We start from the raw sequence: 144,179 nt of genomic DNA, 5'->3' as shown, positions 1-144,179 counted from the left end.
TTGTTACAGAACTCAATTAGTCTTTCTCCTCTTTCATTCCTTGTCCCAAGCCCATATTGTCCTGTAACCTTTTCTTCTACTCCTTCCCCTACAAGTGCATTCCAGTCGCCCATGACTATTAGATTTTCGTCTCCCTTTACATACTGCATTACCCTTTCAATATCCTCATACACTTTGTCTATCTGTTCATCTTCAGCTTGCGACTTCGGCATGTACACCTGAACTATCATTGTCGGTGTCGATTCTGATTAGAACAACCCGGTCACTGAACTATTCACAGTAACAGATCCTCTGCCCTACCTTCCTATTCATAACGAATCCTACACCTGTTTTACCACTTTCTGCTGCTGTTGATATTACCCGATACTCATCTGACCAGAAATCCTTGTCTTCCTTCCACTTCACTTCACTGACCGCTACTATATCTAGATTGAGCCTTTGCATTTCCCTTTTCAGATTTTCAAGTTTCCCTACCACGTTCAAGCTTCTGACATTCCACGCCCCGACTCGTAGAACATTATCCTTTCGTTGATTATTCAATCTTTTTCTCATGGTAACCTCCCCCTTGGCAGTCCCCTCCCGGAGATCCGAATGGGGGACTATTCCAGAATCTTTTGCCAATGGAGAGATCATCATGACACTTCTTCAACTACAGGCCACATGTCCTGTGGATACACGTTACGTGTCTTTCATGCAGTGGTTTCCATTGCCTTCTGCATCCTCATGTCGTTGATCATTGCTGATTCTTCCGCCTTTAGGGGCAATTTCTCACCCTTAGGACAAGAGAGTGCCCTGAGCCTCTATCCGCTCCTCCGCTCTCTTTGACAAGGCCGTTGGCAGAATGAGGCTGACTTCTTATGCCGGAAGTCTTCGGTCGCCAGTGCTGATTATTTACCAAAATTTACGCAGTGGCGGCTATCGAACCCGGGACCGAAGACGTTTTGATGATGAATCAAAGACGCTACCCCTAGACCACGGTTAATAACTACGAAAAAATCCCAATTATATACTTGTTCCTTCCATCCACATGAGACTGTAGAGAGCTGCAGTGTTTATAAGCCATATGTCAATAAGCCAAAACGAATAATAGTTTCGTCGATTCTCACTCAACTATATTCCAAAGATACATGCATAAAATATGAAACCAAACAATTACATACAAAGAGTTGCACGTATCTGCAGGAGCTACAAGCAATAATCCACACAAATCTCACATCTGCAGTGGACCCCACGGAGAAAATGCTGCCACACGTACAGAGCCGTTTCCCCTCCATCCCCCTCCCTATCTCTCTCTCTCTCTCTCTCTCTGAAAAATGCAACATGTCTGAGCTTTGAGCATATATGAGCTGTTTAGCCAGGGAAGTACCACCAAGCATACAATGCCATGCTCACTGTCTCCAAGTAACATTGGGAAATCTTGCTACATGTCAGGGGTTCCCTATCCTGTGTCACTCGAGATTATATCTGATTTCTTCACCTTGCCTTGGAAGGCACATGTGCATCTTCCAGATAAAATATTTTGAAACTTTCTTCAGGGAAACAACAGCGGTCGAAAAGCACTATTAAAATTTTTAATTGAGAAATAGCATTGATGACATAAAATAAATAATTTTTGCTTTAAAACGTGACTGGTTTCGATCTGTGTGAGATCATCTTCAGACCAGTTACTCCATGACGACTGTTGTAGACAGCGGCATGGATCAGGAAAAACAAGGGAAGGTCTGAAGACCAATGCCCTTCCAACCAAGAAGAAAACGTTCTCAGACATTAGTGATGACAAGTACACAATAATCTGTCCTTGACTACTCCCTGCAGTATTAGGTATGAGAGAGACATAACGCCTCACATACACTTAGAAAAATAAATCGGAATATGTGGTACAGAGGGCCTTATGTTTTATTCATTTGACTTAGATTAGCGCCTAATACTATTGCTCGACATTTGTCTAATTTTAAGCTATTTATCTTATATTTAATCTTTTTTTGATTGTTCCCTCCAACTGTATCAGTTGTGGGAAATATACTATTTTTGACACATATACAACTGACAGTTTGGGAGAGAGTTAACACACACTAGAAAGAGAAAGTCCAAAGGTGCTGTCAGCTTGATTGTTATCCGTATCTCATCGCTACTGTCTGAAAGGATAGATCTGCAGCTGCTGAATTGATGAGGCCTGTTGATAGCTCTACCTGTCATTCTGCGAGTTCCTTGTGATTTTTAATGTTAAACGTTTTACTATAATGCATTATTATGTTTTGAGATAAGCAATTACTCTCTTGCTCAGTGACGTTAAAGTGATTCCTCCATTAGTATGCATTTTGGTATGTTGATAAACATTACGCATCCAAAAAAATTACATCACACTCTACCCTTGGCCCTGGGCTACCCGCATCACAGCGCACGCAGAATAGTGTAATCGGATTGTGAGTACATCCACTCTTAGAGCGTATGACGAAAGTGCTGCCATCTTGGGTCTTTCAGAGGTGTTTGCTGCCAGTAAGGACAAACATGAGGAGGGATCTAAAACAACACATTCTGGAGAACTAAAGTAATATAAAAGACTTGGGTGGAAGTACATATGTTGCTGACAATTACGTCCGATAATGGGTTATAAAACTATGCTCTGCATCCTTTGTAGTTTTAATTATTTAACGTGGAAATACGCTTTCCAGTAGTTTCGCTACACAAACAAAGAAAACATTAACTGATATGGGAGAAGTGATAAGATACCAGGCTGATGTGGGATCTAAGGCAGCACATTCCAGAGAATTATAGTAAATATAGACGGCTAGTGCAGCAGTATAAGTATTCTTGGCAGTGACGAAAGATAGTGAGTTATAAAACTATGCTCTGTATCCTTATTTTTATTTATCGTGGAAATGTTATTACAGTGACTGCCCTGCACGTACAAAGAAAATGACATTAATGGAGGTGTGATAAGTGAAAACACAAAAATACTAAGACACAATGATGTGGGATCGAACCAACGTCTTCCGCAGAATCAAAGTAAGTATGGCTGACATGTGCAGAAGTACATACAGTCAAAGCAATCTGGAGCGACAGTGTGTTACACAAACTACCAGAGATGCATACTGACAGTAGTATTTTGGCCTAACTCTTTGTGGAATTCTACGTTGCTCTGCTGGATGGATGTCCATTCATCATGATCAAATTATATTCATAAATCAGTATGGGATGTGATTATGATTAAAGTTAAACTTTCAAAACACTAGAAATAACACCACTGGTCAGAAAGACGTCAAATTGCAACGGAATATTATCAGAGAAGCGGGAAAACGTATGGCAGAAGAAAAAAAAATAGTGTGAAATTGATCAATAGATGGTGCTGTATGTGTCAGAATACGTAAATGAAAACACCTGTCATGCGCACGACCCACTGAAATTGGTATAAACACGCCGGGTAAACGGCTTTTCTTCCTTTCGCGTCTGCGGCGTTCGCAATGACTGTCTCAATGCAGGATCGCGCTCTGCTTGTAAAGCTGTATTACAAGAATGATGATTGTGCACACGTCGCTCTGCAGAAGTTCTGGACACTGGAGGATTTGAAGAAAGGCGTTGGTCCGATGACTGCCGTGGGTCTGGAGAAAATGATTCGGAAATTCGAAAAGACGGGTTTTTTTGGTGCGCAACCTGGTAGAGGGAGGAAAAGAATTGATTCGAAGCCAGTGGAAGCAGTGGCCACAGCAATGCAGGAGGAAACGAGTGGTGGTGTGCAAACGTGTAGTGGAAGGAGAATTGCCCGGCCATTGGACATGCCCATGAGCATGATTCATAAAATCCTACGAAACATCCATCTTTGCTATCCATTCAAAATTACCAATGTGCACGAGTTGCTTCCTGTTGACATGCCAGCAAGAGAGACCTTCGCTTTAGAATTTCTTGCTCACATGGAAGTGAACAGTGCTTGGCCACAGAAGATTTTGTAGACAGACGAAGGCAGCTTCCATCTGACAGGATATGTCAATGCACAAAATTGCCTAATATGGGCAACGGAAAGTCTACACGCAAATCAGCCAGTACGACTTCATCCTGGAAAGGTCACTGTGTGGTGCGGGTTTATGGCATCATTTATCATAGGGCTACATTTTTGCGAAGAGACAGGTGCTTCCGGTCCTGTTACCTGTACCGTCACTGGTAAGCGCTATGAGTGTCTTTTGCGCAACCACGTCGTTCCAGCTCTTCGACAGCGTGGATGTTTGGATGGGATCATTTTTATGTAAGATGGCGCACCCCGCGCATTGCAAATCCAGTTAAGCAGCTGCTGAAGTGCCATTTCGGAAATGCTAGAATTATCAGTCGCCATTTCCCTACAACCTGGCCGTCCCAATCACCTGATCTTAATTCGTGTTTGAGTTCTGGCTGTGAAGCTATCTGAAAGATGTTGCGCTCACTGTTCCGATTGCAAACTTAGCTGCATTAAAGGCACAAATTACGCAACGTATTCTGAACATGATCAGTTGTGGAACATGCTGTTTCTCGATTTCAACTTGTTACAGAAAACTGTGAACAGCATATTGAAAATGTGTTGTGCCAGTCACACGGAAATGAATAATCCGATTTGATTTTGTTCATACTTTTTATGCGGCTTTTGGTCTCGGGACAATTAAAAACCGATGTGATTGATGCGTTTATGGGTTTTTTGGCCTCAGGACAGTTAAAAACCGATTTTTCCTATCTGATGTGATATGACATTACTGTGGTGGATCGGCTTACGTAACTAACAGCACCACACCTATACACCCATGCACACTTAGTAGTGCAGTTTGCTTAACGTCAAATGTACACCTGAGGCATTGTTGTATGATTCACTTGTTATTTTTAGTCAACCACTATTAAATTATGATGCTTACAGCGTCATCTATTGCTACATTTTGTAATTTTTTTTTTCTATCATTCGTTTTCCCCCTTCTCTGATAATATTCCGTTGCAGTTTGATGTCATTCTGACGAGTGGTGTTATTTCTATAGCGGTGTGAAAGTTTAATTTTAATTATGATCACCCAATATATGCAGTTTTAATACAGTCTTTCATAATGACAGAAGGAAGTGGAGGACTGATTATTAGTGCTATCAATTCGTCAGCCACACTACTGGGGTCAGATGCTTCTTATAGAACCAAGACTGGAAAAAAAGGTTGTACTACCTATAGTTACTGGGTCTAGCAAACGTGCCACCTTCCCAGGGGTTTTTGCCAGTGTTACGAACAGGGAAAAATTTAGTAACAGTAATTCTGTTAATGCAAAAGAGTGGCCAAATTGTCTTATATCACTTGGAGCCAATGTGTTGAGCAAATGAAAATCATTACCTATTAAACTTTTTGTATGTCTAGCCCTACTGCTGTTCTGCAGTTTGTCTACTGGGAAGTAATACGAGCTTATACGTTAATCATGTGATGGCGACATCTTATCCGGTTGTGACTCCTAAAATTAGAATACTTAAGTGTTATATTTTACGTGGGTGTGTACATGCTGTTGAAGACTGTAATTTTAACGGAATATTCGGTAATGGCAGGATGCAATACTGTACATTAGTATCCTATATAAAAAAATAAGAGGACTGATGGGAGAAGTGTAGACGACCTTTTTTAGTACAGACTTCAGCAAAGACGACATTTACTACGCTACTGAGTGAATCAAGACTGGGGAAACATGTTTTATTGTTTTGTTTTTATGTATGGTAAAAGTGCCACCTTGCCAGAGGAGTGTCAAGAATATGTAAAAATCTAGTAACAGTAAATCTGATAATACAAAGAAGAGACCTAACTGTCTTGCTGCTAAAGATACAGATACCTAAATGAAATAATGTGTCGCGCAGACGCAAAAATTTAGTGACAGTAAATCTGATAATGCAAAGGAGAGGCCTAACTATCTCGCTGGTAGATATAGGCACACATCAAAAAAAGTTTCACATCACCTCGGTTCCGGAACCTGTACAGAAAATTGGAATAGAGATCAGCATAAAGAACATTTCCGCCCTTTTTATTGCTCATGAAAACCACACATTGCATGTTGTACCACAATACAGAGAGACCTTCAGAGGTGGTGGTCCAGATTGCTGTACACACCGGCACCTCTAATACCCAGTAGCAAGTCCTCTTGCACTGATGCATGCCTGTATTCGTCGTGGCAGACTATCCACAAGTTTATTAAGGCACTGTGGTCCAGATTGACCCACTCCTCAACGGCGATTCGGCGTAGATTCCTCAGAGTGGTTGGTGGGTCACGTCGTCCATAAACAGCCCTTTTCAATCTATCCTAGGCATGTTCGATAGGGCTCATGTCTGGAGAACATGCTGGCCCCTCTAGGCGAGCGATGTCGTAACCCTGAAGGAAGTCATTCACATGATGTGCACGTTTGGGGCGCAAATTGTCGTCCATGAAGATGAATGCCTTGCCAATATGCTGCTGATATGGTTGCACTCCTCCCCCCATGAACCATGGACCTTGCCGTTGGTGGGGAGGCTTGCGTGCCTCAGCGATACAGATAGCCGTACCGTAGGTGCAACCACAACGGAGGGGTATCTGTTGAGAGGCCAGACAAACGTGTGGTTCCTGAAGAGGGGCAGCAGCCTTTTCAGTAGTTGCAGGGGCAACAGTCTGGATGATTGACTGATCTGGCCTTGTAACAATAACCAAAACTGACGTGCTGTGCTGGTACTGCGAACGGCTGAAAGCAAGGGGAAACTACGGCCGTAATTTTTCCCGAGGGCGTGCAGCTTTACAGTATGATTAAATGATGATGGCATCCTCTTGGGTAAAATATTCCGGAGGTAAAATAGTCCCCCATTCGGGCCTCCGGGCGGGGACTACTCAAGAGGGTGTCGTTATCAGGAGAAAGAAACCTGGCGTTCTACGGATCGGAGCATCGAATGTCAGATCCCTTAACCGGGCAGGTACGTTAGAAAATTTAAAAAGGGAAATGGATAGGTTAAAGTTAGATATAGTGGGAATTAGTGAAGTTCGGTGGCAGGAGGAACAAGACTTTTGGCCAGGCGAATACAGGGTTACAAATACAAATCAAATAGGGGTAATGCAGGAGTAGGTTTAATAATGAATAAAAAAATAGGAGTGCGGGTAAGCTACTACAAACAGCATAGTGAACGCATTATTGTGGCCAAGATAGATACGAAGCCCGCACATACTACAGTAGTACAAGTTTATATGCCAACTAGCTCTGCAGATGACGAAGAAATTGAAGAAATGTATGATGAAATAAAAGAAATTATTCAGATTGTGAAGGGTGACGAAAATTTAATAGTCATGGGTGACTGGAATTCGGTAGAAGGAAAAGGGAGAGAAGTAAACGTAGTAGGTGAATATTCACTGGGGCAAAGAAATGAAAGAGGAAGCCGCCTGGTAGAATTTTGCACAGAGCACAACTTAATCATAGCTAACACTTGGTTCAAGAATCATAAAAGAAGGCTGTATATATGGAAGAATCCTGGAGATACTGACAGGTTTCAGATAGATTATATAATGGTAATACAGAGATTTAGGAACCAGGTTTTAAATTGTAAGGCATTTCCGGGGGCAGATGTGGACTCTGACCACAATCTATTGGTTATGACCTGTAGATTAAAACTGAAGAAACTGCAAAAAGGTGGGAATTTAAGGAGATGGGGCCTGGATAAACTAAAAGAACCAGAGGTTGTACAGAGTTTCAGGGAGAGCATAAGGGAGCAATTGACAGGGATGGGGGAAAGAAATACAGTAGAAGAAGAATGGGTAGCCTTGAGGGATGAAGTAGTGAAGGCAGCAGAGGATCAAATAGGCAGCAGAGGATCAAATAGGTAAAAAGACGAGGGTTAGTAGAAATCCTTGGGTAACAGAAGAAATATTGAATTTAATTGATGAAAGGAGAAAATATAAAAATGCAGTAAATGAATCAGGCAAAAAGGAATACAGACGTCTCAAAAATGAGATCGACAGGAAGTGCAAAATGGCTAAGCAGGGATGGCTAGAGGACAAATGTAAGAATTTAGAGGCTTATCTCACTAGGGGTAAGATAGATACTGCCTACAGGGAAATTAAAGAGACATTTGGAGATAAGAGAACCACTAGTTTGAACATCAAGAGCTCAGATGGAAACCCAGTTCTAAGCAAAGAAGGGAAAGCAGAAAAGTGGAAGGAGTATATAGAGGGTCTATATAAGGGCGATGTACTTGAGGACAATATTATGGAAATGGAAGAGGATGTAGATGAAGATGAAATGGGAGATACGATACTGCGTGAAGAGTTTGACAGAGCACTGAAAGACCTGAGTCGAAACAAGGCGACCCTTAGTAGACAACATTTCATTGGAACTACTGACAGCCTTGGGAGAGCCAGTCCTGACACAACTCTACCATCTGGTGAACAAGATGTATGAGACAGGCGAAATACCCTCAGACTTTAAGAAGAATATAATAACTCCAATCCCAAAGAAAGCAGGTGTTGACAGATGTGAAAATTACCGAACTATCAGTTTAATAAGTCACAGCTGCAAAATACTAACGCGAATTCTTTACAGACGAATGGAAAAACTAGTAGAAGCCGACCTCGGGGCAGAACAGTTTGGATTCCGTAGAAATGTTGGAACACGTGAGGCAATACTGACCCTACGACTTATCCAGAAGCTAGATTAAGGAAGGGCAAACCTACGTTTCTAGCATTTGTAGACTTAGAGATACTAACGCGAATTCTTTACAGACGAATGGAAAAACTAGTAGAAGCCGACCTCGAGGCAGAACAGTTTGGATTCCGTAGAAATGTTGGAACACGTGAGGCAATACTGACCCTACGACTTATCCAGAAGCTAGATTAAGGAAGGGCAAACCTACGTTTCTAGCATTTGTAGACTTAGAGAAAGCTTTTGACAATGTTGACTAGAATACTCTCTTTCAAATTCTGAAGGTGGCAGGGGTAAAATACAGGGAGCGAAAGGCTATTTACAATTTGTACAGAAACCAAATGGCAGTTATAAGAGTCAAGGGACATGAAAGGGAAGCCGTGGTTGGGAAGGGAGTGAGACAGGGTTGTAGTCTCTCCCCGATGTTATTCAATCTGTATATTGCGCAGCAGTGAAGGAAACAAAAGAAAAATTCGGAGTAGGTATTATTGTCCATGGAGAAGAAATAAAAACTTTGAGGCTCGCCGATGACATTGTAATTCTGTCAGAGACAGCAAAGGACTTGGAAGGGCAGTTGAACGGAATGGACAGTGTCTTGAAAGGGGAATATAAGATGAACATCAAAAAAAGCAAAACGAAGATAATGGAATGTAGTCGAATTATGTCGGGTGATGCTGAGGGAATTAGATTAGGAAATGAGACACTTAAAGTAGTAAAGGAGTTTTGCTATTTGGGGAACAAAATAACTGATGATGGTCGAAGTAGAGAGGATATAAAATGTAGACTGGCAATGGCAAGGAAAGCGTTTCTGAAGAAGAGAAATTTGTTAACATCGAGTATAGATTTAAGTGTCAGGAAGTCATTTCTGAAAGTATTTGTATGGAGCGTAGCCATGTATGGAAGTGAAATATGGACGATAAATAGTTTGGACAAGAAGAGAATAGAAGCTTTCGAAATGTGGTGCTACAGAAGAATGCTGAAGATTAGATGGGTAGATCACATAACTAATGAGGAGGTATTGAATAGGATTGGGGAGAAGGGAAATTTGTGGCAGAACTTGACCAGAAGAAGGGATCGGTTGGTAGGACATGTTCTGAGGCATCAAGGGATCACTAATTTAGTATTGGAGGGCAGCGTGGAGGGTAAAAATCGTAGAGGGAGGCCAAGAGATGACTACACTAAGCAGATTCAGAAAGATGTAGGTTGCAGTAGGTACTGGGAGATGAAGAAGCTTGCACAGGATTGAGTAGCATGGAGAGCTGCATCAAACCAGTCTCAGGACTGAAGACCACAACAACAACAACATGGTTGCACCATCGGTCGGAGGATGGCATTCACGTATCGTACAGCCGTGACCGCGCCTTCCATGACCACCAGCGGTGTACGTCAGCCCCACATAATGCCACTCCAAAACAGCAGGGAACCTCCACTTTGCTGCTTTTTCTGGACAGTGTGTCTAAGGCGTTTCGCCTGACCAGGTTGCCTCCAGACATGTCTCCGACGATTGTCTGGTTAAAGGTATATGCGACACTCATCGGTGAAGAGAACGTGATGCCAGTCCTGAGCGGTCCATTCGCCATGTTGTTGGACCCATCTGTACCTTGCTCCATGTTGTCGTGGTTGCAAAGATGGACCTCGCCATAGACGTCAGGAGTGAGGTTTCGCATCATGCAGCCTATTGCGCACAGTTTGAGTCGTAACACGACGTCCTGTGGCTGCATGAAAAGCATTAGTCAATATGGTGGCGTTGCTGTCTGGGTTTCTCCGAGCCATAATCCGTACGTAGCGGTCATCCACTGCAGTAGTAGACCTTGGGCGGCTCGAGAAGCATGTCATCGACAGTTGCTGTCTCTCTGTATCTCCTCCATGTCCGAACAACATCGCTTTGGTTCACTCCTTCACTCCGAGTCGCCTGGTCACTTCCCTTGCTGAGAGCCCTTCCTGGCACAAAGGAACAATGCGGACGCGATCGAACCACGGTACTGACCATCTAGGAATGATTGAACTACAGATAACACAAGCCGTGTACCTCCTTCCTGGTGGAATGACTGGAACTGATCGGCTGTCGGACCCCCTCCGTGTAATAGGCGCTGCTCATGCATGGTTGTTTACATCTCTGGACAGGTTTAGTGACATCTCTGAACAGTCAAAGGGACTGTGTCTGTGATACAATATCCACAGTCAACGTCTATCTTCAGGGGTTCTGGGAACTGTGGTGATGAAAAACGTTTTTTGATGTGTGTAGATAACTAAAGGAGGTAATGTGTCGATTAGATATAAAGTCATTACCTATTAAAGTTTTCATATATGTAGGCCTACAGTCATTCTGCATTTTGTCTATTGGGAAGTAATATGTGGTATATGTAGGTCATGTGATCATGTTGTCTCATGTGGTTATGGTTTCCAAATTCTTTTTAGGACATACTCGCTCCACAGATGACTATATGGTACCTTGAGCCACTCACAAAAATAGAGCTAGGGAAGAAAACAATTCTCTATATGCCTCTGTGCAAGTCCTGATTCTTCTCATGTCTTACACAGAATCTATGTTGCCTGGGAATGTCAGATCTCAATAGTATTTTCAGAAAAGGACGTAGCCCAATTTGAGTTCGTGTAATATGTTGAAACATAACGGTAAGAAGTCTAGCATTACATGATTGTTTTTAGAGAAATCCTTCTACAAAATTAGTAAAAGGTGTGTAACAGCATTTCTGCAAAACGAAAGATGTACTGCTATGAACTGCGGCCAGTAAGCTTATAATCTATATGGGTTAGCAATAACTTTTTTAATTTTTAATTTCGATCTTCATTTTCTTCATAGAAAGCAATTTGTGAACTTGGCTTGTGGTACAGCAATCATAGTTCACCACTGCTAATATAAACAAAAGGCATATTTAATGATCCCATCATGGTGACCACTCTTCCCCCGTAACACAACTTACTGTATATGTGTCATCGTAGATGTATCAGAACTTTTTTTTAGTATAATCAATTCAATAAATTCTTACTGTATAGCAAAACTCTGCTATTGTTAGTAGCCGCCTGTTGTGGCCGAGCGGTTCTAGGTGCTTCAGTCCGGAACCGCGCTGCTGCTACGATCGCAGGTTCGAATCCTGCCTCGGGCATGGATGTGTGTGATGTCCTTAGGTTAGTTAGGTTTAAGTAGTTCTAAGTCTAGGGGACTGATGACCTCAGATGTTAAGTCCCATAGTGCTTAGAGCCATTTGAATCATTTATTGTTAGTAGTATGTCGTTACTGAAATTGTTATTGGTGTTTGGAGAGGCATGTAACAAAAATTTTTTTAGACTGTCTGAGTACTGTGGGCGCATCCTGATGACTAGAATGCTACTCTTATCACGACCACTTCGCACCACAGCAAACAACGGCGTGGCAGACAGCCACACATACAGAGACCACCAAACAGCCTGCTATCTAGTGCGTGGGAGGTGCTTTCGGGCAGGCGACTTTAAGAAGTGGTGAAATTAATATTTGGAGAACGCATGTGTGTCTTCTGAGACAGCATGAGGAATTTGTCCGTTACCTGAAGTGACAGAGAGTGGGGAATTTCTAACGCATAGGAAGATTTCCTGTGGTTGCTCGGAGCCAATGAGTGGGGTATTGTATGCATGCTGGTAGTTCCACGGCTGCAAGACTTGTATATTGGGTTAGATAGAGCAGCAATCAGTCGTGGAATCAAGTTGCTTTAATATGACATTTATAGTCACAACGCAGATCAGATTTCGATCAGATTTCGACCTGTGTCAGGTCATTATCAATGCTAAAACAAATACAAGAGTAAATATTACAATGTGGTTTAACAAGTTAAAAGTTCATCACATTGTTGTCTTTTACTGTTAACATTACATACCAGTGCGGAATTGTAGCAGTTGTTCGTGCTCAAGTGAATGCTTACACAGTTCAACCATTACTGTCGTAAAATTATATGTTGGTTTCACAGTACACATCGGTTTTGCGTGTGGCGCCCTCTATGAGCTGCGTTTGAAGTTACAGTTTTGACGACATATTTGTAATATTTATGTTGCACAGTAAGTAAGTAGTAACATGAAATTATTATGAGTTAAACTGTGTAAAAATTACAATTCTTACTTTTTCTGATGTGTGTAATGTGCTAGAAGTTTAAAATTACCATAGCACGTAACAGTGACAGTTACGCCTCATGGGCTAAAATTAATTATAAAACTGATTGGCTATGTAAAGTACGTTATAGGAAGTAGTGCATATTTCGTCGTGTTGGGACCTGTCTTAACTTAATTAGTTGTTACTTGACAAAAGAAATAACGTGAACTTTATTTACAAAATGCACTTCGTTGGCGCTAGTAGCACTTGCAAGCATCATATCAATATGTCGCACTTAGTGGCCGAGAAATAAGAACAATATGATAAAGCGTGATCTTTTGAACACTTATTTTGAAAAATGACAGTTTTAGTATTAATTGTTGCTAATAGTTACCCTCATGAGTTTGTGTGTTATTCTAATGCCATAAGTTATGTAAATATAGTGTTATGAAAGACAACGACGTGTTGGACTTTTAACTTTTGTAAATCACATTATAATATATACTCTTGTATCTGTTTTAGCATTGATAATGACCTGACACAGGTCGAAATCTGATCTGCGTTGTGACTATAAATGTCATATTAAAGCAACTTGATTCCACGACTGATTGCTGCTCTATCTAAACCAATATAACCACAGTCGTTGCGTGCACCCACCCCATGGTGGGAAACCTGATGAAGATTTGTATATGCTCAAAGTACAGACGCTTTGCATTTCTTAGAGATATGGGAATGCTCTGCACGTGAGACAACACATCTGCTAGGAGTCCACCTTACACCAGCATGTTATTGTGAGATTCGCGCAGACTGCAGGGTGGAGACATGCGGCGATGCAGGCAGCGTCGGAGGACAGGAGCGACTGCAGTGGTGGCGGAAGTGGGCGGCAGCAGCATCAGAGGCATTCGATAGTGGGAGCACTGGCTGCAGCTTCTGCCTACATGTGCAGCACATTATATGTAATTGTTAAATTCTGAATTTCACCTGAGCGCCTTTGTAATGTTATTAAGTGAGACCTGACAAAATTATTATTCGTCTCTGCTTATTGGCAGATAGCATGTAAACGATGCAGCTCTCTACAGCCACAGTTATTGTACAGCAGCAGGCTCGACAGGGGCGTTAATGGCGTCGTAGATTCGATGACACGGTAAGTAGAAATACACTACTGGCCATTCAAATTGCTACGCCAAGAAGAAATGCAGATGATAAACGGGTATTTATTGGACAAATACATTATACTACAACTGACATGTGATTACATTTTCACGCAGTTTTGGTGCATAGATCCTGAGAAATCAGTACCCAGAACAACTACCTTTTGCCATAATAACGGCCTTGATATGCCTCGGCATTGAGTCAAACAGAGCTTGGATGCCGTGTACAGGTACAGCTGCCCATGCAGCTTCAACATGATACCACAGTTCATCAAGAGTAGTGACTGGCGTATTGTGACGAGACAGTTGCTCGGACACCATCGACCAGACGTTTTCAATTGGTGAGAGATCTGGAGAATGTGCTGGCCAGGACAGCAGTCGAAGATTTTTTGTATCCAGAAAGGCCCGTACAGGACCTGCAACATGCCGTCGCACATTATGCTGCTGAAATGTAGGGTTTCGCAGGGATCGAATGAAGGGTAGAGGGGTAGAGCCACGGCTCGTAACACATCTGAAATGTAACGTCCACTGTTCAAAGTGCCGTCAATGTGAACAAGAGGTGACCGAGACGTGTAACCAATGGTGCCCCATACCATCACACCAGGTGATACGCCAGTATGGCGATGACGAATACACGCTTCCAATGTGAGTTCACCGCGATGTCGCCAAACACGGATGCGACCATCATGATGCTGTAAACAGAACCTGGATTCATCCGAAAAACTGACGTTTTGTCATTCGTGCACACATGTTCGTCGTTGAGTACACCATCGCAGGCGCCCCTGCCTGTGATGCAGCGTCTAGGGTAACCGCAGCCGTGGTCTCCGAGCGGTTAGACCATGCTGCTGCAAACGCCGTCGCACTGTTCGTGCAGATGGTTGTTGTCTTGCAAGCGTCCTCATCTGTTGACTCAGGGATCGAGACGTGACTGCACGATACGTTACAGCCATGCGGATAAGATGTTTGTCATCTCGACTGCTAGTGATACGAGGCCGTTGGGATCCAGCACGGCGTTCCGTATTACCCTCCTGAACCCACCGATTCCATATTCTTCGAACTGTCATTGGATCTCGACAAACGCGAGCAGCACTGTCGCGATACGATAATCCGCAATTGCGATAGGCTACAAGCCGACCTTTATCAAAGTCGGAAACGTGATGGTACGCATTTCTCCTCCTTACACGAGGCATCACAACAACGTTCCACCAGGCAACGCCGGTAAACTGCTGTTTGTGTATGAGAAATCGGTTGGAAACTTTCCTCATCTCAGCACGTTGCAGGTGTCGCCACCGGCGCCAACCTTGTGTGAATGCTCTGAAGAGCTAATCATTTGCATATCACAGCATCTTCTTCCTGTTGGTTAAATTTGGTGTTTGTAGCACACCATTTTCGTGGTGTAGCAATTTTAATGGTCAGTAGTGTGAGTTACTTTTGGTGGTTTATAACTGTAGCTCAGTCTCATTGTGCAGTGGGGGCGTGTATCTACTTCTTATTTTTTTCCGTAATTAATTGCAAGTCGTATAGTGACATCATACACTGCTAATACAGGGTTTCTTTGTTTAAGATATTGAGTTGTGGTAGGTTACGCGTCTTCTTACTCTTTTTTATTCCGTCTGGCAGCACTGGCTTACCAAGACTGATGTCACCCGCATAGTTTCTCTAGTATTAAAAACAGGCTAGTTATGGAACTTGTTTCTTACTGCTCCAGTTACAAGAGGGAATGTGAGGCAAGTGCTTGGCGCTTATCTGCTACGCCACCCACATATATCCGCCGGCAAGTCAGTACCTTCTGCTGATATTCAGGGTGATGCAATGGCCTTCCCTGAGTGCCTGCTTTTGGACCAATGTCTATTCCGTTAGCAACCATGTGGGTTGTGTCAGGGAACAATTACGTATACATTGTGAAAATATTACAAATTCTTGGAGAAGATGGGCTGGCGCTGTGTATTCGGTAAGCAGGTGCTGCTCTCTTGTTCATGACTTGGACTCAGTGGTGGCGACGGTCACACCCACAGCCACTCTCAGTGTTGCCTACACATAACGGCAACTCAATGGCCGTGTTTGACCCGCATTTATCCGGAGAATGCAGGGGCGAGTTCCTCGTAATCAAGGCGTGTAGTTCCACCAGTGTAGTATTTCTTATACATGCAGGTGCTTCCACATATCTTGAACATAGGTAATTCTCAGAATTTTTGCTATTATGTCATAAATTTAATTTAGATTTACCGAGATTTTGCCGTATCATCTCTATTTTTACCAATAGGAGAACAAGCAGATTTTAACATAGACACAGTGACATCATACACACACACACACACACACACACACACACGCACACACACACACACACACACCAGTAATGTAGGGATAGTGTCGCACTAGTTTATATTTTTTGTTTGGATAAAGTAGGTAAAAAGACGAGGGTTGCTAGAAATCCTTGGGTGACAGAAGAAATATTGAATTTAATTGATGAAAGGAGAAAATATAAAAATGCAGTAAATGAAGCAGGCAAAAAGGAATAAAAACATCTCAAAAATGAGATCGACAGGAAGTGCAAAATGGCTAAGCAGGGATGGCTAGAGGACAAATGTAAGGATGTAGAAGCTTATCTCACTAGGGGTAAGATAGATACTGCCTACAGGAAAATTAAAGAGACCTTTGGAGAGAAGAGAACCACGTGTATGAATATCAAGAGCTCAGATAGCAGCCCAGTTCTAAGCAAAGAAGGGAAGGCAGAAAGGTGGAAGGAGTATATAGAAGGTTTATACAAGGGCGATTTACTTGAGGACAATATTATGGAAATGGAAGAGGATGTAGATGAAGACGAAATGGGAGATACGATACTGCGTGAAGAGTTTGACAGAGCACTGAAAGACCTGAGTCGAAACAAGGCCCCCGGAGTAGACAACATTCCATTAGAACTACTGACGGCCTTGGGACAACCAGTCCTGACAAAACTCTACCAGCTGGTGAGCAAGATGTATGAGACAGGCGAAATACCCTCAGACTTCAAGAAGAATATAATAATTCCAATCCCAAAGAAAGCAGGTGCTGACAGATGTGAAAATTACCGAACTATCAGTTTAATAAGTCACAGCTGCAAAATACTAACGCGAATTCTTTACAGACGAATGGAAAAACTGGTAGATGCGGACCTCGGGGAGGATCAGTTTGGATTCCGTCGAAATGTTGGGACACGTGAGGCAATACTGACCTTACGACTCATCTTAGAAGAAAGATTAAGAAAAGGCAAACCTACGTTTCTAGCATTTGTAGACTTAGAGAAAGCTTTTGACAATGTTGACTGGAATACTCTCTTTCAAATTCTGAAGGTGGCAGGGGTAAAATACAGGGAGCGAAAGGCTATTTACAATTTGTACAGAAACCAGATGGCAGTCATAAGAGTCGAGGGGCATGAAAGGGAAGCAGCGGTTGGGAAAGGAGTGAGACAGGGTTGTAGTCTCTCCCCGATGTTATTCAATCTGTATATTGAGCAAGCAGTAAAGGAAACAAAAGAAAAATTTGGAGCAGGTATTAAAATTCATGGAGAAGAAATAAAAACTTTGAGGTTCGCCGATGACATTGTGATTCTGTCAGAGACGGCAAAGGACTTGGAAGAGCAGTTGAACGGAATGGACAGTGTCTTGAAAGGAGGATATAAGATGAACATCAACAAAAGCAAAACGAGGATAATGGAATGTAGTCAAATTAAATCGGGTGATGCTGAGGGAATTAGATTAGGAAATGAGACACTTAAAGTAGTAAAGGAGTTTTGCTATTTAGGAAGTAAAATAACTGATGATGGTCGAAGTAGAGAGGATATAAAATGTAGACTGGCAATCGCAAGGAAAGCGTTTCTCAAGAAGAGAAATTTGTTAACATCGAATATAGATTTATGTATCAGGAAGTCGTTTATGAAAGTATTTGTTTGGAGTGTAGCCATGTATGGAAGTGAAACATGGACGATAACTAGTTTGGACAAGAAGAGAATAGTAGCTTTCGAAATGTGGTGCTACAGAAGAATGCTGAAGATTAGATGGGTAGATCACGTAACTAATGAGGAGGTATTGAATAGGATTGGGGAGAAGAGAAGTTTGTGGCACAACTTGACTAGAAGAAGGGATCGGTTGGTAGGACATGTTTTGAGGCATCAAGGGATCACAAATTTAGCATTGGAGGGCAGCGTGGAGGGTAAAAATCGTAGAGGGAGACCAAGAGATGAATACACTAAGCAGATTCAGAAGGATGTTGGTTGCAGTAGGTACTGGGAGATGAAGCAGATTGCACAGGATACAGTAGCATGGAGAGCTGCATCAAACCAGTCTCAGGACTGAAGACAACAACAACAACATTTATTATACTGTGGTTTTGGTTTATCTTTAAGGTCCCTGCGACATCGTATTTGTTGTTAAATAACTCATAGTTGTAATTTGTTTATATCGTAAGTTGTTTACAGATTGCATTGTGGTATTTAACATTTGAAGACCCTGCAACAGCATTTTTCTTGTTAAATAATTTGTTGTGCTAAAATGCGATAAGACTTTATATATTCTTGCACATATACATACAGAGCATGGAAGACATAGAAAAATATGGATTAATGCATAAAAGTGGCTAAAATGTCGAAAAATGTAGAAAAGTATGTAAAAACGACAAAACTGTGGAAAATATGGGTAAAATGGATGAATACGAAAAATGGTAAAAATATGGAAAGAATGGAAAATGTGAGTACTTACATGTCTGCTTGGATGGTGATGGTTGAGATCTACTGGCACTCCGAATGACTAAATTCGTTTAATAGCAACGATATCAAATTTAATTTGTTATTAGCAAATACCCATACACTGGTCCCCTCCCTATATCTCAAATGATAAAACTTACATAATTGTAATATGTCTAATAATACAATTAATTTATAACAGATACCCACTTCCTGATTCTCTCCTTCGACCTTTAATGACGAAGCTCACATAAATGTTATTTATACTGTTATACTGTTATTTATAACAAATAACGACACCCTGACCACAAACAAAACTGATAGTCCTCTACGAATGGTGCACAGGCCTACCCAATTGAACTAGTTATAAATGATGAGTCGGTGGGGGTGGGGAGGGGGATAGGAGGGAGCTTGAATCTTATTCGTCTAGGGGAGGGTAGGCAGGGAGATGTTCCCCGCCATTTTAACGTGTTTCCATTGCTCGAGAGATGGAAGCTGTTTCCTTCCAATTTTATATCAATCACCTGTGACTGCTACCCAATTATGTCATAATCTGGAATATAACTAGTCTAGTTGCCACTAGATGCCTGCGTAGGACAGGGGTTCCCCTTAGTGACCTTCCACAGCTGCTGCTGATTCCCTCAGGGGAGGAGAATGGAGGGTGACCTCAAATACAGCTACTAGAAGTGTTTAACCTGGCATCTGAAGTGACCCTGAGATATGATCATTATCTGAGCTCGTACCGATAACCTACTCTCCATACGATCTTACTTCTGATAATAGGCATAGATGGCGTACTGAACCAAATGCTTTTCAGAAATACTGTATCTACCTGTCTGTCTTGATCCAAAGCTTTCGGTATGTCACCTGAGAAAACAGCAAGTTGGATTTCACAAGATCGAATGATCGATGTTTTTAGGAATCGAAGCTAGTTGGCATGGAGGTGGGCAATCCGTTGGAGAGTTCTCATTATATTATAGCGCAGAGTATGTTGTATGGTTCTACAACAAATCGATGTCAAGGACATTGGACAGGTAGTTTTGTGGATCACGTCTATCAGCCATACTTATTAACGGTTGTGACCTGCACTTCCATCTACTGGGTACAATTTTTTGTTTGAGAGATGGACGCAGGTTATAGCTAAAAGAGGGACTAACTGAGCCTCAAATTCAGTATAGAAACTGACAGGGACTCCATCAGGCATTGGAGATCTGGTCAGTTCTAATGAATTCAGTTGTTTCTTAACACCACTGACACTAATACTTATTTCACTATCTGTTCAGTGATACGAGAATTAAATTAGGGAAATTCTCATGGGTTTTCATTGGTAAAGGAATATTTCAAAACGGTGTTAAAAATTTCTACTTTTTCTTTGCTACCCTCATTCTCACTACCGTTCTCATCTTCCAGTGACTGACCTGACACTAACTTTGGTACCAGTAACAGCCTTTACATATGACCAGAATTTCCTATGCTTTCTTTTATACTTATTATGCAGTAGTCTCTGTTCCTTTATTAGTTTCTATGCAATACCGTATACCATGGAGTACATCTTCCATCAAGAAGTGCTGCAAATGGTACACGTCTGTTTATACAGTCAACTATTTTTTTTGGACTTGAGCTATAGTTCCTTTACAAGCTCCTATCCTCAACTAAAAGTTTCAAGCTCTTTATTGAGATAGGATACTACTGGTTCTCTGTCTAGCTTGTTGAACATAGAAATCTTTCTGCTTGTTTTAGCTGTTTTTTGTATTTCAGTAATCAACACTGCTACAAACAACTCATGGTCATTGATATCAGTTTTGATGTGGCCATCCTCAAAGAGGTCAGACCTTTTTTTTTGCCATTAGATCCAATAGATTTCCATCAGGACTGGGGTTCTGAACGACCTGTTCTATATGGTTTTCAGAGAAGGCATGTAGTAATGTTTCACAACATGTCTTGAAGTGTCCATCACTAAGAAACTGTAATCTTCCCAGTCAATTGCTGGGTAATCAAAATCTCCACTGAAGATTTATTATAGTTGGGGAGCTACCGAACTAGTGAAACGAAGTTTTCTCTAAACTTTTTGGTTACATCAGGAGGTAAGTGGTGGCCAATAAAAGGATCCAATTATCATTTTACGTTCAAGCAATATCCCATCCAGCTTCAATTCCTGTTTCGGTGGATCTGAGTGTCTCGTCTACTGCGACAAATACGCTACCTCCGTTTCCCTTTTCCTTTCGATATACACTCCTTTTTTTTTCAATAATCTCACTGCTGCCAAGTTCAGGTTTTAACCAGCTCTCTGTACCGAGTATTGTGTAAGCTTCACAGATTTTCAGGAACGCTTCATACTCTGACACTTTGTTGCGAATGCTTCGGCAGTTAACTATTAAAATTTTAAAACTTAATACGCTCGCCCCTGAGGGCATTCCTTTGGATTTACACTAATACTATGCCTGAGCTCCCTGAAATGTTTGCAAATGCTTCAACGAACTTCGATGGTTTGACATTGTCTGCAGTTTCTTTATTCAATGTGCAAACTGCTTCGGTGGATTAAAAAAATGGTTGACCCTAGATTTCTCCAGGATTTCATGATTGTCGACTCGGAAACAGGATCCCAAGCAGAAGGAATGATATAAATGATATGAATGTAAATTATATGAATTTATCGATTTCAAAAGTGTTGTCACACTCATTACACCTCTTCTTCAACAGCGTTCCCATTAGTTGTCTATACACACGCTTCATATTTTCCAGAACTCCTTGATCCATTGGCTGCAACGGTGCCATTAAGTCTGGGGTAGAAATTGCACTTCAATGTTGTCATCGAGCAGTTCTTCAACACCCAGATGTCATCTTGCACTGTCGATCAACAGTATGGCCTTCAAAGGAAAATCGTCTTCTGTTACGAATTTTTGTTACATTTAGCACAAAACTTTATAAGCAAAAGTTCATAAAACACGAATTGTCCAACCATGCATTCTTTTAGGCGGGTCTATATTAAAGAATGGGAATTTTTTCATTCCTCAAGTGAGGTTATGTTTTTTTCCGGGAGCATCACTGCATTGCAGTCATTCTGTCGTTATTTTTCACGTACTCATTTTCAATCATCTTATCTGGAAGCTAATGTCTTACTGACTAGCATCCAATAAAAAAGACCAGAATAATTGGCGTTATAAATTTATTCTGGAGACAGCTTTCAAAGGAAAAACCGTTTTGGATTCATTTTCGAAAGTTTCATCATCTGTTGTATCCCCTTAAAGGTTTTCACCAGTCAAAGACAACTGACATGTTCCATGTTAGTCTTTCCAACTGGGAATCCAACCCTGGCTAGCTGTGAAATTAGGATCATTATGAGGAAAATTCTTGTTTAAACTTATCGCTTCTTCCTGCAACATAGGTCCTGAAATCGTAAAGCCACTCTCCCTCTTTGAACTAAACCACATGAAAAGCGCGTTATCTTTGTTTTGATATTGTTGCCCTGTCATTCTCGAAACTCGTTTGTCATCATTTTGCAACAACAGCCTTCAATCTGTTTTTACTTTCTAATGCTTCTTCCAATTGACGCAGTAGAAGTTCCAACACGAAAATCAGCACCTATGTTTTTCAGTTGAATGCAGTCCACCTTAACTCTATGTCTATGGACTGAGGAAATTGTACAAAATAACGTTGCACTGGTGCAAAAAATGTTCTTGTTGCGAGAGCTGGGCGAGTTCATCCCGTTGTTTGAGGAGGCAGCAGCTGACAGCCCCCTGAAGACCGGCACACTTCGAAGGTTCTCGCTGCTGTCTCTACTATATACCATAGCAAAGTAGTCTTCGTCGCGCATCGTAGCTCCAGGGAAAGTTATTCATAATCAGGCAAGTGTGATTACCTGCAATTCTATCAAATTTTTGTCGGGAAAGCAGTGGCGGCTGGTTATTATGTGCTAATGTGCTGCAGCACAGTGTAATATTACACTAAAATTACGCCATTTTTCTTCGAATGCGAGCCGGCAATCGTACTAAAATTGCGCCATTTCTCTTCAAATGCATGTTGTTGTTGTGCAAATAAAACGGACGAAAATTGCTTTGTAATGCTCTCCCACGACAACTAGGAACCAGTATCGTGAGCTGAAATTATTGTTGCGGCCTATGATCCACTCTGAGAACAGAGAAAGCGTAGAGAAAGAGATTTTTGAGGAGCAGTTGACAAAACGGCGCTGCAGCTGAAGAGCCACATGCAATGACTAGCAATTTGTTGGCCTACGGAACAAAAAGGATCTAATGAACTATTGTCTGAAAACGCATGGTTTCCATGTAAGAGACCGTTTATTCAATCATACTTCGTTACGAGATTGGCGTCTAATACGTGCTGTACCATGCAGCCACAGTTACTGTGTGCATAGCTTCCTCCCAGATGGTGATACTGTTCCTCATACGTCATGCCCTAGTGCTCTCTCCTGCCATAGTAATTGGTAATGTTGTGTCCGATTCACTTCTCTTGCTGAATCACCTTGTAGTGGATATGATACAACGTTGTACACAATGGTTCCGTGTTCGGATCGAGAGCTTGCCAAAATGTTGTTTACTTACGGAAAGGCAAATGGCAACGGGTGGCGGGCAGCAATGCTGTATCAGGAGACCTATCCCCGCACAGTATTCAATATTTCCAACAGTATTTCGCCGTTTGTCTGAGATAGGATCGTTTCAGGAAGCAGGTACTCATCAAGGACGTTCCCGAAATGTTCGAACACCAGACATGTAGGAAAATTTGATTAACACTGTGGAAAACGATCGCCGTGTCAGTAGCAAGCAGTTGGCCGCCAGACGACCGTGTGGAACATTCTCCATCACAATTGTTACTACCTTTATCGCTTACAGCGTGTGCACGGTTTACTAGCGACAGACTTTCCACATCGTGAGCAGTTTTGCCACTGGTTTCTTCACCAGGCAACCGCGATTCCGGGATTTGTGTCATCCATCCTATTCACATATGAGGCCATCCTTATGCGGAGTGGTATCTTCAACTTTGATAACAGCCATCTGTGGCGTAGTGTGCAGAACCCCCATGGTATGGTGACAGCGAATCATCAGCATCGGTGCCGCCTGAATGTGTGGGGCGGGATAATTGGCAACCTACACTTGTAAGTAGGCTGTTCAGGTTTTTTTATTGGTAACGCCACGTAGCACTCTGTATGAAGATCACTGGCTGTACTGTGTGCAGTCTGTGGCTCGTTGGCATTGTTGTAGTACTCGCCATTGTAGCGTTGGGCAGATGCCAGCGAGATTGGAAGCTGTCATTAAGGCTAAGGGTAGACCAACACCATATTGAATTCCAGCATTACCGACGGAGGGCGCCACGAACTTGTAAGTCATTTTCAGCCAGGTATCTGGATACTGTTGATCACATAGTGTATTTTGGGATCACTCTTCCTTCCTGCCTCGGGCATGGATGTGTGTGATGTCCTTAGGTTAGTTAGGTTTAAGTAATTCTAAGTTGTAGGGGACTGATGACCTCAGATGTTAAGTCCCATAGTACTCAGAGCCATTTGAACCATTCTTCCTTCCACGTTGCCTAACAGGCCGGAACTGTCGACGTTTCTTGCGGGTGGCTTTACTTACCCTGCTGGAAGAAGTGCCATTGATGATTCGACGGCTTATGTTGCTGCTTCATGATAGTGCTCCAGCCCACTTCGCCGTTAACGTCTGGACGCATCTCAGTCCTGTCTTCCCTGGTCGATGGATCCGACGAGGGGTCCAGTTGCATGGCATGCTCGTTCACCGAATCTCAACCCGTGCTATTTCTGGTTATGGAGTCAACACAGAAGTACCGTGTGTGCAGAGCCCATTCTAAATGTGGAGACACTGGAGCAGCGTATTCGTGTTGCCTTTGACACTACTCGGATGCAGCCTGGCCGTTGGGAACGTGTGAGACAGAGCACGCTACGGCGCGTACACGCATGCATTGAGGCACGTGGAAACAATTTTCAGCACATACTGTAACTGTAGCTGCATAGTAAATCGCGTATTAAACCGCAGTCTCTGTAACAATGTGTGATTGAATAAATAGTCTCTAGCATGGAAATCATGCATTTCCGGACAATCCCCAGAGTTTTTACACAGCGGAAAAAATCACCCTGTATAATTAATAAATTCAGTTTAATCATAATTACCTCCCTTTCAAGTCAAAGGTATATTGGCCACTGCATTGTAGCACATTGGTAAAATTTTGCTCGGTCCTCCATTGCGGAAAAAAACAAATAAGGAAGCAAAAATATCATTAAACACTGTGCTTGAGAGGGTTATAGGAACCACTAACTGCTTCTGTCGATCAATGAAGAGAATAAAGGATAGTAGCTACAACTCTTCAGAAGGCTTCACTACTTCGGGAGGATGCGGAAAATGAGGAAAAAAAATTATTTTGAAGTAATATTGCTCAACAGATTGTCAGCAGGGCTGATACTTAATTTCCACGTGACGAATGTTCTTCATCATCCATTTTCAGTATCATAGTAAGGTACATTGTACAATACACTACATTTTTTACTACTTTTTGTTTTATGAAATTTCCTCCTGCAGCAAATGGTCGGTCGAGCTTTGCCTCACTTGACCCTTTTCTGATACTCTAGGGAGAAATTTTTGACTCTAAACGTCTATATTTGTCGAATTATTGGTCGTACTGACACAATCTGTTAATACAATCATTTGGGTACTTGCTAGTTGTAGCTTACAATATGCGCGAGATACACGTGTGCGCACTAGACTTAGCTGCCGAACTGCACCTCCTCTTCCGCAGGTGAAGTCTTGTTGCACTCTGGTAAAGCCAAGCGTGACGTCATAATGACGTGTACACGTTCCATCGAAGTCGAGAGAGGCCGTGTATCGACTTTTGTCTTCGTTCGAGACGCTAAACTGCGGTAGCCATTTTGCAGATGAATTAAAGGAGCGGCTGACTACATCTTCATCTCGTATATTCACTATAGTTTTGGAAGCTATTGATATCCGTATTTTCTTTGGAAGTATGAACCCGCCAAATCTTGGAAGAAAACACTCCCCCCCCCCCCCCAATAGGCTACCTAATTCGGAAAATTGGCTATTATCTAAACATAGTAACTGTAGATCAGTCATTTAACTACAGATGGATATTGACAGAGGTCCCATGTTCAAAGCTACTGCAAATTATTTTTTTAATGCGAAAATTGCCACCAAGAAGCAACCTTTTACGGGGTCCACCTTAAACTCAACACAAATAGGAAATTACCTTCAGAAATGATTCAGTTGCTGAAATTAAAGACTGAATTTTTTAATGCCAAAGCACAATTTGACAGATACCCTCCATTTTGTCAACCAGTTAAGTATACTGGTTCACTGAAGAACTGCATCAGTGTGTCTAAAGTCCATCTTGATAGCTGAGTCGTCAGCGCTACAGAATGCTATGTGAGGGCTTGGGTTTAATTCCCGACTGGGTCGTAGATTTTGTCCACTGGGGGATTGGGTGTTGTGTTGTCTTCATCATACCATCCTCACTGACAGGCAAGTCGCCGAAGAGCCATCAGGTAAGAAGATTGGACCAGGCAACTAGTCTACCCGATGGGAAGCCCTAGGCACACGACATTTCAGTGTGTCTGAAGTTGTCCTAGTAAGTTTATTGCTACCTTCAAACACACTTTTGAGATGATCAAAATCACTAGAGAGAAAGACAGGTGGCAGCCTGACTTATTAGTCACATCTAATGTTAAATTTAACTCCTCATTTCCTTTCTGTGTACATGATAGGTACAGCACCTTGCTGAAAATAAGTGACTGGAGAGCTTTTTTTTCTAAAATACCTATTACCCATCATACTTTAAAAGTTAAGGGCATGAATAATGGCAGTGTATGTAGCAAAGTAGTGTGCCCTGACACACGAAAAATGTTCTCCCCTTAGATGTAGAAGGGCATAGTAGGCCATAGATTATTTTTACACGTTGTTTGGTATCTTCGTCCCATTTTACCTAGAAGACAACATGTTCAGAATTCTTAAACCCAGTACTCATCAACACTTGGAAACTACAATGTAAGTATTGTTGCAGATTTTAAAACGTATTGAAAGTAAGTGTCAGATGGGTAATGTTAAATGGCTCAAATGGCTCTAAGTACTATGGGACTTAACTTCTTTTGGTCATTAGTCCCCTAGAACTTACAACTACTTAAACCTAACTAACCTAAGGACATCACACACATCCATGCCCGAGGCAGGATTCGAACCTGCGACCGTAGCGGTAGCGCGGTTCCAAACTGTAGCGCGTAGAACCGCTCGGACACTACGGCCGGCCGGGTAATGTTAACAAAGGTTTGTGTTTTACCGGTATAATGGGTCATTTGCAAATATTGTCATCTTAGTATGACCAACTGAAACTGGATTTGAGGAAAAAGCTCTTTGGTCACCTATTTTCAGCAAAAATGATGTACCTATGACGTACAAGGAAACGGAATGAGAAGTTAAATCTAAAATTAGATGTTATTAATGTCTTCTTCTATGTCTCATGGCGAATAAGTCAGCCGGCCGCTGTGACGGAGCGGTTCTAGGCGCTACAGTCTGGAACCACGCGACCGCTTCGGTCGCAGGTTCGAATAGTGCCTCGGGCATGGATGTGTGTGATGTCCTTACGTTAGTTAGGTTTAAGAAGTTCTAAGTCCTAGGGGACTGATGACCTCAGAAGTTAAGTCCATAGTGCTCAGAGTCATTTGAACCATTTCGAATTAAGTCAGACTTGCAGTTGTCTTTCTCCCTGGTGAGATCGAAAATCTCAAACGAATGTTTGAAAATCAGATTCAGTAATCCTTACCAGTACTAATAATCTCCTAGGACAACTTCAGACACGCTGATGCAGTTCTTCAGTGATACCGGTTTATGTAATTGATTGACAATACGCAGGGCACCTTTCAAATTGTACTTTGGTGTTGGATTTCAGTCTTTAATATTAACAACTGAATCATTCCTGAAGGTAATTCCCTACTTGCGTCGAAGTTAACGTGGACTCTGTACAAGACTGCTTCTTGGTAGCAAATTTTCGGATTTAAAAAAGAAAATCGTTTTCCTTGTAGTTTTGAACATGGGACATCTGACACCCTATATGTGCAATTACAGTGAAGCGCCAAAGAAACTAGTATAGGCATGTATTTTCAAATACAGAGATATGTAAAGAGGCAGGATACGACGCTGCAGTCGGCAATGCCAATATAAGACAACAAGTGTCTGGCGCAGTTGTTAGGTCGGTTAATGGTGCTACAATGGCAGGTTATCAAGATTTTAGTGAGTATGAACGTGGCGTCATAGTCGGCAAACAAGCGATGGGACACAGCATCTCCGAGGTAGCGATGAAGTGGGGGTTTTCCCGTACGACCATTTCACGAGCGTACGAAGTTCCTGCAAGAACGGGACCAACAACGATTGAAGAGACTCGTTCAGAGTGACGGAAGTGCAGCCCTTCCGCAAATTGCTGCAGATTTCAATGCTGAGCCATCAATAAGTGTCAGCGTGCGAACCATTCAACGAAACATAATGGATATTGGCTTTTCGAGCCGAAGGCCCACTCTTATACCCTTGATGACTGCACGACACAGAGCTTTACGCCTCGCCTGGGCCTATCAACATTGACATTGGACTGCTGATGACCGGAAACATGGTGCCTAGTCGGACGAGTCTCGTCTCAAATTGTAACGAGCGGATGGATGTGCCGGGTATGGAGACAACCTCATGAATCCATGGACCCTGCATGTCAGCTGGGTACCGTTCAAGCGTTTGGAAGATCTGTAATGGTGTGGGGCGTGTGCAGTTGGAGTGATAATGGACCCCTGATACGTCTAGATACGACTCTGAGAGGTGACACGAATGTAAGCCTCATGTCTGATCACCCACATCCATTCGTGTTCATCGTGCATTCCACCGGTCTTGGGCAATTCCAGCCTTACAACACGACACCCCTCACGTCCAGCATTGCTACAAAGTGTCTCCGGGAACACTCTTCTGAGTTTAAACACTTTCGCTGGCAACTTTGAGCATATCTGGGATGCCTTGCAATGTGCTGTTCAGAAGAGCTCTCAGTCCCCTCGTACTCTTACGGATTTATGGACAGCCCTGCACGATTCATGGTGTCAGTTTCCTCCAGTACTACTTCAGTCATTAGTCGAGTCCATAAAACATTGTGTTGCGGCATTTCTGCTTGCTTGCAGGGGCCCTACACGATATTAGGCCAGTGTACCAATTTCTTTGGCTCTTCAGTGTAAATAACTGAGCCACAGTGCCTATACTCTGAAAAGAGCCAATTTTACTATTTAGATAGCCCACTGTGGGATCTTTTTCTTTCAAAAGTTGGCAGGTTCGTACTTCTAAAGAAAATACGGATATCATCAACTTCCAAAATTGTAGTGAATATACCAACTGAGGATATAATGAGCCGCTCCCGTAGTTCGTCTGCAAAAATGGTTACTACAGTTTAGCATCTCGAATGACCACGAAAGTCGATACAAGGCCTCTTTGATCTTCGATACAGCATTTACACGTTGTAATGACGTCAGGCATGACTCTTTCGTGTCATTTTACACTCTCTATTAACGAAGCCTGGGGGTGGGGAGTGCAGTAATACAGTACTGTACAACTCAAAGTAAACTGATTAATTGATACAGTGCCAGGATCTTTGAATGATCAGTGGCTGAATTAAAATTTAATGATTATCATCGTCGATTATTGTCACTATTACTTCTGGAGTATCAAATACTGTACCGAAATACGATCTGGCTGGAAATCGGAATTAATGAAGGCTGGATAATTGTGGTTCCATTGTACTATGAAAGAGTGGCCAGAAGAAAATGAAATTAAGTGCTACATTTAAATAAGTCATGTACAGAGCAAGAGCCAATATTCCACTAGCGTACAAAGACACACTCGAAAACTGATAGCATATTTATTACTTGCAGAAATACAGAAACCAGACATCATTGTTGTTTTAACTTTATAGAAACCAAGATGTATTTTGGGTTATTTATCATTAACAACTGGCGTATTATAGTCACATGTTTATCAGCATCTGTGAGTGCCAACTGTATTTTGAATTCTGCAGTTATCATGTACAAAATAGCAGTTTCTTTAGTTTTCACTTAATTTCTTCACTTTTTGCAAATCACGAACCATGGATGTGGCCAATGTAGCCTATGTGCAACTACAGGGTGTTTCAAAATGATCATTGGGGTTTTAACTCTTTAAAATGGTCCAAATGGCTCTGAGCATTATGGAACTGAACATCTGAGGTCATCAGTCCCCTAGAACTTAGAACTACTTAAAGCTAACTAACCTAAGGACTTCACACACATCCATGCCCGCGGCAGGAGTCGAACCTGCGACCGTAGCGGTCGCGCGGTTCCAGACTGAAGCCCCTGGAACCGCTCGGCCACTCCGGCCGGCTTCAACTCTTTGTAGCGTTTATTACCCTCAACTTACAATTGTAAATAATACATCAAATGTCAGTAAAATTCGAGGAATTTTGTCTGTATATTTGTGTGCATGCACAAACACCGTTTCCTGTGTCTTCCGCTAGAAAGTGCTAGTTGCGAAGATAATAAGTGACCAGTGAGCCTTTTGTGTTTTACAATTTGCAAGGACTGAAGTCATTTTGACAGTGCAACGTGCGTTGCGTATTAAGCTGCATTGCGATCCTCCAAGTGATAATAACATCCGTACATGTTATCATCAGTTTGAAGAAACCGGCTGTCTTTGCAGAGGGAAGAGTGTGAGATGACCAAGACTGACTGAAGAAAGAGCTGATCGGGTGACAGAGTCATACATGCGTAGCTCCAAGAACTCAGGCTAGTCGTGAGTTAATAATTATAGTGACGTCTGTGTGGAGACTTTTAAGGAGATGCTTGTAACTATGTTCTTAGTATTTGAAATTGTTACGAGCTCTAAAGCCTACACACTACGGTTTACATGTAAATTCTCCAAACGAAATGTTGCTGCGTGTTGATGAAGATTTTTCTGGATTGTGTCGTCTTTAGAGGTGAATCTACATTTCACGCAAGCGGAAATGGTGTGCGCATCTGGGGCAGAAAATCCGCACGATGTGGTACACTTGTAAAGAAACTCCTCTAAATTCAGTGTCTTTGGTATTGTTTCCTGGCGGGAAATTGATGGTCTCTTCCTTTTTAGCGAAACTTGTTTCGTATCTTGACTTCCTAGAACTGCGGCTCTTTCCTAATCTGGAAGGTGAACCACAGAACTTCAATTGCAGCAAGATGGTGCACCTCCTGACGGGCACAATTAATGAAGAGGACACGGCAAGAGCCATAACCTGTTTTCCCAGCAATTTTGCTGAGTGGAAGAAGAATCAAAATAAGCGAACACGTGCCGCGGCTTATCCATAGATAATGGACCGTTTCTGAAAAGACGACTACCAAAGTTTTTGAAGTACTTTCAAAATACTTTATGTGTCTTTTTCTGGCTGTTATTTTTTTCAGACGAAGTGGTGGTACAGTGTTTAGCGTTATGGCTTGCTAATCGGGTGCCCTGAGTTCGAAACCCGATTATAGTATTTATTTTTGTCTTTCATTTATATGCCCATGTCTGTAGAAGATTACTACCCAAACGTTTTCCATTGTATACTGATATAATGTTTTCCTAATTCGTCTGCTAACTATATGTCAAACGAATGATTTTTTTTTTAAAAAAGGAGAAAACTGTTTTAAATTGTTTTCGGTGAAATTTCTGTAGTGTATATTGACTCAATAAATAGTTGCAAGCGCCAGATTCCGGAAAAGTGATCCGTTAGGCAGGGTTTGCCCCCAAATTATTGCCAACAAGTGAAATCTTCAGCAATGTTTACGAAGTTTCTCTCCCGAGTGAGATTCATACGAAGAAATATCACTGTGGCAAACCTGCTTTCGAGCGATCCGCGGTCTTCGGCATATCTGTTTGGAATGTTTCTACGACCGATATCATCCAAGGGAATGCACATAATCTTCCTGAAGAATAAACATATCAATAAAATACAAGATTTAATATTAGAATTTATATGAGAATGAAATATCAGAATATGAAAATTTACAAAGGTTGTAACCCTTCAACATACCATACTCACATACATTATATCCTATGTGATCAAAAGTATCCGAACACCCTCCAAAAACATACGTTTTTCATATTAGGTGCATTGTGCTGCCACCTCTTGCCAGGTACTCCATATCAGCGTCCTCAGTAGACATTAGACTGGTGAGAGTGCAGAGTGGGGCGCTCGCCGGAACTCACGGACTTCGAACGTGGTCAGGTGATTGGGTGTCACTTGTGTCATACGTCTGTGCGCGAGATTTCCACACTCCGAAACATCCCTAGGTCCACTGTTTCTGATATGATTGGGAAGTGGAAACGTGAAGGGAAACGTACTACACAAGAGTGTACAGCCCAAACTCGTCTCTTGACTGACAGAAACCGCCGACAGTTGAAGAGGGTTGTAATGTGTAATAGACAGACATCTATTCAGACCATCATACAGTAATTCCAGACTGCATCAGAATCCACTGCAAGCATTATGACAGTTAGGCTGGAGGTGTGAAAACTAGGATTTCATGGTCGAGCGGCTGCTCATAAGCCACACATCACGCCGGTAAATGCCAAATGACCCGTCGCTTGGTGTAAGGAGCGTAAACATTAGACGGTTGAACAGTGGAAAAACGTTGTGTGGAGTGACGAATCGCTGTACACAATGTGGCGATCGGATTACAGGGTATGGATATGGCGAAAGCCCGGTGAACTGAACGTGATCTGCCACAGTGTGTAGTGCCAACAGTAAAATTGGGGGGAGGTGGTGTTATGCTGTGGTCGTGTTTTTCATGGAGGGGGCTTGCACGCCTTGTTTTGCGTGGCAGTGTCACAGCACCGACCTACATGATGTTTTAAGCATCTTCTTGCTTCCCACTGTTGAAGAGCAATTTGGGGATGGCGATTGCATCTTTCAACACGATCGAGCACCTGTTCATAATGCACGGTCTATGGCGAAGTGGTTACACGACAATAACATCCATGTAATGGACTGGCCAGCACAGAGTCCTGACCTGATCCTATATAACACCTTTGGGATATTTCGGAACGCCGAATTCTTGCCAGGCCTCACCGACCGACATCGATACCTCTCCTCAGTGCAGCACTCCGTGAAGAATGGACTGTCATTCCCCAAGAAACCTTCCAGCACCTGACTGAACGTATGGTTGCGAGAATGGAAGCTGTCATCGAGGCTAAGGGTGGGCCAACACCATATTGAATTCCAGCATTACTGATGGAGATCGCCACGAACTTTTACGTTATTTTCAACAAGGTGTCCGGATACCTTTGATCACATGGTGTATAATAAACGTATGACACTTATTGTGAAATCCATTTGTAAGTTTACAATTAACGTAACACTTGTAACACCACATTTGGAAAGAAACATTCGTGCAGTAATCTTCTAAAGGCATACGTAGGTAAATGAAAATGATAAAGATGAAATAAAATAAATAAAAACAGTAATCCGAGTTTCGAACACCGGGCACAGAATCAAGTAGCCATGTCGCTAAACAGTGAGCCAGAATTTGATCTGAGGATATTGCGGGGCAGCAAGAACATAAAGTATCTACAAAATACCTCAAAAACTTTGACCGCAATTTTTTTAAACGGTGTAGTACCTAAGGATAAGCCGAGTCATGTATTTGTTTATTGAGACTCCTTTTCCACTGAGCGAACTTCCTCGGAAATCGGGCGATGGCACTTTCCTTGTTCTCCTCGTAAATATGTGATTGGTTAAAAGATGTTCTGCTCGACCACCTAATTGGCCGCAAGGGGCCAGAGGACAGGCCTTATTTTCTATGTTCTCCACGTTCCCCGATCTGACGCCATGCGATTTTTACCTTTGGGAGTTAACAAAGAATTATATCAATTTGCCTCCACAACCCGCTGATCTATCTGACATGAGGAACAAAATTGAAGCACTTGTTGCTACAACTACTCCAGACACACCAATCAAAATTTGGGAATAACTCGCCTATCGAGTCGATGTGTGCCGTGTCATGAATGGTACTCACATTGAACACATGTAAGGAAAAAAAAGTGAGACGCTCATTTGATGCATTATTCATAATTGTTTTGCTGAATGTAAAAAATGCTGCACAGCCTTAAGACCCCGGTACTCATTTTGAAACACTCTGTACAGTGGGGAGTATCTGGGGACATCCCAAACTATCGTACTGTTCCAGAAGAGGGGCAGCAGCCTTTCCAGTAGTTACAGGTATAACAGTCTGGGTGCTAGATGATATGGTCGCGTAACATTAGCAAACATGAACGTGGTACGTTGGTGGGAAACGGCAGCCATTATACAGGGTGAGTCACCTAACATTACCGCTGGATATATTTCGTAAACCACATCAAATACTGACGAATCGATTCCACAGACCGAACGTGAGGAGAGGGGATAGTGTAATTGGTTAATACAAACCATTAAAAAAATGCACGGAAGTATGGTTTGTGAAACGTACGAGTGTCCCTACTTACTGTGATACGAAGAACTGAGGTGCTATAAATAAAAAATGAGACTATTAACCTATAATCAGTATGCAACAATATTTTTCGTAGCTATAGATATTTGTTGTAATACCTTTTAGTGACATTATACAACACAGACGCAAAACTTCCCAAGTAAGACATTGAAACTGACGTTGTTTAAACACCAGTGGTACACAGACTAAGCCATTTTCTAGCTAAGGTACGAGATTGAGATTCTCGAAACACCTCTAGCATCAAATAAAGAATAGTAATAACTGGAAATAAGCCTACTGACTTTAGTTTAATATTTAATCTGTAAGAATAGCGGTCCTAACTTGGCAGCAATTTTTTCCAGTGGGACCAACAGAGGAGAAAGTAATTCGTCATGAAATTATCCATTTCGTATCGTGGTTAACTGCTGATTAGAAAGAACAAAATTAGCGCCAGCACTTGAATGTAAGTGATGCAATACAACGAAAGGTTTTAAACACCTAGGGCTAGCTCCTTCACAGAATAAAATCATATGTACTACCGTACGTTCAAGAGGCATTCGACATCTCATAACTGAGAGCACAGTAAATAAACTGAAATAACGTTGATCTCCCTACCTGGTAGCGGGCTCCAAATAGTACGTGTCGTCGCCGTAGTGCAACTTCCCAAAGAAACGACCATTGCTGAGGTAGCCGTCAAGATCTCCAGTCTGAGGCCTTTGTACGTCGTAACCACGCGCCACCTTCAAGTGGGCATCGCTTAAGTTCAAGCGAATCCCACCTAGTTCGATGATAGTTTCCCGATTTACGACATCGACGCCTGCTCCCAGGAGTTCCTCGAACACACAGAAAACGCGACTATCGCCGTCGATGGGGAGTGACAGTATGGAGCATTCCTCGGGTAGTGACCGCTTCGCCTGCCTTGCTAGGGGCCTGTGCACCTCACTGGACACCACCAAAACGTCTCGGAAGTGTGTACTGTCCGCTTCTGGCAAAATGTGAAATCTCAGCACTGAAGACGTGGGTGGCACAATTGAACACAAAATTATCAGGGTGTAATATTTTATGACATTTCTAATTTCGGAAGGCATCGTACAGACATTTTGTCAGAATGCCAGAGATGAAACATAGCTTCATCCTTCGTAATAACACGAGTGCCAGAGATATTTGTATTTCAAAATAAGTGTTCTGTTTATTGAAAGAGGGCCACGTAGCTACGTATTTACAGCAGCAATAGTGAATCTATTTGATACCTACACAAAAAGCTGATTTTTACGCTGTAAAATTAGCACTTTTTTATTCTTGTCTAGTTTGACTAATGATAAAATGAATGGTCGAGTATGCTGTGGAATCAGCATGGTGATTATAATATCTTTAGATATAATTTGAACCGAAGTGAAACAGAAAATCACGTGAAACAGATTCACAGACTAATAAAAGGAACATTTATTATCGGGAAGAGAACTCTTCCGTTATCGTGAAAATCCCAAGTGAAGTGGAGGAAACTACGGAGCGCAAACTGAATAAAAAAGGTGCTTGTAGTAAAACAGTCGTAATTAGTACTGTAATGTAAGCTAGAGCTCATCGTCAGATCAAGTGGAGAGAGAGTACGATAAACCGTTATGTATGTATCAGGAGAAAATCGTAAAAAGAAATTTCGCTGTGTTTATTGTAAAAAACATAAAAAAGGTCTACAGCTGAAGTGGATAACCCGATAACGAACTAAATAATATATACTTGCAAAATAGTCGAAACTAGTAAAGTAAAATAAATGTTAGTTGTCTAGCTCAAGTGGAAAATACGAAACGTAGTTGGGTGATCAGACGATTTCTTGATTCCAAGTCATACCTTAAACGATGTCAATTACAAATACATTTTTTACGAATATATCAGGTGTTGAGAACCGTAATGGCCTAAGACACATCGTCATCGAGCCCAAATGGAACTGAATAAGACAGAATGGTTGAGACAGCTTTTCGTGAATGTTCTTATAAACAGTGTGGGCCTATACCATTGATAAACCTGACTCACTACTAGATCGACACGTGTGGGCCTATACAATTGATAAACCTGACTCACTACTAGATCGACATATGTCAGGCCGGTATTACAGTATCAAATTTCCTGGTCAAAGAAATTTGATGGTGTAATAGAGAACTTTGTCAAAGGTTGTCAAATATTTGATCAAATCTAGGGCCCGCTGTAGATTTGATCAAAGAAGTCGCTTGTCTTCTGTTCACTGCAATACGACACATTACCACGTGAAGCGCTAGCATCGCTGCAGCGTTCTGTCGTCTGTAGTGTTTTTTTAACACTGCCGGTAAATACAATTGGTGTGTACCAACAACTACAAAACACAGTGCAATTGTGGTACATGCAACTGTTGCGTTAATAACATGTTGTTGTTGTCAGCCAAGGAGGTATATAAACTAGGTCGTTGTTGTCAGCTATCTTTAACGTTGACAAAAAATATGACAGTGTAATACTCCTTTTTAGCGCCTTTGTCAAATCTTTGTCAAATATATTTGACGAATCTTTGATCAAATCATTGACAAAGAAATTTCATAATGTAATACTGGCCTCACTAACGTGCATAAAATGCTATGTCATCGAGCCCACATGGAACTGAATAACAGAAAATCGATGAGACAGCTTTTCGTGAACATTCATGCATATAGCGTGAGCCGAAAGCACAGATAAACCTCACTCATCATAAGATCAATAAATGTCAGGAGCATGCATAAATCGTAGAATCTCATAACCGACGGTGATATACTTTAGGCCCTTATGGTTCTCAGCGCCTCGTGTATAACTTACGCATGAGGAGTAAATTGAATCACTTATTACTACATCCTTTGGCAAGAGCTAAAGCGGTCATCGAATTCCTAACCTCCTCAACTAGTTTCAAATAATGAAACGCACTCCAAAAATTTCACTATCAGCTCTCCTGCCATCTTCAGAAATATCAACACAATCAGGTGCAATGCTCGCACTTGCTACCGGCTCCACATTTCGCAATGAAATCTTGGGGAAATTTTGGAATTATCGCCGGAACAGAAAATACAATATTTTTATAATACAAAACAAAGATTTAAAAAGAAATTGTTTCGAAACAAGAAAAAAACGTGAAAACGAACAATGCTATGAAACATTTCAAAATACAGTGTACACTACAGTCAAAATGCTCTAAGAAATGACGTCACAGAAGCCATTAATATTACGCTGCTGCTGAAAATTGCTAATACAGTATCGCAAATTCCTCTTGACTCGCAAACTAGCATTCGTACACAACTGCTGTACACTTGTTATACTTTTCAAACTTCATGTATGAATTTTTCAGTCTGTGGTGGAGGAGGAAACAACAGAATGATACCTTATGGAAAAAATTAAGCATTGGAACGCTTGTTTTATTTCGCGGTGGTTGCATACTATTAGACAGGGTGGCCAGATACAGTCTGAAAAGCTTTTAAAGATGTTTCAGGGAAGATTGTGATGAGCAATAATAATTAAGAAAATAATTCGAAATGTTGCGCCGTTTCCGAGTTACGTAATATTGAAGTTAGCCAATCAGGTCGTGTCGTACGAGTACACTAATTCAAGCACTTGCATGTGCTAAAATGCCGCATTGCACCGACATCTATGGGCTGTGAGTTACTACTTGTTCACATGATCATTACCACTTGAACTGCCTTTTTTGGAGGTGATAAATTTAATCTAGGTAAGGCTCGGTTTGAGTAAACCGAAGAAAATTTGGTGATGCTGCTTGGCGCGCACGTCGACGTGACTGGCTAACTTCAACGCTAAATAACAAGGAAACGACAAAACGTATCGAATCTCTTCCTTGGAAATTATTACTGAGCACAACATCCTCTGCAACACTTTTACAAGTTTTTTAGACTATTTCTGGCAACCTTGTGTAACCTTCTGTAGCGCCATTAAAATTACTTGACAGCCGATACTTCATGCCTTGTAGCTGGTTTCCTTCAATCACAGCGCCCAACGTCACTCCCGAATTGTTCGCCATTGCCAAACTGCCACAACAATTAGTTCTAGTTTCTTGCCCGATCTTCTTTCTTGAAATATTTGAACCGCGAATCCTGGGTCTGGCACTTTTGTTTTGCATTTCATCACACATGATAGCCACATCCAAACAAAACACACACACACAACGATGCTGACGAAATAGGCCTACACACGTTTCTTACACAGCAATAACCAAACGTTTCTGGATCCTTCTGCACGAGACGCGATTCATTGTCATTTACACAATTATATAAGCACAGAGTTCGGCTTACGTTAGACAAGCTTCGGACAACATGGCGTGAAGCCAGGTTTTTGAAAGCTGTCAATTGTTGGTTGCGACTGGGACACCACATTCATGAATGTAAGAGATTTTTGCAGTGGAATGGTGTGGGATAGTGCTTAATGTATAAACTGGACCTGTAGAAGATCGAAGGTATTGTGATGTCCGGAATTAAAAAAAAGGAGGGTGGTAATTTTTTGTTTTTTTGCTTTGTTGAAAGGAAAGAAAGGAAAAAGGGTGAATAAAGGTGAAGGGAAGTGGTTCTATTTTTACTGGAATGAACTTATTGATGGACATCACAAAAATTTATTTTACCTATACTTTTTTTTTTACTCATCGAAGAAGACAACACAACACATATAAAAGAAATCATCACACTAATATTATCCACAGAATGATCGTTTCACAAGACACTTTCTAGCTCGACTGACTCTTAAGACTGAACAAGACTCGACTGACTCTACTCTCTCTCTCGACCACAGCCTCTTCACGTCCCTCTGGACCAGAGATTTCAACTATGATTAGCACGCCGATTATTTAATTAATCGTACAGCCGCTGGGCGCGCGCTTGGCGCGTCATTTAAATGGGGTTAAACGCACACCGCGAGAGGCGTGGGCTAGCGGTGTCTTACAGGTATCGCCACACGGCCCCCTCTACTGGTGCGTAAGTTTTACAAACTTCGCGGCAGTACCAGATTTGAGTTGACGAACAAGGTTGTGCAGTGTTTGCACCAGCATTATACAACATTTTCAAACATATGACAAGTACATACATATATAAAGAATTATAGCCTAAAGTACAAAGTTTAAGTAAATATACATAAATTGTTGCACATTACAAAATAGCCACTTTGAAATTGATCAATGGATGGTTCATTTTTTTTTTTTTTAGAGAGATGCCTGCACCGTTGGCAGTCCTGTTATTAAAACAATAGCTGCTACCCTGTATTCACAGTTCTTATTGTGTCGACCAGTGAGCACTATGCTTTGCCTCAGTTCAGTGTGGTGCATCGTGCGAAGCACAGTAAAAGTCACAGCACCACAATTTTGTTTACTTTACAGTTTGCACATCAGGACAATAGGTAATGAATCTGCTTACGACAAAAGAACACAAAAGGTCATACAATTTGGTTTTAAGTTGTCGATGACAACAAAGTTCATGTCAGTATTGTTGGTGTTTAAGAGTGGCTGTGCGTGCACGAGTGCAGTAATTTTGATAAAGTGGTCAATCCACCACGCACCGCGGCACTGCGTACAGCCTCGCGCTCGGGTCCGCTGTTGAGGTATAATAGGCGGTGACACGTCTGGCGGCGCCACCCCTTACGACGGACGCGACAGTACTGGTAGCCGCATCCGAAGACCGTACAACGCAGACTTCCAAGCACTTTCCAAGGTAGGGATCACTGTGATACGCATCATTGCACTTTATCGTAGAATTTGAGATTAAACTTATCACTTTGTACGGAAAACACTTTTCTATCATATTTTTACTCTTGACTGGTTGATTTCTCTTTATCAACACTATTTGATTTTTTTTTTTTTTTTACACTGTTCAGAAGGGAGGTTCGACGTCCTGTTCCTTCTGAGAACACATTTTCACAGACACTTCACTTTTGAGCAAAATTACACTTTGCATCTTTTCTCCTTTTATATTAGGTGCACATAGTAAGACTGTTTTGTGTGTAGCCTTCACAAGAGGACATTTAAGTTTTGAATAGGCAAGTTCAAAATTACATAGAAAAAATGGACATGTACATATACATAAAATGATTACCTACTATAGACATGAAATTCAATATACATAATACAAATGAACTTCTTCGTAGCTAAGTTGCTACATAGCCATTGAAATACTTTGCTAGTCGTGACCTGTGAAACTCTCCCAAAATTCATATTTATATAGAAATACTAGTTGTTTACATCTTCAAAAACTTACAATTAGACATGTTTTGCTAGTCGTGTCCTGTGAAACTTTACAAAATTCAGATTTATATTGAGATTGCTAGTTGTTTACATTTACAAAATTTTACAATTAGACATGACATGACATATTTATGTACACGAAATTCAGGTTGTGCCATCTATTTCTTGCTGTGCATGTGCACTAACGGAGTACTATCTCCTTCTTTACAGAATATTGAAATCTATGGCATCTGCCATCAAGAATTCTGCAAAACTCGACGAGAGACCCTAAGTGCTGCAAATTATGAATGGACAAAATATACAAAAGAATAGTGCAAAAACCTCACTACCCCACTATCCATCGTCCAGCAGTGGTCAAGGAGGTGGGAGTAGGATCAAGATAGAAGGATTGGGTTATATTCATATTTACAAAATCTTCATCAGTACAGTAGTGTTTTCACACATGTGTGCGACGAATAGTGTATCTGTTTGCGTAACGTATGCATCATAAACTTTGCCATTGCGCAAGTGTCACTGACTTTAAGCCAATTCATGTTGTATTCAGTTTCATCCTTTAAAGTTGATCCGAATTGCTGTTTAAGCAAAAAGAAATTCAATGATCATTGTCAATCACTTCCTGTAAATCAGTCAAAGATTTTTGCAAGAATCAATGTGAGTACCGTATATGGTTTAATTCACTCGTTGAATCAGTCATGTTTAGGTAAATACGCGCTTAATGACACGGTAGTTTATATTCCTGAAAAAAATTCGGTCAGTAAACGTACTAATAAATGACTATAGGATCCTTCCATAAGAGGTGTACTTTAGTGAGTATCACGTAGTAAAATAAATATATGAATTTCCTGTAGGTAAAGGAAAATGAATGCGCTTTAGTTTCCATAAAGACAAGAAAATCGCTGTGTCCACGAAGACAGCTGCGTCGTACTGCTTCACACACAAATCTTCAAAAACTTATCCACTTTGCTGAAAGAGAAAGAAAAATCTCATACACTAAAGTATGTTTTCTTGTAATCGTGAATTGTACGTCGTAGCGGTAGTCGTGTAGTTTTTGTTTCCTGGTCGAGAACATGAGCAGAGAGCGGGAGACTTCGTATCCTAGCAATTGTTTTATGAGAGTCGCATTTTCTTAACTCTGGTCCAGACAGAACGACATAAAATTGCATAACTTATATACTATCCCACTTACACAAATACATATGTCCATGTCCTCACAGTATCAAGTAATGAGTGCTAGATTTCACCTAAATTACTTCACAGGATAAAAACATTTTTTTAAATAGTGTTAATGTTAGTGAGTTCATAAGTTCGTAACCATTAAACACGACCTTCGTAAATGTAGAATACGAATCTTACGAAGGCAGCCTGCATGCATGGTACTACACAATTAGCCTGTGTAAAGAATGAGATTCTATAACGACAGCAATTTTTATTCGCTACGTAAGCAGATTATTTATTTCGCTGTGGCTGATAAACATTTTTCCTCCACAATGTCCTATGTACAAAATTTACGTTTGTTACGATGGAGAGCACACAAACTCTTTATGCCAAGCGTGAGATAATGGTTTTTTAAATAGGGCACATACCAAATAAGTTTTTCTTTCTCCTTTTTTATTGCCTACACGGCGAATCATTTCTCATTAACATCTATCAGTATTCATACACACGTATCGTTTTCATTCTTACAGCTTCATATAATTAATATTCACCTTTCTTCTCATAGAACAGCTTCAATATAAATCGCAAATCATGAAATAATACTACGTGGTGGCATCATTGGCTCACACACAACGAAATCCTCATCATCATCATAAAAACTACCTTATAAACTAAAATTCACATTCATTCTTTCACGCTCATTTCAGCACAATCATTCACTCATGCTGGCGTATAGTATAGCATTCTGGTGGCTCTCAAATTCATCACAGTTATTAACATAATAATATTTTTTTCTTGTACATAGTTTCCTGTTCTAGAAAATGCCTGTTTAAGGAGTAAGTTTGGTCGCTAACTTCGTTGTCCTTGGCTAGTAGTCAAATTATTCGTAGCATAGTAAATATAACGTAGATTAAATAGTTCTTGGATTGCATGTAATGTTTAACGTAGATTTGCTATAGTTTAATGCGTTATGATTCTTTGCATTGACTAACAATTAACACTAACATTTTAGCTGTAACTAGCACATCCTTTCTCTTTCTCTTACTTTACATACTGCTTTAAGTGGTGGTGGGCGTAAAGTCCTTTAACTTTCTGTGTTGTAGGGTATGCTAATAAATAACATCCAGGGTGAGGAATATCGACGATCCGGTATGGACCTGAGTAAACTAATTGCCATTTCTTAAGCAAACGTTTTAGCCTCGTAGATTTGGGATGGGTTGTGAGCAATACCAAATCATCAATTTCGAACACACGTGTCGGTCTGACCCGTTTATCAAATTTTTTCTTCCGGAGCTCCGCAGTGTGTGCCAGGGTAATGGCAGCTTGCCTTACCTTTTCCTGCAAAGAAATATCGTTCGAAGACAACTTAGGCAGGGGACTTGACCATGAGTTTTTTTCTGGTTCGTCTGATAATAACTCGGCAGGTGAGAATCCGGTTGAACTATGTGGCAAATTGTTCACAATGTACTCGAACGGAGCGAGGTATTCTATCCATTTGGAATGTTTTGTAGAAGAATGGATGCGCATAAATTGATTAAATTCTTTAAAAATTCGCTCAACGGGGTTACCCTGTGGGTGAAATCGGGAAGTAAGAACATGTTTAATATCGGAATCTTGCAGAAATGATTTCCACTTTGCACTCGTAAAGTACGATGCATTGTCCGTTAGGACAGCGACAGGTTTTCCGACGCGGGCTAGGTAGTCGGCCGAAAAGCGTCGAATGATAGCCGCAACAGTGGCTGTGCGCAAGGCGTGCAATTTCACATACTTAGTAAAAACGTCCAATATAGCCAAAATGTATTTAGCACCACCGCGGGATTGTGGATAGGGTCCGCCAATGTCTACGGAAATCAAATCAAGCGGTTGCTTTGGAAGAATGGGATGCAATTCAATTGATGCATGTTTGTTCAAATATTTTGCCTTCTGGCAAATGATACATTTGCGAATGACCTGCAGGACTCTACGTCGCATGTTAGGAAAATAGCAGAAGCGTAGGATCTTGGCGGCACATTTATTAATGCCATAATGTCCCCAGGTTTTGTGGGTGAACAAAATGAAGTCGTCAACATAAGCTTCCGGTAAACATACCAACCAACGCTCTGACACGAGATGGGAACGATGAAACAGTACACCATTGTTGATCTTGTAGTAATTTTGAAGATTAGAATTTGAATTCTGACATAATTTTGTTTTTACTGTAGACCACCTAGGATCGGCATCTTGTAACTGTGCAAAATCCCTGCAGATTCGGTGATAGTAGCGGTTGTAGGATTCGTCATACATTAACATGACCTGAAAGTCGGAAGTTTGCTCATGCAAATCTGAAAGATTTTTCGCATCGTGCGGGAGACGAGAAAGAGCGTCCGCAACAATATTGGTTTCGCCGGAGATGTAAATAATTTCGAAATCGTATTCTTGTAACGACAAACACCAACGAGTGAGCCGGGAATGAAGTAATTTGCAAGACAGTAAAAATGATAAAGCTTGGTGGTCTGTATAGATGCGTGTATGTTTTCCCCAGAGAAAATATTGAAATTTTCGCATAGACCAAATAATTGCAAGGGTCTCGCGTTCCGTAACTGAATACGATCTCTCGCATTCAGTTAAGGTGCGACTGGCAAAACTGATAGGTTTTAGTATTGTTCGATCATGTTCAACAGACAGTTGAAACAAAAAGGCCCCAAGTCCATAAGATGACGCATCGGTCGATAGGCAGAAGTCTTTTGACATGTCCGGATGACAGAGGAGTGGTGCGTGGATTAATGATTGTTTAATTTTTTCAAAATCGGCTTGACATTCTGTAGTCCATCGCCAAAGGGAATTTTTCTTTAGAAGATTTAGAAGATGTGGGCTGTTAAGAGCTTGCTGTGTCACGAACTTTCTGAAAAATGACGAAAGACCCAAAAATGCTTGAAGTTGTTTTTTGGTTCGGGGTGCAGGAAAGTTGCGAATTGCTTCAGTCTTTTTAGAGTCCGGCCTGATGCCTTCCGGCGTGATGATGTGGCCAAGGAACTTAATCTGTTGTCGGGCGAACCTTGATTTTTCCAAATTGATTGTCACGCCTGCATCGGCGAATTTAATCAAAATTTGTCTTAGAAGATCGACATGTTCTTCCCAGGTGGCAGTCGCCACAACTAAATCATCCACATAGGGAGTGATTTGTGAAAGTAAATCTGGCCCGAGGACGTCGTCAAGCGCCTCGATAAAGATTCCTGCACTTATTCGTAACCCGAATGGCAAAACACGGAATTGGTATGATCGTCCTTCGCACAAAAATGCGGTATATTTACGTGATTCAGGATGTAGAAGAACCTGGTAGTAGGACGATCGTAGGTCGATATTAGTCAGAAATTTGGCGTTGTGAAATTTCAGGAGTTGTTCGTCCAGATTTACAGGGCGAGTATTTACCGGTATAATAATTTTGTTGATTTCGCGTGCATCGAGAACAAGACGCACGCTTCCATCGGGTTTCGAAACTGACAACAAAGGGTTGCAATACGGCTAGTGCGAATTTTCTATGATTTTCCAACGTAGCATTCTGTTAATTTCCTGCATAACCGCTGGTTTTTTAGACCACGGTATATTGTAGTGTGTACGACAAAATGTTAGGTGGGGTTTGACATCCATCTTGTACACATACCCACGTATGATACCAGGTTTATCTTGAAAGACTACTGAAAATTGTTGAAGAAGGTGAAACAGATTCTGTTTTTGCAAACCAGTTAGATGGTAGGCTTCGGCACACTTTTCCCACAGAGTTTTACTATCAGCATTGTAAGAAGAATTGCAATTGTTTGTCATAGAAAAATTAGTGATGGGCACAGATTGTACTTTCAAGTGACGTACGTCCCGATAAGAATTGTTGTTATTAATCGTTTTAGATAAAGGTATCAAAATTCTTTCCTTTTCAACCGTCAATTGACACATACCATTCCCTAAGTCAATCACTGCTCGATACTGATTTAAGAAATCGATGCCGAAAAGACATGGAACTGTTAATTTATCCACAACAAGGAAATGATAACGAACATGCACGTTGGAAACAACAAAAGTTAGAAGAGCTTGTAATTTGACATTTTTTTGATTTGTTTCCAGTGGCACCGATCATTCGGCAGTTCTGCACTGGAAACGTCGGAAGTTTAGAACCTTTATCTAGATCCAAGTACAGGGAACTAAAAATCACGCTTGCTGACGCTCCAGTGTCGAATAACACTTCTACAATGGATTTCTCTAACGATAAAACAGCAGTTGCCTGAACCGTTACCTTTACTTTGTCGTTATTACTAGACTTATTATTCTCGGCAAGAAGGTCATGTTCCATAGTGTGTCCGTCTTGGAATCTCAAAAAACAATTTGCAAGATTATTTGCGCCCGTGCTCACGTTCTCGACCGGGGGTTGGGCGCTTACGCCGGTCTGCTCATGTTTTCCGCCGCGTTATTAGGCGACGCATTTTGGTCATCACTTACCTCAATAATATTTATCCTCTGTTCATGGACATGTTTGGTATTCGGTGGAGTTTGATTACCGCAGTCCTGATTATTAGCATTGTTTGTTGGTACAAAGTGTCGTGCATTCGGAAACATATAATTGTAGTTGTGTGGTGTATAGTTCGGGTTTCCCCACTGCGGGGGTGGATAACTGACTCTAGAATTTTGACAATTTGAATTATTCTGCTGATATGGAGAATTTCTCTCAAAATAACCAGGGTTGTATCTTCCATCCTGACGTCTGTTTTGATTGTTGTTGTTTCGGTTACGGTTGTTGTTGCCTCTGGAGTACTGATTGTTGTTGAAACTACCATTGCGTCTGTTGCCATTAGTATTACTTTTTCGGTAAAATTTACCATTACCAAAACTGTTGTAATTGTTGGAATTTTGGAATCGGGGATCGCAAGATTGCTGCGAATATTGTGTGAAGTTGGGCTGTTGTGATTTTTGCCCCTGATTTTGAGGAAGCGGGTTTGCATTCCACATGTTACCGCTGTTGTTATTTTGATTGAAATTATGGCAATTGTTTTGGCGAGAGTTGGAATTAGCATTATAAATATGTGGAGTGTTCCCTGAATCTCCTCTAAACACAAGGTCTACTTCATTCAAATAATCTAGAAATTTCTTGATGTTAGTTTCCGGAACACCAATTAATTGTGTCCGGTAATGCAGGGGTAAATGACTTTTTAAGGTGTTAATCACATCGGCAAGATCGGCCGGTTTTGACCAATAAAGTGTTTTGTCCAGGTATCTTTCAAAATATTGACGCAAAGTTTCTTTACGAGGGTTGTATGGTTCGGGATTGTGAACTTCACGTCGAAGTTGTTTTTGCTCATGTTCTGACCAGAATTCCTGCAGAAAAGCCTCTTCAAATTGCTTGAAAGTTAAATTTTGCCTTTTTATTTCAGCTCCCCATCTGGATGCTCGCCCCCTCAACAGATTACTTACAAAAAAAATCTTTTCCGCATCTGACCAGTTGTGCGGAAACATTCCGTCAAAAGACCTAATAAAAACAATCGGGTGCACCGCTTGGGTATCATCGGAACTGAACGTTGGAAAATAGGCATGTTTAATCATGTTACCGTCAACAATACTGGCAGGCACTATAGGGCCTGAACTACTGTTCCCTGGTGAAACTTCATGGCACAAGGGTGGTTGAGAATTACTGTTTTGTGTAATCACTGAGAGCGGCTCTGTTTGATGTTTTTCGCTCGCAAGTGATTCGCTGTTAGACTGTGGAACAAACTGCACAGTGAAATTAGGCGGTGAACTCGTTGTGAGTGGGGTTGTAGGCGGAACAGTAACTACGTTAGAATCGGGAGTTAATAACTGAGAAATTTGCTTTTTTAAAGTGTTGGTCTCGGTTTGCACCTGCGACATGGCCTGGTGTAAAATCTCTTTTGTAGCGGTTTCTACCCTTTGCTCAATGAGCTTGTTGCAAATACCACATTCGTGCACTAATTTTTCTGCAATGTTTGCGTTACACTCTAAAGAAAGCGATTCTGTTTTTTCCTCCAAATGGGAAATTTTTTCTTTCATTTCTAATTGTTGTAAGCATACTACGCTAACTTGTTGAGTAATACCTTCGATATCCATCGAAATTTTATTTTGTGAGGTGGTTTGATTTTGCACGAAATTCTGAACTAGATCATTAACCTGAGCCTGAGCGTTCGTGACCTGATCCAACTTGGTTTTACATGACTGCATTTCGGAATTTGTCACTGTTTGATATTTAACAAAGGAATTTTCGTGAGTGTTTACACGACATGACAATTCGTTGAAACTTTCGGTCAATTGTGTCGTTTTTGAATTAAGTTCTGAGATTTGGTTAGCCTGTTTTTCCAGAGTAGATGTTACCTCAGAAGACAATTGATCGATTTTGCTGTTTAATTCTTTTGTACTCTGCTCCTGTTTATCAAATCTAGTGTCTAGTTTATCAAACCTTTCATTAAGGATGCTATCCATACTTCGCGTAAGAAGTTGTATTAAAATTCCGTACTGATTCGGATCAATGTTTGGATCATTGTTCCTTTCACTAGAGTTGTGCAAATTAGGATCGGAGTGGGAAATCCCTAGTTGGACACGTCTACTATCGTTTTCCATAGGGTCAGGATTATTGGGTGTGTCACCTGATGAATTACTTTCGTAACTTAGTATTATTTGATGTGATACACCTGCAGTAAATTCCATAGATTCTGGGCTGGAAAAGCCTAGGAAAGGGGATGCTGATGATACAGTAGCATCACCGTTATCAGTTTACTGTTGCTGTTGTTCCATTTTTGCCAATAATTAACAAACGTGAAATATACAAATAGTACACCCAGAATGGCGATGGCTTGCAAAGTACAAAAGATAAATAAAATTTAAATAGTTAGACGGTAATAACTATTACTTGATAGAATTTCCAAAAATGTCTGAATTATTGTTGTGGTTGTAACCGTATTCGCGTAGCTAATCTGAAAGTGGTGACATGACGTAACAAACAGGATTGACTGATAACAATGACTTCTGCATATCTTACTGTTGAATTTCAATGTTACAATAATAGAAATTCCATTGATAAAGGGTATGATTCTTGTTTAGGGAAAGGCATGGGAAATGGGAATAAAAGTTAGCATAGGCGGGAGGCGCACGCTGGACAATGGCATAGCAGAACAAATGCCTTTGCACTACTCACCACGCTGCGTTGAAGCTTGCAGAAATCTTGTTAATCTTGAAACAACGTTAGCTCTCGTTTTCATATTGGGCATGAAAGAGAAAATTACAGTTTTTTTGCCAATGTACAAGACAATAAATATTACTACACGTATGATTTTACTTTAATTTGCCCTTGTTAAGTTCATTCCAGTAAAATCCGAAGATTGGCGTCCTGTAAACGGTCGCCAGTGTGATGTCCGGAATTAAAAAGAAAAAAAAGGGGGTGGTAATTTTTTGTTTTTATGTTTTTGTTGAAAGGAAAGAAAGGAAAAAGGGTGAATAAAGGTGAAGGGAAGTGGTTCTATTTTTACTGGAATGAACTTATTGATGGACATCACAAAAATTTATTTTACCTATACTTTTTTTTTTACTCATTGAAGAATACAACACAACACATATAAAAGAAATCATCACACTAATATTATCCACAGAATGATCGTTTCACAAGACACTTTCTAGCTCGACTAAGACTGAACAAGACTCGACTGACTCTACTCGCTCTCTCGACCACAGCTTCTTCACGTCCCTCTGGACCAGAGATTTCAACTATGATTAGCACGCCGATTATTTAATTAATCGTACAGCCGCTGGGCGCGTCATTTAGTAGTAGTAGTAGTAGTTTTATTCATCCGTAGATCTCTTTTTACAAGGATATAGGACATGTCAAAGTATTTACAAGCTTAGATCAATTTACAATAAGCTAATTCGTATACACATATATTTACAGACTTCTAGTTAGAGACAATCATTAGATTTTACTCCTGGTATACAATAATTTATTTACAAATAACTCATTAAATAATGTAATGCCACAGTATTCACTCATATTTCACTATCAGTCACTGCACACACTATACACACATTGTTTCATAACACTTCACTCACTATATACACACACACACACACACACAGGTGATCCTTGGGCCATTTTCTGTACTGCAAGTTCCCATTTGCTATCCTGAAAAACTGAGTCAGCATCCCTTCATAATGAGTGAGATGTTGAGCTCAGAAAGAGGAAGAGGTGTTAGTATTGTGCTATGCATAGCTTGAGGGGAGAGTGTCTCTAGAAAGGAAAAAAGAAGAAAAATAATAAAGTGAAGGTGTTATGTGGAATATTGGATGTTTTATAATCATCATTATTATTATTATTTGTTTGTATAACATTTTTTTATCAAACCCCTACTCTGCTTTATCTAAGTAATCCTTCAATGTATAAAATGTATTGCATAACAGGTACTTTTTAGCTGCCTTCTTAAATAAGTGTATTTTTGAAATTTCTTTAATCTCTTTTGGTAATTTATTGTACAGTTTTATTCCTTGGTAGAAAATGCTGTTTTGAGTTTTATGTTTATTTTTTCTTGGTAAATGTAAGTTGAGTCAATCTCTTGTTGCATGGTCATGGACAGCGCTGTTTGTGCAGTAATTGCCAATGTTACTTTTGATGTGTACAACTGACTGGTAAATGTGTTCACATGGAGCAGTTAAAATTCCCAGTGTTTTGAACAGATCTTTATAATGAGCTCGACTACTATTTCTGGTTATTATTCTTATGGCTCTTTTCTGCAGTTTGAAAATTGTGTTCATATTTTGTGGATTTGTTCCCCAAAAAAGAATGCCATAGCTAAGAATTGAGTGTACATATGAATAATATGTAACTAAAAGACACTGCATGTTACACACAGATGATAGAATTCTAAGGGCATAACATGCTGATGACATTCTGTTTGCAAGTACCTTTGTGTGTTCGCACCACTTCAGCTGAGAGTCAATATTCATTCCTAGAAATTTTGCATTTGTTACACAGTCTATAGAGGTGCCATCTACATTTAATTTAACATTGTCATTTTTCCTCTTCAAACTGAAGTTCATGGCATTAGTTTTCTTTATGTTTAATGTCAATTTGTTGCTTATTGACCAATCGTAAACTTCCTTGAGAGTTTCATTTGCTTTCTCGGTAAGGAGTTCTCTTGTTCTCTCAGTGACTATAATATTGCTGTCATCAGTGAAGAGAATTTTCTCACCATGAGTAACACTACTGGGAAAGTCATTGATGTATATCAGGAATAGTATTGGTCCTAATATGCTACCTTGTGGAACCCCTATATTAATATGTTTTGGTTCTGATAAGTATTTTACTAAATGTTTAGATCTATTTGAAGTATGTGTTATCTCTACTCTTTGTACCCTATCTGTTAGGTATGATCGAAACCAGTCATTAGCTACCCCTCTTATTCCTAATGCTTCTAATTTATTTAATAGAATCTTGTGGTCGACTGTATCAAAAGCCTTAGAAAGATCCAAAAATATGCCTGTGACACACTCATCTTTATCAAGAGCATTAAGTACAACTTTTGTGAATTCTACTATGGCTGACTCCGTATTTTTGCCACTTCGAAAACCAAACTGTGATTTGCTTAAAAGATTGTATTTATTCAGATAATTCATTAATCTGTCTTTCATAATTGCTTCTATTATTTTTGAGAATGCTGACAGCAGGGAAATGGGCCGGTAATTTTCTATGTCTTCTGCATTACCTTTCTTAAGCAAAGGTACAACTCTTGCCTGTTTTAGCTGCTCTGGAAATGTCCCTGATGTGAAGGATTCATTTATTATATTTGTTAATGGGCCTTGTATAATCCCTATGCATTGTTTCAGTACACACATTGGTACATCATCTAAGCCTTCTGACTTTTTATTTTTTAGCTTTTGAACAGTTTTATTGACTTCATTCTCTGTGGTTGGAAGTAACATCATTGTATCTAGTGCAACAATTTTTGCAGGTGTTATATTTGTTTTGGGGAATTTTTGCTGTAACTTCTCTGCAATACTTGAAAAATGCTCGTTTACATAGTTTGCTAAGTGTTGTGGATCATTTATTACCTTATCCCCCTCCCTTAGCAGTATGTTATTCTGCGTTTGTTTGCCTCTCCCCGTTTCCTTTTTTATAACATCCCAGACTGCTTTGCTTTTATTCTCTGCATTATATATTATTTTGTCATTAAATGACTTTTTGCAGCAATCAGCACCTTCCTATAAATCTTTTTGTATCTATGATAGAAATTTAAGAATTCTGGATCATTGTGAATCTTTTTCATGGAACTGAGGTGTTTAAGTGTTTGGGAGGACTTCTTAATACCTGCTGTTATCCATCTGTTTTTGTGAGATGTTGATACAGTCATGCATACTTTTGGAAATGCTGTTTCAAAGTTCAATTTAAACAATGTGGAGAATTTGGAGAATTTCATATTCACATTGGTTTCCTTATACACTTCATCCCAGCTTTGTTTTTCTAGTTCTTTTGAAAAATCTTTTATTTTGATTTCTGATAGATGTCGTTTATAGGCTTGTAGTTTAGGGAATGATTCGATGCCTGATTTTACTGTTGTTATTTGACAGAGATGGTCTGATAGTCCGAGATCTTTTACAGCTACATCACATTTTTCCCTGTCTATATTTGTGGCCACATGGTCAATTACTGATGCAGTCATTGTAGTAACCCTTGTTGCACTATTGACCAATAGGGACATGCCAAAACTATGAAGGATATTTATGAAGGTGCTGCTGGATTCATTTATGATATTAGTGTTGATGTTAATGTCCCCACACAGAATTATGTTGACCTTTGTTCTTGAGACTTTATCTAGAACTTCTGTTAATTTATTGAAAAAAGTGTCCACACTACCACTGGGAGATCTATACACACACAAAATAATTAATTTCTTGGTGATATAGAGCCCTGATAATTCAATAGCTGATATTTCAATGTGTTTGTCTTCACTTACTGTACTGAGGTCATGTCTAGATTTGAACTGTGTTCCTTTTCTGATATAAATGCATGATCCTCCACCCCTTGAAGTAGTTCTGCAGTAAGAGTTTGCCCTTTAATATAATGATAATACTACATGTTGGATTTCTGTGTCTCTACACCAGTGCTCAGTAATACAAACTACTGTGCAGTTCAAAGATTGGAGCTCAACTTCTAATGCTTGTATTTTATTTTTTATTGATTGCATGTTTTGATGGAGGATTGTTAAGTCTGTGAAATGCCCCATGTTACTCTTTCCGATGGTTTGTTTTTCTTTGTGACATCTGGTATGTGTGATTTTTGAAGTGTTATAATCTGTCTTGTGAGTGATTGTTTCAGTATTTTTTGAACTGCTAGAGATACTCTTTAGGCAGGGGAACCTGTTGTCTGGATTTATCCTAAAAAAGACCTACTTTTCCTACCTATGACAAAGGTATTTGACCATGTGTGGCCCGAGATCCACCCCCTATACTTTCATGAATCAGCTGTACCAATCTTCCCTTCCCAGTCCTGTTTAGGTGTAGGCCATGCCTAGTGAAACCCCATCTGTTGATAGTCCCGACGGGCACCAGAGAAACATGAGCAAAGTTGGCCGTCCTCAGAGCCATCCCCAGCCCCACATTGATTCGCCTCACAGCTCCATCAAGGCGTGGCTGATCATGACGCCGGAACAGCTCTACAAAGTGTACATTGGTGCCATGAGTCAGGGAAGCTATCTTGTCCAGGTCACCACCTATTACATATGCCCCATCCCTGTCCAAACTGTTTCCTACCCCACCCACTATCACTACATGGTCCTCTTTTGTAAAATCCTTACATAAAGACCCTAGGTCCTCTATCACATGACTTAGTCCTGCATTTGGTTTGAAGATACTGGTGGCCTGGTACGCTGCCCCTAAACTTTCCTGTAACTGAGGGCCTACACCTCGCCCATGGCTACTACCTAGCAGCAGCACTTTCTTCTTCCTAACACTTTGTACATTCCTAGGCTTCTTGGCCTCGGTTGAAGTGTGCTGCACATTTCCTGCTCCTCGTTCTACCTGAGGCTCTTCTCCACTTAACTCTGGCAGTGGCAGATACCTGTTTTTGGTGTTGATGATAAAACTATCAGATCGCGTTCTCTTTCTTCCTATCCTCTTACCAGCATCCAGTTCCCAACCACCCTCCTCCCCCCTATTTCCCTTGATCCTTATCAGTTCCTTCCTTGCTTCCTCCAACTGTGCCTGAAGGGCACAGATTTTCCTTTCCTGCTCCCCAATCAAAATGTTCCTACTGCATACTCTGCAGTTCCAGGAGAGAGCCTCTTCTGTTCTCCCAACATTCTCCCCACTGCATCCCCCCCAGTGAAAATATTTCCTACAAGATTGGCAACAAATCCCTCTACTCACTACCCTATAACAGCTCCCACATTTCTCACTCATGGTCAGTTTCGAAAGAATGGTTAAGTTTAAAGAATGTTTTAAATTTGTCAAGGTCGCGAGATTGTATGTCTGCAAGCAAAAAAAACGACACAAAGATCTTATGTGCGGTGGTTGTTGTTTTTCTACTGATTTAGAGATGCAAAAACAGAAGAATGAATTTGTAATTACTTTGCTTTTAGAGAATTTAAGTTATCAGGCGTGTTTGGTCAGGTTTTTAAACGTTTATAACTCGGAAAATTTAGACCTAGATCGCGTCTATCTAACTAGTAAACAATACGAAATGTGTTAGTTAAATACGATTTAGAAATGTTTAATTACACTTTTATTGCGACAATAGACACTGATGAAACTAGTAGCTGTCTTTTTTAAACGATTTTTGCACTATCAAGAAAACTTGAATAGAATTTGTTGTGTTTATGTCACGCAAAATTACGGGTTATGTCGCGATTATCGGGACCTCAGCTAAAGAACAAGTTTTTTCAAGAACAAGCTCTGCTTGGACGCTAATATTCAGTTGTGTGACAAGAACGGACACTACAGCAAGTAATAAAAACAAAGAATATTTAAACTTGGCACTATTTCCTCTTAAATAAGTTATTTTAGCGGACGAAGAAAATACCTGTGATCTCACTCGGCGGCCATCTTGGAACGAAGAAATGGGGTTAAACGCACACCGCGAGAGGCGTGGGCTAGCGGTGTCTTACAGGTATCGCCACTCGTCAAATGCAGCGAGGTTTTTAATTTTTCTAAATCTAATCAAAAGACTCTCATTATCGTTTTTATTCAATTAATTCTGGCATTCGAACGTATTCGCACCACTTTGTGCTGTGAGACGAGAAGACAGTTGGAAAGAGATGGGACAGTAATACATATTTGAAGATACTGGACAGCGGTTGTGATATAGAAAGAGCGAAGGAGACAACGTCAATGTGAGAGAAAGAGAGGAACACAGGGGCAGAGGAACATGGTTGACAGTGACAGAACAGTGACAGCAAAAGTGTTAAAGAGATAGTGGTAGAGGAATAAAGAGAAGGAGAAAGCGGGAGTGAAAGCTGTGATAACGAAAGACAGAGTCAATGACAATGACAACAAGCAAGAGAGAGATAGTGACTGTGAGAAAGAATGAATGAAACAGTAACAGTAAGAGAGAGCAAGAGGGAGACAGTGTCAATGAAAGGAGTTGAAAACGCCGTCAGTTCCATGTGAGCTTTTACTTTTGAATAAATGTATTGTTCTCCTAATTTCAGTAGGATAGGTGTGCTGGATTTGAGCTTCACCAAATTGCGTCCATATTGCCTCATCCATATACAACCTTGCATTTTCTAATGAACAGCTGTATCATATGTTCTCTACAAAATGATTAGTAAAAGTATTTTCTACTTCTGAGATTTTCAACTGTTCATTGAGTCTGATAGAAATGCACTCTTCCTGTGCTCTCGGTTGCACTGTTTCCCTTTCAGCAATATTCGAAATTGTTTGAATTTTACTATCAGACATGTTAATACCAGACATAATGCATGTATTTCTTTACTTCTTAGTAACTGTTCTTAATACAGTGCAGTAGCTTTTACAATGTTTGACTGTTTGTGGATCATTACTCCCTCAAGCTATAAGATACATTTCCCTTTTCTGTTTACAACATACTTTATCCCTTAAGTAAATCACAGCGTTTTAGATGGTTTCTTACAATTATGTTTCACTGTCTTCATAGGGAAACTGTTTTCAAAAATACTAGCAAAGATACCATGATTTAGCTTATATTTTTAATTAACATGTGATTTCCTGTGCACTTTAACTGTTGTAAGCTTTCCCTAAAATTCGCACCCGTTAAATTGTTAACTGAGTTCACTATTTTGGAGGACTGTTTTTCATTGCTGTTTGGAGCTATGTTATATACTATAACTAGCTGTGTATCATGATCAGAAATACCATTTTAACTGGAACAGGTTTTATGTGATTAAACTTCATCTATCAGTGTGCTGCTTTCCTGTATTACCTGAGTAGGAAAATCAATAACTGATGTCAAATTGAAAGAACCAAGTAATACTTCAAGGTCATTCTCTCTATCTGACTCTCAGAAAATCTACATTGAAAGCCCCACAAACGATAATTTGCTTCCCTCTGTCTGACATACAGCATAACTAAGAACCCAAGTTTTTCAAAAATAACTGAAAATTTCCCAATGGGGACCTATACACAGCTACAGTTATAAATTTACCATTATTTAGCTTAAGCTCATAGGCACTTTCTTCTGTATTTTGCTCTACACAAAATTTTTAGTGTACTAAATTTTTCACACTATGATCAATTTTAGAACATATGGCAACTCCTTCTCTCTCCATAGTCTCCAGAGGGCGCGGCTCTAGAAGTTGGTCAAAGGGGAAGGGGGCTAATGATGGTGGGGTGGGGGGGTGCGGGAATGGAGTATCACTCAAGAAAACGAGAGGGGAGTTGGAGTACTCCACCGACAAATTTGTAAAATTTGGTGTTGCTTAAAGTAGTTGTTGGTAACTGTTTTGGAGTTCAGGGTAAAAACATGTCTATAGAAAGTGTGTTCCGGGGAAAATAATACGATTTGAACCAGATGTCGGGCGGTTTCGAAGTTTTTGTCTGGGCTCAGCAACTTAAGTGTTGGTAGGCATACCCAGAATATGTAGCTTTCTCGATTATTTTAAGTGATACTCGTACATTACTGTAAATCCAGTGTATATTAATGAATAATAAGAGGCCTATTTTAAGTTAAATGATATTTATTGCTTTAGATAGAAATCTATTTGCCGCTCTTATTCTTTTGTTAAAATGTGTCTGAAATACATTGCAGCCTATATTGCTACATTATTATAAAAAAAGAGATTGAATCTGTTGAAGTAGTATATTCAGTGATTCCTGAAGTCATTTCATACAGTGTAATATGGTACTCCATTGGGGGGGGGGGGTGAGGCTATAGCCCGCATAGCCGCCCGCCCCCTGCCACTGCCCCTGATGGTGCTCTACCTACAAGTCCTGAAAGCTTAAATCCACCTACATTTACCTTTCTCATATCTGTGACTATATGATGTTCAGAAAGACGTAGCACATCTATCCCACCCTCGGTTTCTAAATATTCTAAACATACAAAAAGTTTACCTACTTTGTTTCTTAATACCCTGATATTCTGAAGCAATAGGTCATGCAGGATACGGTAGCCGAAATGCACTGACCAGTTTTTGTCCAAAGCGCTGGGCGAGTTCATTCGTTTGTTCAGAAGGGGAGGCCGATAAGTGTTTTCTGCCTTTCGCCCAGTCAGCGATGACAGAATCGAGTCGCGCACCATGCAATCTTTCTCAAACGATTTTACAGAATCTGTTTGGTAAAAGAATTTATTTTTGCGTTACACATAGCTATTTATGTCAGGTTCATGACGATGTGCCCATAATTTCGTTAATGGTCATAGTTATTGTGATATTTACGTGAAAGTAAGACACTGCTAGAAATTCTGAAAAGTGTGCAATGAAAAATAGAGGTCGCTATGATTTTAGTTTTGGTGCATATTACATAGTATGTTGCTGCATATGAAATTTAGCTAACATATTGATTTTTTTATTTAGACTCGGATAGAGGTATCTATCTGTCACCAGTCTCAAGAAAATTGATTTGATGTAGCACACTCATCTGCGACCGCGCCTCGCCAGCGATAAAACCAGGGTAATATGTCCACAACATTCTTTATATTTCAAAAACGACTTCAGATATTGAAATGAGATTTTTGCAAATGACAACACGCAAAGAGGAGAGTATTTTACCATATCATTATCATGTAAAACATCATCGTCAAACGTCTGGTAGCACCTGTGAAAAATACTGGTCGAAATATTACTACAGACCGATACTACACATCGATGGATTTGGCGGAAGAGTTATACCAAGACTATAAAGTTACTACAGTAGTAACTCTCCAGTCAAACAGGAAACATATTCCAAACATAATGAAGAACACGTCAAATCGAGAGCTATATTCATCAATGATCTTGTTCACAGACCCATCCACAGGTACCCAGTAACTTTGGTGTCCTACATATCAAAAACGAAACCAAGTAAAAACTTATTGATGTTGTCAACAATGCATTAAGATATAGGCACTGTTGGAGGAGAGAAGAATAAAACCGAGATAAATGCATATTATAATTCCACTAAAGGTGGAATTGATACCATTGATAAAATGGTGCATATGTACACCTGCAAGATGGGAACAAAGAGTTGGCCTCTATCTGTAGTTTACTCTCTCATCGACGTTTGTGCTATCAATGCAACCACCATATTCATCCAGCAACATCCAAGATGGAATGAAAAGAAACGCTACAAACGGAAACTTTATCTTCTGCAAGGTGGGGTGGAACTAGTGAAATTGCAGGTAGAAGAAAGAAGTGCCAATGCACCATCTAACCAAATTGTTCAATCAATGGAGACTATTCTACAAAAGAGAATATAAGAAGTGACAACAGAAGCACGTCAGCCTCCTGCAGGGAAAGGTCGGTGCCATATTTGTGTAAGAGAAGCTAAAACAAAGAAGCAGAAGTACAACAATCTAAGTAAACCATAACAGTATCGTGAACAGTGTCATAAACATGTGTGGCTTCGTAGGGTCTCTGCCACACTCGAACCCTACCAACTCAAATAGGAACTCATCTGACAAGACGACGGTTTTCCTGTTGTCAAGAGTCCTGCCGATTTTGTCACTAGCCAAGGAGAGGCACTGCAGGCGATGTACAGTTAGCAAAGGGACTTGCGGCTGTCGTCTGCTGCCACAGCCCTTACACCCCCCGATTTGCTGCTCTGTCTTAGCGGATATTTTCGTCGCATGTCCCACATTGGTTTCTGCGGTTATTTCACGCAGTGCTGTTTGTCGGTTAACAGTGAAAGCTCTAAGCAAGGGCCGCTGCTCTCGGTGTTACGTGATGGCCGCCAGCTACTGCTTTGTCCGTGGTGAGAGGTACAGCGCGAAATCTGGTATTCACAGCATACTATGGACACTGTGGATATCGGAATAATGAATTCCCTAACGATTTCCGAAATGGAATACCCCGCTCGTCCTTCTACAACCACCATTCCGCGTTCAAAGCCTGTTAATTCCAGTCATGCGACTATAATCACTGTGGAAATCTTTTCACAAGAGTAACCCGAATACAAATGACAGCTTCGCCGATGTACTGTCCTTTTGTAGCTTGTGTACACGATACTACCGCCATCCGTATATGTGCATATGGCTGTCTCATGTCTTTTGTCACCTCGGTGTATTTGTCTGTAGTGTAGCCTAGTATGGAAATTAAACGTGGAGAATAAACAGTTCCAACAAGAGAGAACAGAAGCTTTTAAAATGTAGAAGAATGCTGAAGACTGATACATCAGATATGAATGAGAAGATTCTGCATCGTACTCAGGAGGAAAACGTTTATGGCGTAATTTGACTAAATAAGGATTCAGACTGGTATTAGGACGTAAGGGAATATTCAGTTTGGTAATAGAGGAAAGTGTGGAACGTAAAACTTGTAGGAGACCGAGGCTTGACTACATTGAGCAAGTTCAACATTGGCTGCTGCAGGTTTGCAGAGATGAAGATAACTGCAGAGGGTAGATATGTAAAACTGTCAGAGTGAAGTATGCACAATGAAGTCTCCAAACAATATCAGCTTTTTCATTCCACACTAACACTCAAAAAGTTTTTATAATTCACCATTAACAATTTAAAATCCAATTTCACCCATCAGTAGTACATAACCAAGCTATAAATTTACATAATACTTAAAAATAATGGCAATACAGTGTATCTTTTTTGTTACAAAATATTTATCTAGCGTTAATAAAACATAACAAAAGAATTAATGGTCTGGACTAAGCCTAAAGAGAAAGGTTATTGAAAATCTCTTAAAAAGTAGCTTTACATGAGCTTCCACACTGTATATGTGTCTCTTGTTACATAAAGAATGCCACCTATGCTCTCATGTTCCTTAGAAATCAGGTTTACAGCTAACAATGCAAACTATAGTACATAAGATGATCATATAAATTATAATCTATTTATTGACAGTTGAAAAAGAGATCTTAAGTATTACTCTAAGGAAAGTCCTACTAACACTGTGTTAAACACGTCTCAATATAAAATTCCTGTTTAGTGAGAGTAGTGATACTGACAGAACACTTTGACACTAGCACAGAAAGAATTAAACCTAGAACGAAGGTAGTTGGTCTAGGAAAGAGTGAGAAAACATATCAGAGGCTGCTATCTACGGTGCTGACTTTATGTAGGTTGCAAATAAAAGTCAAACAATGGAAAGTCCAGGATGGAAAGTAACAATATTATGAGAGGGAAAGTTGCTACTACCACATAGTGGAGATGCTGAGGCGCAGATAGGCACAACAAGAAGACCTTCACAATGGTAGCTTTCGGACGTTAAGGCCTTTGTCATACACATACACACACACACACACACACACACACACACACACACACACACACACACACACACACACACACACACACACACACACACACGTGCTCACGCTCACGCAAGCACAACTGACACACACAAACGACTGCAATCTCAGATACCAGACGTGGTTTCAGTTGCCTGAGACTGTAGTCATGTATGTGAGTCGAGTTTCGTTTGCATGTGTGTGTGTGTGTGTGTGTGTGTGTGTGTGTGTGTGTGTGTGTGTGTGTGTGTGTATCTATGGTTGACGAAGGCCTTAACGCTGAAAGCTACCATTGTGAAAGTCTTCAGCATCTCCACTATATGGTGAGCACCAACTTTTCTTCTCATAATATTATTGCAAATGAAAGTGTTTTATACTATGCAGTTCTCCATCCAGTCCAGATAACGACAGCTGCAGGAGTCCCAGAAATTCGACAGACGTTCAATAATTAAAGCTACAATTTTTTTCTGAAATGACGTTAGTTCCATTCAGGATTATAATACACATTATTCCCCACTCTTTTGGCTACAGAACCCTATTTTTTAGCGTAATCTCTTTTCAATGCGGCCTACGCTACCTTACTGAATGGGCCTGCATTAAACCGATAACTTTAGAAATACCTCAGTTCGCCAATACAGAAGTTCTCCAGTTATCATCGGTGGAGACTAATCATCCAACTGGAAAAATTACAGTTTCGTTAGTGGTGAACGTTTCAAGACATCCCGTGAAACATTACTAAATACCTTCTGTGAAAACTACTTAGAGCAGGTAGTTTGAAATGCCACATGTTACCACTCTACTGTCGACGTTGGAGCCAATGCATTGCTGCATCAATAAGCTATCCGTCATCCACGTACTGCTTCCTGCGGAGGGCATCCTCCATTGGACCAAACTGATGGGAATAGGAAGATGAGAGACTCATGCTGTCGGGTGGACGAAGAAAAGTAGTCCAATGAAGTTTTTTGAGGTCCTCTCAGGTGAGCGGACTTGTGTCAGGCCTTGCATTGTCATGGAGTAGAGAAGTTCGTTTGAATTTTTGTGGCAGCGAACACACTGAAGTCATTCCTTCAACTTCACAGCTATTGGAAGCCAGCAGGCAGAGCGTGACCGGATAGGTTTACACGACCTTGTTGCAATGATGATAGATGCCTTGCCCAAAGACTCAGCGTGCTTTTGTTCACTGCTAGGTCTCTGTAGACATTCTGCAAGTGCCTATGAAAATAGGTTTTTCGCTAAAGACACTCAATAACACTCAATGAACATCTGTTACAGACGTCATTTTTAAGGGTGCGTATAGTGCCATCGCCTATTAGAACTTCATGAAACTAAATGGGCCGAAGCAGGAATATTCCAATATGCCACAGAAGTACCACATTTTTTCAACCGAAATTCGCCAAGAAAAAAATTTATTGCCTTACTTTTTGAACATTCCTCGTGTTAGTGTAAGATCCAAAGTAATCCTCTCTATAGGCAAGAGTATTAAAATTCTAGTAGTTAACTCCTGAAATCTTGGAACAAAGTACCACTGTTTGAAAGACTCCTGAAAAGCTGTGACGTTCACATAATACTAGGTACAGAAAGCTGGCTAAAACATGAAGTGAAAAATAATTTTTCGGTAAAATTAAGCGTTTGTCGAAAGGATAGACTAATGGGAAATGGAGGTGTTGTATTTGCCACAGTACACAAGAAACTCAAACCCATCGAGATAGAAAATGAAGCTGTTTGAGAGACAGTTTCAGCAAAACTCAGAATCAGGGGTGGGCATAAAATTATAACTGAATCCTTCTGTCAACCATCAGACTCACTTCCTGATGCAACCGTAACTTTAGAAATATCTCAGATCACTAGCACAGAAGTTCATCGATGGAGACTAATCATCCAACAACCAACTGGAAAAATTACAGTTCCATTGGTGGTAAACGTTTCAAGACATCCTGTGAAACATTACTAAATGCCTTCTGTGAAAACTACTTAGAGCAGATAGTTTGAAATGCCACTTATGATGGAAATACATTTGACCTAATGGCAACGAAGAGGCCTGACCTTGAGAATGTCTACATCAAAACTAGTAGCAGTGACTATGTGGTGGTTGTGGCAAAATTGATTACCGAAGTACACAGTGCAACTAAAGGAAGTAGAAAAATTCATATGTTCAGCAAACTAGATAAAAAAGCGGTAGTGACACATTTCAATGAGGTAATGTAAACTTTTAGCAATGTTATACAATATTGTAAAGAAACTTCTAAAGAAACAGAGACTACTGTATAACAGGTGTAAACCAAGCATGGGGCTACAGAAAGGGATCTGTTGAATGAAATGTGTTCAGCTGTCGAGCGTAATGCGAGAAGTCTTCAGTGACTGTCTTGTATGTTTGGTGCTCTGCAACTCGTAGAAATTGTAAGTATCTCATCTTATTAATTAAGTGTTCAACAAAAGCTTGTTTGTGGGAGCATTTTATTTCACTGGACTAGTTTTGGGCATTGCCCATCATCTATGGTATCGTAAATATAATGTTCTCTTGCGTATCCCAACGACAACATTTCTTAAAGTTCGTGCTATAATAAGATTACATGATTTATATACACATAAGTGTTATCAGCATTAGTAATTTACCTTACAAAATATATACAGTTGTTATTGGCAATTATATATAATCAGCAATACATCCTCCATTTGCTGTGTGCCTATTACACTATTAAAAGCATAACATGCAATTCACTTTGATTCTCCTGCATAAGTATATAGCGCAGGAAATATAACAAGTCCACAGCAGCGACCGGTAAGAGGTGGCAGGCAATATGACATTGGCAGTTCATGTGCCATGTAAGCATACACATTTGTTGCAAAGGAGTCTTTAATGTTTTACAATTTGGTCAGCTGCGATATTTGTCCAGTAGTTACTTCTGTAAAGCCATCTTCGGACTTTAGTTTGTTATGCAGCTCACAGGCGGCGAGACGAAGTGTTTTGTCCTGTGCATTTGAGTTGGCTGAGCGAAATATGTCATGTTTGGAGATTCCTTGAATGTACAAGTCCTGACTTGTTTGCGAAAGCTCACATGCACTGATGTCGAATCCGCAAAATATCATATGCTCAGAGGTGGTGAAAGTATTGACTTGCTGACTAAGCAGAAAGATAATTATTAAAAGCAAGTCAGGCACTAGTAAAAGTAAGTCATTGATGCTGCTACACTGTGTGGATTTCCACTGAGAAACATGCTGTCGTCCTCTGTTGCGATCTTTGCAAGATGACTTTCAACTTTCTTTATACGTGAAGTGCAGCTTGCATTAGAGAAGGACAACAGAAGTGCATAACAACGCAAAAAGAATGTGGGTTCAAAAACTGTCATTATGTGTTGCAGAAGTGGAATTCTACACGCTATCCAAGGATCTCGTGGAAGAGCAATCTATATTTTTCATAAGTATTTTAGGAACTTGAAGCACCAGTTGTTTCTTTTTACCTGTAAAACAGTACCTAGAATTACTATAAAGAACACAGTGTTATGACCTGCTCTGCCATCATATCCTGTGAAAAGTTGGTTTGTGTAAGGTTAAGTTTTGTCGCCAGTCTAGTGCAAATTTCTGTTTAATAGTCATATCTCCCATAATACCCTTGAAGATTTATAGTTTTTTTACAGCTTGTGTTTGGCTTTTAGTACCTTATTTGTCTGAGAATAGCTAGTGAAACCACATAAATATTGAACACAGATGCTTGCAAAACTGTTTCATACACAATCCAGACACCTACTTAATAATAAATAAGTCTGCCACAAACACATATTTAAACAACCAACTCTAATATATTACTTGAAGTGTACTTCACAAAAAAGCATTATGCTACTGTTGCAGTGCCTGACAGTTTCAATCCATTTATTTATGAAACATTACACATACATGACAACATACGAATAAATTCCGTTTACTAATCTATCTGATTCTGCCCATGATACTTTTATCGCTTAAAGTTGCAATGATGTTACAATCTCTCTCATTATACACTGAAGAGCCAAAGAAAATGGTACACCTGCCTAATGTCATGTGGGGTCCCCTTGAGCACGCAGAAGTGCCGCATCTCGGCGTGCCATGGACTCGACTTACGTCTGAAGTAGTGCTGGAGGGTATTGAAACCATGTCCATAAATCCATAAGAGTGCGAGGGAGATATATGAACAGCATGTTGCAAGGCATCACAGATCTGCTTAATAATGTTCATGTCTGGGGTGTTTGATGGCCAGTGGAAGTGATTAAGCTCAGAAGAGTGTCCTTGGAGCCACTCTGTAGGAATTCTGGACTTGTGGGGTGTCACATTGTCATGCTGGAATTGCTGAAGTCTGTCGTAATGCACAATGCATATGAATGGGTGCAGGTGATAAGACAGGATGCCTACTCATGTCCACCTGTCAGAGCTGTATCTGCACATATCACTCCAGTTGTCTCCATACCAATACACATTCATCTGCTCGATACATTATGAAACGAGACTCGTCCGACTAGGTAACATGCTTCCAGTCATCAACAGTCCAATGTCAGTGGGTCATCAAGGGCACACAAGTGGGCTTTCGACTCTCAAAGCCCATATCGACGATGTTCCCTTGAATGGTTCACACGGTGACACTTGTTGATGGCCCAGCGTTGATATCTGCAGCAAATTGCGGAAGGCTTACACTTCTGTCACATTGAACGATTCTCTTCAGTCGTCATTGGTCCCGTTCTTGTAGGATCTTTTTCTGGCTGCAGCAATGTTGGAGATTTTATGTTTTACAGGATCCCTGATATTCACAAGTGACTTGTGAAATAGTCGTATGGGAAAATTCCCACTTCTTCGCTACCTTGGAGATGCTGTGTCCCATCTCTCATGCACTGACTATAACACCACGTTCAAACTTACTAAAATCTTGATAACCTGCCACTGTAGCAGCAGTAAGCAATCTAACAACTCTGCCAGATGAAAACACATTGTTTTTTTTATACCAGCAAGACTAAAAGAATGAAACACACCAGTAAATTAAAAATTATGAGAATGTCTATGTGTTAATTGGTCGAACTAATAGCTGTGAGACTACTAATGTGTAAACCATGGTTGAGCATGCAATGGACTAATCACATCTGTATATGTTTGTTGTGCAGTACTTGTTTTGTATAATAGGTCATTGTACCAGTCTGGGTGCATACAGTTGATAGTTATGAATTAGCTTTTTTGTGAAGTTATAAACTGGAGTAGTGTGGAAACACCTTTAGCTGGGTCACTGATTCAGGAGTCATAGTGAACAGCTTGTGGAGCACTACTGGGATTCAAAGTGAAATAATAAAAATGTTAGCCAGAATACGAGTGAAAATTTGTATTGTCCATGTAGTGATCAGCGACAGTCGAAACTTGTGATTTATCTACTCTGTAACCATTATACTACTACATGTTACCATTATATTAAAGAAATTGATTATTACACTACATATCAAATCAAAACACCTGCTATGATCTTATCTCGACATTTTCATTAAAAATCTATGACACAGACCTGAACTATGCACATCGAAATTTTGAGGTACTCATGGTATCCCAGATAATGACACTAAACAAAACTGAAGCAAAACAGACTCTCAAACAACTTGATATAAGAAGCGTATCGTTTATTGTAGGAATAAAAACCTAGAACAATCAATAGGCAAAGAGATCAATTAGCCTAAGTACGATTATGCTTTAAATGGTAACAACCATCAAATAGCAATGAATAACTGTCTGGAGCGACCTTAAGTGGAATGACCACACGAAACTAACTGTAGGTAAACCAGAGGCCAAGCTGAGAGTAGTTGGAAGTCTATTAATGAAATGCTATACATCTACGACAGAAGTGGCTTGCAAAACAGTTGTTTGAACGATTCCTGAGTACTCTTCATCAGTCTCACACTTTTACCTAAAAGGATCACCAGAAGAGATAGACAAGATCCAACGAAGAGCGGCACTACCGTCGTGCTATCGTTTAGTAAGCTCGTGAGTGTTACACAAATGCTCAACAAACTTTACATCCATCACTACAACAGTTGATTTGCCTGTTGTATATAAGCTCACTGGTGAAATTCTGAGTGTGTATGTTTGAAGAAGAGTCAGAAAAAATATAACTTTCTCCCTCATTCATCTCGCAAAATGAGTATGATGACAGAAATCAGAGAAATTTGAGTTTTTACAGACGTCTAATAACAGATGTTATTCACAAATGTAACAGGGAAGAATAAAAATGGTAGAGGTAGTGGAGATATCCCCGACCACACACTGTAAAGCTGACTTTCTGAGTATAAATGTAGATGTAGTAACACTTCACAGAAATCATAACACAAAATAAATACAAAACTGTATACTAGTCTTACATATAACTAGCTTTTTTAAAATAATTGAAATAGTAATACATGGAAGGTTATTTAAGTTTGTTAACAAAAAATAGTAGTTAATTCTCGAAGTGTGTTTCAGTAGAAGCAGATAATGTGAAACAACTGTCTTTGACTTCTGGAAATAAGTTCTGAGTGCTACAGACCAAGATTAATTGAACTGAAGCCTTTGATACGATAACTCATGATTTGCTGTTTAGGAAATTGTACAAATAATGTATTTGTGGAGTCCTCTACAACTTCTTTAAGTTAAATCTTTCTTATTGGCAACAGTTGGTAAACTGATGCCATTAAAAAGTAAAAGTCACTTTTCAGAATGTGGAGAAGATAGTTATTAAGTGCTTTAGCACTTTGTGTTTCATCTTCTCTGCAAGAGGTATTAATATATTTCAGGAGATTGCTGTCTGTAGCTCCATTCATATTACTAATGATGGTTTTGTTACAACACTGTCACTCCTATTGCTTCAGCTGCAACTTCAACTTTTTTTGTTTGGTTTCTCTGCCAATTTATCTTTACATGGAAATAAGTCTGTCAGGTGACAAAATTTAAGAAATTAATTGGTATTAGTTTTTGCCTGTGGGCTTTATAACTACATCTGCATACAACTTCGCAAGCAACCACATAATGTATTGCGGAGGGTACCGTGTACCATTACTAGTCATTCTCCTTTTGTTCCACTCACAAAATCGGGCAAGGGAAAAGCAACTATCTATCTTCCGCTGTACAAGTCCTATCTTCTCGTATCTTGTCTCAACAGTCTGCACACAAAATGTACGATTGTTGTAGTAGAATTGTTGTGCAGTCACCTGTAAAAGCTGGTGCTTGTGTAGGTGCCTATAAGGTTTATCTCTGTAGAGAAACGAGATGTATTAATTCATGCAGGCGCCAGTTGGATTCATTAATAATTCATTAATAAATAATTAATATGAATTGATTAATTAAACAAATAAATGCTGTGTGACTAGGGCCTCCCATCAGGTAGACCGATCGCCAGGTGCAAGTCTTTCGATTTGACGCCACTCTGGCGACTTACACATCGATGGGGATGAAATGATGATGATTAGGACAACACAATACCCAGTCCCTGAGCGGAGAAAATCTCTGACCCACCCTGGGCCCTTAGGATTGACATTCTGTCACGCTGACCACTCAGCTACTGGGGGTGGACTAATTGATCAATTCATTTTACCCCTCATTAATATAATCCGAGAGGGTCGTGGAAAATTTAAAAAACACTATTCTTCAAATTTTTTACATCACCTCTCTTGTTTTAATGGTTGTAACATATCTCTTCAGTTCTCGTCTGCCGTGAAGCATGGGCATAGCTTGTTCTATAAGTACCTAACAAATAAAAAGTTGATAAAACTGTGTGCGTGACCGAGACTCGAACTCGGGACCTTTGCCTTTCGTGGGCAAGCGCTCTACCATCTGAGCTACCGAAGCACGGCTCACCCCCGGTACTCATAGCTTTACTTCTGCCAGTATCCGTCTCCTATCTTCCAAACTTTACAGAAGCTCTCCTGCGAAACTTGCAGAACTGGCACTCCTGAAAGAAAGGATATTGCGGAGATATGGCTTAGCCACAGCCTGGGGGATGTTTCCAGAATGAGATTTTCACTCTGCAGCGGAGTGTGCGCTGATATGAAACTTCCTGGCAGATTAAAACTGTGTGCCCGACCAAGACTCGAACTCGGGACCTTTGCCTTTCACGGGCAAGCGCTCTACCATCTGAGCTACCGAAGCACGACTCACGCCCGGTACTCACAGCTTTACTTCTGCCAGTATCCGTCTCCTACCTTCCAAACTTTACAGAAGCTCTCCTGCGAAACTTGCAGAACTGACACTCCTGAAAGAAAGGATATTGCGGAGACATGGCTTAGCCACAGCCTGAGGGATGTTTCCAGAATGAGATTTTCACTCTGCAGCGGAGTGTGCGCTGATATGAAACTTCCTGGCAGATTAAAACTGTGTGCCCGACCGAGACTCGAACTCGGGACCTTTGCCTTTCGCGGGCAAGCGCTCTACCATCTGAGCTACCGAAGCACGACTCACGGCCGGTACTCACAGCTATACTTCTGCGAGCATCCGTCTCCTACCTCCGCAATATCCTTTCTTTCAGGAGTGCCAGTTGTGCAAGTTTCGCGGGAGAGCTTCTGTAAAGTTTGGAAGGTAGGAGACAGATACTGGCAGAAGTAAAGCTATGAGTACCGGCCGTGGGTCGTGCTTCGGTAGCTCAGATGGTAGAGCGCTTGCCCACGAAAGGCAAAGGTCCCGAGTTCGAGTCTCGGTCGGGCACACAGTTTTAATCTGCGAGGAAGTTTCATATCAGCGCACACTCCGCTGCAGAGTGAAAATCTCATTCTGGAAACATCCCCCAGGCTGTGGCTAAGCCATGTCTCCGCAATATCCTTTCTTTGATAGCTCTATGAAGAAAAGTATTTTATTTATACAAGCTGCAAATACACGTGTTCCCCTCTATGTGCCTCATGAACCATAAAGTCAGTCTTTGGCTGTGCAGGAATAATCTTAAAACAACTTCGGCCATTGACATTGTTGTACCATGAGAGAGAAGAGGTAATTACCATTATTAAGAAGAGAACTTTCAATGTTCATTATTCCTAGCTCATGTTGCAAAAAATTGAAAGTAGTACCTATTGTCATGTCTAGAATGGTGCTTGTGTAAAGAAAGAACTCTACAAATCGGCAGGCGCTGTTGATTATGGTGTTACTGTCATGCCTCTCTCTCTCGCCAAATTAATTGTGTCTTTACATATGCTTTATATTTTCTCAATAGAGTTTCGTAAAAAGAATGTAGACTTCCCTCCAGTGATTTTCATCTGTGTTTATAAAGCATCCCTGTAATACCCATGTGTTGATCAAACTTACCAATAACAAATCTAGCACTATTTAGGAGGGACAGTCTTAATGTTTTTTTATCCCTTCAGTTAATATTTTGTTTGTTTGCAGTTCTTTGTAAACATTGAAATTCCCAAGTCACAGCATGACAGAATGGCGCTACATGAGCCAAAACAAAATTGTACAGCCCATTGACGGTTCAAATGGCTCTGAGCACTATGGGGCTTAACTTCTGAGGTCGTCAGTCCCCTAGCACTTAGAACTACTTAAACCTAACTAACATAAGGACATCGGACACTTCCATGCCCAAGGCAGGATTCGAACCTGCGACCGTAGCGGTCACGCACTTCCAGACTGTAGCGTCTATAACCGCTCGGCCACCCGGCCGACAGACCATCGATAAAATTAAGTATGTTGTGATGTGGTCTTCAGTCCAAAGACTGTTTTGTCCACTGAGAGCCTCTTCACCTCTGAATAACTACCTACATCTGTCTGAATCTACTTATGTATTAATTTCTTGGTCTCCCCCTCACTTCCCTCCAGTACTGAACTGGTGATCCCTTGATATCCCAGAATGTGTTCTATGTACCAATTCCTTCTTTTGAGCAAGTTGTGCCACAATTTCTTGTCTCCCAAATTCTATTCAGTACCTCCTCATTAGTTATGTGATCGACCAATCCAATCTTCAACACTATTCAAAAGCACCACATTTCAAAACCTTCTATTCTCTTTTTGTCTAAACTATTTATCATACATGTTTCACTACCATACATGGCTACCCTCCATACAAATACCTTCAGAAAAGACTTTTTAACACTTAAACCTACGTTCAAGGTTAGCAAATTTCTCATCTGCAGAAATGCTTTTTTGCCATTGCCTGTCTACATTTTATATCCTTTCTACTTTGGCCATTATCAGTTATTTTGCTGCCCAAATAGCGAAAGTCATGTACTACTTTATAAGTATCTCATTTCCTAATCTGATTCCCTTAGCATCGCTTGACTTACTTCGATTGCATTCCATTATACTTGTTTTACTTTTGTTTATATTCATCTTATATCCCCATTTCAAGATACTGTCCATTTTCTTCAATTGCTCTTCCAAATCCTTCTCTGTCTCTGACAGAATTAAGTGTCATCAGCAGACCTCAAGGTTTTTATTTCTTCTCCCTGGATTTTAATTCCTCCTCCTAATTTGTCTTCTGTTTCCTTTACTGCTTGCTCAATATACAGACTGAATAAAATCGGGGACTGGCTACAAACCAGTCTCACATCCTTCCCAACCAGTGCTTCCCTTTCATGCCCCTTGACTCTTATAACTGTTGTCTGGTTCCTGTACAAGTTGTAAATAGCTTTTCACTCCCTGTATTTTATTCCTGCTATCTTCAGAACTTCAAAGAGAGTATTCCAGCCAACATTGTCAAAAGCTTTCTCTAAGTCTACAAATGCTGTGAAAGAAGCTTTGTGTTATCTGAACTTGCCTTCTAAGATAAGTCATAAGGTCAGTATTGCCTCCTGTGTTCTGCATTTCTGTGGAATCCAAACTGGTCTTACCTGAGGTCGCCTTCAACCAGTTTTTCATCCTTCTGTAAAGAATTCGTGTTAGTATATTACAACTGTGACTTATTGAACTCATAGTTCGCTAATTTTCACACATATCTGCAAATGTTTTCTTTGAAATTAGAATTACTACATTCTTCTTGAGGTCTGAGGGTATTTCGGCTGTCTCATACATCTTGCACACCAGATTTAAGAGTTTGGTCTTGTCTGGCTCTCCCAAGGCTATCAGTAGTTCTGATGGAATAACATCAATCCTCCTGGCCTTGTTCCAACTTAGATCTTTCAGAGCTCTGTCAAATTCTTCTTGTAATATCATTTATTTTGAGAGCAATAAATTACTTAATGACAGCCAGTTCGGATTTAGAACTAATCAGTCAACCACAAAAGCTATTGAAATCCTAATAACTGAAATCCACAACGCTTTTGAAAGGAAACTGACCACCTGTGCAACACTCATAGACTTAAGCAAAGCATTTGATTCAGAATCACATGAGATAATTGTTAAAAAATTAGAATATTATGGTATTGCAGACAAACGACTTAATTTGATTAAGTCATACCTAAATAACAGGCAACAGCCAGTTTACGTAGACAATGAAAGGTCAAATTTAAAGAAAATTAAGAGCAGAATTCCACAGGGCTCCGTCTTGGACCCTTCCTATTTAATATGTATGGTAATGTCTTCTCAAACTATACAGCCTGCAAAAATGTTTTAGATGCTGATGATATGACCATGATCTCCACAGGTGAGAGTATGCAAGAGGTGGTAAACAAAAATAATGAACTTCTTAAAAAATGTAGGATGTGGAGTATTGCTAACGAGTTATGTATAAACAACACAAAAACAGAGGAAATTTATTTTAAACTGAAGGTACGGAAAGCAGAGAATCACAGTGTCAAACTACTGGGACTAAAACTAGACTAACAGCCCTCATGAGATAACCACATAAGCTATCTGACAGGCAAACTTGCACACGTAATATTCCTGCTGTATAAACTAACTAAGAAATTCTATCAGTAAAAGTTTATTGATGCTTTGCTACTATGCATTTTTTCAGTCACAGCTACAATATGGGATTATGTTATGAGGTAATTCACCAGACACAAACCATATATTCAAATGGCAAAAAAAGCAATTAGATGTATACAAGGACTGGGTCCAAGAGAAAGTTGTAAGGAGCACTTCATTTTACTAAACATAATGACACGCCCAAGTCGGTCTGTCTAATATGTTGTTATTGTTGTCTTCAGTCCTGAGACTGGTTCGATGCAGCCCTCCATGCTACTCTATCCTGTGCAAGCTGCTTCATCTCCCAGTACCTACTGCAACCAACATCCTTCTGAATCTGCTTAGTGTACTCATCTCTCGGTCTCCCTCTACGATTTTTACCCTCCACACTGCCCTCCACTGCTAAATTTGTGATCCCTTGATGCCTCAAAACATGTCCTACCAACCGATCCCTTCTTCTAGTCAAGTTGTGCCACAAACTTCTCTTCTCCCCAATCCTATTCAATACCTCCTCATTAGTTACGTGATCTATCCACCTTATCTTCAGTATTCTTCTGTAGCACCACATTTCGAAAGCTTCTATTCTCTTCTTGTCCAAACTAGTTATCGTCCATGTTTCACTTCCATACATGGCTACACTCCAAACAAATACTTTCAGAAACGACTTCCTGATACATAAATCTATATTCGATGTTAACAAATTTCTCTTCTTCAGAAACGCTTTCCTTGCCATTGCCAGTCTACATTTTATATCCTCTCTACTTCGACCATCATCAGTTATTTTACTTCCTAAATAGCAAAACTCCTTTACTACTTTAAGTGTCTCATTTCCTAATCTAATTCCCTCAGCATCACCCGATTTAATTTGACTACATTCCATTATCCTCGTTTTGCTTTTGTTAATGTTCATCTTATATCCTCCTTTCAAGACACTGTCCATTCCGTTCAACTGCTCTTCCAAGTCCTTTGCTGTCTCTGACATAATTACAATGTCATCGGCGAACTTCAAAGTTTTTACTTCATCTCCATGAATTTTAATACCTACTCCAAATTTTTCTTTTGTTTCCTTTACTGCTTGCTCAATATACAGATTGAATAACATCGGGGAGAGGCTACAACCCTGTCTCACTCCTTTCCCAACCACTGCTTCCCTTTCATGCCCCTCGACTCTTATTACTGCCATTTGGTTTCTGTACAAATTATAAATAGCCTTTCGCTCCCTGTATTTTACCCCTGCCACCTTTAGAATTTGAAAAAGAGTATTCCAGTCAACATTGTCAAAAGCTTTCTCTAAGTCTACAAATGCTAGAAACGTAGGTTTGCCTTTTCTTAATCTTTCTTCTAAGATAAGTCGTAAGGTCAGTATTGCCTCATGTGTTCCAACATTTCGACGGAATCCAAACTGATCTTCCCCGAGGTCCGCATCTACCAGTTTTTCCATTCGTCTGTAAAGAATTCGCGTTAGTATTTTGCAGCCGTGGCTTATTAAACTGATAGTTCGGTAATTTTCACATCTGTCAGCACCTGCTTTCTTTGGGATTGGAATTATTATATTCTTCTTGAAGTCTGAGGGTATTTCGCCTGTCTCATACATCTTGCTCACCAGCTGGTAGAGTTTTGTCAGGACTGGTTGTCCCAAGGCCGTCAGTAGTTCTAATGGAATGTTGTCTACTCCGGGGGCCTTGTTTCGACTCAGGTCTTTCAGTGCTCTGTGAAACTCTTCACGCAGTATCGTATCTCCCATTTCGTCTTCATCTACATCCTCTTCTATTTCCATAATATTGTCCTCAAGTAAATCGCCCTTGTATAAACCTTCTATATACTCCTTCCACCTTTCTGCCTTCCCTTCTTTGCTTAGAACTGGGCTGCCATCTGAGCTCTTGATATTCATACACGTGGTTCTCTTCTCTCCAAAGGTCTCTTTAATTTTCCTGTAAGCAGTATCTATCTTACTTCCTAGTGAGATAAGCTTCTACATCCTTACATTTGTCCTCTAGCCATCCCTGTTTAGCCATTTTGCACTTCCTGTCGAACTCATTTTTGAGACGTTTGTATTCCTTTTTGCCTGCTTCATTTACTGCATTTTTATATTTTCTCCTTTCATCAATTAAATTCAATATTTCTTCTGTTACCCAAGGATTTCTAGCAGCCCTCGTCTTTGTACCTACTTTATCCTCTGCTGCCTTCACTACTACATCCCTCAGAGCTACCCATTCTTCTTCTACTGTATTTCTTTCCCCTATTCCTGTCAATTGTTCCCTTATGCTCTCCCTGAAACTCTGTACAACCTCTGGTTCTTTCAGTTTATCCAGGTCCCATCTCCTTAATTTCCCACATTTTTGCAGTTTCTTCAGTTTTAACCTACAGGTCATAACCAATAGATTGTGGTCAGAGTCCACATCTGCCCCTGGAAATGTCTTACAACTTAAAACCTGGTTCCTACTTCTCTGTCTTACCATTATATAATCTATCTGATACCTTTTAGTATCTCCAGGGTTCTTCCACGTATACAATCTTCTTTCATAAAACATATATATATAACTGATTAATATACATAAAAGAAAATGTACAACAATTTACATCTGCACAGCACTCAAAACAACTGCAAGCTTGATATACCGTGTTCTAGGCTGTCACTGACACACAAGTCACAAACACCTGAGTCTAAAGTTATATAATAAACTGCTACAATCGGTCAAAATTCTCACCCACTTTAAATTTAAGCAGGTATTAGACACATTGCTCAAAAATAAAGCATCTTACTGTATTGAAGAATATCTTGGAAGTAATTTGAAAGGAATATATAAACAATGAAATAATGTAACTATCATTAACTAAATGTGTAAAACTGTATAATTAATTATTGAACATACACTGTATATTGATTTGTGCCGAAATTGTCTGATTAGTAAGAAGTTTATGTATTTATATGTATTTATGTAAATGTAAAATAATGATGTGAGTATAATGTATGTATATGAATGCATAATGTAATGTAAAAATTAGTAACACCCACACTTATATGAAATATGTAAAATGTATTTTGACGAAGCCAATTGCATGGTAAACATGCTGAATGGCTAATAAATAAACATATGAACATATATACTCCTTTCAGCTTTCGCTTCTTTGATTGGGACTGGTTTTCCATCTGAGCTCTTGTTATTCATACAGTTGTTTTCCTTTTCCCCAAAGGACTCTTTAATTGTCCTGTATGCAGTATCTATCTTTCCCCTAGTGATCCTTGAATTTGTCATCTAGCCATTGTTGTTCGGCGATTTAGCACTTTCTGTCAATCTTATTTTTTAAACGTTTATATTCCCTTTGATCTACTTCATTTCCTGTATTTTCATATTTTCTCCTTTTATCAATTAAATTCAATTCAAAATGAAGTATCATTCAGTAATTCGCTTCCTGCAGCTGAAGAAGATCAAAGATCCAACAGTTACTTCTATGTCTTTCTTTCATCTTATCTGGTGTAGATCCCAAACACCCAGCCAGTACTCAAGAGTGGGTTGCACTAGTGTTACACATGTGATCTTATTAATAGATGAGCTACATCTTCTCAGAATTTTCCCAATAAGCCAAAGTCGACCATTTAGCTTCCCTTCAACCAACTTTATGTACTCGTTCCATTTCACTCTGCTTTTCAAAGTTAGGCCTATATATTTAATTGATGGAACAATGTCAAGTAGCACACCATTAATAATGTATTCAAACATTACAGGGATGGTTTTCCTGGTCATCTGCATTAATTTATATTTTTGTACACTTAGAGCTGCTATTCCACACACCAAACAGAAATTCTGTCTGTCAACCTGCATCCTTCTATACTCTCTCAATGACGACACTTTCCCCTATCTACAAAGTCATCAGTAAACAACCGCAGGTTGCTGCTTGCCCTATCCGCAGCATAATTAGAAACCAACCGTGGTTGCTGCCTGTTACACTAGACATCGAATGAGAAAATGACAACTTGAATTTCCGACAAGTGATGATTTTTAAATTTATTACATTACATTAATACTTGTTCTATAGTTCATGAATACGATATTTCATAATGACGATACAAATTTGAAACGTTACATATGTATTATTTGAAGTTTCCTGAGTGAGTGCACCAAGTTTCCATTACTTCCGACAGATAGCATAATTGCAGGACAGTTTCGAAGTGGCGGCTGTTGTGATGTACATTACAAGCAACGTGGCATCATTGAATTTCTCACTGCAGAGAAAGAAACTGTGCTGAATATTCACAAATGCTTGTACAAAGTCTATGGATCATTTGCTGTCGACAGAAATACAGTTACTCGCTGATCACAGAGGGTGAGATCATCATTTGTTGCAACATTGTGAAGCTGAGGGGGAGATCTTCTTGTCCTGGATAATGAGAGTTGATGAAGTCTGGGCTCACCGTTTTGAGCCAAGAGAAGATAAAAATCAAAGCAACTGCCCACGCTGGTAACGACATGATCACCATATTGTGGGACTGTGAAGGTGTGATTCTCACTGATGTGATGCCAATAGGTGGTACGATTAATTCAGAAGCACATGTCAACACATTAACGAAACTCAAAACGTGCTTCTGGTGACTTTAGCACTACAGCAACGCAGGAGATGTTTTGCTGCAACTTGATAACACTTGGTGCCACTCAAATGTGAGGACTGCTGAACACATCGCAAAACAGAGTTCAACAATCTTAATCCATCAACACTACAGCCCTGACCTAGCCCCCTCTGACTTCGACTTGTTTGGGCCTTTAAAGGATGACATTTGTGGAAGACATTTTGAGGATGATGAGGAGCTGATTCACAAAGTGAAGTGCTGGCTCCTACAACAGGACAGGCATTGGTACTGGCAGAGCATACACAACCTTGTTTTGCGCTGGAGGAGGCCATAGAATGATCTGAAGACTACGTGAAGAAACAGGGTGTGTAGATAAACACGTTTTTTCTTGTGTCGTTAATTCTCATTATGTTCAATAAAGAAATGTTAAAGAGAAAAAAATCGGTGCATTACTTTCTGGGCAACCCTAGTATATATTTATATAATTTTATTTTATTTTTACAGTTACTACTTCATATCTAAAAATTCATCTATTGCGTAAAAGGAGGTGCCATTCAGAAAATCTTTTAATTTGTTTTCAAATGTTGGTTGGCTATCAGTCAGACTCTTAATGCTATTTGGCAAATGACCAAAGATTTCACCCTTTCTGTGCCAAAGTCAGATTTAACCCACAATAGTGAAGATCATCCTTGCTTCTAGGGTTGTAGCTATGCACTTCGCTATTATTTTTGAATTGGAATGGGTTATTAATAACAAATTTCATAAGTGAATATATGTACTGTAAAGGCAGTGTGAATATCATGAGCTCCTTAAACAAATATCTGCAAGGTGATCTTAGGTGGACTCCAGCTTTTATTCCGATAATTCGTTTTTGTGCAATCAATACTTTTTCTCTTAATGATGAATTGCCCCCAAATATGATATGTGAAAGCAGTGAATGAAAAAAGGCAAAGTAGCCTAATTTACTTATATGTTTATCACCAAAATTTGCAATAACCCTAATAGCATAAGCAGCTGAACCTAAATGTTTCAGTAAATCATCAGTGTGTATCCTCTAATTCAATTTCTCATCAGTGCACACACATATTTTGAATATTCTGCCTTAGACACAAACCTCTGTTCAAAGTTTATATTTATCAATGGCTTTATGCCATTTACAGTATAAAACTGTATATACTGTGCTTGCTCAAAATTTAGTAAGAGTCTATTTGCAGAGAACCACTTAATAGTTTTCTGAAAGACATTATTTATCATTTCCTGAGCGAATTTTTGTATATTGGGTGTGATTCCTATACTTGTATCATCTGCAGAAAATAACTACCTTTCCATCTTCATCTACAAAGAGTGGCAAGTTATTAATGTATATTAAGAACAATAAAGGACCCAAGTGGGACACAGTTGGACACCATTCTTGATACCTCCCCAGTTAGAGGACTCTCCTAATTTTTGCAGACTATCTGTATCATTAATTTCTACCTTCTGCTTTCCTGCAGGTAAATTTGAATCCAACCATTTGTGCACTGTCCCGTTCATACTACAATACCTGAGCTATACAGAATAATTTCATAATTAACACAGACAAAAGCCTATGAGAGATCACAAAATATGCAAATGGATGATCTTTGGTCATTCAGAGAATTTAATATTTCGTCAGTGAAAACACACATAGCATTTTCTGCTGAAAAGCCTTTTTGAAAAACAAATCAGCAGTTTGTTAGTACTTCATTTTTACAAATATTTGAAGTCACTTTTGAATACACATCTTTTCAAGAATCTTGGATAAAGCTGTCAGAAGTGAGATCGGGCAGTAGTTGTTAGCATCAGACCTGTCCCCTTTTTTATGCATTGGTTTAACAATAGCATATTTCAGTCTAGCTGAAAAAATGCCCTGTTTCAGTCAGCTACTGCATATTTCTGAGAATCATACTTACCAGTTTGGAACAAGCTTTTCGTGCTCTGTTGGAAACACCATCAATTACATGTGAGCTTTTACTTTTGAGTGAATTTATTATTATCCTAATTTCATTAGAAGAGGTGGGTTGAATTTCAATTTTATCGGATTGTCTACGTATTGCCTCTTGCACGTACAGCCTTGCATTTTCTAATGAATAACTGGATCCTGTTTTCTGTGTAACACTTAAATATGACTATTAAAATATTTTCTATCTCTGATTTTATGTTGACATACTTTTCATTGAGTCTGATAGAAATACAGGATTCTTGAGCTCTCAACTGCACTGTTTCACTTTTAACAATATCCCAAATTGCTTTAATTTTGTTATCAGGAGTGCTCATTTCAGATTAATGCACATACTTTTTTTACTTTTCAATAGCTTTTCTTAATACAGTGCAGTAGTTTTTATAATGTTTTACTGTTTGTGGTTCACAACTCTTCTAGCTATAAGAAACATTTACCTCTTCTATTTAAAGGACATTTTTTGTCCCTTTAGTAAGCCAGAGTCTTTTAGATGGTTTCTTACAATTGTGTTTCACTGTTTTCACAGCGAAACTGTTTTCAAAAATACTAACAAAGATTTGAAATAGGTTACATTTTAAATTAGCATGAGATTTGCTGTGGACCTCATATCATTCTAACTGTTGCCGGCTCCCTCTAAAATTTGCAATTGTTAAACTGTTAACTGAATGGACTATTATGTAGGACTGTTTTTCATTGCTTTCTGGAGCGATGTCCTATACTGTAACCGCCTGTGCATCATGATGAGAAATACCATTCTTAACTTGAAAGGGTTTTATTTGATAAAAATTATCTTGATGTATAAGAACTTTATCTGTCAGTTTGTTGCTTTCTTGTATTACCTGTGTAGGGAAATCAATAATTGATGTCAAATTGAAACAACCAAGGAACACTTCAAGGTCATTCTTTCTATCAGCCTCTTTCAGAAAATCTACACTGAACTCCGCACAAACAATAATTTTCCTCCCTCTGTCTGACAGACAGCACCACAAAGAGTCAAAGTTTTCCAGAAATAGCTGAAAATTTCACAATGGGGACGTATACACATCTACAATTACAAAAGAACTAGTATATAGTTTAAGCCCACAGGCACATTCTTCTGTATGTTGCTCTACACAAAACTTTTTAGTGTTCTAAATTTTTCCAACAATGATAAATTTTAACATATATGACAACTGCTCCTATCTTCTTAATGTCTCTACCTAAATGTCCCGAAATCTTACATCCACCTGCATTTATCTTTTCCTTATCTGTGACTGTATGATATCCAGACAGGTGTAGCACATCTATCCCACCCTCACTTTCTAAATCTTCTAAGCAAACAGGAAGCTCATCTACTTTGCTTCTTAATTCCCTGATATTCTGAAGCAATATACCAACATTATTTTTCACTGTGCTTTTATGAAAATCTTGTGACATATTAACATTATTTTTCAGTGCACTTTTATGGGAATCTTATGATTTTTTAACACCTCTATTGCCTGCCTGAGCTTCTCATTCAGTTTAATTTTATTCAATGCTGAGATATTGGACACTGATCTAAGCCTAAAAAAAAAAAAAAAAAACAGGTACTCCCATGAATTTTGTGGCCCCCCTATTAAAGACTTTGCTATCACCCCAGCCAATTTACCCTTCCCTTTCCTACTGAGATGCAAACCATGCATTGTTAAGCCCCACCTACCAATAGAATCAACAGGAACCAAACCTATGGCTGATCTAACTCCACATTGACCCTTCTGACAGAGCTGTTTATTTGGGGCTGATCATACCGCATGGAAGCAGAAAACTAGATTAAATTTTTACGGTTCGTTGGAGACACTATTTTTACCACATAACACTCAGTTTTGTAGCCCAGATCCCTATCAATACTATTTCCCTCTCCACCCACTATCACAACATGATCTTGGTTTGTAAAATCCTGTACATTGATCCTACATCCTGTATCACTTGCCTAAGACATGCAGTGTGCTTGAAAAAACTTGTGACCTTGTATGTGTCACCTAAATTTTCCTGCAAGTAGTGGCAAGTTGAGATCACGTGACTTGAATTGACTTGACGCTCCATGATGTGACGGACAGTGTGAATACAGTTGTAATTCTTCAGGCTTTCCCAGCGAGGCGTTGTCATGTTGATTAATCGGGTTTTTATCGGTTATTCGTGTCTTTCCTGCACGATATTTCAACTGCGTGACTCGCAGTCTTCTTCAGATGCTGTCAGATACTGATTCCAGTGTGGAACGAGTCCGGTATTTACGCCTACGTTGTATTAGGCGTTCCCTCTGCGGTTCGCGCCGCGTCTGGCGTTGTCCATGGTGTGCACCGACCAATAGCAACCGTTCTGCGCGTACTTTGTGGCTATTATCCATTGTCAATATAGCTGAATTAAGTTCTGAATGACGTCCAAGCTGCTCTAGAGTTTTATCTTCCGATTGTCATCATTTGCGTCCTTCTGTGAATTGAGACGTTCTGTTACTGTGGCGTGCCTTGTTAGCCGCGGTTGTTCCGAATGCCATGCGCGTAATTTGTGGCTGTTATCCATTGTCAATACAGCTGAATTGAGTTCTGAATGGCGTCCAAGCTGTGCTAGACCTTTTATCTTCCGAGTGTCATCATTTGAGTCCTTCTGTGAATTGAAACGTTCTGTTACCGTGGCGTGCCTTGTTAAGCATTCCGTCCGAAGTACTTGTCCCCCAGGAGCGGCTGCACTGTCATTTTCAGGCCGATTCTGTTCAAATTGTCGCTCGAGACTCGGAAGATCGCCCTTAGATATTGTGTCTATTGTCTGAGGTACCATTTCACATATGTCCTTTGTTACATGTACTGGGCTATTATGCGTAATTCTACCTTTATACTTGTGTCCCTTGGGGTCAGAACATCGAGTGCTGTATTCCAAGCCAAGCTCAGCTGGAAACTGGTGTCCCGCTTAATGAGATTCTCCTCGACCTTAATCTCAATAGATTCTTTGATGATCCTGTCCAAGTATCTTGATGTTTGTGTTAAAATTGTGACATCATTATACATGATAGATTGATTGAGTTCCAAACAATGGTCGTCAATGGTGGCAATGGGCAGCCTGCTCTCGCTGGTGGTGGCCAATCTCTTTTTCAGATATCTGGATGACACCTTTGTCGTATGGCCCCATGGGAGGGAAAAGCTCAATGTTTTCTTGGATCACCTAAACTCACGCCACCCTAATATTAACTTCATCATGGAACTGGAGTAAGCTGAACTTCTCTCTTTCTTAGATGTACTAGTTACAAAGGGAGATGGTACTATCAGCCACAGTGTATACCACAAACCCACTCACACCGACTTGTACCTGCAAGCCAGCAGTTGTCACCATCTGGCATAGAAAAACGGTGTACTCAGACCACTGGTTCACCTTTCACGAACTCTGTAAGATCCCGATAATTTGGCGGTGGTGATGGAACATCTACAATATGTGTTCTACAAAAATGGATACTCCTCTCGAGATGTTCAAAAGGCGCTGCGTCCTGTTTCGCCGCCAGAGGTTCCTGAAGAGTTACAAGAAGAAACGCAAAAGGTTGCACATTTGCCATATGTTGGGAATCAGCAGAATTCTCGTCAAACATAACACTGAAAGCATGTTCCATCCACTCACCAAGATTAAGGTTCTGCGAGGGAGTGTGAAGGATGACCTACGTCTACAGTAACTGGGCGTTTACCATGTGGTATGCCATACTTCAGCCAGACAACTAGGACCGCTGACATCAGGTGCAAAGAGCACCAAAGGCACATCAGACTGAACATACATGAAATGGTACCTCAGACAACAGACACAATATCTGAGGGGGTTCTTCTGAGTCTCGAGCGACAATTTGAACAGAATCGGACTGAAAATGACAGTGCAGCCGCTCCTGGGGGACAAGTACTTTGGACGGAATGCTTAACAAGGCACGCCACGGTAACAGAACGTTTCAATTCACAGAAGGACTCAAATGATGACACTCGGAAGATAAAAGGTCTAGCACAGCTTGGACGCCATTCAGAACTCAATTCAGCTGTATTGACAATGGATAACAGCCACAAATTACGCGCACGGCATTCGGAACAACCGCTGCTAGAAGAAAACGCTACAGCGGTTGCTATTGGTCGGCGCACACCACGGCCAGAGCGCCAGACGCGGCGGAGACAGCAGAGGGAACGCCAAGCACAACGTAGGCATAAATACGGGACTCATTCCACACTGGAATCAGAATCTAACAGCAACTGAAGAAGACTGCGAGTCACGCAGTTGAAATATCGTGCAGGAAGGACACGAATAACTGACAGAAACTCGGTTAATCAACATGACAGTGTGAATACAATTTGACATGATGGTGCTGTGACTTGATGATGCCATGATGGATAATATGAATTGTCCTTGAAATGAATTGAAATGATTTCTTTTCCCAAAAACAAAACATTTACATGAATGCAAAACTTGCATCAGCAATGTCAGCAAACACACAAGTAGACAATAAGTACAGGTAGCCTACATATATAATTATACCATAATTAGAAATTATGCTCACAGAATTCTTCTAGCGTATAAAATTAATAAATTCCTTACAGGGTTCTTAAACACCTTCAGCTACAGACGCTTGAGTGAGTGTGGTAATGTAATTTATTAAATAACCTAACTGACATAAGTTCAAAGCTTTTTAGAGTTTTTCAAATGAAAACAGAAATTTGTTACAGCAATACTGTGTAATGTATTGTAGCAAGGGACATTAGAATAGTCTTAGTGTTTAACAGACATTGAAATACATATATACATGCTAAGGTCATAATACCAATAAATAAATCTCTAGGTTAGATTAGATTCGAATGAGTTTAATCTTGGACTTCACTGATCACTCTAACAAATTTTTCTGCAGCTATAAATAAACATTTCGAATAGCAGCTATTTCTCCACAAGATTGTTTTGTATGTCTAAGGAGAATGAATAAAAGCATAATAGACAGGAAGCAAAATCACCTACTTCTTCTTATGACATTCTGATCATATAGATTCCCTTAGAAATGTTTGGTGTAAAATAACTTATATGTGCCTACAATTCAATTATTTTTCAAAACAATACCAAGAAACTATATGGGTACATTCTCTAAGGTGGTTGTAGTGTCAGAGAAGTATTTAATAAATAATTTCATCCACATTTACTTCAATAGCAGTATGAAGATGATAAGAAAAAAGACTATCGATAACATTTGTATGTTATTTTGAAGAATTAAAAGTAGCGAATTGGCCTTTAACATTTGCTAACTGTTTTGCTGCCAGCATAGCCTTCCTATAGTTATACTTTATGTGCACCCTTTTACATACTTTCTGTAAACTGCATTTTGTTTTTCTGTTATATTTTGCTTCCTTAGAGTATCTGATGATTGCCCTATGCCCTTTGTAATCTATTTATTTAGCTTGACTTCAGTTTCATCACCAGGAAATGAACATCAAAGCAGTATTTATAATTATAGAAAAAAGTCAAACAATTCTGAAGAAATCTTATTTGGCGAAGCAGTCACGTTATTTCATATTATTAACTTTACATACATCAATAGATTGTACCCAGAAACTCATAATGGGAGTAAAAAGAATTTATCTGCTATTTCTTTGGTTTTATGTGGTTCAAAGGACAAAACCACAATATTTTTAAGGTTTTTCTGATACTTTGTTTTATTAGCAGCTGAAGTGTTTATCGTCAAGTTCACTTATGTAATTACTTTTACATTATATTTATGTCAATAATAAAAGTAATTCCCAACCTCCTGTTTATTTAATTTTAAGGATATTTTCAACAACAACTTGTTACCAACACAGAATTTTATTAATCTTTCTCCTTTCCCATTTCTCTTAGCGGGACTGAAGTACGTCAAAGGATGTTTGACAGTTTCAAGTGCATTTGATATTCTGGTTGGATATTGTTGCATTACAAAGATTTTGAGAAATGAACGTAGAACTACTTTGGATTGGTTTTGCTGTATATGTGGACGCCAGTGATCTCTACACTAGTATGGAGATCACTGGTGCACGTGGATGTACGCTTACTTCAAGTTATCTTTGAAATACTCATGTCGCAGTGTTTGTTGACAAATTTGCCGGTGAAGTAATGTGACAGTGTAGTTCTGTGTGAGAGCTGCGTTGTTGACGCTGACAGTGTTGCAGACTGTTGTTATTAACTCACGTGTAGAATTTTTAGTCATGGCATTTAGTAACAATTATGGATGTTGAAACATGTTTGTTAAAACAGTGCAGTTATTAAGTAGAGCAGGAAGACTCTCTCTTGCGAACTATGTGGTGAGATTATATCTTCCCTATCTGTAGGATCATGCATTTTCGCCCGTTTCGTAGTGTGACATGACATATATGTGTATTCTCTGGGAACTATTTTACAATTCTAGATTCAAGGGACAGTACTTCAACGATTACTGTATTGTTCACAATATACGATCATCAAATCATCAGCAAGCACTATGGCTGGAGAAAGGTCGGAAACATTTAAAATAGACACTCCAGAGTTTCATGCTTTGTTCACGCCTGAAGTGGACGCGTTATCAGCCCTTTTCAAGAAATACGGTTATGAACTGAGAATAGCAGGTGGAGCAGTAAGGTAAGTACCGATGTTTAGTGTATTAGCTCAACGTCTTCATAATATTATTGCATAGTTACAGTGTAAAATATTCATCCTTCAAGGTTTTCTTAACCAGGTTAGTAGGTTGAAACTAGTCTTGCATCAGATCTAGTGATGCAAGAAAATAGGAAAGGAACTTCGTGTTGTGGGTACATACTTTTGCATTCTGCCAAACGCTTACGATACACTCCGCGTATGATTATTCATTTTTAATACTTTTTTAATTAAATACATAATAAATGTCAAGTTTTATATTATGCTGCATAGATATTACATTGGAAAATGGTAGTAATCGAATTAGAGGGTAAGATATATCTTGAACCATCTGTTGAAATATTCAAAACATCAACAGATTGGCCAGTCAAACGGATTACCATTGAATTTTAGCAAAACTTAGAACATATAGCTCAATACGTCCAATAGAATGCCATAATCAATACAAATAGATTTCTCTAACGATGAAATACAAAAAATAGAAAGTGTTAAATTTTTGGGAATGTAGATGAATAACAGTTAGTAAGAAAACCCACTGCTTAGAATTTATATAGCACTTGGTTTACCTGTGTTTGCAGTATTCGTGATTACTGCAATAGGCAGTTTAAAAATAAAGAAACTGCTTTATTCTGCTTATTTCCAATCACGAATGAGTTACGGAATTATTTTCTGGGCAAATTCAAGTTATAGGGCTTGTGTTTTCAGTGTAGAGTAGCACGTTACAACAGTTATACCTGGTGTTAATTGTAGATCAGTCTGCAGAGATGTCTTCAGAAAGACTGCATAATGTATGTAGACTTATTCATTAGTGTTTTTTTCATAATCTCTATTTCCCTTTTCTTAAAAATAGCGAAATTCACTCTGAACATAACACTAGTACCAGAAAAACTTCTTCAGAACTTCAAGAGGGTAGCATCAATTGAAAAAGGAGTCAGACATATGAGAGCACATGTATTCAGCAACTTACCAGAGCAACCATTAATTTTCATGTATATAAATTAATTAAAGAACGGTCTGTTGACGCCTTCTACTGCATTGAAGAGTATCTTCACATAAACTCTTAAATTTAATGTCTTAGGGTAATTTATGACCAGAATTAGTTGGGTTTGCCACGTAATATGTGATGATACAGTTTCTGACACCATAATTCTGCGAACAGAAAACTTACAATATTTCTTTTGCACCTGTATTAGCTTTTAGAGCATAATTTGTGGTGTTGCAGCCTGATATGTAGCACAGTTTGATATCTGGCTAGGTTAGGTGTGAAGGTGGCTGTTTTTGAGGGTGTGAAGCCAACAAGAGTGAATGTCAAATCTTAGAGGTAATGACAGACTGATGTTTAATGTAGTCTGTCTGTTAGGTTGTAGCTAGTTATTAAAATGTATGGTTTTTACAGTTGATATTTGGATTTTGGTAGTATACTTTAAGTAACTTAGGCTGTGAGGGCAGACATCGTCCACTCCATTCTCCCCAGTGCTGCCTCCATGCTGTTGAGTTCCCCAAATCTTGGGTTAGGCTGGAGGGTGACAGTTTGTAAGTTGGTAAAGCATTATCAAATGCCTTAGTTGATTGGAGTTAGCACTTAAAATCTGTAAAGTAAAGTCATTTTACTAGGCCCCTATATTGCACTTAAATTAAATGTGCATCTTGATGCCTTTCTGCATCCCAGGAACACACACTGTGGAATCCTGGAGTCTGGCTTACGTAATAGGCATATATTCATTGTAAATTCTCTTTAAAATAATTGGTAAAGGTGTTACTGTGGAAGCACTAATAAAGTAATCAAATATCGTTCAGTTTGAAAAGTAATCAGGTTATGTAGATATCAAATGTTCTTATAGCGTTATTTTTGCGGAAAGGCTTAAGCATGCTGTTGTCAAATTCCGTCAAAAATGGGAGCTAAAACATAAGTAAATGATTACCAACCTTTTCATTATTGCCAGATTTCCAAGCTGTTTTGAGAACGTCAGGTACTGCAATAGTTTTTATAAACACGCTGGACAAAAAACATACTTAGTAACAAAAGATTTGGATTTCAAAATGAACAGCTTATTATTGTCTTTAGTTAACTAGTTATATGTTCTGTAGATCATATGTATGGTAAATGTGTCAGTAAAACAAAAATTGCAGAAAACATAAAATTATTTATATGGTCACACATTGCCCATTTACAGGTTTCTAATTTATTAGGCCTCCTTATTGATATTCAAGAATTGCTTGGCAGTCAGTTATTTTCCCCCTAATGACAGTGATGGTGGCAGAGACTTAAGACTTTTATTCTAAATAACATGGCTTAAAAACCAACATTTTATTCAAGCATACCCACTGTTTAAGACTCAGCGAAAGCAATGAAAGTTGTACAAGGGTTTCTTTTAACATTGCTATAGTTCAAAAGATGGAAAATTCTGAAATTAATATTAAAAAATCGTGGCTTCTAAAAGTACTGGCATGAGGTGTAAAAAGCCGGTTATGGTGTTTTAACCTCATTATAACTGATTTTCAGGCAAATGTCAAACTTCTTACATTACATTGACCTATTAATTTTGATATTTGTTTGCAGTAGAGGCAAAGCCCTAAGTGTTTTTAGTAAATGAGGCTCAGATATGTTCCATTGACCTTTGTTCCTTCTTTGTCTTCTCAGTTTAAAAATCTGAAAACTGCCCTATGATGTCATTGAGAATAGTTTTGGTGATATGAATTCTCGAGTCTTGTGAACAATGTGAGCCATTGTTATATTCTTTGAAGTGTGACATCGTATGTTGAGTAAATGATGTCGATACTGTTTGTTTCTATGTTTCAGTTGTAGATGGTGTTTGCATTCTGTTTGCTTTACATTGTATTGTTCTTGTGGTTGGTGGTTTCTGTTGTGTGCGCTACAGAGGGCTAGGGGAGAAGGCAAAACATTTAAGGAGGAGGGGGTAGTGGCTTGGACTATGTTGTGTACTACATCTATGTAGCTCTAGTGGTTACATTTAAGAAGGCACTACAGCCATTCTGCTTGGCGTGGTGTCAAAGTCAGCATTTGTAGACTGTGGTGGAAGATGGAACTGTAGGAAGCCCAAGATGTAGATTGGTTTATTATGTCAGTTTGGTTGGAAGTTGTCGAAGCCAAGAAATATGTCGTGACTATTTCTTATGGATTGTATGTTTTTAACTTTTTAATATGTTTCAAGGCATTAAAAACAAAAACATCTCTGCTTAATGTCCCCCAATCCCTGTGGAGGTGGCGTTTGTTTAACAGGTTTTACTCTGATAATGTTTTGCTATTAGTGATGTCATTCATTGGTCATTTGTGGATTTCGTAGTTAAAGCTATGTTGATTTGTCACTGGGTCATAGGTACTGTACCACATTGTTTACTAATTCCAAATTTTCCTTGCCTGAATCCTCCTACAATTCAGTATACTGATGAAGTATACGTACTCTGCTCTTCTGTGTAAGCAAGTAATAGAGTTTCAGTTAACACATTATTTCTCAGGAATGAGATTTTGGATCTCAATTATCTTACTGTGTGGTGTAAGAGAGAAGCAAGGTTTGGTGGACTTCCTTACTTGCCATAGGGACCATATTCAGGAGTCCATCAGACTTCATTCATCTAGCACTTTTCTGTTGCATTCTGGCACCATTTATTGAATTCTTCTGCAGTGACAGCCTTCACCAGAAGAGCTTGGTACATGTCTTTGAGCTGGTTCATTTAAGTAAATGGGAGATTTTCTCAGTTTTTGTTATATCCAGACTTGCAATGTTGCAAACTGCCAAAACACACTGTATGTCTGTGTCATTTTCCCCTGTTCTTTTGCTAAACAGACATGCTGTTGCTCACCACCAAAGGCTTTTTTTTTAATTTGGCCTCGAATTTGTCCCTGCTGTTGACCGCTTTGTTCTTTTCTAACCAGTGGTGGGCTGTGCCATCCAAGTAAAAGTGCATGTTTGCCAAACCAATCATGTCATCTCATCTGTTGTATTTGGCAACACTGTCAGGTACTTTCAGCGATTTTGTCAGGTCTTGACCAGCATCTCCAGTAAACACTGATGGATTCCTGATGTGCAACTGACTTACCATTGGCTAGGAATTCATTGGTCTCCAGAAAACATGGACTGTAGAAATGATGAACTATTTGTGTGCTGTGCTCACTGTTCATGTAAGTGACTGCTTTTATGAGTGACAGTGATGAAGATGTCTAAAGAATACCCAGTGTCTTCACCAGCAGTGTCATGTCGAAAACATAATCAATTCCAAATCCAAAGGCTGAGTTGTCAGTGAAGCACTACACATTGAGCTAAAAGCTTGTTTATACTGACACTGATGTGCAACCAAATGGAACTGATCTCCTGGATGGAGAGTGCAGTTGTTTATATAAACATCAAATTTTCCAAAAAGCTAGTATTTATACAGCCATTGAATATTCTAGATACACAAACATTACAAATGTATCATATTTCAACCAGCGGCCCGCAGCATGCCAGACAGTGACACTAACCAGTACACCACACTGATAGCACCAGAACTTGCAGTAATATTTATAAAACTTTTTTCAGTGAGTACCTTTTGTGTACGTGCAGCTTTATCTTAAATTATTATCCCACATTACATCAGTGAATGAAACTATGCCGAATGTGTTAACTTACTTATTACTGCCTCCCTGAAGTTGAACTTCATTCTTGTGGCAGAAATAGAGAATGTATTATGGCTGTCTCAGTAGAGAACCCCTTTTGATGTCCAATTGTTGTACAAGCGAGTGGTAATCCTAAAATGCATAACCTTTTCACAAATTATGCAAAATGAACAAGACCTAAGGGAAGAGACTGGCCAGTAGTTTAAGACATTAGTGAAGCCACTATTCTCGTATAGAACCTAACAACTGCACATTTTAATATCTCTGGTAAAATATCCTGAATTAATGAACTTCTATACCCAGACTAAGAATGATTACATATTATGTGGTGAGATAATAAGCTGCAGAGTTGTGATATATTTTGTGTGTAGTGCGGGGTGTACATTGCTATATTGTAATTTTATTAAACGCTTACCTTGCTTGAAACTGTTAGTTATTTGTGTGTGCCATTTATCACAGTTGTGATCTCTTGCTGTGATGTGGAAAACACGTACACATTATATTGTCTACATTGTAGGAAAAGACACATCACAACTTAATATAAAGAAGACACTTAAGTTGCAGTCAGGCACTATTAAGTCATTTACATACAGGTTTCAGCCACAGTTTTCATTAGTAAAAGAGAAACACAATTCATATACACAAGCAAGCATACCTCATGCACACATGACCGTCTACTTTAGTCTCTTGGGCCAGAACCATTATATTGTTATGCATGCAGGAATTCTGTTGTGTCAAAGGAGTTGTCAGAGGTGGGTTAATTTTGTGTTTGAAGTTAATCTTGCTATGCATTAGGTTCTGTACATCTTTGGATAAGTGATAAATGATATTTATGGCTGCATACCTCATTCCTTTCTTTATCACACTAAGACTGAGTGATGGGCAGTGTTACTCACTTCTTTTTCTAGTATTTCATTTATAAATGTTAGTGCTGTTTTTGGACTGCTGTAAATGTAAAACCTGCAGTGCTACTGTAAGAATGGTACTGGCCTTGTGAATATTTTGCTTTAGCGGACTTAGTAACATCTTCTGAGTATGCTGATAGAAATGTCGATTCTTTTTGTGTTGTACAGTCATTACACACACAATTGAAACTGCTTGTTGTTTCTGGCCTATGTGCATTTGACCTTTTTCTTTGCGCTTTTCTTATGTGACCAAGAAAAGTTTTCTTTGAAACTGTCACACATGGTGCAGCTTAAGTACTAATATGCTTTTTAACTTACTTTAGGGACTTGCTGATGAAAATCAATCCAAAGGATCTTGACTTCGCCACTACTGCCACACCAGATCAAATGAAAGAAATGTTTGAGACAGAGGGTGTGAGAATGATCAATATGAAAGGAGAAAAACATGGAACAGTCACTCCACGAATAAATGACAAGGAAAATTTTGAGGTAAGAGTTACTTCTCTGCACAGTTTGATGAATTGGCAATATGTGTTTCATGACTGACCTTTTCTGGCACAGGTAACTACATTGCGTATTGATGTTCGAACAGATGGGCGCCATGCTGATGTGGAGTTTACGACTGATTGGAAATTGGATGCAAATCGTAGAGATCTTACTATCAATTCCATGTTTCTTGGTAAGTGCAGTTATAAGTCCTCTTGTTTAACAGTTTTGTTTTTACTAGCTTCGAGTTTACTGGTAAGTGACAAAAGTAAATTTTGGAGTACAGGTTATAAAAGTAATGCTGTATTTTTGATGTGAAGATTTGCTTAAGATCTCTCTAATGTCTCAACACTCCTACAGTTAGGATGCAGACTAAGGAGAGTGATGACAGTATTATTTATGTAGCAGGTCGTACCATTTTTCACCTGCTGATACTTTACAGATTGCAGTAAACACATGGCTTGGGGATGGCCTTTGATTTGCTAAAGGGACTAAATACTGGTCCCGGCAAGTGAATCAGCATTTCATGTCTCGCCTTTGGAGCCACCATTATGTCAATTCATGAATACAACCCTTACTGAGATTTTCTGTAGCAAGACTTTCATTTTAACTATGTTTGATTGTGAGTTTGATGTTGAAGGCAATTCTGACAGTTCAACAGTACTAATTTCGGCTTGCTGTCATCATGTTCACTCCCTACTGTGTTTTTGAAGACCAAATTGTCTCCTGTGCTTCTTCCTTCATGCCCCTGTCATTAGTCACTTTCTTTCCCCTCACCTCGTCTTCTGTCCTTTTCCTTCCTTCCCTGTTAATAGTTTATCATTTTATGGATGTTGTAGTTCCTCCTTTTAATGTAGGATTTTATCGGTTTTAGTTAATCTCAGGTCGGAGGGACTGATGACTGCGTAATTTGGTCCCTTCTCCAACCAACCAACCACCTTGTCTCCTGTATTTGTATCAACGTACTTCGTGGTTCACAGCAGTGACCTAGTTTTTGTCAGGCTACAATACAAGAACTTGAGTGCCATGCATGTACACTTCCATCAAGAGTAATTAGGAAACATAGTTAAGTAAATAACAACAAGAAAACTAAATTAATGGAGAGTGTTGTCCAAGGAAATCCTGATATCTGTAGACCTTGTAATAATTTGCCAGTGTAAGAGAAATAAACTTTACAGTAGAATGTAGACATCATTCTACAACCCTGCTTAACCTCCACTCACCTGTCTTCATCCATCTGTATGTTTGTACTCTTCAGAGCACTGTAAACTGCACACCAGCATACCACTAATTAAGACTTCCTCCCATTCCATTTGTGTATAGAGCATATGAAGAATGTTAGAATATTTACTTAAACACCTTTGTGCACCTGCACTTTAGTCCTGTCTTCACAGCCCCTACAGGAGTGATGCGTGGGGTTGTATTATATGCCCACATTGCTCACTTAATGCTGATTTTTGAAACATTATAGACTGGCTTTCACAGGATGATTAGTGTCTATCTTTGAATGTCTCCCATTTCAGATTTTTCAGCATCTCTGTTTCACTCTTACTCATGGGTCAGACAAATCTGTGACCATTAGTACTGCTTTCTTTCGTGTATCTTCAACATCCCCAGTTACTCATATTTGGTATGAGTCTCACAAAGTGGAATGATGTTAGATCAGGTCACTTGAGAGTTTCATAGGCTGGCTCTAGACTCATTGCATTTTACCAGTAACCTACCAATGAACTGAACTGTACCACTTGCTTTACCTGTGACTGCTCATATGTGATAATTTTATTTCACATCCCCACAAGTTGTTACACCACGGTATTTGTATAAGTGGACTGATTTCAACTGTGACTCATAAAGTATTGCTGCTTTTTTTTCTTTTGTGACTTGTACAATATTACATTTATGGGCATTTCAAGCAAATTGGCAGTGTTTGCACAACTTTGAAATCTTATCAAGCTCTGACATAATATTTATGCAGTTTTTCTTTTTAAGACAGTTCTTCATTGTAGATAGCTCCATCATGTGCAAAAAGTCTGAGGTTCTATTGATATTGTCAGAAAGGTCATTAATAAACGACATGGCCAGCGAAGGTCCCCAAGACGCTTCCCTTGGGTGTGCCTGAAGTCACTTCTACATCTGTCAGTGACTCTTCTTCCAAGATAGCATGCTGTGACCTCCTTACCAAGAAATCCTCAATTCAGTCAGTAAATTTTTATTTTGTACTCCATATGTGCTTACTGTGTGGTGCTGAGTTAAATGCTTTTCAGAAGTCATGAAATAGTGCATCTACCTGATAGTTGTTGTTGTGTCCTACGTTCAGCAGGAAAAAACTAACAGTCAATTTGGACACACTTTATTATACTTAAAGAAAAACACCTTATGCCATACACTAAGGATTAAGTGCAAAAACAAACAGAAAACCCCAAACTAGTGGTGGCAAATCATATAGGGAAACAAGACAGTGGATGAAAAATACTGACCAAAATCTACTCTACAAAATACAATCTGCTACTAGTCCTAAAGCAAGTGAATATTATGCTAGGGCCTAGGTAAGTACTGGTCAGAGCTGTTCCTAGCAGTTGGTAAACACTGCCAGTCTGGCGGTCTAGGCGTGCTTATAAAGCCAGGCCGACGGAGTGCTACATGATTCATGTGAGATCCGATTGTTGGAACACTGTCACATGTTGTCTGGTGAAGTAGTTCCGTGTTTATTTGGAAAGTTTGTTATTGTTTCTTTTCGCTGGCACAGTTTCTCTCCCCACTCCTGAAAGGGGGTTGGCAACCCATCTTGTGTGTCAGTTGTGCGGCCCCTCTATCTAATAAGGGGCCACTACAACATTTCTCTTCTGGGAAAAAAATGCACAGCACCACAAACATCCATAGGAGTAGGGGCGTTCTGATCGACGTCCATGGCATGGGTGGCCGGCATGGGCAGGCGGTGGCAACGCAGCATGGGCAGCTGGCGGTGGAGGCGGAGGCCGAGGTTCTGCCACAGGGCGGGCGGTGATAGGCACTGGCAGCTCCCCTGGGGTGTTGTGGTTCACCAGACAGGGGCAGAGCTAATTGAGGTGCCGGCAGGCGGTGAAACAGTTGGCCCATTGGAGAGACGCCTTCACCCTGCCGCAAAGCTCGGTGATGACCACCCAGACCTCCTGCCCGACATGAAAGGAGTGCGCTGGCATGCGGGTGGCAGGGTGAGAAGCCTCAGGAACCAGGAAAGATGAGGGAGAGCGGAATGGTCAACCATGAAGTATCTCTGCTGGATTTTACCAGCATGGGGGATGGCGCAGTACTTGGCCAAAAAAAAAAAAAAAAAAAAAAAAAAAAAAAAAAAAAAAAAAAAAAAAAAAAAAAAAAAAACCACACCAGCATAGCCTCCTCCAGCGGGTGATGGGTGATGGCTATGCATCTTTTCAAGCTGGGTCATGAACATCCGCACAAAATGTTCTGCCCAGCCGTTTGGCACATTGTGAAATGGGGCGGTATGGACGAGGGAAATTCCATTGTTCCATTGGCAGTACAGAATTGCTGAAACTGTATTGAAGTAAATTGTGGACCGTTATCTGTAACAATCGTTTTGGGGAGTCCCTTGATAGCAAAGAAGTGCCGGAGAATTTTGATAATCTCAACAGAAATTAGAAATTTGTGGTAAGATCCTATGGGAGCAAACTGCTTAGGTCGTCCGTCCCTAACTTACACACTACTTAAACTAACTTAGACTAAGGACAACACACACAGCCATGTCCAAGGGGGACTCAAACCTCTGACTGGGGGGAGCCGTGCGGACCATGACAAGGCGCCTCAGACCACACGGCTACCCCGCATGGCAGTCTCTTGCAGAAGTGGTGTTCATCGTGCGGGAGACATAAGGGTATCCCTACCCGGAGTCAGTCAGTATGAGCCACTGGGATCCATAAAATGTCCCTGCGAAATCCAAAGATGTTCCCACGGAGCAGCAACATCATACCACAAAAAATACTGTTCCCACGGAGCAGCAGCATCAGACCTCAAAAAACACTAGTGCTTGGGTGCTGCTTGACATGTTCAGCATGTGGTGCAGGCTGCCACAAGAGAGGCAATGTCTTTATCCAAACAATGCCAATATAGGTGTCTGCGGGCCAACTGTTTGGTGAGAATGATTCCCCAATGGCCTACATGGAGGAGACCGAGGACACGGCGGCACAACGCATGCGGTATGACCACACACCGAACGTCGGAATCACTGTGCAAATGGATGACACCACTGCGGAAAAAGAGACTGCCGATGATCCAAAAAATGCTGGACCTCTGCATCACAGATGCTACGATGGCTGGTTGGCCAACTCGCTGCAGTTTGGCTGCAGAGAGCTTACAGCATCTGATCCTGAGCAGTGGCCTGCATCCAAATGAAGCTTGTCCAGAGCTGCATCCACGTCCGGTTCCACATGGAAACAAACCAAGGGGGAGGCGTCAAACTTATGGTCCGCACCGGCACGCAGTCGGGACAAAAAATCAGCATTTGTATGCCATTCTGAGATGCAGTAGACAATATCAAAGTCAAACGTCGCCAGGAAGAGCGCCCAGTGTTCGAGGGGCTGTACTATCTGGGTGGGCACTGCAGCATCCGGTTGAAACAAAGAAACCAAACGTTTGTGGTCAGTCTGTATGTGACAATTCCAAATTTATACAAAAAGTTCGTACTACTGCTTTTCGACCTCATGCTTGAGAAGCTGGAGCATATGAATGTAATGTGAAACTATTTCCTAACATAAAGCTTTTTGCTTTTAGTAAGCGTAATAGGCATTGGATGCTAGTACTTCATGAATTATACTCTGTCATGCTATAAAAATGACCATTTGTCTGTAGCGTGAAATGATGACCATAAACGAAATTGTAGAATGTCATCATGGTGAAAACCAGCGCCAAAGCTTCCTTTTCAATTTGACAGTATTTGGTTTGAGCATCGGTGAATTTTTTTTTTTGGATGCAATAACCATGGGCCTCTCGACGTTGTCGACCACTTGTGAGAGGACCACTCCGAGGCCATAGTTCGAAGCATCGACAGCGACAATGAGAGGCAGGGAATAATCGTAAATGGCTAGACAAGGAGGGTGGGAGAGAGCTGACTTGAGACGTTTGAAAGCCTGTTTGCATGTCATGTCCCAACTCAATGCGCATCCTTGCACAATAACCCCGTCAAGAGTGTTGAAATCGTGACAGCCTGGGGTATAAAACGCCAATACTAGTTGATTTGACCGAGGACAGCATCAGTTGCTTCACATTGGTGGTAGGAGGGAGGTTTTGAATCACCTCAACCTACTCCTTACAGGTGTGCGGGCATCGATCATGAACCCAAGATAGCTGACCTCTCACGCAAAAAAGTCACACTTTTCTTTCCGGCAACACAGGTTAGCCTGAGAAAAAAACCTGAAACACCTTATCCAGCTTGTCCGCAAGGTCCACCACGAACGAGCCACCGACAATGACATTATCCAGATAATTGACCGCCCCGGGCACCTGGCTTGTGAGGTGTTCCAAATAACATTGGAAAATGTTATTTGGAAACTGGAGACAATTGTCACGGAAAAGGCCACATGGGGTATTGATGACTAGGATCTGCTGTGATTCCTCTTCCTATGGTGGCTACAAATAAGCATCACACAAATCAATTTTGGCGAAAACGGTTGAGCCCTCAAGACATGAGAGTATGTCATCCACTGATGGGACAGGATATGCATTGATGACAGACTGAGAATTGACCTTGACTTTAAAATCACCGCATACATGTAAAGCACCGTTGGCTTCTCAACTATCATGATAAGCATTGCCCAGTGACTGTGCGTGACGGACAAAAGGAGGCCTTCATCTTGTAAGCAGCGCAAGTTCCACCTGGAGCCAATCACGGAGAGCAAAGGGTGCCGGGCGGGCCTTAAAAAATGAGAAACAGCAGAGGGAAGAAGCTGAACATGTGTGGGCAAATTCGTATTCTTGAGGAAAAAAACCTTGTTTCACAAAGCACGTAGCATCCAGCGCACGTCGCTCTAGCGATTATTCATATAATTATGAAATGCATCCCTTTTCATTTTTTAACGATTTTTGAGCACATTCCTTGTTGATTTCTGAAGGAATCATAAGTTGATTTTTGAATGGGTGCATAGTGTACATGATGTCTCTGCCAGAGGAATCCCGGTCGCATCTAGAAATAAACTTTCCTGCAGACAATAGGGGTGGGGCTGTGTGAGTTGAGCAGAATAAAGCCGAACGGGTGAATGCCAATGGCTGCTTGTTATGTGATTGACTGGGTTTTGATAGTTATCAGCTTTCTTATAATTATGAGCGAAATCCATAGATTCAGACTGTCAGAGTGGAAATAAACGACAAACAGGAATAATAGATAAGAACGATCACATACTATCTTCTCGGTGTCTCCAAGAAAATGAAATTTTAATAGAAAAGTTTTGGCCAGATCGTTAGACTAGTAAGAGCCAGTTGTATACAGTCCTCGACTAGCAGTGGCTTAAGTTCAATTCTGGGAGTAGCGTACAAAATGAGTTCTACGAACACGTAATAACACCTAACTGGAGAATAAACGTGGGCTAACTAAGCTGATGATTATGGCAGGTCTAGTGAAGTTAGCCAGAGAATAAGTATTGACACTGGCAGGAACAGTTACAGAATTAGTGATGACAAGATTGTTAGAACGAGGAAGGGGAAGAAACTGGGAGACATAACACAAATTATGGAAGTATGTGACAATTCCAAATGTATACAAAAATTTCGTACTACTGCTTTTCGATCTCATGCTTGAGAAGCTGGAGCATATGAATGTAATGTGAAACTATTTCCTAACATAAAGCTTTTTGCTTTTAGTAGGCGCAATAGGCATTTGATGTTGGTACTTCATGAATTATATTCTGTCATGCTATAAAAATGACCATTTGTGCCAAAACAGTGTTATTTGGTGAGTGTTACAATTTCTGCAATATTGGGCAGGCCAGTTTCATTTCATCTAGCAGACAGTGACAAAACAGATGTAATCAGATCAATAAATCACACCAGTCTTGGGTACTATTTGTATTAACAGCTTTTTCAATATTAGATAATGAAATTTCGATTTTTCATGTAGCAAAACGTTTAATGAACTTTGATGAGGTAATAGATTCTTTCACAGAAAGCAAAGCACGCCATGTAAAACTGTAGCAATATGAGAGAGAAAAAATGCTAAGACCTAAGGATAGAAGGAATGTGTACAGTCTTGCTTGTCTCTTGTCTTTGTGGTTTTATGTATCCTATATTTAATTTCATGTCGCACAAAACAGCAAGTTATTAGCCAATAGGCAATAAAGAGTGCAAATTTTCTGAAGAGTTCTTGTTCTCTGGACACAAATAATCCCATCCAGTATTAATTGTGAGTTTTTTTTTTTTTTTTAAAAAAAAAGAGGTGCAGGATGACAATCCGGCCGACTGGGAGTAGGTGAGGCACCACAGGAAATTTTAATTTCCACTGTCCAGAATATAGGTATGATGGCTTCAGTCACAAAATATATACGTTTGAATTCCAAGAGCGAAATTCAGTTACGCACGATAGAAGAATGTTGTGTGAATAGCCGTGGCATTGCACTTTGGCACACTTAAGACCAAATAACACGTCTTACATTTTCTCGAACATATATGCGTGATGTATCCGACTGTTCAGAAAGATGTACCCTATAAAATGAACATTTTTTTAAAGGTCAGCTTCTTAAGTTTTTGGCGTCCTATCTCAAACGTTTGGGGGGAGTTTGGGAATATCGTAAATCCAGGGAAGATGCTCAGAGCAGTCAATTTATTTGAAACGAAGTGTTTAGTTCCACGCTGTTGGCTAGTTTTAACTGTTCACTGCATTTCAAATGCACATTTTCATCTTCTAGCAGGTATGGCATTATGCCGTAATAAAGAACCAAACATGAAATGATACAGTACTTGTACTCCAAGAATATTTATATACTGAAAACCACACTGAAAAGCTTAATATCAGGTCGAGGCCTACATCATTGGGAATCTGGACATGCTAATGTGCACTATAAGCTGAATTATGTATTATGTGGTTCACGAAATTCCATTGCTCTTGGAGTCTCCTCTGCTGTCTTGTTTCTGTTAGAACATAATGTAAGATCTTTTAATGTATGAACATATGGGCATCCTACATCCTTGTAGCCGTGCGAGTGTGGTGACTCCTGTTATCTGGTGCTCTTTGTCAACTGCTGAAATGAACCTGTTTCTAACAGGTCGTGGGAAAATATTGCGAATGGTGGTTTGAAAAGCATTAAGCCTAGTTTACACAACATTATTAGGCTGCACCACTCGTTGCATGGGATAAGTTGCATGCAAATGGTTTAATACATGATTGTAGACCTGGCGACACCAGTATACTTACCAGTCTCATTGTTTTGTGGGTTCCTGAGTCATGTCTGAAATGAAAGTTTTGGCAGCTGCAAGTCACTGCTTGTTGCGTGGAATCTCTGCATAAGGAAAAAATAAGAAACCTATTTTGATTTGTAACTGGATGAAGATAGGACATAGCTCAGTTGCTTACAGATCACATTGCGTGCATTACAACTGAGAACACTTGGCATGCAAGAAGATAAAATTTTAGTTTCTGATGACATTTTTTCATTAACACCAATAATTATTAACATTAACTAAGAATTATGAACATTAACAGCAATAATTATTCAAAGCAGGCCGCATTAAGAAGAGAGTGGTTTACAAACTACTGTTTTAAAGATAGATCTTCACAGTGGCAATACTTCAAAATTCAAACATATGTGGTAGGGGAGCGCTGCTGGGGCATTTTAAATACATGAATATTGAATAAAGAATGCAGCTTCTTGATTTGTGTACCCTTCTCTCCTGTCAACAATATTCCTTAAAAATGTCGGCCAGCACGAACAATGGGATTTTAGTCTTGTAGACAAGAGCATTTCCACAGCCAGAATTGTACTTGCCTGTATTTTTCTTAATTCAATTTTAAATGTCTTTCTAATTCAATAAATTTTATCTGCAGCTCAGATATTGTCAAACCGTCTATGTTCTGATTGCACATGACGGTCTCAGGATGAGCAATATGTTGCTTATTTTTGTTATCAGCATCACTGAAATCCCAAAAACACCTATGCAGAGCATAGATGTCCAAAATTTGAACATTATTATCCATTCCCCACTTCATATTTCAGTTTGTCCACACACTATGAACATAAGTAATCTCAAAACTCTTGTTGCCAAAGTTAGAACACACCAAAAGTGTTTCGTTTCACCAATTAGTTAAGCAAACGTGCGGCACGCATGCACAGTGGCCTGTAGCGCAGTTGTCTGCAACCTAGTGATGTCGCGTAAACTAGCTTTACTTTCAAAGTAAATTTCATTTTAAGCAAAATGAGAATTTATGATGACTTTCTTAAGTCACAGAGCGTTTGACTCTCATTTAAAAGGCAACTTTTTGAGGATGAGCTATTTAGAAGAATTTTGAGCCCAGAAAATCAGACATTTATCTGTGATGGAATAAACTCTATGAGGTACCACTTGCAACGCTGGTGAATGAGAGCAAATTTCTGAATGCGTGAGCATTGCCTGAATCTGCTGTTGAGTTTCTGCCAGGGACTGAAGAAGCTCCTCAGAGGAGGCCATTCCTTTCGATGTGTCCTGCGGTTGGCAGGAGAGAACTAACAGTCAATTTGAACACACTTTAATATAATTAAAGTAAAAAGCCTTCTTGGCATACACTAAGTTTTAAATGCAATAATAACTAGAAAACCCCACAACCCTTTTGGTTGCAAATCAGATAAGGAAACAAGACAATGGGAGGAAAATACTAGCCAAAATCTACTACCATGCTACGGCGAGTGAATACAATGCTAGGGCCTGCATAAGTACTGGCCAGAGCTGTTCCTAGCTGTTGGTAACCACTGCTGGTCTGATGGTCTAGGCGTGCTTATAAAGCTAGGTCAGCGGAATGCTACACGAGTCATATGAGTTCTGATTTGTGGAGCACTGTCTCATGTTGTCTAGCGAGGTAGTTTCGTGTTTATTTGGAAAGTCTAACATGGTTTCTGTCCACTGGTGATGTTTCTCTCCACGCTCCTGAAAGGAGGTTGGCAGCCCATCTTGCTTGTCAGTATAAGGGGCCACTAAGAGAATTGTCATCCACAGCTTTCCTGGGATGCTAGGTGATAAAGTACAAATCAAGTTTTGCATAACTGATGTTTTTTTAATTGATGCTGAGTGACATTAGGAGATTACTCTCTCTGAGAAACCTCATTATACTTCAGTTCATAATTTTTTTATAAGAGTGCACAACAGATGGATGTCAAAGCTATTTGGGGGGCCACTTTTGCTGCCCTTCTTGTTGACAGTTTTGACCTATGCTAGGGCTAACTCATTTCATTAATTCATTCATCCATTGTCTTCTGAAGATCCCATGAAGAAGGAGAGCCTACAGGGATGTAAAATGAGTCAAAGTGTACATTAACAAGAAGACACAGAATTCATAGAAGCTTGATCTGTTTACTGTATTAACAATAAACTATCAGTATACTGCTTAATACTATTCTCTCTTAAGCCAGCTAACATTACTAAAATGAATTAGAATGAAAGCTTCCTGTTTGAAAAAGCAGTTGCCTTCTCAGTCAGACTAGACAGCCTCTGTTTATAAGCTGTTAGTGCCTTAATGTTTACTTTATTACAGGTATTTCTCAGAAAGAATATATACCTACACCTGTAAATGAGTCCTATTTATAGTACACTATAACTTGGCATGCAGCTTTCTAATGACAAGTGCAGATAAAGCTGGACATCTGATACCAGCCGTCAGCTTTGGCCAGTGACATCATACAACGTCCCAAGATGCAACGAATGGAGACCAATACTCTTACACATTTCTGTTGGTTGCAGATATAATGATTAAGTGCAGAATTGTGCAAATTCTTTGTAATAAATATTGAAATTAATGTGTCCATCTTAGGAAAATGGGGGTCTTGAGTGGTGAGAAGCTAACAATTAACACAACAACCACAAAATCACATCGACAGCAAAATAATACAAAATGCAACAACAGAACCGATAATTTAAAGAAAGAGTTCACAAGAGCAAAAAAATAAATAATTGGTATCAAAAACATCAGTTGAACTATACAGCTTAACTTGAAAGACTGATACCAATACAGAAATCCAAAAAGAAATTGCAATAAAATCCCAGACACTAACAGCGTGCAGTACTGACAACATTATTTGAGCTTTAATCTTCATTGAAATTGGATCCACAGCTGCAATGTATTGTTTAAATGATTTTTTACCACTTTCAGCTGTCATGTTGATTTGTTGTACTGTTGTACAATTTTGGTCCTGGGCTGTTTTCAAGTATTTAAAACAGAAGCATTACATACACAATGTGTTATCTTCAGTTAAGAATTAAACACAGAGTATGTTAAATCTCAACTTATTTTAAGGAAACTACAACTTACTTCGCAGAAGATTGTCAGTGGTACATTATGCCACACAAGTTTTTGGTTCTGTGTATATTTAATTATTGTTTGTACTTAGGAGATCACATTGTACATGTAATGCTTCCATTTTATATTCTTGAAAATGGTCTAGGACCAAAATTGTACAGTAGTGCAACAAATAAGTAAAAATGACAACTGAAGGAAGTACAGCATCATTTAAATGATGTGAGCTATGAAGCTCAACTTGAAACACCGATAATGATAAAGACATCCTAAGATAAAAAGCAAGACCAGTACACATAGTAAAAATTGTTAAAATTAGCAAAAGGCAGTATCGACAACAACAGGTGACCTATCTATGGAACTGTTAAACCAAAGCTCACTTGTATCACTATCGTCAAAAATCTAACCTCGACATTGTAGATAAAACCAACTCCAGCGTACCTTAACTCCAGTTTTGCCGTAGAAGAAACGCACAAATATGTACACATACAGTATATATGACAATAACAAAAAAAAAAACATACTTACAAACAAAAGTGAGCCAATACACAAATCTAGCAATTAGCAAAAACAAAAAGTCATCAATACAATCTCCTGAATAGTGTGCCTAGTCTTCTCAAACCAGAAACCTCTCTGGATGGAATGCCATATGCTGGCCCATCAACAGAGCCACATACAGGGTGTTAACTAATGTATGGGAACCTCTGGGGAATTGATGGTGGATTTAAAAAGAAGATTTTTATTTTCCTAATTATAGACTTTTTATGTTACCACAAGTTCACTTCATTTCTGTCTTTTTGTTTTCAAATTTCCATCTTGTTTCTACAGGTATTATTTCTTTTCAAGTGTTGTTTTCTGATAGCTCAATGAAATACTGAAAATCATCAGCCCTTAGCTTTAACGTGAACTTCTAAATGTTGCATCATCGATTGTCTTAATTGTTCCCATAACCCAGGTGTCTGCTGTTTCTGCTGAAATCCTTCTTAAATAGTCAGTTTAATATCATCAACATACACAATAGACCTTGAATACACTATTTCCTTTTAGCACCCCCAAAAATAAAAATCCATTGCATTGAGATCAGGAGATCGATCAGGCCTAGATATTGCTGCCACATGACCTGTTCATTTATTTGGCAGATGCTGTTTTAAAATTGTACTTGATTTCAGAGCAAAATAGTTTTTCAGATGTTGACATTCTTCACCAGAAGGATTTCAGCAAATACAGCTGACACCTGAAATATGGGAATGAGTAAGTCAGTCCATTTGTGCTCTTTAGAAGGTTGTGTTAGAGCTAATGGTAGACATTTTGAGCATTTCATTTACCCATCAGGAGTCAACATTTGAAAGCAAGAAAATGAAAACAAAGCAGACATGTAACAATAAAAAGTGTCTGTCACTAAGAAAATTTTAACCCCCCCCCCCCCCCCCCCCAGTGTGACTTTTAGTAACCTAATTGTGTACTTCATTGTTACATCTAGAACTAACAAGAAACTTGCTATATTTGGAGGACAAAAGAGGCAGAAGGTGAGGTCCATTAATTTCTGAAGAAATTGTGTCTAATAAAGAGATAGTAAAAGCCTTCCACTACTCTTTATAGGTATCGGTTGGCTTTCCTAGACTAACAGGGAGAGAAACCGAATAATAAACAAAGTGTTAGTGTGGACAACAGTGGGCTAAGGCCACTGTTTTTTTGTCTCCCTCCGTAAAAAATCCCAACCATAAATGGCATACCACACTAATAATTTAAACTCAAAACTGAATGTATGGCTCATAACTGCCAGCTTCAAAATAACTCTCTAACAGACCCCCACAAACTCTTCATTATTATTATTATCACAAACAGCACCCAGGAAGTCCAGTATAACAAACATAAATATCCCACTCAGGAGCTTGTCACCACATTCTCTAACATGATTGCTCTGTGCAGCCACAATACATTTCAAATATGCTGCACTATCATGACACCAGACAACACAGTTATGTTATAGATCAAAGCCGGTGAGTGGTATTGAAAGCTTGATTTCCTAATGTGAATTTTCAGTTCCTGAATCTAGATATTTGTATAACTTATAGAAAGAGTGACTAATGAGGTATGTTTCTATTATTCTATTGGTTTGTTATGGATTCCCAATCTCTTGCTTACTGTTGGATGGCACCTTGTTGGTTATATTCCCTCTAGAATGAATAGCTCCATTCTCATTGCTAGACAACAGGACAAAGTATACATGAATATTATTGTCTCTCTTCTGCTGTGTTCAGGGTTGTCACAAGTTCTGGAAATCAGAGAATTTCAAACATATCAGGGAAATTTGGAAAAAAAAACACTGGAAAAATCTCGTTTTTTGTCTCAGTAGCATGAAATTGTTTGTTTATTTAGATGGCGTGCTTTGTCACTGGCTGGGTGCAACTGAGTATGTGAGTGGCTTCCCTAATATCTCATTCTTACTGTTTCCCCCATTCCCTCAGCTTACAGTCAGTGCTGCCACCCTACTTGCTGCTAGCCGGCAGCTGCTGATGACAGGCAGGGAGGCGTGAGCAGTGGTTTGTTTGGATCTCATTCTCAGAGCCTGTCGACGCTGCGGCCAAAGGCAACAGACATGTGAATGAGTTGTGTCTGAGTGATTGTGTGAATGTGTGAGTGTTTTCGTGTTCTGACCAAGGATATGGCCAAAAATTTAGTTGTGAGAGTGTAATTGTCTTTTCTATGTGTCTGTCTGTGGCTTAGCGATCATCTTTACGGTGTGTTGCTACCTATTTGTGCAAGTCATCTGTTGCATGGGTGGTCACCATAGTATCATTTCATCAACATGTCTGTGAGACGTTAATAGCTGGCCACACTAGTGGACTTCCATGATGGGCAAAAACCGCAGGCCATTTCTGTGGTATCTCTAACAGGTCGGGTTTGTCGATCTGAAGCTCGTAGTTTCCCACTGATGTGCTGGCCCTGCCTGTTGGATCGAGTCTCACCGATTTGACCGCAGGCCGATTCTGTCTGTGTGTGGTGTAATACAGCGGATTTTCATGATTTATCCATAGACCCAGGACTGTGGTGCTGCTCAACAGGCCAGAGGCCACAGGCAATGGATTTCAGGAATTGCAACTATCTCATTGCAAGTACATTGGACAGTGCGGCATTTTATAGACATTTTATTTGTTCTAGTACATTTTAGCACTTCGAAAGTAGTTTATATATTAGAAAGAATGGATGATAAGAAGAAGAAAATTGTGGCAGTCACTGGCAGTTTGTACTCTATGTACTCATGTATTTCTTGAAAGAAAAATCGCACAATACCTATAGAATAACATAACACAACCGACAACAACAAACATAGTGGAACCATCTCTTTATTGGCGGTCACCTGTAGTGTTAGTTTATAATAACTCTTTGCACCTTATACATTTCTTTCAAGAGGCCGGCTTTTTTCTGAGGTTATTTCTGAAAACAGTGAAGGTATTTTAAATTTGACTTGCGACTCCAACAAAATGCGTATATTTGTCACCAAATGTGGTTCGCTTTATTGAAATAAAATAACATCAGTGGTCTTAATAAAACACATATATCATTCGGCTTGATTTTCCATCTAAAAGCAGTTCATTACACAATATGTTGATGTTAGTACTTAAGATTTTTGCTCACATGGTTAGAAATACAGATGTCATTAAATTTTTTTGCCAAATTATGTCTTTACTTACCCTTAAGATCTCAAAATTTGTCAGGGACAAATGCTAAATCTTGTCCGGAAATTGGGGCAATATCAGGGAATTACGCTTGGGTGAGCTTGTGGCAACCCTGGTGCCACTCTCAGTTCAGCCGACAGTAATTTTGTCATCCATGATAAAAAAAAACATTAAGGAAAAAATGTGTCGGCAGGTGAGCATATGAGTTTTAATAAACAGTCTGTTTACTTTAAGTACACTGCCCCAAAAGATAATTTCACTAGACAACAGCAAGTGAAAATATGCAAAACAAGGACACACTCTTGTATGTAGGGCCACACATCTGAGATGCCTGTAAGGGCAAACCGCAGTGAGTGTTTTGAGTAGTTTATTTGTGGGTTGGCTTCATTTAAAGTGTTGTTCAGCTTATGACCAAGGCATTTCACACACCGTGTTTCATTTAGTGTATGGCCATTAATGACTACTTCTGGTTCTAAAATGTCTTTTTCCTTTGTCTGAAATCACATAAAATGAGTCTTTGCCATGAGCCAGTTGTATGCGTGTTCATTTATTATCTGCGCTGTGCGTTTTAGGGTTGAGTTTGGAGACATAATTAGTATGCTTGTGTCATCAGAAAACACTACCATTTTTAACTACCTGTTAAAGTCATTGGAAAATCATTTATGTGGTTTGGGAACGACTGGGCACAGTGTCAATCCTTGCGATATTCAGCATGTTTCGGTCCTTCATTGTGAAGTTAGTTTCACGTCTGTGACACAGGCTCTTAATGGGACTCTCCGTTTTCCATTATGAATATAAGACTCCATTCATGCTAGAGGGATCAGAGTAGAATCAAAGATTGGGGTAAGCTCACAAAATATTCCCAAAGAATGAATTTTTGTTTAACTCTGGTAGCACTTCATTTGTTGTATTGCTTTCTTTGTGCAAAATCCTCTAGAGAAGTCAGATTGAGAGGCAGTTAACAAATTCTGCTGAGTTAAATAAGTCATTATTCAGCCAAAAATTCTGTGTAGAATTGCCTGCTTAGATGCTGCTCATTGTGCACAGAGTCAGTTGCAGGACCTTGATTACTTATAGTGCTAGGTACTTAGGACAAGCTGTTCCGACCAAGCTCCAGGGTGTCGGAGCGCTGACTGCGGCAGCTCGGAGCCCGCGTGGAGGAGGAAAGTGAACTCACTGCCCCCTGGCCGCATGCAGCTGCAACTGAAGCAATAATCCGTGTTCAATGATGGCTATGACATGCCGCGAGAGCCCTGTACCTCTATTGGAGGATAACTTTCTTTTCATTGAGAGGGATGGTCGTCCGCTGTGTCTTGTATGTCATAAAGTACTTAAACGACATTATACATATCAGACCTGCCGTTCCTAGCTGACATAACTATGCATCTGAATAATTTAAATCTGTCATTGCAGGGCAAAGGGCAGCTAATCATTGACATGCACGACCAGACCAAAGCGTTCATGGAAAAGTTGCGTCTATTTGAGAGGGAGATGAGTAATGGACATTTAATGTTTTTCAGTCGTCTTGCTTCTTTAAAACTACCTGAAGGTACTACTTGCAGCTATTACCAAGCAAAGTTAAAGCAGCTCATCACATCGTTTGAAACACGATTCCGAGACCTCACGAGTTTGGAAATGGAACTCAAGGTGTTCAGCACTCCTTTTTCAGTTTCCCCCGATGACTTGTCATCGTCACTTCAATTTTGGAGATTATTGATTTGCAAAATTCAACTTTGTTGAAAGAGAGGTACTACAACACATTGCATTTGTCACAATGGTATCGTTCATTACAGCAAAAAAAATTCCCAAGCTTCACAACAATGCTGCTCAGATCATGTGCATGTTTTGATCTACGTATTATTGGGAACAGCTTTTCTCAGCAATGAAAAAAGTAAAAAGTAAGGAACGATCGTTACTTCAGGATGCAACAATGTAGGCTCTGCATTAACACTGCGAACACTTTGACGCCTCATATTTCCGATCTTGTAATAAAAAGAAAATGTCAATCTACAGAGGCCCAATAAATTTAGTATGCAATTTCTTGTAAAACAGTTGTTTCTTATTTATTTCCTGAACATCGTATTTCCTGGTGTAGCATGTCACCACGTCTTAGCAGCTAAGAGTATGAGGTTGTCGATCTTGTAAGACGCAACTGGCACATCAAAACGCTTGCCTTGCCACCTGCTTCAGCCAACCATGCCACGTGCCGGTGCACTTGAATGGTCACAGCGAGTGACATGACTCCCTGGAGCAGGGAGCACTCCACGGCTCACAATGGAGCCAACGAGCTGGAACAGCATGACTTAGGATGAGGTAGTGGAATGGCATAATCAAAGTAATTGTAATTAACTTATTTAATAAGAACTTGAGATAAGGTTTGAAACATCTGCTTCCTATTGTTACAAGTGTTCAATGTTGCAGTTACTCATAATACTACAACCAAAGCCAGAATTCTTGACAATTATTTCTCATTTTACATGGTTGATTTTCCAAGCATTAATTAAACAATTTAATCACACAAAATAAGTCGTACATCAAAGAGCATACTTGTAACTCTCCTGTAGATGACAGTTTACATAATAACATAGGCAAACTTCCTGCCAGTTACACATCTTTGCTCTGTGCAGCTGTGACAATGAACTTTGTGTGTCCTGTGCTAAGTAACAAGCTTGACAAATCCTTGAAATACAATAGAGTACAGTTGAATGTCTCCTTATTATCATATGTTTCCAGTATCCATCCAAAGTCATTTGACTTCCATATTGTCTGTATCCTGTGATCCCTTTTTTGCATATTACTCCACAAAACATCAGCAGCACTATGGTGGCTGCTGAGGATTTCTCATTTTTACACACATAGTATATTGTTCCAGTGTCTCACTAATATTTGAATAAACTCTGCAGCACATTTGCAGCTTCAGTGTGATGCACCCTAACAAATAAGTTTGTGTGTGTGTGTGTTTGTCTGTTAGTTTTGCATGACACTTTACTGGAACTGACATTGAGTCCTTATTTCAGGTCTCGATGGAACTGTCTATGATTACTTTGATGGATATAATGATCTACTGAAAAGAAGAGTTGTATTTGTAGGTAACCCAAATATTCGCATTCAGGAAGATTATTTAAGAATACTTCGATACTTTAGGTAAGTGTCCTTTCTAATAAGCAGGCCTTTTCTTTTCTTTTTCTTTCTTTTTTTTCAAAAAGATTTAATTTTTTTATTCACTTTGCATACTGCAAATGCACAGTCTTGATAATTGCGAGTCTAGAAATAACAAGAAAGAGTAATTTTGTATGAAGTCACTGTAGCACGAGGGACAAATTAATTATATCAATGTTGACATTGATGTTTACACGTTGCATTTGAATAGTCTGTCTCGTGTATTTTTGTTAATCTTTAGGATACACGTATCTTTCAGTGCATTATTTCTTGATAATTTTGGCATTAGTTTCTGACAGCCTTTTGTGAGTACTGTATGTCCCTTACTTTTGTCATATTTAATATTTAATTGTTTTTCAGTGTTATATTGAAAATGAAACTCAACCTATTAATTGCATTATACCTATAACAGTGGAAAGTCCAGGATGGAAAATGTGAACAATAAGGAAAGGCAACCATTTATGTATAGCCGTACGGTACATAGAAACACAACAGAAAATAGTATTCATAGTAGCTTTTGAGCTCTTGCTCTTTAACTAGCCGAAGTACTGACATTCACACCACAACCACATAGACACTCAAGCACACACACACACTCATTGCAAGACTGACTGTTGAGTATTGAGAGCAGTTGCCTGGATAGATGGTGGAAGGAAGGAAGGAAGGAAGGAGGGAGGGAGGGGGGGGGGGGGGGGGGAGGAGAGAAGGATCACAAGGTGAGGAGGGTGTAGGGTGATAGTATGAGGCAGATGACTCCAACTACACAAAAGAGGAATGGAGTACAGAGAGTAGAGCATATAAGACAGAGAGAGAAAAGAAGGGGAAGAATGGAGATGAAGTGGGAGACAAGGAGGGAAGAGAGAAAGGGATAGTAATGGGAAATTGGGAAACAGGTAAGCAGAGGTGTAGACCATGAGGATTGCGAGAATGCAGGATATACAGGAGAGACAGTTCCCACCTGCACAATTCAGAGAAACTAGTGCTGAGAGGGAGTGTCCCAATGGCTCGCATAGTGAAACAGCTGTTGATGGCTCCATAAATACATCTGTTCATATAAAGTACACCAACTACCAGCAGTACCTACACTTTGACAGTTGTCACTCAGATCGTGTCAAAAAGTCTATTTCTTACGGTCTCATCACCCATGGATTCCACATCTGTGTTGGAAAATGTGAGTTGTTAGAATATACCAAACATCATACTGGAGTCTTTATTGACAGACAGTATCCTGTCCTGTGCGTCCACAAACAGTTCACATGTGCAATCTCTGACATAAGTAAAGTTATCAACCAGCCACCGACCAGCACTCCTCTAATTATCCAGCATCATCCTCACCTTGAAAAGCTCAACTACCTCCTTCACCAAGTATTTGACTACTCCATGCCCTAAGATGAAAAATATCCTACCCTAAATCCTACCGTTATCACCCAAAGTCTCGTTCTGATGTCCACCCAACCTACAGAATATCTTTGTCTATTCTTACTGCACATCGTGGGTCATTTCCTTGTGACTGATCCAGTTACAAGACCTGTCCCATACACCCATCCAATACTTCCTATCACACTCCAGTCACGGGCATTTCCTACCCTAAAAAGGCAGGGCCTCAAGTGAAACCAGCCTTGTTATATATGCTGCAGTTACTGTGTAGTATTCTGTGTGGGCATGACAAGTAACCAACTGCACACTTGCATGCATGGCCACCACCAACTGTGGTAAACCACATACATGACCATCTGGTTGCTGAATATGCTGAACACCACAACATAAATAACTGTCTCTTACATACCCTACCCTCTGAACTCATTTTGTTTTGTTGTGCAGCCACTAAGTTATCTCTCGAAGGATCTGCTTCACACTGTCCCCTACCCCTCCTTACCTCATGTACCTTTCCGTATTCCCTCTCTACTTCCATCTTGCTTGGTAACTTCTCTGAATAACCAATAATTGACAGTTAGTCTTGTCGTGGCCACAGATGTGTGCATTTGGGAATCTGTGTGGCTGTGTACGTGGATGTCTGTACTTTTGCTAGAGAAAGAGCATGAAGTCAACATCTAGTGTAAATACTGTTTTCTGTTGTGTGTTTCTATGTGCCATGCATCAGTCAGCTGTAGGTTAGTTGTTACCTTTTCTTAGTTTACATATTACATTATATTTTTTGATATCACAAATCCATTTATTTATATTATTAAAATAAGAAATACTTAATATGAAACCCATTAAATCCAATCAATTGTAGAATAATTAACGCCACACACTGTTCAAACTCCTCAAAAGAAAGTGTTGTCATAACTTCAGAGTCGTATTCTGAGACATTATGTCACTGATCTGTCAACACACTACTATATTGGGAAAACAGCAGCCCATAGTCTTAATCTGAAAGTGAAAGACAAACTACCTTCTGCACAACACAATATATTTGACATGTGCACATATCCTGCTGACATGTAACATTACTTTTCCACTAAATTATGAAGGGATTTGTATTCTTTCAGGATATCTTACATGGATGAGACTTAACATTGTAGATAGTTGTAACAGACTCTTTGCATGTTATTATTAATAGAGTTCATTGTATCCCATGGTTGGAACAAGATCCTAGAGTAGTGAAAATAGATTTACATGGGTATGTGGCCATAAGAGTTGTTAGCATAATTTGGTGATGCAACACAGTGCATTTCAGTGTTTCCTTCGCATCTGCCTGAAGTATTTGTTCCTTCACTTTCCTCAAAAGCATTCTGGTTTAACTAAAAAAATTCATTTTCCTGCAGTAAAGCAGCTATTTCACTTTTAACTTGGAAACACTGGTAATTAATGGTCTTATATGGCAGACCTCTCGATATTTTTACACTACAAATAATACCAAAAACAACACTGTTTGGGGAGATCTTGACTATGGTGCATCAGCTAAACAGCACATGTTTATATTATGCGAGTAAGAATATGAAAATCACTAAGTGTGACACTTTTGCGTCACAAACACATAAATCAGCACGACACTCACTTGGCCAACCAGTGAGCGCTGGAAACGTAATTGCATGCAAATGTGTTTCTGGCAGTATAAAAGAACACAGAGAATGATTATTTCAATATTTATCCACTATTATTTTTACTGTTCTGTGAATGGAGTTTGTAGAGACAAGGTAATCAGTTGCGTCGATGCTTAGGTTAGGCTGCTGGGTTATCGGACGTCATGTTGCTTTATTTGTTAGCTAAAGTGCCATATTTGATTTTTTTTCCTTCAGATATATATTTGTGTATTACAAAAATATGTAGTTTAATTGATTCACCACATTAAAGATCTCTCAAATAGTGCCAATTTTTGTGTGATAGGTTCTACAAAAATTTTGGGAAATCCCACATCCATGACTAAAACTGTTACTGGGATAGAGATTGTTGGAAGTGGAGTATTATCATTTGGCATCACAACTAGAGCCATAGTTCTTCGCACGGGAAATCAACTGTAATTTTAGATTAAATACAATTCTCAGCACTGAGAAACAAAATCAAAATCTAGTAAAAGCAGTCAATAACTATCAGTTACCAATATAAGTAAATTGTCACCGTCAGATCTACATTTTTACATGGAAATGGGAAAAATGACAGATTGTACAATATTTTGCAAAAAGAATCAATTCTGTATTTAGTTGCTAAAAATTGCAGATTTCACATTTTTTCGCTTTATTGTTTACTCGAAATTTTCCTGTTCCTAATTTTAGTGCTTCCAGTGGTTAATCACTTGTCCTAACCCAAAAGACTGACAGTAAAAAATAAATTTGGTATGGAAATTTTTGGCAAAATCTAAATAATAGGCATAACAGTAAACACACACACACACACACACACACACACACACACACACACACACACACACCTGTAAAATTGGCTGAATATACAATGCTGGGGACTGCTTTTTGGCAGCTAGATGGGGATGAAGGGTTATCTCAGATGGGGTGGATGAGAGGAGCAAAGAGGCAGGGAGCAAGAGGGAGGGTTGGGAAAGGATGGCTGATGGCACAGAAGGCAGCAACAAGTGTGCAAGCTAAGAATGTGGAAGGAGGGGACAGCAAATGCACAGGGTAGGGATGTGATTCACTGACACTGGAAACAGTGCATTCGTGCAGCGCACAGTGCATTGAGGGAGTGGATTGGGATGGACAGGGTGAAAGAACAGACAAAGTGGAGACTGTCTGGAAGACTGGGTGCAGGGAGTCTGTGAAATCAACTCTGCTTTTGGCTATAGTTTGGTGGTAACAATTAATTCTATGGGACAGGTAAGTAGTGGTCATGCCCAATTAAAATGCTGTGCATAAAAGGCTGCAGAGCTGGTATGACATGCCTGCATTCACTATGGGCCCTGCCTCTGATAAGATAAGCATCTGACAGTCCTAGAGTAGAATGCCCTGGCCGAGTGAATTGGGCATGTCTTCCGTTTGGGCCTCCAGAGGGATATGACTCCATAGCAAGGGATCAGAAATGCAGGGATAGAGCAGAATGTTGTGTATATTGGGTGTGCAGAAGAATACTACTTGAGGAGGGTTGGGGAGGATTGTGGATAGGGTATTCTTTTCTGAGCACTGTGATACATAGTCAAAGCCCTGACAAAGGGCTTGCTCCAGTCCGGATTGGTATTGGGTAATAAGGGTGGGGCACACATCTTTGCTGTTGGTACTTGATGTTGCGTGAGTTCAGGTTGTGTGAGTGTGAGGATATGGTGCAGGAAAACTGTTAGCATACTATGTCTGGAGGATGGGACCCATTTGTGAAATCCTTTTGAGACCTACAGCATGCTGGGCAAGGGAATTCTTGTCACTGCAGATATGCAGTCAGTGGGAGAGCTATCAAAATGCAGGTCCCGTTAAGAGTTAGTAAGCTTAATAAGGACAAAGGGATGCATGTACCCTTTAGAGAGATGGAGTCACCATCCAGGAAGCAGCATATTGGACTGAGGAGGACTAGGTGAAGCGAATGAAAGAGAAAATGTTGAAGCTGTGGCGGAATGGGGATAGTGTGTCTTGGTCTGGATCCAGATCATGAAGATATTATCAGTGAACCTAAACCGGACTGAGGATTCATTGTTTAAGGAAGTTCCAGGTGGCCCATTAACAGATTGGCATAGGAGGGTACCGTGTGGGCAACCGTGGCAGGGCCATGGTTTTTTTTACACACACACACACACACACACACACACACACACACACACACACACACACACACACACACACACCTTTCCCTCAGAGAAAGTAGGTATGTGTGAGGATGTAGTTGGGTGGACATATAAGGAATGATGTAGTGGCTTTGAAATCGGAAGGATTTTGGGAGCAGTAGTACACGATAGCAGCAGGGTCATGGGCATAGGGGGTGTTAAGGAAGTGGCTCAAACAGTGACGAATAGGGATCCAGTTAATGATGAGGCGGGGTTAGTCAAGAAATGGCTCATATCTTTAATGTGAGACACTAGGCTATGGAGGTAGTAGTCAACAAGAGAGAAGATTCTCTCCATGGGAACACAGTAACCAACTATAGTGGAGTGTCCAGGATTGTTGAGTTTATGGACTTTGAGATCGGGTGTGTGGCATGTCAGAGTGAGGAGAAAGATGAATTCAGGAGAAAGATTCTGCAATTGGCTTAAGGATTGGATTAGGGATTGAAGATAATGCTGTACTTATGGGGTGGAATCACTGTGGCAGGGCTTGTAGGGGGAGTTGGCAGATGCCTGTCAGATAGTGACTATGATTGATCACAACAGTGGTGGAGCCTTTGTCTGCAGAAGGCATCATTAAATCGGGACCTGTCATGAGATTGCGGATGGTTGGTCTGTTTTCCATTGAGAACTTTGTGTTCTTGGGAAGGGAAGTAAAGGATAAATCACTGCTCACCATTAGGGGAGATGTTGAGTTGCGGACAGGCACAACAAAAAGATTGCTAAACATGTGACCTTTTGGCCAAAAGGCCATCTTCTAAAGAAAACAAACACACACACACACACACACATGTGACCACTATCACTGGCCACTGAGGCTGCACTGCCAATGAGGTGACAAGTTGTCAGAGACAGTGGTCATGTGTGTGTGAATTGGGTTTGCGTGAACACGAATGTGTTGTCTTCTTTAGAAGAAGACCCAATGACCGAAATCTCACATGTTCAGCAGTCTTTTTGTTGTGCATGTCTGCAACTCAACATGTCATCTATATGATGAGGAGCAATCAGTCTGTTTCATAATATTGTCATTATTCCGTTCTGGATTTTCTAGGGTGAAGATAAGGGATTCCTGGAAGGTAACCAAGAGTTGTTTAGATATAAGAGGGAGAAGGTCATGGTTGGATGGTGGTATGAATTGGGGAGAAGCAAAATTTATCATGGGATTAGGTTGGCGTTGTTTGGGGGAGGGGCGGGGGAGACTGGTTGCAAAGAATTGTTTCCACTGTAAGGGTAAGGAGAAGGTGAGTAGCTCTCTGATCAGCCCAGCATGTTTGAACTAGGGTGTGGGGCTGAAGGTGAGATTCTTGGATAGGACTGAAACTTCTGTAGAATTGAGGTTTCTGATGGAATTAGTGACAAAAGTATTTTGGGTTTGTTTATGTTTTTGGTTTTGTGAGGTGTTGGGAGTGAGTTGTGGAGATGAGGCAGATGGTAAAGGTCAACAAGGCAGGGTGGGGTGCTATGAGTGGTTCCAAGGGCATTTACTAGGGTAGGATGGTTGTTGATGGGTATTGGTACTCTGAGATGGGAGGGGACACCCATAATCTTGGGGTAGCATCTTTGATTTGGAATCAAAACTATGAATAAAAATCATCAGCAATGGTGGCTGAAGACTTCCGGCATAAGAAGTTACCCTAATCTGTCAAGAGCCTTGTCAAAGAGAGTGGAGGGGCACACAGAGGTTCAGGGCACTCTCTTTTCATTGGGGTGGGGAAAATGCCCCTAAAAGGCGGAAGAATCAGCAATGATCAACAGCTTGAGAAAGCATTAGGCAATGGAGATCAATGCATTAAAGACACATCATGTGTATCCATGTGACATGTGGCCTATAATTGAAAGAAATGTCATAGTGATCTCTCCATTGGCAAAAGATTCTGGATTAGTCCCCCATTCAGATATCTGGGAAGGGCCTGCCAAGAAGAAGGTGACCATGAGAAAATGATTAAATGTCCAATGAAAGGCTAACATTCTTTGTCGGGGCATGGAATATCAGAAATTTGAACATGGTAGGAAAAGCTAGAAAATCTGAAAAGGGAAATGCTAAAGCTCACTCTAGATGTAGTGAGCATCAGGAGTTGTTCACGTTAGAATCAACAGCAGACCAGCACTGACAACAATAGTTCAGATATACATATTGACGTCGCAAGCAGAAGATGAAGAGAGAAAATATATTAAGATACCGAATGGTCAGTATAGTATGTAAAGGGAGATGAAAACCTAATAATCATGGGGAGGGGGGATTGGAATGCAGTTGTAGCGGAAGGAATAGAAGAAAGGGCTACAGGAGAATATGGGCTTGGTAGTAGGAATGAGAGAAGAGAGAGACTAATTGAGATCTGCAATATGTTTCAGGTAGTGATAGCGAAACTCTGTTAAAGAATCACAAGAGGAGGAGGTATACTTGGAAAAGGCTGGGAGATACTGGAAGATTTCAGTTAGAGTACGGTATGATTAGGCAGGTACTTCAAAAGTAGTTGTTGGATTGTAAGGTGTACCCAGGAGCAAATATAGACTCCGATCACAATTTAGTAATGGTGAAGAGTAGGCTGGAACTTAGGAGATTAGTCGGGAAGGATCTATGGACAAAGAAGCGGGATACGGAACTATTAAGGAATGAAGAGAAATGCTTGAAATTCTGTGAGGCTATTGATACAACAATAATGAAGTCAGTGGGCAGTTCAGTTGAAAAATAATGGACATCTCTGAAAAGGGCAATCACAGAAGTTGCAGAGAAAAACATAGGTACAAGGTATATAACTGAGGAAGCCATGGGTGACAAAAGAAATACTTAAGTTGATCAACAAAAGAAGGAAGTACAAAAATGTTCAGAAAATTCAGGAATACAGAAATACAAGTCATTTAGGAATGATATAAATAGGAAGTGCAGGGAAGCTAAGATGAAATGGCTACATAACAAATGTGAAGAAATCAAAAAAGAAATGATTGTTGGAAGGAGTGTCTCAACATACAGAAAAGTCAAAACAGCCTTCAGTGCAATGGGAATTCCACTGTTATGTGCAACGGAAAGAGCAGATAGGTGGAAAGAGTACATTGAGGGGCTCTGTGAGGGAAAGGAGTGATCTGCTGACCTGATGGGAGAAGAAACAGGAATCGATAGGGGAGAGATAGGGGATCCACTATTAGAATCAGAATTTAGAAGAGCTTTGAAAGACTTAAAATCAAATAAGGCACACAGACAGATAATGTTTCCAAAATCATTGGAGATATGGCAACAAAATGATTATTCACGTTGGCATGTGAAATGTATGAGACTGGAGATGTACCATCAGACTCCGAAAAATGTCATCCACACCATTGCCAAGATTACAAGAGCCAAGAAGTGCAAGAATTATTAAGCAATCAGCTTAACAGCTCATGCATCCAAGTTGCTGAGAAGAATAATATACAGAATATTGCAAAAGAAAATTGTGGTTCTGTTAGATGACAATCATTTTGGCTTTAGGAGAGGTAAAGGTACCAGAGAAGCAGTCGTGACACTGTGGTTGCTGATAGAAGCAAGCCCGAAGAAAACCCAAGACATATTCATAGCATTTTTCAGCATAGAAAAAGCGTTTGACAATGTAAAATGGTACACAGTGTTCAAAATCTTTGAGAAAAATAGGGGTAAACTATAGGGATACATGTACAAGAACTAAGAGGGAACAATAAAAGTGGAAGACCAAGAACGAAGTGCACATTAAGTAATTATGGACTTAATTCACTCACCTAAAGTTATGACACAAATGGATTTCTTGAATATGTTGTATTACCACACTCCGAACTGTTATGCAAGAGTAAACTTCAACATTATTATGCACACATGGCTGTATGTTTTGTAGCATCAATGAATAGAATAAACCAAAACTTGTAGTTTTCTTACATTTCATGTTAACTAGTTGCATTTTAGGACAGAACTGGATTTTTGGAGGACATGCCCCATTTTCCGTGGTGATAAAACAGCTGACAGTAGTGCTAACACAACTGTGCGGGGAGAAAATCTATAGTGTATGTGAAGCCTTTAGATCTAAATTATACATAAATATAGGGGATCTTAAACTGAGTAACATGAGATAAAAAACTAACTTTGGAAACAAGTATTTAATGCTTATTGACGTAAATAACATACACCTTATCATAACAATTAAAGCTCAAAGCAGGTATTCAAAGTGATGTGTGCCTGTCTCAGTGAGTGCATTAGAAGAGAATCCATTGACAAATATGAACTCTGGATTCAAAATTACATGGCCCCATTGCTTGAACAACTTGTTCATAACTGTGTATTTCACAGGCAAAGTGAAGAGTGCTTATTGATGAATCTTCTTTCACATGATCTAACACTCTCTCTTCACATTTTCTCATTTTTCTCATAAGTTTCTAAGTGTGGCGATAAATTTCATCCAATACAGATGGTAGCTTTTGCAAAAGTTTTCTCTGTACATTTGTTCAGCTTCCCAGGAATTACATTCTGCAGTACCATGCATTAAAACTATGTCTACAGGTTCCTGTAACATGTAATGCTCCATCTTCAAAAACCATTCATGAACTGTAAACAATGCTAAACTCCACTGTCGCCACATCACCAATGACTGTATTGTTTTTTCAGATAGTGCTGCCAATGTCCATGTGACAACCAGTGGTTCGTTATGAAACGTAAAACAATGCATGAAATGATAATTAAATGGACATCCTAGCTGCAAACAGGCATTGATGTACTTCATTAGGGACATGTTGAACATGTGTGCCCCGACCGGGACTCGAACCCGAGATCTCCTGCTTACGTGGAAGACGCTTTATCCATCTGAGCCACCGAGGGCACAGAGGATAGCGCGACTGCAGGGACTTATCCCTTGCACGCTCCCACGCTTCCTGTGTGAACTCACACACTATGCCCGAACTCGTACGGGACTTGGTGGATTAATCTGCCACGAGTAATGAGTATGATGGGTAAACATCTCTTAGGCGCAGTCGAATGTAATGGTGAGGACATGTTGGGAATGTGGGTCTCACGGGGAGCGTGCAAGGGATAAGTCCCTGCAATCGCGCTATCCTCTGTGCCCTCGGTGGCTCAGATGGATAGAGCGTCTGCCATATATGCAGGAGATCCCGGGTTAGAGTCCTGGTTGGGGCACACATTTTCAACATGTCCCTAATGAAGTACATCAACGCCTGTTTGCAGCTAGGGTGTCCATTTAATTATCATTTCATTTCAAGCAAAGCTGCATGGTCATCTATGGTAACTGTTCTTTCGGGAACAGATGTATAGTAAAACAGTGCCTCACACCTGTTGCTCAGTCACTTCTCATATTGCCTGAAATATTTATTTTAATCCATCGACAAATAGTTTGAAATAGCTTAGAACCCTCTACTGTATGTATGTTATTTACCGTAAAGGGAATACTGGTTTCATCCACATGCAATTTCCATATTTTTGGAGCCCTGAGGAAAGACACTCATGGCCATAGATACGCTTTGGACGTGCATGCTTGGGTTGGGTGCAATAATCGTTCTGTAGGCAAGTGCAAACATTTTTCCATGGAGGCATTAACGTTCATGTCTCACAGTGGGATAAATGTATTAAAAGTCATTCCAAAGTTTTGAAGTAATAAACAGTTTACTTACTTTTTCCTCCATCTTTCTTATTTTCATTTGACTGCCTCTTATAATAACTTTTGCACTCACACTATTGTTATCCCCTCCAGAATGAAAGTCAGAAATGATTATTGGCTATACATGAGACAGCATAGATTTGTGCCTGACTTATGAGATACTGAAATGTGTGAAGTTTATTGTAAATCACAGCAGTTGGTTGTTGATAAATTTGTGTGCAGTGAATGGTTGTTTTTCAGATTTTACGGCCGAATTGCAGAACATCCAGATAAACATGAAGAAAAGACACTTGAAACAATTAGAAATAATGCTGAAGGCTTAGCACGCATTTCAGGAGAGAGGATTTGGAGTGAACTTCACAAAATACTTGAAGGGAACTATGGAGGCGATTTAATGCTGAAAATCTTAAGTCTTGGTATTGGACCATATATTGGTAAGAATTGCCTTGGTGCAACAGCTGGATGGACACCCTTCATTTTTAAAAACTAAATCAAATTAGACGAATTTCTGTAGTCATATTTCCACATAAAAGAATGATGTGCTTGAGATAAATGCACAGAAATAATAACAGAATCACTGCATTTCAAAGTCAACTCTTTCTTCGTTGAGAACTAAAGACAGACTGAAATGAAAAAGTAGGTAGTGGGAGTTTCTTAACTTCACCACAAAATATAAATCCAGTGTAATATGCCACGCTGCTCACAGCACTGTCTGTGAAGCTCTGCAACAATTACCCTTATAATATGCTGGTACTGCCTTAATAATGTTAACCACATATGAATAATAAAATGGTTGTGTTCAGTTTTTTAAAACAATGAGACATCACAAGGCTTTAAATTTTTCAATTCATTTTTTGTGTCCCATTTTCATTAACCCATAGTGTAGCATGGAAGGGTGAGATATGTTGAAGTCTGTTCTCCAACAATGACTAATGTGCTATAAAACTTGCTCACTTTCTTTACTTCATTATGACCCTCTACTCAGTGACAAGAATTATTAATTAACTGAAAGATAACACGAAGGAAGAAATATTTTTACGTGTACTGTGCAGATATTGTGGAATGTAAGTTGTATAGAATCATGAGGATTGACAGAAAAATATGATACAGTGTTTGGCATTTAAACTGTATGAAGAACTCTCTATTTCAGAGATATTTTCCCATGATATGTTTGAGGCATACATTTTACCTGCCCTGTCTTGCAAGTATTTCACCAATTTTTAATCAGTCTGTAAGTTACATTGACAAAGAATGTTTGTCTTTGAAAGCCAGAGTGTAAATATGTTTTTTTGTGTGTCGCTGTCACCAATCATTGATGATAACATTGTTTCTTTATGAAACAATATTTAATCTTAGCTGAAGCTGATAAGTATTTTGAAAAAAAAACAAAGAAAGAAAGAACATACCTGTATCATCTGCTGTACAACTGTATATTTATTCTCTACCGGTTTCAGTTATAACAACCACATTCACAGGAGAAAAACAATGTACATCAATGAATTAAAAATGCCATATTTACCCAACTATGACCCTGAATATAAGACCCCTCCCCCCCTTTTTTAGAGGCTCCTTGAGAAAAAAATTATTTTTGAAATATTCTGACTAATCAAAATTACAAACTTTTATTGACATAAGATTTCTGCATAAAAAGTTACCATTACATGTATTCTAAGTTTACGCCATGTAATGGTTATCTAAATTTTGATAATACAAGGGGAAATAAAATAAACAAACAGAAATTGTTTGCATTAATTTTTCTCTTCATTGCCCCTTTTGTTTAGCATGTTGTTTGTGGGGCCATTGTTTTTAACCACCATTGTCATCATCCTAACAAGGCAGCTGTGAAACTTAAATATTTGCCCCTTTCTTCCAAGTACATTGCAGGTTTATTCTCTTTTTCCTCTTATTCTTTTATTTTAAAAAGAAAAACACAGAGTGTATTTCACTTCTGTAGTGACAGAGGATGTTCCAATGTCTTTTGTTACAGAAACATATCATCTGCCCACCGCTCTCTTATTGGCTGTGTCACCCCCTATTGTTTGTCGCACACCTAATTTTGAGCATCACTGCATGAAACATGAAGTGCGCCACTGGCCCCTGGCTTGATTTTTAGCATCTCGTGCAGAAATGTACACTATTGCTGAGTATTTGGCCAAATTTAAAGTCATTTTGATTCGGAGTACAAACTGATTTAGACAAACTGTAGTTTAAATTTGGTAGATGGTCATAAAAAGTCAAAGTACGCAGTATAAATTGCCATGGTTGGAAGCAAGATGAAATTTGCTACCCACTTGACACTCAACTCCCCACACTCATTATAGTTCTCAGCCAAGCTCGTGTCACTGTTCCCACTCCAAGCCTTCTGTAGAGCTGTGCTGGAGCAATAGTGAAAGACAGACAGCTGTATCTTCCAGAGTACAGGTCATATCTAACAACAGTAACTAATACACAAATAAAAATCTCAATCACAATTCACTCCAAGTCTTGAACTTCCTCTTGTCCTGTGATCCAGTGCCGTGTGTTGGTACTATCTCCATAACGGGTCTTTACGCTATAATTTATTCTTGCAAAAACAATTGCTGGTTGTTTAATGTGATATTTTTGTTTGTTAGATATGTCATTCTGGGTTAATTTTCTTTCTCATTTCATCTGAGTGTGACCATCACATTCTAAGGCTGGTAATATTTTCCCCAAGTATTCTAATATGTGAATAGCCAACAAATTTTCATTTGTAACTCACTTCATAAATCATTAGTTTCTCATAAACAAATATTATACTGACTTGGGTAAGAATGATATAATGGTTTTTGAAGGACAAGATTTTCACCTATGAATGCTACCTTTACTTAAAAAGCAGCATGAGTGTATGTATAGAGTATAAGTACATGTATGTGAACTTCTGTTTTGCAAACCTATTCATATACAACAAAAGTTTGTGAGTTGATTGAATTTAATGCTATGTCCCCCTGTGTTTCACAAAGTTGTTGTAGTGCCTAATTCATAGTTTCTCACGTATACATCTGTTGCACTAGTGCCACGAGTCAAATGTCACATGATTGATTGAGCAATATCAATACTGTATCAAGTGCTTATTATGTGTATCTGAAAATCTCGAGCCTGTTAGATAGAAAGTGTTGTTTCCTAAGCTATACCCATCGGAACTCTTCAAAATAAATTTGTATAATACCTCAATAGCCAGAGGTTCACCTGTAAATGTAAGACGGCCCCTATATTAATCTATTAAACACTGAAAATGTTTATCCCAGCAGCAGTAGTTTAGTTTGCAAATATAAAATGACCCCAATTTTTTTAATGACGAATTTGGAAAAAGAACCTTCTTATAAGTGACTAAATATAGTACATGTTCGATAGATACAACACAGCCAGACTGCAGAACATACACATCTCTGAACATAATGGATGTAAATGTGCTATACATTAGCAAAATTACAGTAACGTATCCACCCAACGTTCTTCCACTTACTTTCCACTCTGAGCTTACGCTGAATCTTTGGTGACTTTGTTACTGCCACAACTTTTGTGCGTTAATGTTAAATATGCTAATGTAGACCGCAGCTCATGGTCTAGTGACTAGCGTTGCTGCCTCTGTATCATCGGTTCCTGGGTTCGATCCCGGCTGGATTGGGGATTTACTCTGCCTGGGGACTGGTGTTTGTGTTATCATCATCATCATTCTTGACAATGGCTTGATTGGATTGCGTGAAAAATTGGGAGTTTGTAGGGACACTGATGACCATGCAGTTGAGTGCCCCACAAACCAAATCATCAGCATCATCATCATCATCATCATCATCATGTGCTAATGGACAGCATGTTTATATTATGTTCAAGCTGACTCTTATGACAGTTATGTATGTTCCACAGTCTGGTTGTTCCATATTTAACAATAATGTAATTTTGATCCATTGATGTACAATGTTTTTCTCGTGTCAAGATGGTTGTTGGAACTGAAACTGGTTGAGAAGAAATATATAGTTGTATAGCTGATGGCACAAATATTGGTTTATCAACAGTGTTGAAACCTGTAATTCTCCTAACTGTTACAGCAACTCTCCTACATTCACCACCATCTGCACTACCCCTCTTAGCACATTCAATACTCTCACTTGTTCTATACTCTCCCAGTCTCCCAGTTCCTCTGTTCCACTTCCCCACCCCCAGTTCACTCCTCCACTTCATTGTGTGCCTCGCACAAGTCTCCCTGCCTGTGCCAGGATGAGCTCACTGGTGCCACAAACATTCTGTCAGCTTTCTGCCTCTCACTCCCACCCATCGTCCATTCACCTCTCGTACTCCACCCAGCATGATCCCTCATAGCACCTCTTAAATCTGTCTGTATATTGTTTAGGGAGTTATTCTCTCAAAAGATTTTACCATTGTTTCTCATTTACTTTCCCTTTACTATTCATATTGTTAATATTTAGAGCCATTCTACCTCAGCTGCTAGGTCAATGCTGTTTATCTCATAGATCCAAATAACTATTACTAGTCTTTTGTCACTGAATTTATATTAATGTTTTTAGCCAAACATGTTCCACTTAAAAATATTTTATTACTAACCTAATTTTCTGTCAATGCTTGACAGAGCATAAGAGTAATATAAATAGGAAACACTATCCAAAACTCTGCAAATTTATATTTATTTGGTCACAAGTTTTGGCTTCTTAGGCTATAATCAGATGACAACTATACAACTGTCATAACACGATGACCTAAGAACCAAGAAGCTGAAAGCTGGTGCATAACCAAATAGATATAGTTTTGAAGAACATTAGGAAGTGTTTACTATAAGTTTGGTTTGAGATTCGTTGTTTTTCATGTTGGCAATTTTAGGTTACCGTCATATTTGCAACTGCAGGATAATGATTTAGCATATACTTTACATGAAGCTTATAAAAGTTAAGTACTAAATCACAATACTGTATTTGTAAATAATGTAAATATTAAAGGTAATCTAAAAGTGGGTTACCCTTGCAGTCTAACACACTGCTTTCTGGGCAGGAAGGCGTGCCAGTCCCCAGCATGAATCCGTCCGGCAGATTAGTGTTTAGGTCTGGTGTGCCGGCCAGTCTGTGGATGGTTTTTAAGTTGATTTCCCATATGCTTTGATGAATGCGGGCTGGTTCTCCTTACTCTGCCTTAGTTACACTAGGTTGGCGATTGCTGCACAAACACTTTCTCCACATACATGTATGCCATAATTACTCTACCATGCAAACATTGGGGCTACACTCGTCTGGTGTGCTGCACAAACACTTTCTCCACACACATGTACGCCATAATTACTCTAGCATGCAAACATTGGGGTTACACTTGTCTGGTGTGGAATGTTCAGGGGGCATCAACTGGGGGCCACACCACACAATAACCCTGGGTTCGGTGTGGGGCGGCGGTGGGGTGAGTGGACTACTGTAGCTTGTTGTTGTGTTTTGTACTACCGAGGGCTGCGGTGGAGACGAAGTGTCTCCATTGTTTCTAGGTCCCCTGTTCCATACAATCTAAAAGTGCTGCCATTGAACACTATACATCGCAAAACAAAATATTTATTGAACAGTTACAATAAACATTCAGTTACAAAATATGACTAATAGTTACTCTTATCCGCAAGATAAACAGAGTATCACTTTAATTTTATATTTTCATACTGAAGAATTAATTTACAGTCAGTAAACAACTTAACATTTATAATTTTACCATTACATTGATACATAGCTTTATTTTGTGAAATCAGAATAGATAAACTTCTATTACAGATTTGTATTTCATCTTGTTCTTATCAGGTTTACCCAGTGATCCAAACATTGAAGAACTTCAAGCAGTATGGAAGAGATGTGGAACTGAGAGGTTTAAAGCAATGACTTTACTAACATCATTGCTTAGAAGCCAAGAACAGGTAATGACCTGTTTGTTTTGAGTATGTAATTTAAAAAATGGATTAAATGATGTCAAAACTGGCAGTAGAAGAGTGTAGAATATTAGATATAGTGGACGTCTGAGCTTTCTATATGTATTCTGATACTTATCCACCCGACTTCCTGCCACTTACTTTCCACACTCAGCTTACACTGCATCTTTGATTACTTTGTTACTGACACAACATTTGAGTTAACATTAATCCTTTTTTTCCAAATATTTGTATGTATCACTTATATCTATCAGCCATAGATTGTTAAATTTTAAAATTAACATTCTAATTTTTTTAAAAAATGAAGATTCTTGCTGGCTAAATGAAGTACAGAAACATTTTCTTTCTTAAGACATAAGTCGCGTGAGTACACTAAGTGTATAATGTGAAAGAGTGTCCTTTTTTTGTTTACTTACTTCTGAAACCAGCATTGCAAATATCTAGAAAGCTTTTGAATTTCTTTTAGGTTATGAATTTCCACGGCCGTGTGAAACTGTCAGCATATGATCGTGATTTGGGTCTATTCATTGTAGAAAATCGAGAAGACAAAATATCAGTAAATCCATTGAGGTGAGAATATTTTCCCTGATTTTTTACATATTGTTCATTAAATAATGTTAAAGATATGAGGGTTGGAACTAGTGGCAGCTATTTATTCATAACCGATACAAAAGAGTTACGTGTTTGCACCTGTCACTGTCCTTCAGAGCAGTCACCAGTCTTGTGTAGAACCCGTTGCCTGCAATGTGGAAAGTGTAGTATACTGTTAGCAGAACCTGTTCTGTTGGTGGTGCGAATGGATCGGTCTACTGCCTCCCAAATTTCTGGAACTGTTCTGAAGCGAATGCCATAAGTGGTTCCTTCATCTTCGGAATCAAATCAAAGTCACAAAGACTAAGTCCGGGTGTATGGTGGATGGTAAAGTACTTCCCTGACCCATTGACCAAACAGAGCAGCCACAGCTTGCACTGTATGCGACCGCGCATTGTCATGCAAAATGATGGGTGTGTTGTTCAGAAACTGTTGCCGCTTCTTTCACAGAGCTGGTTGTAGGTGATGCTCTGAAAACAAACAGTAATACTGTGCATTGACAGTCTGCCGTGGAGTGTAATGCGTTAGGGTATCACCATCACAGCCATACAGGAGAATCCCCATAACTTTCACCATAGTGAGACTCTGAGGCACTTTTGACTTACGCAGTGACCAATAATTGCGTCTTTCTTTGAATTGGCGTTTCAGTTTTGGCTCATACGATGTGGCCCATGTCTCATCCAGTGTTACGATAGGGTGTAAGAAAGCCTCTCCTTCACACTCTCAGCACTCCAAGTGAGTGTAAACAGCTTCGTAGCGCATCCATTTCTGCATTTCCGTCAAGTTATGCGGAACCCATCGTGGTGCAATTTTTCGCATGCCCACGTTCCTTCAGGATGCAAAGCACAGTCGTATGTGCTAATCCGATTTTGTGGGCGAGCTCACGAATCATATGGCATTGATCGCTGTCCACTAATGCGGCAACAGCATGCACTTCTTCTTCAGAGATACTAGGACGACCAGCCCGAATCATATCTGCCACAGTTTTCCGACCTTTGTTGAAGGCTTTTACCCAATGTGGCACTATTCTGTGCAGCAATGCCGATTCCCTGCGCACTTCTTGAAGACCTTGATGACGCTGTCGTGCTGTACGACCACTGGTACGTTCAATCTTGATCCAACTCCATTGTCCCTGTTTTGAAAACATAGTGACACAGTTACATTAGACCGCTTGCTCACAAGTGACTATGTTTCCCTCGATTGTATGCATGCCAGTGACATGGGATGGGCCAGTCCATTTGCTCAGAGGTAAGGTAGGTGTGTCAGCAACATGTGCTAGACGGGTGATGGGAGCCCCTCAGGGAAATAGCGGAAATGTCGGGGAAGAAGGCCAGTGTTCACTCTGTCTGCTTGGTGCGCGGTCTCATCTGAGATGTGGAGGAGGCCCTGCCGGTGGCGATAGAGAGCACTGGGTGCTGCAAATTGTTGCTCATGTCGGCACCAATGACTCCTGCCGTCTGGGTTCAGAGGTCATCCTCAGTTCATACAGGCGGTTGGCGGAGTTGGTGAAGGCGAAAAGCCTTGCTCGCAGGGTGGAATCTGAGCTAACTATTTGAAGTATCGTTCCCAGAACCGATCGCGGTCCTGTGGTTTGGAGCCGAGTAGAAGGCTTAAACCAGAGGCTCAGACGATCCTGCGGAGATCAGGGGTGCAAATTTCTCGACCTCAGCTATCGGGTGAAGAAATTTAGGGTCCCCCTGAATAGGTTAGGTGTGCACTACATACAGGAAGTGGCTACAAAGGTAGTATGTGTGGAGCGCACATTTGGGTTTTTTAGGCTAGAGAATTCCCTCCCTAGGCCCGACAAGACGCCTCCTGAGACGCGGCAAGGTAGGAGTAGGCAAAATGCAACAGGGAATAACAATATTAATCTGCTAACAGTAAACTGCAGGAGCATCTATAGAAAGGTCCCATAACTGCTTTCATTAATAAACGCTCACAATGCCCACATAGTACTACGGACAGAAAGTTGGCTGAAACCAGATGTAAACAGTAATGAAATTCTAAACTCAGATTGGAATGTATACTGCAGAGACAGGCTGGACAGTGAAGGGGGAGGCGTGTTTATAGCGATAAGAAGTGCAATAGTTTTGAAGGAAATTTACGGAGATCCGAAATGTGAAATAATTTGGGTGAAGGTCACAGTTAAAGCAGGCTCAGACATGGTAATTGGATGTCTCTGTAGGCCCCCTGGCTCAGCAACTCTTGTGGCTGAGCACCTGAAGTATAATTTGGAAAATTTCGAGTAGATTTCCCCACCATGTTATAGTTCTAGGTGTAGATTTTAATTTGCCGGATATAGACTGGGAGACTCAAACATTCATAACGGGTGGCAGGGACAAAGAATCCAGTGAAATTTTTTTAAGTGCTTTATCTGAAAACTACCTTCAGCAATTAAACAGAGAACCGACTCGTGGCGATAACATATTAGACCTTCTGGTGTCAAACAGACCCGAACTATTTGAAACAGTTAACACAGAACAGGGAATCGGCGATCATAAAGCGGTTACTGCATCGATTACTTCATCCATAAATAGAAATATTAAAAAGGGTAAGGAAGATTTTTCTGTTTAGCAAAAGTGACAAAAAGCAGATTACAGAGTACCTGATGGCTCAACACAAAAGTTTTGTCTCAAGTACAGATAGTGTTGAGGATCAGTGGACAACATTCAAAACCATCGTACAATATGCGTTAGATGAGTATGTGCCAAGCAAGATCGTAAGAGATGGAAAAGAGCCACCGTGGTACAACAACTGAGTTAGAAAACTGCTGCGGAAGCAAAGGGAACTGCACAGCAAACATAAACATTGCCAAAGCCTTGCAGACAAACAAAAATTACGCGAAGCGAAATGTAGTGTGAGGAGGGCTATGCGAGAGGCATTCAATGAATTCGAAAGTAAAGTTCTATGTACTGACATGGCAGAAAATCCTAAGAAATTTTGGTCTTATGTCAAAGCGGAAGGTGGATCAAAACAAAATGTCCAGACACTCTGTGACCAAAATGGTACTGAAACAGAGGATGACAGACTAAAGGCCGAAATACTAAATGTCTTTTCCCAAAGCTGTTTCTCAGAGGAAGACTGCACTGTAGTTACTTCTCTAGATTGTCGCACAGATGACAAAATGGTAGATATCGAAATAGACGACAGAGTGATAGAGAAACAATTAAAATCGCTCAAAAGAGGAAAGGCCGCTGGACCTGATGGAATACCAGTTCCATTTTACACAGAGTATGCGAAGGAACTTGCCTGCCTTCTTGCAGCGGTGTACTTTAGACCTCTAGAAGAGCATAGCATTCCAAAGGATTGGAAAAGGGCACAGATCATCCCCGTTTTCAAGAAGGGACGTCGAACAGATGCACAGAACTATAGACCTATATCTCCAACGTCTATCAGTTGTAGAATTTTGGAACACATATTATGTTAGAGTATAATGACTTTTCTGGAGAGTAGAAATCTACTCTGTAGGAATCAACATGGGTTTCAAAAAAGACGATCGTGTGAAACCCATATCGGTCTATTTGTCCACGAGACTCAGAGGGCCATAGACATGGGTTCCCAGGTAGATGCTGTGTTTCTTGACTTCCGCAAGGTGTACGATACAGTGCCCCACAGTCGTTTAATGAACATAGTAAGAGCATATGGACTATCAGACCAATTGTGTGATTGGACTGAAGAGTTCCTAGATAACAGAACGCTGCATGTCATTCTCAATGGAGAGAAGTCTTCCGAAGTAAGAGTGATTTCAGGTGTGCCGCAGGGGAGTGTCATAGGACCGTAGCTATTCACAATATACATAAATGACCTTGTGGATGACATCGGAAGTTCACTGAGGCTTCTTGCGGATGATGATGTGGTATATCGAGAGGTTGTAGCAATGGAAAATTGTACTGAAATGCAGGAGGATCTGCAGCGAATTGACGCATGGTGCAGGGACTGGCAATTGAATCTCAATGTAGACAAGTGTAATGTGCTGCGAGTACATAGAAAGAAAGAACCCTTATCATTTAGCTACAATATAGCAGGTCAGCAAGTGGTAGCAGCTAATTCCATAAATTATCTGGGAGTACACATTAGGAGTGATTTAAAATGGAATGATCATATAAATTTGGTCATCAGTAAATCAGATGCCAGACTGAGATTCATTGGAAGAATCCTAAGGAAATGCAATCCGAAAACAAAGGAAGTAGGTTACAGTACGCTTTTTCGCCCACTGCTTGAATACTGCTCAGCAGTGTGGGATCCGTACCAGATAGGGTTGATAGAAGAGATAGAGAAGATCCAACGGAGAGCAGCGCACTTCGTTACAGGATCATTTAGTAATCGCAAAAGCGTTACAGAGATGATAGATAAACTCCAGTCGAAGACTCTGCAGGAGAGACGCTCAGTAGCTCGGTACAGGCTTTTGTTGAAGTTTCGAGAACATACCTTCACTGAGGAGTCAAGCAGTATATTGTTCCTTCCTACGTATATCTCGCAGAGAGACTATGAGGATAAAATCAGAGAGATTAGAGCCCACACTGAGGCATACCAACAATCCTTCTTTCCACGAACAATACACGACTGGAATAGAAGGGAGAACCAATAGAGGTGCTCAAGGTACCCTCCGCCACACACCGTCAGGTGGCTTGCAAAGTATAGATGTAGATGTAGGTGCTGTCAGCGACAATAGTAGATTCCATTGCATAGTGTCCCCACAGTGGTGTTGCCACTATTTAAGTTCCAACCTACGTATATTAGTATATACATGAATAAAAATTCATTAATGTGACTGATACTCCTTCAAGTGACATTTTTATACATCATTTTTCTTATTTATTACTGTGACAAATCATTAGTGTCTTTGCAGGTGCTGATATTTTAAGGAAAACATTCATTTGTTTGCTACCATATGTTATTGGTAATAGTCCTAAAAAAAGATGGTGTGCCACTGTGTTTGACCTGCTGGCCCGGATAATTGTGGAATGATTTACAGTCTAACAAAGAATTGTGCTTGAAATATTTCACAAAGGCAAAAATTTGATAGCACTGAAAGCCTACGAGAAGGCAAAAGGGAGGAAAACAGAAAACTTGAAGTTAGGATCATTTAAACATTGTCTGGAAACATAACCCATCTGACATTCACTTCCTCTTCCTTTATTTTCTGAAAGTGTGTTGGAACGTAGGTGAAAAAATGGATGAAAATCTTGCAAGTAGCAATAGTATTGCACAATATATTTTAAAAAGAAATTACATTTTTGTGTTGTCAATCAAGTACACGTGCTGTCATAAATTGTCCATACATTCAGATAATATACCAGGACCGTCCTTCCACTGCCTCCACCCCCCCCCCTCCCCCCCCGCCCCTCCGCCCTTCCTCTCTCTCTCACTGTGTGTGTGCGTGCGCAGGCGTGGGCGTGCGCGCGCTCATGCACGTGTGTTTCTCCATATTGGAATCCAGCAACATAAATGTTATTTTGTGCTGGACAGCATACAGATGAACTATTTCAAGTGCCTTCATTTTCTGCTTGGGAATACTGACAAATTAAGCAATTTTTTGTTATCGCCATCAAAACATCTCTGAGGAAGCTCAATTTGTAAATGAGTGTGTGTAAGAATGTGTTCTCAAATAGCAGGGTATGGGTGGGATGGGGGTAGATGCTGTTCCTGCCTATGGGAATGTGTGGTGACATGTGGGGACTTGTTAGGGCTACTGGGTACTGCATCAGATGGCTATGCAGGAAGGGGAGGAGGAGAAGTAGAGAAAAGGAACAGGTTTGTAGGTGCATTGGTGGAAAAGAGTGTGTGTGTGTGTGTGTGTGTGTGTGTGAGAGAGAGAGAGAGAGAGAGAGAGAGAGAGAGAGAGAGAGAGAGAGTTGTTGTTGTGTGAGAGTTCTGTTACTGAAGAAGGCTGAAAATATTTGTAGTATTCTTTTTCGTTGTGCCTGTGTACAATTTAATGCATCCCCTCTACGTGTGAACAGCAATCTGTCTTTTTGCTATTGCTGTTTTTCCATCCAGCTCTTTTACATTGTTCTATCTTACAAGTCATGAGGTATTTATACCCTCTCATGTCCCTCCAATTCTCCAAAACCCAGACGGACTTCTCTAAAGTCAGGTTTTACCAGTGTTTTCATTCTCCTGTAAATAATCTACATTAATTTGTTGAAACCATTGTTATTTAACTGTTGCTTTGGTAATATTCACACCTGTCAGCACTTGCCTTCTTTGAAATTGGGATTATTACATTCTTCCTGAAGTATGTGGGTATTTGACCTGTTGTCTCGTGTATCTTGCATACCAAGTTGTTAGTTCTGTCATAGTTGCTTCCTTCAAAATTCTCAATAATTCTGATAAAATGTAATTTGCATAGGTCTTTCAGTGATCTGTCAAATTCTTCTCAGAAAATCACATTGCTCATCTCATTTTCATCTACTTTCCTTTTCTCTTTCCATAATAGTGTTTTCAGTCCCTCCCTCCCCCCCTTTGTATAGCTGTTTTTCATATTCCCTCCACTGTTCATCATTCTATTCCTTGCTTGCCATTTGAGCTCATGCTATTCATATAGCTGCTTCTCTTTTATCCACAAAATTCTTTAATTTTTCTGTGGGTAGACCTATCTTTGCCACAGTCATGCATGCTTTTAGAGCTCTGCATTTCTCCTCTAGCCATTCCTGCTTTGCCATTGTGAACTTCGTGTCAGTCTTATTTTTCAGGTATCTGTGTTCATTTTGTTTGCTTCACTTGCTGCATTTTTATCTTTTCTCATTGTGTGTATTAAATTCAACGTCATTATCAAAAGGAAAACTCATTTGAAAAAGTATAAAATTGGGAGATAATATTATTGTCCATTAATTCTTACCGGCCAATACACATACATAAAAATACGTATATTTGTACTGGTCTTTGTCTTTTTGCCTATTTGATCCTCTGCTGCCTTTCTATTTCATCTCTCAAAACTATCCAATCATCTGATATTGTAAAAATTAAGCTATCTTTGCATATTTCACATACAGTGACATCTTGCGTATTGAATCAATTTTAGCATGAGAGTAAATCCATTTTGAAGCAAATGAGCCACAAGCTTGACTCCTGAAAATGCAATTCAATTTTTAGTAGTAGTATTGCATGTCAAGTGCTAACATTAAATACAAGTAGCAAGTTAATGCTGTTAACATTTTTAGAGTAATATTATGAAATGTCATTGTTAACTACAAAAACACGGAAACTCTGGAGCATTCAGACGGTTTGTATTTGCAGTTATCCCACATTCTTGGCCTTGAGGAGAGATATTTTATCTTCTTATCCTTTAGATCTAAGAGGCAGTGATCTATAATGATTCAGTCAGAAAGTGATCTGTGAAAACTAAGTGCAAATAAAGATTGAGTTTAAGGTCTAGTAAGACATATGTAATCATATGATTTCGGAGCATAGGCAGACATTGCAATGATGTATTGTTTGTGCTCTTTATAACTGAAATAATACATTTTCTAATCATATTCTTCCAGGCCATACCAGGCATTGGTCATTGACTCAAAATATAAAGCTCCTGACAGCAGAGATTATGTAAGAGAAGTTCTCAAATATAGAGGTGACCATCAGCTACTGGCTGAATTTGACAGTTGGGAACTCCCAAGATTTCCATTAAATGGTAACATGTTAAGGGAGAAAGGTGTACCAGGTTTGTAAATAATTATTTTATTTTATGATTATTGTGTTCTGTAGATCATTTTCCAGTGGGTCCTCAAACACAGTGCAGTGACAAAGTGAGCTTATTGTTTAGAAATTTCTTTTCTGTTCTTGAAGATGTGGGATTGATTTGAATGAACTGCTGAATTTATTTATGCTCTTTGCCTGATTTTAAATCGGACTTATTCTGCACGTTTTTTTCATAAATAATTAAAAGGTAAGAATGTGTCACATAGCTAAGGCACTGAGTTGTCAACAAGTACCTAAACAAGATGGAAAATGTTGTTAGCTTGTCAGAGCTATAGAGTACAGATGCATCTGTATGACTAAATTGCCTTGGCTGACTACACTGTGATGGTTCTGCTGCTTAGCTGGGATGAGAGATTGTCAGATGGATTGGCACAGGAGAGAAAACTGATGGGAGCTGGAGGGAAGCTTAGAGAACGGTGGCTGCCAGTTGGGAAGGAGAGGCAGCAGTTGTACTGAATAAAAGAGCAGCCTCTGTAGGCAAGGGGACTTATGCACAGCACATAATGACATGGTGGAGTTTATGCAGAGAGAGGGGGGGGGGGGGGTAAAACATAGGAAGAAGGAGATTGTGAAAAGTAGGGTGGGAGTGCAGGATGAGTGAAGTGAGGGTCCATGGGACAAGGAAGGAGGTGAACATGGAGCATAGAATAACAGAGATTGAGGACAGGAGGATTACAGGATCAAAGGTAATATTGCAAGGACAACTCCCATCTACATCAGTGTGTACACGGCCCGGGACAACCAGGAGAAAACCGGGAAAAACCCAGGAATTTTTTAGAATTCCGGGAATTTTTCATTGTTTTAGGTTTCAGTTAAATTTTTGTAATTTTGAATGGTAAGAACCGCTACTCTAACAAAGGATGTTACTGAATCCCGCAACTACAGAATAATACTGCAGCATTAAAACATGAACGAGAGAAAAAAAACTAGAATAAAACCTAAATTGCAAAGGAAATGCGCCATATAAAATAACACAGTGCTCGTGCAAGCCTCTCCCGACAGCAAAATGTGTCAAAGGCTTTCGGAAGACTGTGCAATGCTCCATAACAACAAATTGCCTTTGATGAGCGTGACGTCAAAACTGTTTACATTACACTCATTTAATCAGTTACGAGTGGGCTCATGCACACGCGCAGTTGAGTCGCGTATGAGTAGTACCTTCTCTCACTTCTGGATACAGAAATGTGGCTGTTGGCTGTGTAAGCAACAGTAGCAGCAACCAGCCACATGGGGAATGAGGAAAAGTTTTACTGGTGCGCCCAAGTTGCCAGATTCATGCGTGTGCAGCAGGTTCGGATCTAGTGGGGAGTGGGGGCAAACCGTGGTATGTGAACCAGGTGGCAATTTAGGGGGAGGGGGCAAATTCATATTATTCAGGAAAGAAAAAACCTTGTTTCACAAAGCACCTAGCATCCATCGCACGTCAGTCTATCGATTATTCATACGATTTTGAAATGCACTCCTGCTGAGTTTTGAACACATTCTAAGTTGATTTCTGAATGAATTATAACTTGATTTTTGAATGCTTGCATAGTGTACGTGATATCTCTGCCAAGGGAATCCTCGTCACATCTAGAAATAGACTTTCCTGCAGACAAAACTGGACGGGGCTATACGAGCTGAGCGGAATAAGACTGAACCGGTGAATGCCAACTGCTGCTTGTTTATGTTTTTGATTCGGTTTGTGAATGTTCAGTGTTGTTATAATTAGTAGCGAAATCCGTAGATTCAGACTACCAGAGTGGAAATAACAGGTAAGAAAGATTATGTATTATCTTTTCGGTGTATCCAAGAAAGTGAAATTTTGATAGACATTTTTTGGCCAGATCTCTACACTAGACAGGGCCAGTTGTACATCCTGGCTAGCAGCCGCTTAAGTTCCATTCTAAGAGTAGCGCGGAAAACGCATTGTACAGACACGTAATAACGCCTAACCAGAGAATAATCGCTGGATAACTAAACTGGTGATTGTGGCAGGGGTAGTGAAGTTAACCAGAGAATGAGTTTTGACAGTGGTAGGAATAATTACAGAATTAGTGATGACAAGAAATGTTCAAATGTGTGTGAAATCTTATGGGACTTAACTGCTAAGGTCATCAGTCCCTAAGCTTACACACTACTAAATCTAAATTATCCTAAGGACAAACACACACACCCATGCCCGAGGGAGGATTCGAACCTCCGCCGAGACCAGCCACACAGTCCATGACTGCAGCGCCCTAGACCGCTCGGCTAATCCCGCGCGGCAGTGATGACAAGACTGTTTGTTAGAAAGAGGAAGGAGAAGAAATGGGGACATCACAGAAATTATGGAAGAATATGACGATTCCAAATTTATACAGAAATTTCATTCTACTGCTTTCCGTAGTGTCTTACATTAGGATAGTCTTCACGTGACCCGTTTTTACATTTAGTGATTTTTCTGTTTCCTCTTTGTTCACTGCTCTCAAGTCAAATGAAAACAAGACGAATTTCTGTGGCTGGAAGCTATCAAGTGAATTAAAACACATTCACATAATTACTGGTGGCTAACATATGTTACTAGTTTCAGATTTTATTTTATTTTATTTCCACCTTTCTGACAGTCAAGCATTAATCGCCTTGCAGAACAGTGAAGTTATTTTTGTCGGTTTGATAAATAAATTTGGCTTTTATTAAGCTTTTCTGCTGAGGCAGTCAATTTATTCCACACTATTGGCTAGTTTCAACTGTTCGCTGCATTTCAGGTGCACTTTTCCAAATTCTGACACATATGGCATTATGCCATAATAAAGAACCAAACATGAGATAATACAGTACTGGTACTCCAAGAAAATTTTCATCCTAAAATCACACTGAAAAGCTTCATATCTGGTCGAGGCCTACGTCATTGGGAATCTGGACATATTAATGTGCACTGTAAGGCGAACTGAGCATTTTAGTGTGGTTCACGAAATTCCAACACTCTTTTAGTATCTTCTGAAGTCTTGTTTCTTTTATGACATAATGTAAGATCTTTTAATGTTTTACACGTACCAACATACAGGCTTCCTACGTCACCATAGCTGCGCGAGCGCGGTGATTGGGCACTCTCTGGCAACTGGCAATGAAACTATTTCTAACAGGTCACAGGAAAATATTGTGAATTTTTGTTTGGAAAGCGGTATTTTCAAAATCAATTTCCTTTTACGCAAGATGAACTATGTGCGCAAATGTACGATGAATTTCTTAAGTCACAGTGTGTTTGGTCTCTTAAAAATCAACTCTTTGATGAGCCATTTTGAAGAATTTCGAGCCCAGAAGATGAGAAGATTTATGTCGGAATTAAAAATTTTGCTGCCGTATCTGTGTGATGTATCTTAAAGTGTAACGTGCGCTAAACAGATCAACATTATATGTGAAAGCTTAGCTTCTCTTTTAGCTTATTAACCTTAGAGACAAATATTATAGGCGGAAGCTTTGCTTTTCTTGTAGCAACACTATGTATGTTTAAACCATTAACTTTTCCTGTGGGTGGAATTCGAATTTATACTTTTGTAATACGAAAATATGCTGCGTACATGTTGCTGCACATCAAAGATCTTTCCAAAACATGTTTTTTCCTCCTGAGTATCGTTTTCTAAAGTGCCGAGAAATTCTATGCTGCTGTATAAAACCATATCCTATCAAAGGATAAGTTTTACAGTTCTGAAGGAAGGTATACTGCCACTTAATGTGGCAAATGTGTATTTTCACCCGGGAGAAAATGTATTTTAAACCGGGAGATCTGGGAAAAATCCGGGAATTTTTTTTCCTTATCTGCATAAACACCCTGTACATAATTCAGAGCAGCTGACGTAGGTGGGCATCAGAAGGAAAATAAAAGTAAACATTTGAAATCCATTTTCAAAATTGGTCTGGTGGTGATCTTATTGTACTAAACTGTTACTGTTCATTGTTAAATTTTCAGATGTGGCATAAGGAAAAAGTTAATCTAATGTAGAAAAGTGATTGAAACTGTTAAAGACTGGCAGAGTACCTATTAGGTGCCCCTTCTTAGATAACATTTATTGTGAGTGCTATGTAGCAATTGCCCCACCAAGTGTTTATAAAAAAATAGTGTAGGCTAAATGCATTTATAAAAGAGAAAAAAGTAACAGATGTTAAAAGTAATTTAATAGACACTAATATTTTCAGCATGGTCTCATTAAACCATTGCATGTGCAGAACTAGGCCCTACATGGTCTCCTCCTTCCTTCGTGTGAAATATAATTTGATACTAAATGTTGCTGAGTTGAGTGAGTGATAAAGAAATGGCTTCATTTTCATTAGCGATTGGCTACAAGAAGTACTTTTTAACACTTCTTTGCTTGTAGTGAATTACTGCTATTTTCTAGTTACTTCTGTTAGATAGTGGTTGTATTATTGCCTCCCATTTTATGCCACTATTTTGCTTCTATATGAGCTACGTGCAATTTCACAAGTTAATATCTTGCATTCTTTTTCAGGAGGGAAGATTATTGGGCTAGTAATGAAACAGCTGAAAGAAATATGGATTGAAAGTGACTTCAACATGTCTCCAGAAGATTTACTGACTCAGATACCAGCTATTGCCAATAGACTAGGAATTGACATAAAAAGATAAAATGAGCAGTAATAAAGATACTTATTTTGATTTATTAAAAGAATAACTGTCCCATTCCCGTAAACAATTTTATACTGTAAGAAACAAACTATGTGCAAAATGTTACTGCAAAGCTATAGTGGGGCAGCAGTAAGACACTGGATTTACTCTTAAAGCTCAGATCTCTAACTGACCATCCAGATTTAGGTTTTCTGTATTGTCCTCAGTCTCCTAATTAAAATGTTGTATTGATTCTTTTGGAATAACTGCTCCATCCTTGTCCTGTCCTAGCTAGTTTTCCATCTCTGATGACCTCGTTGTTGAAGAGGTGTTAAACCCTCATCTCCTTTCCTCCTTTTTATAATGCTACAGCAGCCTATTTCCAATTGTTGTATAAGCTCAAATTAGAATGTGTGATCATATGCACTCCATGCACCAATAAAAACTAGTTCAAGTTACATATTCAGAGAGAGGTTTGCTGACTCAAGAGTCAACATAAAAATTATTTTTTCAACAAATTAAAATTTGTATGCCAGACCAGGTAGCATAGTATCCAAGCATGCCTTATGGACTTGTTCAAAGATTAAAAAATATGAAAAGGGAGAAAAAGACACATTGAAACCTTGAATCAGTCCATTGGCACAGATAGTGCAGTTGTTAGTTTAAAATGAATATGGATAAAATTAGTGAAAAGCTGGCTGTCAATATGACTCTCAACTATTCAACAGAGAAAAAGCTGCACCCCATGGTCTATTTGAATTTACCAAAATGCTATTTGGATTTAGTAATGCAGTAATTGATGGATGAGATAACACATGAGATACCATTTCACTATACATATATGGATGATATTCTTGTCATGTCACACAAAGAGGCAGATATCTTGACCAGCTTTGGCAGATATTTATGTAGCTTGCTCATTAATCCATCAAAACGTGTCTCAAGAGCAACAGAAATGCCATTTTTGGGATACTCAATCAGTGCGCAAGAAGTATGCCCACTGCAAAATAGAGCCATTACCACATTTCCAGAGCCTTTTACAATATGTAAGCTAAGGGGTTTCTATGGCAACCATCTTCCAAAGAAGGTTGTTGCCTGTCTCAATGCAGTTCTTAAAAGTTCTCCAAAACCAGGAAATACACTATAGGAGTACAAGCATTCTTCAGAAATAAGCACCACCCAAGGTGAGACATCTAGACTGTATCACACAGTTCACTACTGATATCAATTGGTTAGTTGTGTGCAGAATGTGCCAGCAGGTGACCCTTACCTCATTGAGACAACTATTTAAAAAATATATTTTTGAAGCTCTTGAGAGTGCACAGAAGATTAATGAATTAAAATTGTGACTTATTACGTTATATTGATAGTTTTTACTTATGGACCGTCTTGACAGTAGCTGAATAAAACACAATTTTAGTGGCATACGTGTTTCGCCTTTACTCTCTGTAAGGCATCATCAGTGGCCTGGAATATGAACATATGTTAGCTATTTAATTTTCATTTTTTGTCACTGTGCCTATAGGTTATAAACAGTTCTGGTGGTTGGTATTTCCTATTAAGTAGTAATGTTTTGAACTGTACTTACAGGTTGCATGGACAATTCTTACATATTACATTCCTGTTGTTCTTCTTCTTCTTATGAATGCCAATTTGCGTTTTTTTTCTCTCATTCCACAGCACTATGAACTGAACGCTTGTTTCAATGCAATATTTTGGTTTCTGTTGCCGACTGTCAAATGTTTTTGCCAAAGATTGAATGTAATGGCCAAACTTTCGAGTGTAATTATTGAAGTATCTGTGATCTGTTTGTGTGTGTGTGTGTGTGTGTGTGTGTGTGTGTGTGTGTGTGTGTGTGTGTGTGTGTGTGTGTGTGTGTCCAGATGGTGTGGGGAAGAGTTTTTTTGTTTTATGTTATCATTTCCTTTATTAAGTGTAGTAGGGAGCCAGTGCTGGTGTGTGTGTGTGTGTGTGTGTGTCTGTGTGTGTGTGTGTGCATTTATCACATGTTTGTTTTCTGCTATGGCTTTTTGGATGTGGAAGTTTTCTTGCGTTTGTATAAGATGTTTTTCATGGTTGCTTATTCTCATTATTTTCATTTCTTGTTCCATGTTTGTAGGACAGGGTGTGTACGACCCGGGACAACCGGGAATTTTTCATTGTTTTAGCTTTCAGTTAAATTTTTGTAATTTTGACTGCAGAATTGATTTCCTAGCGAAGAATGTTGTTGTATCCTGCTACTGGAGAATGATACTGCAGCAATAAAATATAAACGAGAGGGAAAAAAATAAAACTTTAATGGCAAAGGAAAAGTGCAATTTACGACAACAGAACACCGTGGACGCACAAGCGTCTGCAAATAGTAACAATATGTCAAAGGCCGTAGGGCGCAGACTAATTATTCGTAACTATAAACTGCTTGCTATGAGCATGACGTCACAACTGTTCACACTAGGTTCGTTTGACCAGTTGCAAGTGGTATGTTGCGCATGTGCATTTGACTCGCGTATAAGCAGTACCTTCTCCCGCTTCCCGCTACTTGAAGTTTGGCTGTTAGCTGTATCGGTAGTAGCAGCAAATAGCCAGATGCAAACGAGAAAATTTTTCTCGTGCGCCCTAGCTGCCAGATACGCGCTTGCACAGAGTAGTCTGAGTCGTAGTGAGGAGGGGGTTAGTCTCCACGTGACCCATGTTTACGTTAAGGGATTTCGCTGCTTCTCTTCGTGTACAGCTCTCACGTCAAATGAAAACAAAATGGATTTCTGTGGCCGAGAGCTATCAAATGAATTAAAATACATTCACATAATTACGGAGGGCAAAAAAATATTAATAATTTCAGCTTTCTGATTTTATTTTATTTACAAGTTAGTAGCAGTCAAGCATTAATCGCCTTGCAGAATGATGAAGTTATTTTTGCAAGTTTGCTAAAGAAATTTGGCTTTATTAATCTTTCCGCTGAGGCGATCATTTTATTTGAAACAAAGTGTTTCATTCTACAGTATTGACTAGTTCCAACTGTTCGTTGAATTTCAAGTGCACGTTATCATCTTCTGCCATGTATGGCATTATGCCATAATAAAGAACCAAAAATGAGATTGTAGAGTACTGGTACTCCAAGAAAATTTACATCCCAAAAACCACACTGAAAAGCTTAATATCAGATGGGACCTACTTCATTGTGAATCTGAAAAAAGCCAATTTGCACTTCAAGCCGAATTATGCATTTTAGTATGGTTTACGGAATTCCGATGCTCTTTAGAGTGTCCTCTGATGCCCTGTTTCTTTTATGGTGTAATGGAAGCTCTCTCAGTGCTTTATACACATGAACATGCGGGCTTCCTACACCACTGCAGTTGCACACGCACAATAATGCCTGTTTTCTGGCGCTCTCTGGCAACTGGTAAATCGAACCTATTTCTAACAGTCTCCAGATAGTATTGCGAACGGTGGTTAGAAAAGTGTTACTTTCAAAGTAAATTTCTTTTTACGCAAGATGAATTATGTTACGTGTGAGAAAGTGGGATGGATATCTAAATCACAGAGCGTTCGAGACTGAACAGTTTGAGGACCAGCCACTTACAAGAAATTCGAGCCGAGACATTTATGTTATAATTTTAAATATACTGACACATTTGTGTGATGTATCTTAAAGTATAACACACGCAAAAAAAGATAAATATTACATGTGAAAGCTTAGCTTCTGTTGTAGCGTATTAATCTTAGAGACCAATATTATATGTGAAAGCATAGCTTTTCTTGTAGATATACGGTACTGTGTACATTAATGTAAACCGTTAACTTTTCCTCTTGTGTGTTCGCGGTATGTAACCAGTGATCTTGCTATTGGCTGACTATAACACGTGTCCTATGCTCTGAATAGCTGCTGTCATCGGCGGGCGAGATCTCGTGGCTTGAGATATCACTCGCTTAAAAAAGGACATCGCAACCTCGGTTTCAACGCTCCGGAAACTAATGCGCTGTGTTTGGTGCAGTTTGATTTTTTTTTAATTAAAAGTCTCTCCAAAACTTCTCTGCCCCATCTTTTTTTTTTCCCCCCCCCAGGAAGTTCCATGCGATTGTATAAAACGTTAACCATTCAAAGGATTGATAAGTTTTACAGTTCCGAGGGAAAATCTACGGAAAACCTACTGTCACGTAGCACAGAAAAAGTGTATTTTCGCCTGGGGGAAAAGCATATTTTTTAAATGGGATATCCGGGATAAATCCGGGAATTTTTTTTCCTTGTCCGCGTATACACCCTGTAGGACGATGGTTATGGTGTTTTAAATGCTCTGCAAATATGGAATGGTTTGTTTCATGCTTCCAACATCTGATATGTTCTTTTTATCTTGTTTCAAAACTCCTGCATGTCATGCCTATGTATACTCCACCACAACTTTGACATTCAAGTTTATATATTCCTGATTGTTGGAATTTGTCCCCCTTGGTAGCTGGCTGGCTTAGATGTGATTGGAGGGTTTTACCCAGGATCATATGCTATTTTGAAGCCCTTTCTCTTGTCGCTTGTTCGCCCTCTGCTTGAATACTGCTCAGCAGTGTGGGATCCGTACCAGATAGGGTTGATAGAAGAGATAGAGAAGATCCAACGGAGAGCAGCGTGCTTCGTTACAGGATCATTTAGTAATCGCGAAAGCATTACGGAGATGATAGATAAACTCCAGTGGAAGACTCTGCAGGAGAGACGCTCAGTAGCTCGGTACGGGCTTTTGTTGAAGTTTCGAGAACATACCTTCACCGAAGAGTTAAGCAGTATATTGCTCCCTCCTGCGTATATCTCGTGAAGAGACCATGAGGGTAAGATCAGAGAGATTAGAGCCCACACAGAAGCATACTGACAATCTTTCTTTCCACGAACAATAAGAGACTGGACTAGAAGGGAGAACCGATAGAGGTACTCAAGGTACCCTCCGCCACACACCGTCAGGTGGCTTGTGGAGTATGGATGTAGATGTTGATTTAGTAGATGTAGA

The 144,179-nt window shown here is 39.8% G+C and overlaps 1 protein-coding gene across 1 annotated transcript; it reads left to right on the top strand.

Annotated features, from left to right (window-relative positions):
* The first annotated feature begins 84,614 nt into the window (after window positions 1-84,614).
* Window positions 84,615-139,239, top strand: LOC126266951 (CCA tRNA nucleotidyltransferase 1, mitochondrial). Its single transcript, XM_049971668.1, has 10 exons — window positions 84,615-84,954; window positions 85,059-85,267; window positions 91,126-91,291; window positions 91,364-91,481; window positions 109,444-109,570; window positions 120,632-120,825; window positions 126,193-126,305; window positions 126,784-126,887; window positions 134,396-134,568; window positions 139,073-139,239. The coding sequence occupies exons 1-10, from the start codon at window positions 84,892-84,894 to the stop codon at window positions 139,207-139,209; spliced, it is 1,404 nt and encodes a 467-aa protein (XP_049827625.1). The 5' UTR covers window positions 84,615-84,891; the 3' UTR covers window positions 139,210-139,239.
* The last annotated feature ends 4,940 nt before the right edge of the window (window positions 139,240-144,179 follow it).

This window comes from Schistocerca gregaria, chromosome 4 (genome assembly GCF_023897955.1).
Source record: "Schistocerca gregaria isolate iqSchGreg1 chromosome 4, iqSchGreg1.2, whole genome shotgun sequence".
NCBI lineage: Eukaryota > Metazoa > Arthropoda > Insecta > Orthoptera > Acrididae > Schistocerca > Schistocerca gregaria.
This window is presented reverse-complemented; position numbering and strand designations above follow the sequence as displayed.

Coding starts and splice junctions, on each gene's coding strand:
- LOC126266951 (XM_049971668.1), top strand. CDS start 84,892: ATGTTTGTTAAAACAGTGCAGTTATTAAGTAGAGCAGGAAGACTCTCT. Junction 91,292..91,363: donor ATGACAAGGAAAATTTTGAG/GTAAGAGTTACT, acceptor TTTCTGGCACAG/GTAACTACATTGCGTATTGA. Junction 126,306..126,783: donor TGCTTAGAAGCCAAGAACAG/GTAATGACCTGT, acceptor AATTTCTTTTAG/GTTATGAATTTCCACGGCCG.